The sequence below is a fragment of the Corvus cornix genome, chromosome Z (assembly GCF_000738735.6).
Source record: "Corvus cornix cornix isolate S_Up_H32 chromosome Z, ASM73873v5, whole genome shotgun sequence".
NCBI lineage: Eukaryota > Metazoa > Chordata > Aves > Passeriformes > Corvidae > Corvus > Corvus cornix.
In genome coordinates this window covers 62,857,601-62,983,902 of record NC_046357.1, presented here as the reverse complement: position 1 = coordinate 62,983,902, position 126,302 = coordinate 62,857,601, and the positions used below count along the sequence as shown (strand labels likewise).

At 38.1% G+C, this 126,302-nt stretch overlaps 4 protein-coding genes across 11 annotated transcripts; 3 read left to right on the top strand and 1 right to left on the bottom strand.

The window, feature by feature from the left end:
- Positions 1-20,646: 20,646 nt before the first annotated feature.
- Positions 20,647-67,988, top strand: RIC1 (RIC1 homolog, RAB6A GEF complex partner 1). Of its 5 annotated transcripts, none has more exons than XM_019281893.2 (26): positions 20,653-21,083; positions 30,836-30,943; positions 35,077-35,153; positions 45,339-45,446; positions 46,456-46,598; positions 46,833-46,969; positions 47,939-48,027; positions 49,096-49,184; positions 49,994-50,138; positions 50,614-50,662; positions 51,803-51,952; positions 52,299-52,502; positions 53,755-53,793; positions 54,081-54,191; positions 54,788-54,877; positions 55,466-55,626; positions 56,633-56,771; positions 58,602-58,718; positions 59,494-60,222; positions 60,547-60,705; positions 60,816-60,949; positions 61,945-62,231; positions 63,032-63,226; positions 64,988-65,165; positions 65,300-65,488; positions 65,787-67,988. In XM_019281893.2, the coding sequence occupies exons 1-26, from the start codon at positions 20,943-20,945 to the stop codon at positions 66,070-66,072; spliced, it is 4,254 nt and encodes a 1,417-aa protein (XP_019137438.1). In that variant the 5' UTR covers positions 20,653-20,942; the 3' UTR covers positions 66,073-67,988. The 5 variants fall into 5 exon arrangements, with proteins under 5 accessions (XP_010391176.1, XP_019137439.1, XP_019137438.1 ...); XM_010392873.3 differs by having other exon boundaries at positions 20,654-21,083; positions 46,836-46,969; positions 47,936-48,027; XM_010392871.3 differs by having other exon boundaries at positions 20,654-21,083; positions 47,936-48,027.
- Positions 67,989-71,913: 3,925 nt separating this feature from the next.
- ERMP1 (endoplasmic reticulum metallopeptidase 1) lies at positions 71,914-105,868 on the bottom strand. 2 transcript variants are annotated; one of them, XM_039567425.1, is made up of 15 exons: positions 92,047-92,334; positions 91,140-91,441; positions 88,019-88,146; positions 87,583-87,688; positions 86,561-86,707; positions 84,829-84,921; positions 83,229-83,441; positions 81,948-82,168; positions 79,023-79,197; positions 78,294-78,484; positions 77,495-77,647; positions 76,781-76,983; positions 75,954-76,069; positions 75,270-75,433; positions 71,914-74,142 (listed from the first exon to the last, which is right to left on the bottom strand). In XM_039567425.1, the coding sequence occupies exons 1-15, from the start codon at positions 92,325-92,327 to the stop codon at positions 73,978-73,980; spliced, it is 2,658 nt and encodes an 885-aa protein (XP_039423359.1). In that variant the 5' UTR covers positions 92,328-92,334; the 3' UTR covers positions 71,914-73,977. The 2 variants fall into 2 exon arrangements, with proteins under 2 accessions (XP_039423359.1, XP_010391181.4); XM_010392879.4 differs by lacking the exon at positions 92,047-92,334 and adding an exon at positions 105,801-105,868 and having other exon boundaries at positions 73,978-74,142.
- On the top strand, positions 102,348-113,876 carry LOC104685270 (monocarboxylate transporter 13-like). Of its 3 annotated transcripts, XM_019281896.3 has the most exons (5): positions 102,348-102,659; positions 106,774-106,958; positions 108,347-108,490; positions 109,610-110,413; positions 112,209-113,876. In XM_019281896.3, the coding sequence occupies exons 2-5, from the start codon at positions 106,910-106,912 to the stop codon at positions 112,418-112,420; spliced, it is 1,209 nt and encodes a 402-aa protein (XP_019137441.1). In that variant the 5' UTR covers positions 102,348-102,659; positions 106,774-106,909; the 3' UTR covers positions 112,421-113,876. The 3 variants fall into 3 exon arrangements, with proteins under 3 accessions (XP_019137441.1, XP_039423360.1, XP_019137442.1); XM_039567426.1 differs by lacking the exons at positions 102,348-102,659; positions 106,774-106,958 and adding an exon at positions 104,496-105,032; XM_019281897.2 differs by lacking the exon at positions 102,348-102,659 and having other exon boundaries at positions 106,677-106,958.
- Positions 113,877-118,785: 4,909 nt separating this feature from the next.
- MLANA (melan-A) lies at positions 118,786-125,828 on the top strand. The gene is made up of 5 exons (XM_010392878.3): positions 118,786-118,890; positions 119,772-119,870; positions 122,318-122,414; positions 124,506-124,607; positions 125,558-125,828. Exons 2-5 carry the CDS (start codon positions 119,797-119,799, stop codon positions 125,624-125,626), a joined length of 342 nt encoding a protein of 113 aa, XP_010391180.1. The 5' UTR covers positions 118,786-118,890; positions 119,772-119,796; the 3' UTR covers positions 125,627-125,828.
- Positions 125,829-126,302: the final 474 nt, after the last annotated feature.

Below are 126,302 nucleotides of genomic sequence, written 5' to 3'. Positions count from 1 at the left end.
TGAAGAAAGGTGTTCACATGGAAGCGACTCCTGTCATGATTTTGCTCTTAGAGGAGTGCCGTTAGTTAAGGTGTTTTCATAGCACTTGCTCTGAATTTGGATGGGAACTGCTTCTCCAGCGTCACTTTCCAGCAAAAAGCAGACCCACAGTGCTGTTATGAGACAGAACATCAGCATTCAGCCTCTCTTGTTTCACCAGGACAGGTGATTTAAAAAGCAGGACTGCTATTGATTTTACTTGTGGAAGAGAAAAACTAATCTGTCTCTGACATCACCTCTAATTTAATATCTATGTATTGCACCTTTAATTACCCATTTGTAGCCGTGGGATTCAACTGACACAAATCCACACCAGGCTTGCTATGTCCTATGTCCTTGCTGACAAGGCAAATCAGGCAGATGTCAGAGAATCAGAGGCAGCTTCTTGAAGCATTGCTTAGCTTAATATGGAATAGGAGTTTGGGAACTGCCCTGGCTTGCACCATTTAGCAATATTTAAGGGTCAGTGCATAAGGTCAAGCAATTTCTGTCTGTTCCAGATTTGTACTCTGCTGAGAACTGTGAGCCCTTCTGTCAGCCATGGTGAAAATCTAACTCATTGTGTTCCTGGAAAGAGTTAATTTTGCCTTTTTCTATTTCTTTTTTTCCTCATAGTAATGGAATGGAAGTAATTAAAACTGAATTTATGTGAATGAACATAAATAGTACATCGCAGTCTTTGCAATTAGATTACAGTCGTTATCCTTGTTCCTTACTGAAATGGAAGTCATCCTGTCATTATCTTATACTGCTGAGTAAATACTGTCTTGGTGTGGGCAGCATAGAACAAGTGTGGGTAACATTTCCTGCCCATTTTACAGGCATGGCAAACACTACCCTGCTTTCCCTCTTACTGGATTGTACACTTAAAGGTTTCACCTGGCATCCCTAGGCAGAGGTAGATCAGTTTTCCACAACACTCCTATACCCTGTCCACTCCATGTTATTATGAATGGAACAATAGCACTGTTTACTGCAATAATTATAAGAATACCTAGAAATGTATTTTGGTTCACAAGTTTCTGTTTTCACCAGCTCTCACTGGATGCTTATGAAGCTGACTGTAACATCTGAGCATGTGAAAGTTAGCTTGTCAGCAGCTTGGCCAGTCTATATATGTCTATGAATTCATGCATGACTTGTTTTTTACTGTAAGCCATTGAGCATATGATATGTGTGTGATGTGATGAGTCTCTGTTCTTTCTGCTTCACCTACTGTTTTACATGCTGTTACCTCCAAACAGCTGAAGCAAGTTTTTGCATACAGATAAACTGCCTGCAAAATGTTTCAAGGGTTTGTGTTCTGCTTGTTTGGGGTGTTCTCTTTGTGGTTTTTTTTTGTTGTTGTTTGGTTTGTTTGTTGGGTTTTTTTTTAAATTTGGGTTGTTGGGGGTTTTTGTTTGGTGTTGTTGTTGTCTTTTTGTTTGATTTTTTTATAGTTTTGAAGCTTACAGTGAGTCAAGAGCTGATGTTGTTAGACCATAAAACTATTAGGTGTTTTTAGAGTTTGACTTTAAAACTTACTTTTACTGTCACCTGGTATTTTTGAGTGGCAGAGAGGATACCTTGCATAAGAAGATTCTGTTACTCTTTCTGATATGTACTGCCTCCATTCATCTCCTGATATTTGTCTCAACTAGGTGCATGTCATAAGCAATAGCATGTTAGTGTACTGGAAAAAGTATGGGTTCAACTGAAGTTGGTGAAATGTTTGTGTGAAAACACATGCAAAGAATCTACTCGGTGGTTTATAGTCATCTAAAACATAGTTCACTGAACTCTAATGATGACCATTTTTCACAAGCAAGGAGAGAAAAAATTTGTTTTAATTTTTCTGGTATGGCTAAGGAAAACCTACTTTTCCAATTCACTGACCTGCTTCACTTTGTATGAGTGAGGTACTTGCCATTTTAGCGCAGGAACAACTGGCAAATTGGCTGGTTAGTCTTCCTGCTCATTCCTCATCTCTGCTATCTACCAGAGATTTTAAGGGCTTGCAGTAGGCTTATTTCATCTTTTCCACAACTGCAGCATTTTCAGTAGCCGTGAGTTGCAGCCTGGTCTGTGATTAAGAGCATAGAGCAGAGTAAGATCAGCTGTTTGTACCAAGTCCACTTTCATACCGGCACCAGCCTAAACCCATTCCATTTTCTTGATTCCCATTAGCATAGACATATCTGAAAGCAACAGTTAACATCAAGAATGTTAATATCCCTGGAAAAAGACTGAAGTTGAAAAAGTATTTCTAAGACCCAGCTGAAATGCCTTACAAGACTTAAGTCTGCATACTAGAAAACTACCAGCTGATTCTGACCATGGGAGTCATTGGAAATGCCTTCCAGAATTTTGGGAAAGAAACCCCTGTTCTTTCTTAAGAAATACTGCAGTCATCTTTTCTTACAGAATTTGTTCTTTCATCTGACAGAACTATACTGCTTGCCACCAAAACCAGTATCTACCTACTTCACAAAACAGTGACAGAGAATGGATTTACAAACCACCTCTATACAGTAAAGAGTCGCTGCTACAGGAATAAGTCTAACTTCAAGCTTGTCTTTTTTTTCTGTGGGGATGGGGATCAACTAACTGATCTCAGAAGTCCCTTCTAACCCAGGGACCTTTGACTGTAAACTTGCTGCTCAAATTAACTTCCATTTCCTTTGTAATTATCTGGCTTTTCGTATACTCTGATGAACAGGTGGCCTGAAAGTATAGCCCCAGATCAATGACTACCATCTGGTTCAACAAGATATCCTGGTTTTCCTCACCATATTGTCAAGTATGCTCTGTGATACTTTTTTATAGCCTGTACTTGGTAATACTTCACTCAAACTCAATATGCAGCCATATGGTAAAAAGTAGCTGGAACAGGTAAGTGCACTGTGCAAACATTTTTAAAAGCTGACTTCAAAGAACTGTTGAGTTCACTTTTGATTTTATTTTCACTGCCATTTTTCAGCAGCTAATGTTTGTTTACTCACAAGCACCTTTCCTTAATGGGCTTTCCCCCAAGTGAGAAGTGAAATGTCTTTTGTGCAAAGTCTGTGTTAGAAACCACTTTACATAAGGAATGATGCAGTAGAAATTTGAAGAGTGGGTTTAAGCTCATTCCTTAGACACATGTTTGTCAAGCAGTAGGGTGAGATGATTACCTGAGTCTCAGCTGGTGAAGGCAGAGCTTTCTCTGGTGAGGTGGGGACTCTATCGAGTCAAAATTTGGGGTTCTAATCACAACATTGCTAGCAAGGGGATTTCTGTGCTACTGGACACAGTACTTGTATATGAAATCAACTTTTTTCAGGTGATATGATGTACATACTCTTTACAGAAATAAAATAGATAATTGTCAGTCTTAACTATGCAAACCTGGCAGAACAGAGGTTAGCTGTCAGTGAATAGATGTATAAACTTGAGAAAATCACTGAGAAAGGAGAAGCTGCTGGTGAGAAAAAGGAACAGGAGAAGGTCAACAATTTTTTTTCAAGTGGGACATAGAATGTTTGTGAAAATGATAAAGTCAGATGAAGCACTGTGAGCTCGAAGAACTTCCCAGTCCATATAAGAAGCTATAACTGCTGAGTAATGTTTCTGTACATCCCCAAAATACTGCAGTCCTAGTCCATAGATCTGCCTCAGACTGGTAAGAAAACTGAGACAGCAAGACATCTGTAAATTTATTGAGCAGAAGCAACATATTTAGACCTCCATGCAAAGTCTTTGATCTTCTCTATGTTTGCCATGCATGTACCTTACACTCCTAAACAGTTGTGAAGTAAAATGCAAGCCACAGAGGGCAGACCTTGCTGAGATACTGGGGAAGATGTCAGAGGTTAGAGCCTGCTTCTGGACCAGTTAAATGCTCAAAACCAGGTGCAGAATCTTTAAGCAAACCTAAGAGGTGAAGAATCTGGTGAATTCCCATTTGTGAAGCTTATTTAAATGAAATTTCACAGAGATAGATGAAGATTAGTATATGTTGTGACTTGGAATGATTTCTACTGTCCCATACCTTCTTCTCTTAACATAGGTTTAACAGTTTAACTTCAGAAGGGACTACTCAATCCACTGTTTTAATTGCCACTATGTTAGAGTGTATGAAGGACTGTTTGGGTTCTTTATAAAAAGTCTGAAACTTCATTTCTACAAAGTCATTCAGTTTTTCAAAACTAAAAATGCATATGACAATTGCTGCAAGATAACAGAATGTTAGAGCCCTGGTAATCTCCACTGGGAGGAAGTTGCTTGGGTTGGGTACTCCCAGGATTTCCACAATCCTGAGTTGTACAATTGTACCCCAGACTGGAGAGATGAGGGTGGAAAAAAGTCCAAGAATTTTCTTGCTTCAGCCAAGGCAGACTTGAACAAGACATACTGTGGAAGTCAGTTCAGGGCATGAGCCAACTCTGCTCCATTAGTCACTGCCAACCTATCCAGTCTACTGCAGACACCACTATTCTGGAAGCCAAACTGTGCACTGGTATAATGTAACACTCTTAGTGCTTCCAGGTGACTGGTTACCATCTAAAACATTGAGATTTAGCTGTGAATTTGGCGTGACAGGAGAATTGCTCATGGGCAGAAGCTAAAAGTTTCCTGACTCAAATATGGAAAGCTGTGAAGAATGGTAGATAGTGATTACTAAAATCAACTAGACAGACAGGATCCCAGTACCATGCAGAAAAAGCCAAGGATTTTCTCCAGTCAAAGGTCATCATCTATGCATCTGCTGTGTGCTGGGTCTTGATATAAGTCATGCATCTTTTGTTGATCTGCATGTTTTGATCTTCATTCGTTAATTGAAATGCCTTGGGTACTGTAGCAGAATGCTCTGGCTAGAGTGGGGGTAAGCCAGCTTGAACAATACCCTATTTGAAAAAGCTCTCAGTGATAGATGGAGGAGAGGGCGGGCACACACTGCTTTTCTTATTGCAGAATGCTGAAACCAGCCTGACTCATCAATTCTGAACTTAAAACATCCTGAGGAAAAACAATGTTTCCTGGCAAACTGTCTACGGTGATACAAGGTTCCTGATAAAGGAATCAGTGATATTACTGGTAACTTATCTAAAGCTGCTGACCTGACACAGCTAGCCTGGAGACATTTGACTGATAGTCACTTTATCCTAAAAAAGCCCAGTCCCACTTTGTAATGGTAGGATCTTCTAACATATTCCTTCTCAGAGCGCATGTGGAGATTCCTCCCTTGAGTGGGAACAGCCCTCAAGGTTAGTCATCTTGGCTATGCAAGAGATGTGTCCATGGTCATTGGTATAGGTGGGGAACATCAGTATCTACTTATTCTTTTGCTAACTTTAATATAACTGATTCAATATTGCCTCAACAAATAGTGCACTATACTAGCACTTCCAGCTACCCATACTGTCTAGCAAGTAATTCTCATTAAGATCTTTTAGTCTAACCATCATCATTATAATAAATTTGAAGAAATCATTTATTTATAGAAATATATTTGGTTTGCCCTCCTTAATTGTTCAGGGCAAAGTCATATAAAGGCTCAAGTACACCTACGTAATCCTTTAGTTACACAGGAATAATTATAAAGCATAATATAAAGAAGTAAGTATAATATAAAGTAATAAACTGTTTACCAAGTCTGGGGCTAGGATTGGATCTAGCACACCAAGACTCCTCTCTGAGAAGGAGTTTAGAAAGCATGTGTATCCTTTCTGTACTCAAACGAAGGATCTCCTTGATGAACCTTGTCCAAAGATTCCATTCTGCCCATGACAGGTACTCTGTCAGCAGCAGCAACACACTGCATATATGACTTAGCTGCAGTTCTGGGCTACACTTATAACTTGCTCCTGGATTTGTTATTTCAAATTATAATTGTAACAGATAATTCAACTTCCTATTTCCAAGCCTGCAGAGTTTTCCTTTTTGTCGCTGCCCCTTCTATAGTACTTGAGTACTCCTTGGATTTTGCCTGCCTGCAGTGAAGACAGGATTGTTGTTAAACGAATTATCTTACCTAGGTTATTAGAGAAACAGTCTACCAGGATGGAAAGGAATTGTTTAGAAGACAATAAGTGGCAGTGAGACAAAGGTATAAAGTGGCTGTATGCTAAAGGCACTGTAGAGATTAGACTTCTTGAGAGTTTTAGAGAAGGGAGGATGAGAAGAAGCTTTTCAGTGAAAGTGGTACAGCTAGAGCTCAGTAAGTTTATGAAAGGGATTGTATGACCTGAGTCTTGCAAAATTGGGGTCCTGGACATGACAATAAAGAGACCTTCTCCAATTGTGCTCTTGTTTTAAAGATCACAGAAATCCTTTTTAACACAAACTGAGGTCTATATTTCTAAGGACACCAGCCTTCCAGGAGATGCAACTTTTGAGACACTGTTTCCCACCAGTAAGCCTTGCCTATAATTATTTCCTTTCATAACCACCTATAATAAACAAGAGTGACAAGCTGTAGTTAGCCACAACTAAGCTCCTGCTCAGAAACTCTTATTGCCTAGGCCTTTAACCAAAGAAAAGGTCTGTTTTAATAAAAATTTCTTGACCTTAGAGACTGGCCAGACACTTGTTCAAACCTGGGGTTTACCCAGGAGAATAAGAACATGTACACTGTTTTGATGTATATGGAAACCTTACTTGTCATGAAAAACAGTTCTCAACTTGCACAGCCATGAAGTAAATGTTCTAGTAAAGGGGCCTACTGATGGTTTAGAAACAGAAGCTTCACAGCAGAAATAAGGAAAAGGTAAATTCAGAAATAAGGGTAAGTTAAACTGTTCTTCTGCCTTATGTAGCTGTGTGTAGCTAGATGCTCAGGCTTCCTCCACACCAGCCTTTCACTTCATTGCTGTCTGACAGTGGGAGTTGTTGTACAGAGTACAGGTATGAGTTACTGCCCTGCCCGTGGCTCTGCTTCTGCAGGCATTGGCCAGCTGACACGTGTGTGCGTGCTGCTTGCAGGCATGTGGCTTTTTGCACAACTGGGCTTCATGCCATTAACATACACCTTGTGCTACAAAAGCTACAAAAGCAGATGAAACCAATTGTGTGAGCCAGTCTGTGGGAGCAGAAGTGACACAATCTGTTTTAAAACCCTCCTAGTGGCTCTGAACACCCCTGAAATTTTAAAAATTGTTAATTACATGCAAAAAGCTATAGGGAGATAAGAGAACCAAAACGTGAATGAGTTAGGGAATCTGGCTTGTATTTTCAGTGTAATTACTAGAATTTTTCCACTTCATTAGATTTAAGTTGAACTGTTCCTTTTAGTAGTGTTTTAATAGGATACAATGCATTCTAAAAATCCACTTTCTTCAGGAAAGGAGAGGTACTTCCTCTGGCTTTTGGTAAGCTAGGACAACATGATACGGTTGTGCTTCTTTTCCTCCAAAACCTAGTAGCTGTAGATCTCAGTGCTGCAAGCTGCATTTTGGGATATTTACAGAAGAACACTGAAGTACAGCAGACTACACTACAGCAAATATACTTGAAAGCAGGGATGCTCTTACCTGCTTTCATTAAGTGTCTGCCCAAAGAGCAGAGCATACACCCCATCACCACACTACTGTATTTATTTGAACTTTGGGAAACAGTTGCAGGTAAAAGTAGCAGGAAAATAGCTGACTGTGTTTCTGAAAAAGAGAGAGTAACTAGGTTGAAAACGCAGATGGCTGCTTTCAGAAGGAACAAGGTGGTCTATTTTGGCCCCATTTTCTATCCTGCGTGTGATTTCTCATAAGATGACTTGAGAAAGGGACTACTTTTTTGTACTGAATCTTATACTTTGTCATCTAATCTACTTCACAAGAAGCAACAATTTCCTGAGAAAGGGATTTAATTAGCTGACTTGGTGTTTTTTAAGTGAAGCATCAAAACAGTATCTCCTACCTGAGTCTAAAAATGTTTTCCAAATATATTTTACTTACGGAGAAGGCAAGTATGTACCTTAATAAAAGCAGACTGAAGGACATCAAAGGAATAAAAGTCACATCTCCGAAATTTCATTACAATTCTCATGTAACTAGTTTTACTATCCTTGCAAGGTAGTCAGTGAGCTGCAAGAGCAGGGCTGCCCCATGAGGGGCTATAAGCCAGGAACAGAGGGCAACCTCAGCACCACATCCTCCCAGCAGAGCTTAACACCAAGGTTAAGCAGGACAAGGGTGAGTGACACATCTCTAAACAACCCCTTCTCAGTAAAGGTGATAAGTCAAGTTCAAGACCCATCCAAGAGATCTGGTTGGGCACAGCCAGCCAGGCCTGGACACAGGACAATCTACAGCATGCACCAATGCCCCAGTCAGGAAAAGCAGAAAGTCAGGATGACAGGGGACAGGGCTGGGAACAGACCTACCTACAGCTCAGATCAGGCAATGCTTGGGTGCCTGAGCATGAACTTAAAGGGGGATTCTTGGGCCCATGGGCAGAGGGTGCATTGCTGGGGTCACCAGTGAGGCTGGCCAGGGTAGCTAAAATACTCTGTTCAACATAGCCACCCAACAGTGAGGAGTTCATTGCCCTCTGTAACACATCCTGTATTTAATATTACTAGTTTTAATAGTAATCATCTTTGTACTAGAGTAGGATGTCTCCTATGAGTCCTATTTTTAAAGCAGCCACTTCTGGAGTAACTACCTGGAGGAACTGTGTTCCTTCTGCTTTAATTGTAGTATTTAACTGCTGCCCTGCATACTGCTAGTTTTAAATATTAAATGGTTTGGAGTTTCTTTTGCAATAAAGAAACACAGATGCTCAAATATATTTATTCATACTCACGTCTAACTGTCTGTTAACAAAAATTAAGTCTGTTAACTTCCAGTTGCTCTTCATTGCACAGCAGCATGATTTTTTTCCTTGTGAAATTCGGAACCTCTGAGCTCCCAGCAGAGGTTTGGAAAACTCTAAGCAGAAATACAGCTGACTTGATTCCTGCACCCACTCAAATGGATTTGTTTTTCTGAAAGTATTAACCAAGAAAAGAAACTTGTCCCAGCTAAGTTCTGCTGAGCTGACCACAATGCTGCTGACAGATCTTAGATTAGGAGGATTGGTTACATGATTAGCAACCTATTCTCCCTTTTTCAAAATAAACTTGGTTAATCTAAGGAAATGTCACTTGACATCTGCTTCTGACAAATACATAGTGTGACTTCGCAATTTTGCTGCTTCTCACAAGTCAGCAGACCAGAAGACTGGTAGGGCTGATAATGCAATAGCAAGTGCTAGAGACCTTCCTTGCAGCAGTACTGCCTTTACTGCTCAGGCAAAGCCTTTAAATTAAAAGATGGTGTTAAAAAGTTATCACAGTATGGAGCCAAGTGATTTTCAGCTGAATAAATCATCAGCACAGGTACCACAGACAGAACTTTTACCAAGTAGAGTAATGGAGAATTATAAAAAAAAAAATCTCATAATAAGACCTCACCATCTAAAGGAAAAAAAGGTAAAATTCAAGAACAAAGCAAGAACTACTTACAAAAAAGGAAAATTATGATAATAACTATGATACTTTCCCACATCATCTCAATCACCCCAACAGGGAAATACACTGCCTAAAATCTGAAACAGCCCTAAGGATGTGACAAGAAAATAGTTAAATAGCCAAGCAAACTGTGCTTTTTATGCAGCAATTCAACTGCTGTGAAGGCATACCATGTGTCTCAAACAGCCACAGGATTCCAATGGGGGTCTTTAATCTGGAATTTGATACTAAATCAGTAAAGGTTTCTTTGTATGCTACACTAAAGTTTTTCAGTCCTATCTGCTGTCTGGTTCTTCTCCTCTCCTGCTGCCCTCCTCTGAATATTTCTTATTTCAAATTTCTCTTGAGCAGTATGTGCCAACAGCCACAGGAAAAAAAAAAGAAGAAATGACAACATATTTGTTAACATTTTAATATATATAACTAACACTGAGTCAGAGTACCATTGTCTGGCTGATATTTCAAATAATCCCTTTATTGCCAGTAAGTCTCTAAAGACTTTCTTTTACTAATACAGAGACCTGAAGATTTTACGCTATTTGACTAAGATGCCATTTCAAGTCAGACTTTATAAATAAAAGTAGACAAGATGTCTGATGCCCAAGCACTGTGCTCTGTCCAGGGATGTTGGGGGGCATGTGAGGGCTGTTTCTGTATGCCAGGAGAAATACAGATCAAGTTGCTTCTCATAAAAAAATTTGAGGGAAAACAACAATATCACTGACAAGGTTATCTTTCTTCTTCTTTAAAAAAAAAAATAATTGCTGTGTTTTTCTTCTCTTTAAGATTATTTGCTGTGCACTAGTCACAGTGCGTGCACACTAGTATGTACTTTGTAACAAGAGAAATTTGGAATCCAGGTCTGGTGTTCCTACATTTTTAATGACACCTAGCCCTGGTCAAACAGGCTAAACAGTGCTATTGACATGAGGGAGGTTTGTGTTTTACCTGTCATTTACATGTTGAAACTCCAGATTGCTAGTGTTTCCACTGGGTTTGTCAAAATTTAAATTATAATGTTCTTGTTGCAAAATCCTGTATTACTGCACCTCCTTTGTTCGACTGGCAGAAGCTGAGTTTTCAGCTCCTTAATTCCAATTTGCATGTCACATTTGGAAATGTCTCTTGAGACCTTTACAACAAAGCACAAGACTCTGCCTGTAACATAGGAATTTTAGTTTACTGCCTTAGCAAGAGGAATAGTATTTTGGAATCTAGTTATTAGTGGGAGTAGAAGAAAGGGGGGATAAAATCTCAGTATTTCAAGGACTGTATAAAAGTCTCACAAATCCAAGAATGTAACATGACTCAAGACGAGCACTTCTTTTAAATACAGCTTTTCTCCAGATTTTGCTGAGCAATGGCATACCTGTTTTTCCCATGTTTACATAGAGCTAAATCCTGAGGGATGCTGAGCTGTCACAAGTATCTATGTTCAACAGCAGCTGCAAAACTGAACAGTTGCAAGGACTAGATTTATAAACGTTTCTACTGACTTCAGTTATGCATGTCCTATGCTTGCTTATAAGCCTTGCAAGCTGGTAATTTATTCCAGCTGATAAAGCAAGGTTTCAAGAGCAGTTTCCTGTGAGCCTTCTCATAAGCCCTCAGATGTCTGTCAGAGGAATTAAACAAAAAATAAAATTTTGCAAATCCATCCATTAAGAAGTAATTTGTAATTGGTGAGTCTCTGAGGTTCTGGGTTTTTTATGTCAACAGAGATTAATTAGAATTCTATTTGTACAAGGTTTTGGGATAAAATGGATACTCTATCAAAGAACTAAAACATGCCATTTTGAAATGTGTTGCCTGAGTAAAAGCTGAAGGAGGATCACTGGATACTGTGATTGAAGGATTAAAGTTTTACCTCATTTAATGCTGGGAAATGCTCATGAACTACATATTATGCATTCCAAATGGATGCAACACAGGAATTACAGCAATTTTCATTATGAGCATTATGATTTTTAACCTTTATGCAATCTTGTTCAAACTCGTCAAGTAACAACATATACTGACTGATGAACTGATTTTGAAAAAATCATAAAATGGTGAGAAAACACATGCTTGCAATGGAACAGCCTACTCAAGAAGTGAACACACTGATTTCGTCCTTCTGTTTTTTTAGTGCTGAACCAAATACCAAGCTTCACTGGATACTGCCTAGGTCTTATACTGGAAAGGACAGTGAACACAAGTCCTTGTTCATACCATCAAGTTTGATAGATTTTGCAATGCTCCCCCCTCATCTCTTCCTTCTGTGTCTTCCATGCAAACAGAAACTGCACTCACATAAGCATGGATACACAGATGGCCTGATCTTGCTCCTCCTCTCTGGCTGATCAACAGCACATATGCAGGCCCTCACTCACATATCTCAAAAGTCCATTCACATTTGGAGTCCTTTTCACGTCATGTACAATAATTTTTCACATTCTTTTCAACTATTTTAACACTTGGTCAGATCCTACTCAGCAGCCTGCAGGCCTGAGACTTTTGATCATTCTTGTTGCCCTTGCTGACATCAAAGAGTGAGAACAGCCAACTGTGTTCAAGTGACAAGACCACTTTGAACTTTACTGATAAAATAATGTCCTTATTACTATCAGTACAGTATTATTGAGCTGGCATTTGAAAGGGCAAAACATCAGTGATTCAAAGTGTTTAAGAGCTGATATTGTAGCTGTAGTTTAGGAGTGCATTAAAAGCATTTGTCACTAATTTTTAACTTGTAAGAACCTCTTATCAATACAATATGTCACACTAAAAAAGTATAGCTAAAGGGTTTAATCTATTTACAGTCTTCTGAAGCCAATGTGAGTTACTAAGGCACTTAAAGCACATGCTTGCTAAATCAATTTTCTTACTAAACATCTTCCTGCATCTGTCTTCTTTAAGATGTGCATTTCCTGTCACAAAGATCATTTCAATATAATCAGGGTTGGTCTGAATTTTTCATTGACCTACATAAGCAAAACATAAAAATAACTCTTAATATGGAAGTACAGTATTCTCAGTAAAACCTGGTAGATATTCTTAATGAGACTGTAAGCCAGTCACTCCGAGACCTGTGCTCCCCAGGATCATTTAAGAACAACTGCTACTATGTTTCATCATATGATGCCTAAAGAGATGAGTAATGGAGAGTTTTCTGCATGTCCTTATTTAATTACTGTAAGTAAGTAAAAAGCCAAGTCATAAAGTAGTATCCAAGCTGAAAAACTAGCATCCAATGATAAATAACACAGTTATCAAAACAAGTAAGCTTTGATGTACAGAACTGTATTTTTTTCTTCCAGCATTCAACCAGTTTGCTTCCCACTGAATAGTTTTGTGGGTATGATCTACAAAAACTGAAATGATCCTCTTTTTCTTATTAACTGGAAACGAGAGCTTTGATTACAATTAGGAAAATGTCTAACTCTGCCAAGGAACCACGGAAAAAGTTGGCATTAGTGGCTGAAAAAATGTGACTACTGTGGTATAGCCTAAAAAGCAGAAGTTCATATAGCACTTCTCCTTTTATTTTGCTGTTTGGATGCCAATTTAAATCTCCTGAAGAACAAGCTCTACAGCTCCACACAGTGTTAATTTACCAACATCAAATCTCTGAATAGGCTACAGAATACCTACAGATTTCTCTAAATGTGGATAAAGTCAACTAACTTTCTATAATTTTTCAAGTGCATTCTTTTTAATGATTTTATTTTTAATGTAGGTTATTTAATATTTGTCAGGTCTATCTAGGAATATAACTGACAGAATTCACATTTTTTGTGTGTGTATTTACAGCTCGTCCTGATGCCACTTCAGGACTATCTTTTGTCACTTCAGATCTTCAGCTACGCAAGTAGAAGCCTCTGCTTGACAAAAACTTCAAATCTGTCTCTTTAAATAATTTACACACTTAAGTGTGGTGATGCACGTACTCTTAGTAAGATTTTAGCAACAAAGACTTTGATGACATCCTAGAGACCACAAAGATGACCTTGCACAGTCTCAGACTAGAAGACAGAACATTTGGATTCTAAGTGTCCTCATTGTTCTGAGCCTCGTAACTGGAAAATATAGTTTGCTTAATGTGCAGGGCACTGGCAGGAATGAGAGCAATTTACTAACAAATACAGTAATGAGAAGGCTCTATCTTATGTGATATCATTGCATTGAAAGGCTTACCATTTAATCAATGATGATTTGGAATAAACAATCAATTTTCATATAATTTACCAAGAGAGAAATTATTTCCAAGTCTGTCCTGCACCTGAAAGGTATTTTAAGCCACAATACATAGATCATTAACAAATAGGTAAAAAAAGAAGAATTTGAAAATAATTTCTTTTACATTGGACTTCAATAGGAAACAGCTCAAAATATGCCTTCTCTTGACAGTGACAATGTCCATTGTACTTGCAGCTATATTTTAGGGATGTTTGGACAGTTCTATTTCAGTATCAACTTGGCTGAAAGTGACACAAGGCCCTTCAAAACAGTTGATTTTTTTTTTTTTTCCAGTGTCATCCCTGTTCTCAAAGAACTAAAAACTGAATCGATCACTTTTTTTTTTTCAGACACAGCCAGGTCAGTACAGACAAAAATAAGCTTCTAGGGGAAAGAGAGAAGGGAGTTGGAATTCCTGTTGCTCACAACTCTGTGTGGTTGTAACACAAAAACTGGTAAGAAATCAGGTTCTTCAAACAAGCATGTAATTTGTGTGTCATTTCATGAATCACTTACAGCACTCTGTGTATGTTTCCAAGCAGCTTGGGAATAAAATTACAAAGTTCAGATGATGCTCTACTAGGAAAATATTTTAAAAGAACCACCTCAACCACTATAAACACATAATCGAAACAGAGTGGAGCTGCTACACCTCTCTCGGCTCACCACAAAAAAAGCCTGCAGAGGGCACTGCTAAACACTGTCTGCATCTTAACATACTGTTAGAGGTTACTTAGTATGCATCTCAGTCCAAGTAAGTGCCTGCCGTGAAGAAACAGGGAAGAGAAGATAAGGTTAAGATCCACTGATATTTTAGAAGAAAATCCCAGTGTTTTCTTTCTTCCTTTTACTTGTTCCTTATATCTGCTCAGAAGATACTTGCAGATGTGTTTTACATCTTGTCACCTGAAAATCAGGGCCCTGCTTCTTGGATATAGACTGTGTTCCATGCTGCAGATAATGTTCAACAGACTGCCAGATCAGAGTCCTGCCTCCAGCATCTGTTGTCCTTACCTTCCAACTGAAAACATTCAAATTCATCAGCAGAGCTGAGGCATGATCTATTACAGGTAACACTGTATAACACGTGTTATGGATAACACGTATGGCTACAATATGTATAGCAATGTAATTCAAGTGCACTTTCTTTGAATCTCAGATTATACAATAAAGCAGATGTTCACAAAATTCCAGAAACACCTAGTCAAACTAGTAATTTAAATGTATAATATATGACATGTCTAGGCTATCCTATCTACCAATGCTTCTAGGAGCAAGAGCTCCTATCTCTCCAACTCTTTTGTCTGCTACTCCCATATCCAACTGATATACTCCAACTGTACTGTGTAGCTCATACTTCACGTAGGTGGTGTTACCTGGTAAAAACTTGCAGTTATCACCCCAAAAAAGTTTCATTAATTTCTTTGCACACATGGCAGGTTGCATGGTTCTTTGGTCAGGTTTTTTACAGTGAATAGAAAATGTCTTTCCAGCACTGGTTTATAGCAGTGAAAATTATTTATGTTAGAAAATGCATACCAGAGTCAGCTCCTTCTACATTTCCTTTTTCCTCTTGGAAAATCATGTATAGTTTATATACAGACTCTTTATCGAGCAGAGGTGACATGATGCAAGTAAATGACCTGGAGTTCATTATGTTGGTGCTTTGCATAGGAGGCAGCACTGTGTGTTCCAGAATCTAAAAGAATTTGATTATTTCCTAAAGCTGAGACTTCAAAAATTATCTGTGATTCTGGATGTTTCGTCTTCCTAGTATCAAAGATCAAAGACCTTCAAGGAACGCAGTTCTCTAGACATATTCAGAAACCGCAATGGCTTTTGGCAAAGTAATTGTGTGCACAAAGCAAATACTTCAGCAGTAAGCTATTCATGAAACTAAGAGCATATTTACGAGTCACTGAAACCCAGATAATGAAGTCTGAAAGAACAGATTGTATTTCTAAGGATATTTTCACTGATGTAGAAGATTTTTTTTTTTAAATACCCTCCACCGAACTTAAAGCAGTTATGAAAACCAAACTGAAGTCCTCAGGGCTGTATAATCTAAAGAATCCAGGTTTTCTGCAAATGTTGTGCTAGCCATGTTAAATCTGATAGACCATGGGTTTGGCACTCCAAAACTCGAAATATTTTTCTCTCTTTTTGTCTGGCTTTATATATTGTGTATGGCTGTTAATGCATGGCAAGAGCTCTGTCATGATTTCCGTTTCTATTTTCTCAGAGATAAGTAAACACAAGAAAGTATTTCGCGCCCAAATTTACTTGATTGCTAAGCCATAACCACAACCTTATTGTATTTGTATCCACATACATTTCCACTCTAAAATTCACTAGTAAACTTATTTGTAAATTTTAGCTTTGGGTTCTTGAATGCTTGGTGAAAGCCACTTTTCAGTGATGCATACATTCAAGAAATTTAGAACAAAAATTTGTTAGTTGTTTGGTTCATCCACTGGCAAAAACAAAACCAAGACATTATTGCAACACATTGTTGAAGAACTCATACTGCTGGTCACATAAATTGTTCAGTCAGAAACTGAAATGGTACCATGTGATGTATACAAAAAGGAAAATACACTATAAAATGGATGGTGGTATAATACATATAATCAGAGAGTAATCTGAAACCAATCATTATTGATTAACTTATAAATTATCAAATGGTAAATAATGTTGCCAAATAAATTTGTGACCATTTGTGAGTGACTGACTGCTAGAAAAATCAGGTAGAATTTATCTAGTTAATTTTATTACTGGCACTTTCTTTGCTCAAAATTAGCTTTTTACTGTATTTAAATATAGCTGGGTATAGTGAACAATTTTGGAAAATTGTCAGAAAGTAAATCTAGGATTAAGATTAGGATTAAGAACGGTATTGTAATCTGTTCCAGAATTATTGCTTTTGTCCCAGTACTTCAGGGCACTTACTGAACCTAAGCACAAATTGCTGACATTGAGTAGTAACAATAGAATAAACTGTTCTTCCCCTTCTTCATAACAGTCTCTTCACAGGAATACTCCTTCCATCTCTCTTGGCTGAATTCAGAAATTTTCTGAAACAATCAGAGTGATCTCTTTTATTAATTGCAACTGACTAGCCTTAGCACCTAGTCCACTGTTTGCTCGGTTTTCTTCCTTTTACTTTTAAAACATGGAAGATTTTCTTGTGGTGTTAAAAGAAATCACTTCCCTTTGGGGAGCAAACCTTTGGCTGGTTTTGGAGTGTTTGGGTATTTTAAAAATTTCTGATATTATTATTACAATACTTCTTTAGATTTCATCTTTAAGGATGAAACAACCACTAAAATTCACCCTCTGAGAACACCTCTGTGGATGGTCTCTCTCTGTGGAAAAATGATTTGAATATTTGTCCTACCTTGTCCTGTTTATATGGCACTGTTCTCAGTGTAAATGTCCATTTTGGTGGATCAGTGGATGACTAACAACATGGGCAGTTTAAATAACAGGCTAATCTACAGCAATCTTTACACTTCTTCAGCAGAAAGCTGCAAGGTAAAAGACTCATTTGTTCCACAACCAGTTTTACAAAGTGCAGATGACTTAATAAAGCCATTTTTATGTACATAACACAGATGCTCACTCACTGTCACACCCTTTCTGTGTTTTATATGCCACAATGCCTGCACATGTAAGCAGCATGGCAAAAACTTCATGACACTGACTCTGACCATGCCTCATTAACAGTGTTTCTGTGAATTTTCTTCTTTTACTTCAAGCTGTATTGCTAGTAGTGACGTAGTAGGGGGACTTCATGCAGGAACTGACCCTCTGTCATGGCTCATACAACAGCTGCAGATACAGCATTAGGTGAGAGCTAGCTGCACAATCTAAAAGACAGCTCAGGGCAACAGCTGCACATCAACATCAGGAATCTTAACAGAGGCAATTACACAGAACAACTACCCTTGTCCAGCATTTTCAATCCAGACCTGCTCTGCCACCAGCAGTGTCTCCTCCTTCCTTTCACTAGCCTGCTAATAACAAAACTTATGTACCTAGGCTTATGACATTTCAATGTCCCTGCATGTTCCCACAGCGCTGTATGAGCTCTTCCTTTCCAGGACACAACAATCTCAAGAGTGCTGTTTCCAAAACAACACAACTGTCACTGAATAGGCAGCTGCAATCAAGACTTATTTTCAACTTGGTCAACTTGATGACAACTGACAAGTGGACAAAGGGCTTTCACAATGCTGTTGAGCTTTGTTATGATAGTGTTGCCACTATCTCCTGTAATGGTGCCTTGGTAGGCAGAGGTGTTCAAGAAACTTTCTGAGCTTGGTCCACTGCACGCATTTAATTTCTACACAACTTCTGCATCCCAAGTACTATGAGCGACATTCCCATACCACAACGCTCAGAAATGCTTTTCTAGTCAAGTACAAACAGCCTGTTATTAGAAAAAGTCTATCATTACTGAATTACCATTCTAGGCATCTAGACGTTTTTGATTCAGCCTACAAAAATGTACCAAAACCATTACATACTTTGGATCACATTTGTATTATCGACACGAGGGTTTCTATAGTCACATTTTTAATGACACACTGCCATCATCATTATTTCTAATTTCAAATATATGCCTCCTGTCTCTCCACAGAGAAAAGAACAGCAGCAATCCAAAAATTGCAAAGGCTTCAGTCTCTACTTTTTGCACAATGTACAGTTACCAAAAAATCCTACCATGTAGCTGCTATTAAAAACAGTACCTGTTTCCTTCACTAAAGCTGGTCTCAGCACACAAACTGGCATTGATCCACATGCACAAACAGCATGACCTGGAAGTACGTTTGCTTCTTACACAAACATGTTAGGATGCTGCACCATTAACGAAGGAAGCTACAAACAAATGAAATGAAAAACATGCAGGTCCCTTACTAACTGTTTCATGAAATTCCTTTGACAAATTTCTCCTTAATTTCAAGTAAAATGAACTTGGCAAAACGCAATTAATCCAGAAGAAGGATGATTCCGAAGTTGTAACTATTCTTTGATGTATTTTGTGCCATTTATTTCATAATCTGAGGAATAGAGGGAGAGTCAATAAAATGATGATCCCACATTCCTAATACAATTTCCATTTCCTAATTTAGAAGGCTAGCAGTCAAAAACATGGATCAAAAAGGATTCTGAGAAGAGACTACAACAAGGAGGGTGTTTGTAGGATAAGCACTGGTTGCATATATTTGAGAGTGGGGAATTTAATGTTAAGGCATTTCCAACTTGCCCAGTTAAAAGCTTAAGGTATGAAATATCTGGGTATTTTGTTCTCTTATTACTTTTTTTCCCCAAATGATATTATGGTTTTGTTAGGATTCTAATATGTATGTCCTTTTAACTCACTTCTCTTTTTGTGCTTGTGTTCAGATGAAAGTATTTCAGCTGGAACATGGTATTCATACGGTAACAAAAATTCATATGGTAACAAAACCAGAAAGCTGTTAGGAAAGACCTTAGGTGTGGAGACAGACTGTGTTCTTTGAAGAGGAGTGGGTAATTTGCATGCAGTAAGATGTGTTTCCTGGCAGCTCAGTCCAGACTAACTCGTCTAACAGGCAGTGCGAGGGGACTGGTTCATAAATCTCTTCTGATTATTTCTACTAATAGCCCTTCCCAACACAGGCACTGCCGCCTTACCTTTAGCTCTCTTCTATTTCTACTGTTTTCTATTTTATCTTCCAGTTACAGAAAAAAAACTAACAAGCTTCATTTACTACCTCTAGAGCTATAGCTTCAGTTTGTACTTTTCATCCTTTGCACCATGTGCTCCTGCTCTCTCTGCAGTGTGTGAATAAAAGCATTGGGGCAATCATGGAAACAAGATTAAGAACAGGTGTTGGATAAGGCAGTGTGGATCCTTGATCCAGCTCCTCAGTTGGGAGAAACATTTGTGCCAGCACCTGTTAGAAGCCTGATGCCAAACCCAAGATGCAGCACACCCCACGTGCAAGCAACCGTGCCCTGCACTCACCTTGTCCCCAAAACAGCCTCAGTGGCAATGTTCACACCGGGGACTCACAAGGCTTTCTCACATGGACTTCATCACAGAACCATAGAATGGCCTGGGTCAGAAGGACTTGAAAGGTCACCTAACTCCAAGCCCCCTGCTATGGGCAGGGACATCTTCCACTTGACCAGGTTGCTCAGAGCCCCATCCAACCTAGCCTTGAACACTTCCAAGGATGAGGAACCCACATCTTCTCTGGGCAACCTGTGCCAGGGCATCGCCGCCCTCACAGCAAAGAACTTCCTCCTCAAAACTACTCTAAACCTACTCTAAGTTTGAACCCATTCCTCCTTATCCTGTCACCCCCGGCTCTTGTTCTCTCTCCACCTGCTCCTCGTCCTCCCGCCCCAGCCCGCTCCGCTTCTGTCCCTTCGCCCCCCCCTCCCCGTACCCCACATTCTCCCGCACCCCCCCCGCGTCTCCTCAGCCCCGACGCCAGGCGCGCCTTTTCCGCCCGGACTACTGACGCGCTGCTCTGTGACGTCACTTCCGTTCGACCGGGCCTCGCCCCGGCCCCGCCCTCCCCGTGCCGCCACCGCCGCTCGGGGCCTCGGACACCGGAGCGAGGCGAGAGGGAGGAGGGAGAGGGGGAGGGAGAGGAGGAGGAGCAGAAGCAGAAGCAGAAAGAAGAGGAAAAGCAGGAGGAAGAGAAGAGGGAGGGGGAGGATCCAAAGAAGGAGGAAGAGCGGAAGAAGGAAGAGGAGGAAGAGGAGCGGAAGCGGAAGGGGGAGGAGATGGCGGCGAAGGCCTCGGCGACGGCGACGACACCGACCCGGAGCGCGGGCGGGCGAAACGCCCGCGGGAGGGCGGAGCCGCCGCTGCCGCCGCCGCAACGCCCCGGCGCCCGCTCGGAGCAGTGACCGCCCGGCCGCGTACCCGTCGCTGCCGCCTTCCGCAGGCCGCCCGGCCCTCGCCCAGCCCGCATCCGCCTCCGCCCCCGGCGGCTGTGGCGCTCCCCTGTCCCCGCACCCGCACCGGCGGCGGCGGCCCCAGCGTCGGGGTGGCCTCAGTCCCCCGTCCTCAGTGGTGCTGAGCCCAGGGGTCCGGTCGCTGTGCCGGTGATTATGTGTGGTCGGCCGCGGACTCTGCTTCTCTCCCTCCGCTGATGCCCCCGCTGTCCCCCTGCCTAGGCTAGAGCAGGCTGAGCGCCAGCTCCTCTGGAAATCTTCAGCCATGTATTTCCTCAGCGGCTGGCCCAAGAGGCTCTTGTGTCCTCTGGAGTCCCTGGAGCGACCGCTTCATATCCAGACGGATCCCCAGAGGGCTTTCTTCGCAGTTTTGTTCCCATCTCAGCTAAGCATCTGGTACTGCAGAGTGAGTATCCGTCGTCTTGTAAGCTCTCGGACCCTGCTCCCAGCTGAAAAGACCTGTCGTCTGCTGTTTTTTTTTTTTTCTTCTTCCAGAAATGGTTGTAAAATTTGAGGCTAGCTTTACTGAATATTTCAGTATTTGTGAATCTGAGCGGTTATCCACGATGTTTAGTGATAGGATTATAGTGTTAAGAAAATATGCAACGTCAATCTGCTTGCAGTTAACACCGTTTTTTTCTAAAAAATTAGACTTCCAAGCAACTTTTTCTTTGAAACGCTACATGCTGTCTGTGCTTAACATAAGGAGTAATTGTAGCAGTGGGGGTTTTTTGCATATAATGCTTCATATCTTTTACATTTGTATTTTCTGTGTTTTATATAAAAGAAGGTATGAGTGTAGGAGATCTGAAACGCCCTTTGTAAAACACAGAACAAAATCTATCACTACCCAGAATGTTATAACACAGAAGTTCACAAACTTTTCTTTTTATGGAAAGTTTAAAAGTTCTGTGGCCCTAACAGAAGACTAGTCATGGCTTTTACATGGGAGTTGCTGCTGTAGCTATATCTAGTTTGAAACTGAACAATTGACATTAAGTGCCTTGGTTTTAACTCGTGTTAGTGTGGTAACAAAAATGCTGTTGGTCAGTTTGATTTGATGCCGTCAATGAAAACTGTGATACTGACTTTAAATTTTGATGCTGGATCCTTTTAAATACTGCCTAGATTAGACCCTAAATCTGTCTATAAATATCTCCAGATCTAGGTGGTTTATAGAGTTCATCTCAGATTACCAAAGAAAACCAGCAATCCAGTTTTAGAAAGCTGAAACTGAAAGATGTCAAATGACAGTCATAGCCTTAAAATCTCGTTTTAAGTTATGCTGAGATTTCATCACATTATGTTTTATTATGCTCTGCAAGGCTGTTCACCAGTTCCTGGCTGGGATGCTGACACTGTTTTTTGAACCTAGACAGGTATCTAGCTAACACATAATCAGCCCAGTAGCTTCACACAATATCATGTGGCCTCTGTTTTCTTGAGTTTATGGCACACCATGTGCATAAAGTATTAAACTTCTTAGCTTTTGGCAGTTGTGGAACCTGTAATTGTACTCTGTCAACAACAGCAGAACCGATCTTTTCCGTGGAGAGACATAGAAAACAACAGGCTCATGAAATGCTTCACAAGATGTGCCCTGTTGTCTAGAATGTAGTTTATTTTATGGTCTCTTCTCAGGGAAGAGGTTCATTATCTTGCATGCTTGGACTTGTTTTGAAATGTTAAACGTTGTATGACTGGCTACAGACAGAGCACTAGAAGAATTCACTTGGTGCAGAAGAGTTGACTAAACTCACAGGTCATTAATATTTTTAAACTAGATTTTGATTCAGTTTGTAAATGAGTGCTTTTGAGGAAGCTGCCGACTTTGCCAGGCCTGACCACTGACTGATCTTAAACTGAAAAATGTGTTACAGTCTCATGGCCTCTGCAGACAACTGGCTGTTATCAAAAACCTGTAAGAATAAAGGTTTTGGTCAAGGTCATTTTTAAAGAGAATTTCTTGCATTGTTTTTATATATATGGCTGGGGTCCTGATTTGGTTTGTTGGGTTTTTTCCCCCAGGCTTTTCTTTTTTTCAGTTTCACATTTGTTTTTGAAGGTGAAGATTAAAATCATATATTTGAACTTTGATAAAACAAAATTACTGCATTCTAGAAAATGTTTTCATTTGTTAGAAGTATATTCTTTGGAACAAGGGTAAATTCTAGTCAGGTTGAACTAACTTGATTTCTTCTAGTAGAAAAGCCTTCAGGCTAGTGTTCTTGTTAAGACTTGTTACTATCTCAGCTATATATCAAAGGTTTTGTGTAAGAATGAGGTGGTGAGACTGGGAAGGTTCTGTTTTGAAATTTTCAGAAACAAGAGGCTCTTTGAAATGCTTCCAGGTGCGTGAGTTTACATTCAGTATGTGTGTTTTTAAGGTGACATAATAATGTTAAAACTCCTTTTCACCCACTGTATGCTAAGAACTAGTGGAACTAAGGAAAGTTTATCCCAAAGTGTCTATTGTTTCCTGTTTTGGAATCAATACAGGTATTAAGACTCAAAATTGGGTAACTGGCATTGGAAAAAAAGCCAGATGGAATTATGCTGGTGTTTTTGAACCAAAAAGTCCTTGACTATTTTACATTTTGGGAGAGATTGGATTGTGGATAGAGAAGACCACTCAGGTGGATGATTGCAATCGTGCATCAGTATTGGTGAAAGGTCGTTGAGCACGGCCCCTCAATATGTTGACATTTATTTATGAATTATACGCATGTGCTACTGTACTAGTATACACATTATCAAGCATACTCAACATAGTTTGTTCTATTCTACTCTAATTTTACTTTGTGTATTTAAAAGGGACCTACACTGGTCACGTAGTCCAACTGCCTGACCAATTCTGGGCAATCAGAAGTTTAATCATGTTATTAAGAACATTGTTCAAATACTCTTGTACACTAGTAGACTCTGGGCATCAACCACATCTCTTGGATGCCTGTTCCAGAGATTTAAAAGAAACAAAACAAGCAAAAAAGAATGAGGTAATGCCAAAATTAACACATTTTAAAATTTTTACTTTATTTTTTAATGGTACCGAAAATCCTTTCTTGCTCCCTATTGGGTTCTGTTAAATAACCCCCACTCTGGAGACGTCTGCTCCAAGTATTTTCCTTAAATCAGAAGTTTTAGATTTAGACACCTTAGATAATTCCTTGACCTTTATGAGCCAGCATAACTGTTTTCACTGACAGCATGGAAAAGCTTGTCAAACGTTTGGATGCTTGAAATGAGAAACATCAATGAATGATAGAACCTTTCTGAAATGCTATAATGAGATAATTGCTGTTTAGTAGATTGATTTGGGAACTGAAGATGAGGTTTCACAAAGCAGCTGTGCAGTCCTGTGTGTCATCATCTTTCCTGCTTGCACCTTTATTTTAATGGGTCTTATGGTGAACTAGTGATGTCTTTTTACAGGGATGTTAAGCTTAATGAACAAATAGAAGTCTGTTTATTTAGTTGATGAAAGGATCAAAGGAACATTGTAGTTGGCCCTCTTGAAAGTGTTACTCCTTTAACAGTTGTGGCTTTAATTTCAAATTGGTTTAGTTATCTCTTGAATTCTAGAAATTCACCCACAGGGCTCTAAGTATTAAGGGACAAGGTATGCAGCTAAGAAAGAAGGTGCCATAGACAACTGGAGTTCCCTACCTACCCCTTGACAAGTGAGTTGTGTGCAGCAAGTATAGTCTGCTGACATGGTTGTACATATAAATGTGGTTCAGCATTTCCTTTCTTTAGTATTAACAAACTTGTGGCAGTGACAGGAATAAGTACTGGCCTTGAATATTTAATGAAAACTCCTGTAGGTTGTTGGGACTATCTGCTATGACTCTGCCAGTCAAAACCAGTTTTGTAAGCCCTTTGAAGCCAAGAGTAGCTTGTCCCATTTACTTATTCAGAGGAGAATTTTTTGATTACCTATATGCTTCTCAGCTTATGATTTATACTTACTCTTGGTTTTTAAACCCGTGTTTTCGTTTCTTTTTTTCTAATGATCTGATATTGAGTCAGAACACCTAAATGAACTAAAATAAGCTTTTGGGAAAGCATGCATATCAGAATCCTAGATTGTCAAATAGTTGGTATTCATTCTAAATGCTGAGTAAGTTGATATTCAGACAGCTCTCACAGCTCTCTCATGTGTGCTCTTCGGTCTCTAGCTGTTGCTGTATTACGAGTTGAAGTCAATGTGTGCTTTAAATCTAAGCATACAATAGGACAAAACAGGGGACTGTGCTTTTGCTCGGGAAGTGAGCTCCATAACCTGGAATTTTGCCATGCTATAAAGGGAGTTACTTGTGACACAGTGCATAAAGTTCATAAGATATATGAATAAATACATTGAAATTATCTGCAGTTGTTTCTGTAGTCTTTTTTTTAATTACAAGTGCTGTTAAAAATAAATGCTTTCACTATGCTTTCAAGATTATGTTTTCTTCTCAGAACTGTAAGCAGAATAATTCACGGAATTATCGTGTGTAGCTTTTAATGTAGAATTTGATTGCAGAATGGACAATAGATGTCTTGATATTGAAAGAAGTGGTTGTGTTGGCTGTGTATGGTGAGCAATATGACACAGATAGCATCAATGCAAGTTAAGATATCCTACTGCTCCTGCTGTGTTTTCTTCCTTAGTCATTTAACCCCTTAAATGCTGGTCTCTTACTTATGCCCTTTAGACACTTCTCTGAGAAGGTAATTTCTTTTTATTTGTCAGGAACAGTTTACTGTTGCTTCTATTAAAAAGATGCATGTGCAATTACATAATGAAACAAATGTTACACTGATGAATTTATCTAACGAAATGCAAAATTGTCATGTGGTTATTCAGTAGGACTTACCAGGTTTTCAGTGTCTCCTGTATTAATATAAAGTAGATTACCCCTGAAAGCTGTGTCATAATTACGTGCATGAAGGGAAAAGGCATCTCAGTTAAGACTTTTCAGTGTCCAGTTAGTTGCACATAACAGAAAACCAAAGATGTATAGAATATGCCTTTGCTTTTTGGCAGCATTTTTGAGCAGGAGGTTAACTGAAAACTTTTACTTGAGAGAGGTAGTGGTTGACAATTCTGCACTTTGGTTTTCTGAATTATTTCACAATAGCCATGAAGCACACAGTTGGAAGCTGTGTCTGCTCTGTTTGTTGGGTAGGCACTCTGTTGATTATAAGCTTTTCCTGAAATTAAATTAAAGGAGTTACGGTTTTATAATTAACCTTGCTTTTAGAAATTCGTTTATCACCACTTTGTACCTGTGTTACTGACAAAATGGCCTTTTGCGGTCTATTTATATGAATTTTTCTGTTCCTTATGCACACATCCTTGCTTTTCTCCGTGTAACCTTTTTATTAGTTTATAATTTTACAAAGCTTCAGCATTTAAAGTGGAGCACAGACCATATAGTGAGAAAATAAAGTGCAGAGTGTCAGGCTTTTGTTTTGTTCTGTTTTCTCCCAGCCTTGTCTTTGTCACTTAGATCATAAGCTCATCTGAAGAGCGTTTTTGATTTTTGTCTTGTGCCTACACCCTAATGAAGCATTGAAGCATATAAAACTAAACAGAAAATTTGTGTTTTTCAAAGAAATTGCCTCTTTATCCTAAATGAGATGGAGTTTTGATGTCTAGAATAATATATGGTCAGGGGATGATAATATTAGGTTTTAACAGTTATCCACAGCCATGCAGGTTCTTGGATTGAGTTACATTAAGAAACGCAAACCCGTACATAAGACCATGTTGCATATGTGCTGTCAGGTCATGTGTTTGCTTTTCAGACTTAGTCCAGTAGTTTTCTATTGTATTTGCTGACCTACTTAACTTGTAAAATCAACAATATGCACAGTTTGTCATTAACCTGCAGTCAAACCAGAGGATCTGGTTTAAAGAAATGAATTTCTTCATTATTTTATGTTCTGTCAAATGATTGTATGTCTTTCCAGTCAGTTAATGTATCATTTTCTGTGACACTCTGAACATCTCAATTAGGACACTTGCTCGTGGGAGGGCTGTTGTTCAAGTCTGTTCAAGGCTACTTGTCCTCTTTAAAAAGGGCCTTTGCAGAACAACATTCACAGCTTAGTTAAGGATTTAAATGTCAACTTGATTTGCATTTACATCAAATGTAGTAGAATGCTTGTGTTTAGGGAAGTGAATTGATAATTTCCCGTATCTAAGCTTGCTGAGAGAATTTGCTGCAGGGTTTGTATACCTTAATAAATTTTTTCATAAAAACTGCGTTATATATGGCTAAGTGTTCTGATGTGGCTTATGCTGCTAATACTTGGTAAATGGGCAAGATACTGTGTTTAGTCAGGTAGAATTAAGTAAAGCAGTTACAAAAATTTGGGATTATTTCATCATGGGTTTGGCTGTGGTGTTTTGTGTTGTAATTTTTAAATTGTTTGCATAGGTATTTTGTCCAGATGTTGATACAGAGGTCATCTTTCATAGTGGAAAGTCCAGAGGATTCTTCATGTAGAACTGATAATGAAACAGCTGTGAGTTTTTAGGTAGTTTTAATTTGAGTGGCTTTGTGATGGAGCTGTCTTTGTTGGTGGTGTTGTCTTGTTACCTTACTGTTTTACAAGTAGTGCAATTCATTTCTGATAATCCAAACCAGATTTGCTTTGATGTTGTTATAATCTCACATGAGTAAGAAGAGGCATGTTTAATGCTAGAAAAACATTGTTGTGAAGCATAGAAACTTCTCAGTAAGAGCTGTGGAACATGTTCTTGTGAAGAGATAGCCAAGGCTGCTGACTGATGGAAGGAGATAAAGTTTAGCTGTAAGAACGAGAAGTTCTGTTTGCTTTCAGTACTATTAACTAGTGCACCGAAGAGTTTGTTTACACTTTAGTAATAATAATGCTGTATTCTTTTTAAGGTTATATTTCTTCTTCTTTTTGCCATTTTTATTATCCCGTAAGCATCCACTGCCACAGTTCTGTTTGCAAGTGAGTGGCAGCTTCTGTTTTGCCTGACCTTACCTTCTTCTGCAGAGACAAAATGCACTGTATCAAAATGCTAAATTTTCTGTGCAGCAGATTATAAAATGCTGGATGTGCTTCTTATGTATTTTGGGAAACTTTTTTTAATGTTAAATTGCAATTTGAATTAAGACTTATTTACCCAGTTCTTTCTGCCTTAATAACTGAAGGTGTTTACTTCTTCCTCTAGACAAATTTTTTACTTCTTTTTAAACAACTCTTTATTTGTTAGGTCCTTTGCTATGTTTCTGGAATCTAGTTCCTCCTCAAACTGTGGCTTTACCATTACTATTTCAGTGGGTGGATTTTATGCATTTTAAAGAAGGAGGATTAATATATTGGCTTATTTGAAACAGTGGCTGCAATTCATTATTTGAGCTTAACTACATTCCTTTATAATTTTAGTAGCTGCATGCAGAAGTGTGAAGAGTAAAAACCATGGGGTTTTCATGAAGCTGATAAGGAGATTTGGAGTTTTTTTGACAAATAAAACCATAAAGATTTAGGGAAAATTCTAATTAATAGAATCTAAAACCCTAATACTTCTATAAAGAGTATGAATTAAATATATACAACTAAAAAGAGGAGAGTATCTAACTAACTGGGTGCCTCTCCCCCATCCCCCAAACCCCCCCTCATTTTTTGGGTGGTTTTTGATGGGGTTTTTTTCTTTTTTTTTTGTGTGGTTTTGGTTTTTTGTTTGCTTTGGTTTTGGTTTTATTTGTTAAAATGTATGTTCAATGGCTTGCTGTGCTTGGGTCAAGTAGTTAGGTTGATATATATTCCTATTAACAGAAACATTCCTGTGCCATTTTCACTCACTTTAGATGTAATAAATTACTTCAGGTAAAATTACCATTTTTCATGTGTAAACAGAGCAGGATCTTGAGCTGTCCTTCTGTATTTGTTAATCCAGAACATTCAAACATCTGTGGAAAGCTTTTAAACAGGGTGGTAGATTTGTGTGTTAGGGTTTTCCTTATGTCTGAATTAATGCTTTTGAGCTGTGGAGTATATACAAATGAATTCTATCAGTGTAATAATTCCTCATTTTACCTCTAGCTAGGTAGCCTTTGTGACCTATTTAATTCAAAGTGAGTCAGCTTCTAATAAAAAGCTACTTAAACTACAAAAAGATAACATTATGAGAGCAATCAATGACTTTTAACTCCTTAAATCCTCATCTGTAAGCCTAGAAATCAATTTGTATAAATTTTATAGCTGGTGTGTATGTAGAATGTTCTCCCAGCTTCTAAGGTGTCATAGCAGCTTTCTTGTGAATCAGTGTCACAAGAATTCTACACTATAAATACAGTAATTATATTCTGTCAGAGTAGCAATATAGAAAGAAAACTGTTGTGTATTACCGAGCTGCTAATTTTGCCAGCTGCTAAAATGCTTCAGGCACAGAAGTGCTTTAAGAATGATCTCTAAGTTTGCACTAATGATGCAGATTACCAAGACACTACTTTTTCTCAGTATATCTTAAGGCAGTTAGGGTTCTAAGCCAATCAGTGAAAGGCTGTGTAGTTTATAAGAACAATCAACAACAATCTGTTAGTAAGAATAATTAGCTATCGTAATGTTAGATAATTTGATGCAAAAGAAGCCACGTGAATTTAAAAAGCTGGTGTAAATAGTTCTTAGGGTAAAGATTAGTGTGCTGGTTATACTTCATAAATGTTTATTTTTGATAATTCAGTTCTGTGTGGGTGTGAAATTTAAAAGAGTAATGCTATTAGAAGGACACCAAGTCATACTGTGAATTTACCAAGGCTAAGGCTGCCTGTGTGGTACTAATTCAGCTTGTTATTTATGTGCATGGTGACATAATTTCATTGCTTTGTTTTATACTATTTTAAATTAATATTGGTACTTCAAAATTAGGCTGTTGGTAACTCTGTTTCTTCTGAAAGGAAACTGAAAGAAGTGATTTCAAATAGGATGGTAGTAGACACTCACCAGATCTGGAGTGATGGACACTCACAAGGTTTCTGAGTAGAATTAATGTTTTCATATTTGTTGTACTGCTTCTGCTGGTGCGTCAGGTAAGCTAAGAATAGTAGTAAATTTCCATCACCTGTGGTCTTAGTGGTGGTTGGGAAGCTTTGCCTAGTGGTATCATGGTTAATTTCAGCAAAATGAGTGATTACTCTGTACCCTCTTGGTTCCCTTCCAGTGTGCTTTTTCTGGTACAGTGTTCGGTGCTCCAAATATGAATGAAAACTGAAATTGATGAAGTTAGGACAGCATATGGTATGAAAATGAGGGGTAACTTCTTTGACAAAAAGTGTGTCCTGCTTAATTTAACTTCCACCTCCCAATGGAGGAGGATAACAGAGTGGGAAATACCCATCTAAGGTGAAAGCTATTACTGATTGAAGAGCAAGAGAATACAAACGGTTGTGGAATATGTTCAAGGAGAATGAATGTTTCTAAGCACTAGAGCAAGGAAGGGTAACCTTCTTGCATTGGGTTTTTGTGTCGTGAAAGGGAATGAAGGCTTAGTGCTTAGGGTAGCTTTGTCTGGTCTTCATCACCCCAAAGCTTTTCTCCCTTCCCAGAAGGAAAGGTGCTAATGGGTGCACCTCATTACCTGCAAAATCCTTCCAGCTAACTGTAGAGGTGGATTTTCAGCAGGTTCTGACAACCTGTTCTGGAAAAACAAATTTCCTGATTATCATTCTCTTTAACACAATGGCCCACCCATTTAGTAGAAACTAAGCAAATGAATTGTACCAGATACTCTTTAGAATATTTCTTTCATCCTGATTCATTTGACAGTCCTTGTCATTATAGGAGCCTGTTTGAGATGCTTCTGTTCATCTTAAGCATGTCACCCTTTATCTAACTTGAAACTACTTCTGTATTCTGTAATGACTCCCTGCTGTGCAGTTAAGTATTTTATTGAAATATCCTGGGTTTGAAAGAGTGAGATTAGGGATGACAGTGTGGCAACTGTTCTCCGTGAACTTTCTTTAAAGCACAGTTTTGTAATGGATTGTAAAATACATAATAATTTTTTAACCTCCCTCAAGGGAAACATGTTGTAGCTGTTAAGGACACAGAGTTCTTTACAGGTATAGCACAATGTAAGAAACATCCCATTCCTTCTAGATATGAGGTGTAATTATTTATATTTTTTTCTTCCAGCCCAGTGTATTAATTGTAAGCTACAAGGAACTTTCAAAAGCAGCTTCTCAGTTTGGACCTTACAAACAAGCAGAATGGCGGCCTGACAGCACAATGATAGCTGTTTCAGTAAGTAGAATTTTTCCTTCTTACTCTGGTTAAACTACTGCAAACAGAATTTTTTGCCAATTTCTGTGCTTATACAAAATTGCAGATCATATATACATTTAATTGATACTTCTCTTGTGAAAATATGTAATGGTACCAAGGAGTTTTTAAACAATAGAAGCTTTCTTTAGTACATTTCATTAATTTTTCCCTGTGAGAATGAACTACGGTTCTTTGTCTTAAAACAAGAGTTAGACGTATTGGCTGGCGGTGATACAGCAATCTCATTACTTTAGTAATCTGGTAACAAATAATATGGTAATGTAAAGTTATGTGAATGAAAGAAATAGTTGTGGACTTAGGTGACATAATCATATTTAACTTGATAAATAAGGTTTAAAGGTGGGTCTTAAGAGATGAAACTGGCCTTATTACAGGCTTTTGGTGATTAAAAAATACTGCAAGTCACTGAGAACACAGAGACAAGGGCAGTGATAAGTGATACATGAACTCTTCTGTTTAGAATCTTAGAGATGAGATCTTATCTCACATGGAAATTAAGTCTTGTTTCATAGCTGGTGCTGTGCTCACAGCACTTCGGACTATTTCAGCAGCAGTGTTTAAAGTTTGAGGTGCAAGATGAACCCAAGAAAGGTGGGAGTACAGTTTGTAAGAGTCGCAATATGGGATAATACTCTTGGTGTCTTTTGGTTAGGTCTTACATTAGGACCAGGTCTTAAATTAGATACTGTTATCTTAGTGGAAAACACCGGATGATGGATGGAATAGTTCATGTCTCTAGCAATATCATGATAATCATAAATCAGCTAAGCTTCCCATGGTCCCATTTTCTTTTGTGTAATGCAAGTACGTAGTTGGTATAAAATGTTTAAATTGCCTAAAAGTATCTCATGGAATTAGTGAAATGAAGTATTTCTGTTAGTGCCAGATTATATTCTCAGTGACTACTAGTAATTATCAATAAAGTCAGAAGGGTGATTCCTGTGATTTTTGCTATGAATCAAAAAGAATCCTTCAGTTTTATTTTGCAGTATGTTTATCCAAACAGATTTTAATTAAACATTTATGTAGTAGTTCAGAAGAAACTTTGAATTTTTATACTGAATTACTTTGCATACTGTGGGGATTTTTTCTGAGAAGTTATGACCCATTTGCTCAAGAGACCTCGTGGTTTAGCTGACCGTCGGATAACCTTTAATTTCTGCCACTTCAGTCGCTGCACTTTAAAGTTTTTCTGCAACTAAATGTACAGTGTTCTTTTTGGCAGGTAGCATCAGAATCTAAATGCCCATAAAGTCTTAGTTTGTAAACTAAAGCTCTGTGAATTAAAATTCAAAATGGCAAGCTCTTATAAAATAATAAGATTTCTAATATTCTTCATGTTTCTTAGGACGATATTTCATCCCTGGGTGTATGTATACAAATGATATAGTCAAGCATGTTTGTTACAGTAGTTTTAACATCAGTTGTTTTGCAGTATGCTTTAAATATATATATATATAGTTTAATTTGAAACAGTTAGTGAGTCCTACTGAAAGACCACATTTACAATATTGCTGGTTTTGTTGTAGTGAGACAGGGCAGAAAGTCAGTTTTTGGAGCTTAATGAAGAAGGTGTTCCTGCAGATGTGTGATACTCTCATCCCCAAGGAGAGTTCTGTCCAAGTGAATAGTTTTCTCTTTTTTCTTAAGTAACACATTCAAATGAAGGAGCAATAGCAAAGCAGCTTTTCAATGAAAAAACCCAATAATTTTGAACTGAATTAGCTTCAGTTAATTACTGAAGTCATGTGCAACAGCTAAAAATTTTTGGTTTAAAGCTGAGTTAGGTGATGTTTCTGACCTGTGCTCATGAGTAGCTTGATTGTAGTAATTTTCTGTAATAAAACTTTTTTTAAGAAGGTGAACAAAAGGCTTAGTATGTACTTATTAGCCAAGTGGTACTTTTTTTTTCTTAATGACATAATGATGCAGAGTGTATTCTGGATTTTATGTCCACTAGAGCAGTGATATACCATGTCTTTTGTTTCTGATAGCCTGAATATTCAGAGTGTCTCTATGAAAATAAATCACTTTGCAGCATATGCTTTGAGGTAAATATTTGTACTGCAGGCAGACTTTGGGCCAGCATATCAGGCTTTATAAAATACCTCAAGTAGCTTTAAAGGTATGCAGTTAAACAAGCTAAAGCAGTTTTCTCACTGTCGGCATCCCCTAGCAAATCTAACTTCTTTTACCAATAGTATCTTCTGTTGCTAAACTGTTGACACATTTCCTAGGCAGATTTTATTTTTTCCCCTTATATTTTGTAGTTTCTTCTTTCATATTGCTGCCTTTGTAATTTTTCCAGTGTTACTGGGAAATACTGTTTCTTGTCTAGATTAGTACATATATCCAAGGTAGCTAATTCTAGAAGTAAATCAAACATAGGAACAGGGTCAAGATGCTTCAGTATGGAGAAGTATAGGAAGCATTTTGGTCCTTGCCGTGTTACAGGCAGTCCTCTGATACAGACTGCTTCTCGGTGTGCATTCCCATAGCTAAGGCAGAGCTTTATTAAACATGGTAGCATACAAAAAGCCATGTTGAGAAACCCCTGGCAAGATACTCAGTGTTTATACTTCTGACTGTCAAAGATTAGAATGATCAGGGAATGGATGACAGTGATGGTTACTTATTTAGTAAGTTTCACTCAGACATTTTTAAAAGCAATGAAAACTCTGTAAATTAATATGATCAATTTGCCAGAAGTCTGTGGTTGAATGCTTCTGCATTTCATCCCCCCTCTTCGTGGAATTTGAGGTTCTATTTAAAAATGAACCTGTAACAATAGCAACTTTGTGCTTTGAACAGTGTTCAGTGAGGCCCTTTGTACCTTAATATCAGTATAAAGATACTTCACAGTATTGTTTTACTCTTCTTTCCAGGATAAGATAACTTACGAGTTAAATATTTAATGATGTAATGGAAAGAACCTGTAAAGATGTTAGAAATGAACACGTTTCTTTACCACATAATACCTGAACATGATATTACAGCACACAGAAAAGCTTCCATTTATTGTCAGCCTGTCTCAAGCTCACCATTATAGTTCAGAGTTTATTCTTTCTCGAAAAAGATACTCGCTTTGAATGAGAATAATAGTGTTTCTTGGAATTTGAAGCCAAAACACAAATTTTCTAAAGCAAAATGTTTGACTGAGGAAAGCCATGGCATTTATGAAATGATAAACTAAGCTAACAAGAGTGTTGCTTTATTCAAAGAAAAGGAAACCAATCTTGCAAAGCAATGTGAAACCATTAATTTCAGTGCTTTTGTCTTTAGTGCTTTGGATACATGCCTATCCCGTATTAAAATAATTGGATGGAAATTGTATTTAACCAAAATGCATTTACCAATTTGCCTGAAAAACAAATCCATGTTGTAAGCAAATAACACTTCTTTGAACACATAACATTATTATCTGCTTCTCTCATGCTTATGCAAGCAGCTTCTAGGTATGACTGGAACATCAGGTAACTAAATTATTGGTATGTGTTCCCTGTGTAGTGTTATAATATGAAGTCATTCTTCCAGAATGACAGAATATGGCTTGGGATTGAATTATTACAGGTGTCGTGGTATCTAAAGATAAGTGATGTGAGGATTTTTGGAAACTACCTGGATGACTAACACTGAGAGGTGGTGCCTAAACTCTTTGCAGTCTGTAGTGTCTGTATGCCCTCTGTGTGTGTTCAGAAACCTGAACGGTTTATTCAGGTACTTGCCACCTTCTGCTATGTTTTTCTCATTAATTCTTGTAGTTGGTATGAATTATGTGCCCAGGTTCTAAATATCTGAAATAGTTGTCATGTTTTATAGATTTGTATGAATTAGAGGAAAATTTCTGATGGATTTGTGCATAAACAGCATTGTTTTTCCATTTTTCGACCTCCTGCCTAATCTAGTCACTTGACTTTAAGGGCGGGTATGGATTTTATCTGGAATTAATTTCAACACACAGTTTTTTAAAATGTCTGAATGAATGTATATTGGAGTTCAATATATGAGACATACATAGAAATCGCATAAGACTGAATAGATTTTACTCATGCTGAGACTAGGTATGTGTCTTACCAGTGTTTCTCTTTCAGACTGCAAATGGATACATCTTATTCTTTGAAATCCCATCCACAAGAGACAAGTATCTTTATGAGCCAATATATCCCAAGTAAGTATTTTAAACTTTGCATCCTCGCAGTGTGAAAAAATATGACTAGACAATGCCTAAGCAGGTTTTATGGCAAAAAATATTTCTTTACAAAGTATGGGAACTCATTACTTGATGAGTATATGAACTGTGATTCCTATGAGTTAGAGTCATTGCAGGGGAGAAGTTGTGTTTAATTAGACTGCTGTGTGCTAGTATGATTCTGTAGGTCCATCTTACAAGCTCTCAAAATCCTTACTAGCAGGGTTAAAATTGTCTAATTTTGTAATTTGAGGTAGTCTGTTGCATTCATGATCTGCAACAAGGTTTAATAATTCCTTTAGCATAACTCAGTTGGAAAAATAATGTTTAGGAACTATTAAGGTTCAATTCAAAAATAAGATTCCTTTCTGCCCCCAATCTTTTAATAACTTAGAGTTTTTTTGAAGCAAATGGACAGTAAAATCCCAATCTTTTTGAAAGCAAATGGATGCTTTTAGTAAGAATGTGCAAGTATTTTTGGTGCAGTGTGTTATGTTGTCAGTTTCACCTTATTTTCCTTACTGTGAATGACAGAGGATACCTTATGTGTTTAAAAATGTGACTGTATTTTGGATGTATTTGTGGTTGACTTAGTTGATTGTGGATTTTGCAAAATTGGGAAGTGCTTAGGACAAATGAAAACTTTGAGGAGTAAATGTGTATGTGTCTGTGTTTTTAGACAGGCAGAATCTGTAGTCATCAGTTGGATGGAATTTGTCCATGTGAATAGTAACAACACACTCTCGATTTCTAATTGGCTAGAAACTTCATTTTTTTAAATAGATCCCTCTATATATCTTCATCATTACGATAATACCAGTCAGTTTATTTTTTTTTTCGCATTCATGAAAAGAGTTAAAGTTGAATCATGGGTGTCACACATGGTCATCTCGGAGGAGTGTTGGATAACCTAGAATGTTATGTAAGAAGAAGACTTTTTTTTTCCCTCCAGTTTAACTGTTAAACCATGAACATTAGAAGAAAATAAATGGGGTTTTCACAAGCATTTAAATTTAAAATCTGTCTTCTTTCACCAATATGTGTAGGAAGAAATTACTTAGCAGGTAGTAACTGGTTTCAAAGTGAATTTTCCTTCACTGACTAGAAAATTTGGTGTCTGTGATGGCTGTAATGCATCCTCTGACCTTTGAAATAGCCCTCAAAGCTCTGGAATTACCTGGAATTTATTGTTGCAGTTTACTTTTCTATTTTCCAAAAACTTAAGACTAATGTAGAGAAGTTACATTACTTTACTTGTCTCTTTGGAGAACTGAATAGCAGTTTTCAAACTAATTCTTCACATCTGGCTTACTGTAATCAGAGGAAAAGGCTGACAAACCTGTTGCTACAACTTGTCTAAATAAATAAAATGTGTATTTATATCCTTAGCTGTACATAATGCAGAAAACGAAGCACTAGTTTATTGTGACTTTTTCTTCTTCTCTTTGGAAAGTAGGAGGTTTTTTTAATTGGCAAAATCTGAAAACTTACGGAAATATTTATAAAATACGCAGTAAAAGTTGAAAAAGAAGCTTTGGAAAGTTTGCTTAGAATATCACTTGTAGGAAGGCTTGAAAATATCTATTAAGCTGTCAGTGACTAACCAGTCTAACTTCTATATAAAACTTTAGTAGTTGATATGAATTGTTGACCTGAAAATGCATGTTTTAGTTTTTAGTTGTGTGTTGAACAATCAGGGTTTTAAGATACATTCGTGTAGCCCAAAAAGGGCTATAGTGCAGATTCTGTAGATGGGTAAGACAAGGTGTTTGTCCCTAGTGTGCTTAGAATAGGTTGCTCACAATCTCCTAAGACTAATGCATGTGCTTACCTTTAAGAAGATGAAGGATCTCACTGAATTTACTGGGATTACTAGTGTGACTGTATTTAACCCTCAATTTTGAAAACCTATGTAAAATTACTACTGTTCTGATTGTATTAGATCAAAAGAAAGACGCAGGTGTTTGTGGGTGCATTGTGCCTCCTGTGATTAATTTCAAATGATTCTTTAAGTTACTAAAATGGAATGAACTCTTTTTGCAGATGCAGATACAGTGCATTGTCTGTAGGCAGTTTCACTAATTTGCATTGCAGAGGAAATACTTGGCAGGAGGTTAATCAAACAAAAAAGCCTCCAGTCTAAAATGAACAAACAGACAAATGAGACCAAAAGCTAGAATTGAAACTTTTATCTTTCTTTTGGCATATGTTCATTTTCCAAAGGTATTGTTTCATTGAAATGCTTGGATTTCACTTCTGGTTTTTGACTGAACAATACCAAATTAGTTTTCTTCACTCTGAAGCCATTACAGGTCAGTGAAAGGCCTTGTATGTGACTTGCTTTGTGCTTGAAAGGGGACATCTTATGGTTTTTCCCTCTGTAACAGGATGTTCTTGGCTCCTTCCTCTATGCTGGCAGCAGTGATTATGCAGCTGTGCCTCAAGTAAAATTGGGTTGCTGACCTGATGGGGAAACTAAACCTGCCTATCTCCCCTTTTTACCCGTCCCTGTCCCCTGCCCTGGATTCCAGTACCTTAGTTTGCAAGCTGGCATTAATAAAAGGCTGGCATTAGAAAGTGGTGACCTTGAAGTAGCACTGAGTAGCTACACTGGGAAGTGTATGAAGTGACCGTTCAGTGATACTTGTATAAATGTTATAGTTCATGATAAAGCAATTGCTTGGAACATTTTAACTGTCATGCAGATGTTAATTAGGACTCTTCCAGCTCTGTCTTACGTGATTATTTACCTAAGCTAGGTGAAGTGAGAGAGAGGGTGATGATTGTTGCAAAAAGTATGAGGGTGTCCTTGCATTAGCGAAGTGAAGTGACCGACAGCTTCTGGAAACAAGTCGGTAAAAACTGAGATGGATGTTCAGTTGTGTTCTACTTTTTAAAATTATGACTAATTCTTAATGTTCATTAACTGCCCATATCTACAAACTTTTTGTAAGCACAATGAAGCCTGTTCTTTTGTAGCCTTTCTTTAAATAATAGTGGCTAGTTCTGGCAGAAATACAAAATTTCAATGTCATGACTGCAATGAGAAAGGAAAACCCTCTTAATACAACTTCTTCTTGAACAGAATTCTTAAACTGTGCGTGTCAATCTAACAAGGTGGTTGTGCACAGGGATTGCGCACCAATAACATCCTCAGCCTGCACCAAAATACTGGGCTGGTACAAGATTTCCTACTTTAGTCAGTATCCTGAAGTTGAAATTGCAGCTAGGTTTGTTCACATGTCGGTGAAAAAATTGAGAAAGGCTGTGTTTATATTCTCTTGTCAGCTTAGCTCTCATTTAAACAAAATATTTTACCATTAATAAGAGAAAAGGCGGGTAGTCAGAAAAACAGGTAATTAGGTATATAATAGGCAGATCATCTCTTGACTTCAGTGGTTTTTTTGCAGTCTTCAAGATTGAGACAGTGGTAACCGAAGTAAAGTAACTTCATGTGGTATTGGTACTTTTTAAAGAACTGCTTTGAAATTTGCTTGGTAATGGTTTAGCTTTGATTCGAAGAAAAGGATCAAAAGAGTTGCTGAAAGTTAAATCACTCATAGTATGTCTGTATGGGAGAGGGATGTTTTTGGAGAAAATGTCCTTCCAGTTTATAGGTACTTTCATACAGGGTTGTTACTATATGTAGCTGTTGAGCAAGATGGTCCAGAAGACCTGTATTTGGTGTGTTATCAGAACTATTCTAGCATACAGCTATTGTGTAAACTGTAATTGCACTTACAAAAGTTTTTTATTGATCCAATTCAAACAAAATGCTTCAAGGTAGAAAACAAAACAAAACTGTATGAGAAGTGACAGAAACACTTGGGCTGTTTATAACTCAATATGCATTGTAGTATGTCTAATCACAACATGATTTATTTTCAGGAACAAGTCTCTCTTTTTTTCTCAATCTAATCACCACACATTTAGTAAAAGAGCTACAGCATGAGTTGAGTTTAAGATGCTGTCCTGTTTGAATGCCAGAGTCTTTGCTTTTCCTTATCTTTCAGTATTACAAAATAAAGCAATTTTGGAAAATAAGGTTTGAACTTCCCCTGCACCCTGCTATTGGTTGTTTTAAACCAGACAGAATCAAGAGCCTAGGAAAATTGATTTCCTGTTCAAAAATGCACATTTGGAATGATTTCCTCCTTTTCATATCAACCAATTGTAATGGCCTTTATAGTTTGAAATTCGGTGTTTTAATGGAAGTACTGAAATCCAAAGTTAACATTTTGTGACCCACAAAACTGTTTGAAGTTTGTTGTATTAGTAACTGAAGACTTAGCTCTTATGAAATTTAGAATATGTTAAATACTTTAAGAAGGTTTAGTGGGAAATACTTTTTAAACACTATTTCATACCTTTAGAGATATAATCTATTTAAAATCTACTCATGTAGGTATGGTAAGAGTTAATCAACTAACCTGTTCAGTATTATGCTTACTATATATAAAAACCTGATAATAGATTTATGTGATAAAACAAGTGCTGATGCCCTAAGAGCAACATACAAATATGTACATGTAATAAAAGAAACATTTAATTTTTTTTGCTGGAATCCATTGGTAGTTTTTTGTAAAATTGTGATACTTTAGGAATGTAGTTTTTCTGTCAAAGAAAATGTTTCTGGCACTGTTGATATTTGGCTAGGAATTGCCAGTCTGTTCTTGGAGTGAACTGTCATTCATGGTCAGTGAAAACTTACAGTATCCTGCTTAATTTGTAAGACTAAAAACAGGGGGAAAAAAGCAGTAATTGTATGGTGTTTAGTTTTTTATAAATCGAGCCAGAGTAGTCTGCAGTTTCATTCCAGCTCTTGGATGCTTTGCTCCAGTTCAGAGCAGAGTTGGAAGATAATCAGTATGGGCCATTAGCCCACATTCTGGGATATTTTCCTGTAGTGAACACAAGTACAAAGTCCTGCTTCAATTAGTTCAGTCTGGTTGTACCACCCAATTACTAAAGTAACTACAAGATAAAACATGAAAAATAATGTATGTGAGGTAAGGTTATATGTATTTTAACATATAAGATGTTAAAATAAAATGTATCTCTGCCTGTGATATGCTTAAGGAAAGTGACAGTGCATAGAAGCAAATTTGCAGCTTTGTAAGCTGTGGCAAGGTACAGCGATAATTTTTTGAGGAATTTCCAAACAAATTTGTACAGCTATTCCTTTGTTTGGCAGTGAGGAGATGAGTAACACCATCATTGTAGAGGCTTTTCTGTTCTGAACTGATTGTTATTTCTGCCAAGGAGAGTAACCGAAGCTTTTTGCTTGAAGAGCATATGTGACTTAGTGCTGACAATATTTTTGCCTTTCAAAAAAGACAAAATTGTAAAACTTTACATGGCTAATTAACTAAATGTGGTAATTGGAGATTCTTTTGTGTCAGGTTTCTTCATATCCTCAAGTGGAGCCTGCATTTGAGGAGTGATATGAATGTTGTGTAAATTTAGAATGAGACCTCAATGGTGTGGATTATTAAATCCATGAAAAAGCTTTAAAAATTAAAGTTGTTATCTAGCCAGTATGAATATGTGAAGAAACTAGTTCATATGCTGGTTTACAATGCTGTGTTGTTGCTTATATATTTGGTTACTCTATTCATATCCTACTCTTTCTGGTGTTTTTAAAAGCTATCTCCTTCTCTATAGCATGATGGTTTATAGGTGCCATAAATCGCCTCATCAGTGGACATTTATTTCCTGATTCAACGGACTGAAGATTAGTATGTACAAAGGTTTTGAACTTCAAACTCTGCAAGGATAATCAATTAAGTGTATGGTTAATTAACTTACTAGGTAATTTTTGCTCAGAATTAAGCTTCTGCTGAGCTTTACCAGTGTGGTTTTCCCTGTAAGATTGTTGCATTGTTTGGAAAATGTATTTTTAAAACTAGATTAGCTGTAGAACTTTTATTAGCCATTATGGCACTTGCAAACTCTTGGTGTGGTGGTTCAAGAGGTTTTAACTGTTGTCAAGAAATCTTTGCAACTGAAATAATAATTTGGTAAACCATTTAGCTTTTTTATATGGATAGTTGATTAATATGCTAGCTAGTTGTTTCTTTTCTCAAACTGCAGAAATCTGCTACTACCTAATTGTGTAGTAGAGGCTGTACTAAGAATTACTTTTCTAAGCCCTTATTCATTCTTTATAGTTATTACTGTAAACTCACTTTTATTTTGTTGGTGCGCTGTTTCCGGTCTGTATGAATACAGCTCTGCATCCAGCCAGACATATTTAATTCTCAGCTGGTGGCTGCCTGCATTATCTGGTGGAGAGATGCAGGTTTAGGGGTGAGAAGGTGCTAGTTGCATGAAAATCAAAGCTCACAGGTGATGATGCAGGCTCTTTGAGTCAGGTATAAAAAAATTAAGTCCTCAGCTTTTCAGTGTGAATACTAACTGAAGTGCACATGAACCATTGTAAAATGGTTAGTAAACACTGTGTAATTGTGCTAATGCAACGATAATGGCTGTTGCCAGGTTTTTGCCTTCTTGCCTTCAAGGAGAGCAACTTGGAGTTCTTGGTGATGTTAATTATTTTAGAAACACTGCCCTGGTTTTGTCATATAAATATTGCCATTAATGGCTGAAACATCATGATTTTTAATCTTCTTTTTGTCCCTTTCCTCCCACTCCAAGTATTACTGAAGAAGCCGTTTTAGCAGGACCAACTAAGAATATCATAGCCCAAAAGTAGTATAAAAATATTTTACTGTGTTTGTACCAAACAACTGTTCTAAAAATATTTTTTGATAGTCTGAAGTCTCTAATATTTTTTGCAATGAAATGTTTCCATTACCTCTCATTACTTTCATGGTTTAGCTAGTGAGAGTGGATTCTACTGGCTTGTTTGGTTTTTTTGTGTAATACATTGTCTTCCATTAGCCACAGTATTTTTTTTTTTTTGAAGCACAGTATTTTTTGACTCTGAGAGCATTTATGAATTTTTCTAAACTATTATCCAACCATAATTGCTCCCTGTATTACTATGATTATCCCAAATAGTACAGTGGAAACTCAAATCTGAATTTAATGCTAATTCTGCCTCAGGACTAGGATTCTCTATTACTAAGCAGAAAACAATGAAAATTATTTTTAATGTCTTAGAACAGACTTAAAAATAATATGTGTTATATACTTTAATTGCAATTATAAAGAAGTCCTTACAGATTCTGCTATAATTAACTTCTTAAGTATTTCCTGTGTGCTTTTGGTAGCAGTAGCAAATTAGTTAATATTGTTTCTGAATGAATTTTGTCTGTGGATCATGTTGTATGACTTAACTGCTGTGCGATTAGTGGAGGACATAAATGCAGTACTGTGCACCTAGAAAAATTAGCTGGCTGGTGTCCTGTTTCCTCCGTTAGCTTCCACCATTCCAGATAAAAAACTTCAAGGAAATTCCTCCTACCAGTTGAGGAGTCTATCTGACTCTGCTTTTGCATGGTGCTGCCTCTTTCTTGAATTTAGGATGCTTTTAAGTTTGGCGTGGTGGGGTTTTTAAAAACGGTATCCATAATCTTTCCATGTTTGAGGTTTTCTTGGATTGCAGATTTTTCTCAGTTACGAGTTTTAAGAGATTTATTCACAGGCTTAGTTACATTAACAGATGCCATGCAAATAGCAATGATTATGTTTGATTCAACATGCAGCTGGTTGGTCACTGGAATGTGTTTGTTCCTCTCAATTCTTGTGCAAAAGTGAATTACTTAAAGTTTGGCTACAGCCATAGCAGATGCTGATGTGGCAACCCAGACCAAACATTCTTTCCCGCTTCAGTCAGCTGTGTGCATTCTTCGTTTAAAGGTCAAAGGAACTCAGCCAGTAAGGCTGACTCATGCAGATGTGGACTATACAAACACAGTGTACTTCTGGTAGCACCCCCTTTGCGCCCATATCAGGGGTTTCTTTTTGAATTGATGAATTAGACATAATCACAGGCAATAAATTGAAGTAGTGGCATTTTTGGAGTTCAGTCAAGGTGATGTACCTCAGCTCTGTGTGTGGATCAGCCTCTTGCAAGTCAGGTAAAAGAACCCTTTTTGGTACAGGAGTGATAGTGCCCCAGTGGAAAGATAAGATGCCACAGATGGTGACAAATTTGCTAAAACTAGTTCATGAAACTGAAAATATTCAAATATTCCTGCAAGCTATTTTTTATCAAAGGTGTTGAAAGAAAAAAGCCAGCCCACTTGGAAACTTGAAATTTTTCTTCCTGCAAAAGATGTGTTTTAAACCATGTTACTATTCTGGCTTTGTAGTTTGTGCTGTGCAGAAACACTTGAGTTTACACTTGGTTATGTACCTTGGTCAGCTGCAAAAGACATGTTAAGTTGTGTCTTATACCTATCTAACAGTAACATTTCTGCATTACTCAACCCTTTTGTCTCAGTTTTAGTTGTTTGCTTGCACAATTCAGTTGTATCACTGATTGTTGATAAACCAGAGTAATTTTATCTAGTTCGGGAGTATACTTTCTGGAATGGTATGTTCACATGGGTTGAAAAGCCTATCTCCAGACACCTGGGGTTTTGTAAGTTTTAAAAAACACCACGACAACCCTACCATGCTGGTATTATTAAAAAAAGAAGTGACTGTTTTTTTCAGGGTTCCTGTCAGTCCATGATAGCTAGCTTACATGAAGGGCTATTCTTTCTTAAGACGGCTGCCTTTTGCGATTAATTTTCGTTCAAAATGCAAACCAAACATTATAATAATTCAATACAAATCTAATACAAATTGGCATCTTTTCGTGGCAGATTAACTAACCTTAAAGTAATTTGTCTCATTTTTTGCTGTAATTTTTCACAGCCACCATAGTTTTGTTCTGGAAAGATGATACTACTTCATCTGGTAACACCAGATTGTCAAAGGTTACCTTGGTCTTACCTTAGCTGGCATATATCTTTGTCCTTGCTACGTAAGGAAAGGTATAGTGTCTGTCAAAGTATAACAGATATGAATTCTGTGTTGCTATAAAATGGTAATGGAATTAAGGAACTTGGTATCAACTGAGATAAGCAAGACAGGAAAGAGGATGTATTCTTGTGGTATCAGACTTCTCTAAAGCTGCATCTGCTTTGGTTTCTGCCATGTCTTAAGCAGTTACATTTGCTATCCTGATGTAAAGGAAGTGTTTTGTCAGTTAAAATACAGGTAAAGATTACATAGATTTGTGTACATGTCTGTTGTTTCAGACTATTGAAATTACTCTACTTTCTAACTTGTCTGAAGTGCCTGTTTTATTCATAGTTTGCTTTGCTTACTGTAATGCTCATTAGATGGATGAGCTGGATGACCTGTTACAATACTTATGGCTGTAGGTCAGTTTTCATTTAAAAAAAAGTTAAGCACATGGCACATCTGATAACCCAGATAAATAAGGAATATTTTAAGGATGCTGTGAAGTAATGTATAATGATGTTGTAAAGTAATGAATGGAATGTGAAATCTAAAATGAGGAAGATAAAAATGAGAAACTTTTTACATCCAGAAGTTGATACTGTGTAATGGTCTATTTAAAGGGAGGGAATCAGTGTTCAGTCATCTCTTCTTAGTAGGTCTTAGGTTAAAAACTAATTAATTTGCTGCAGGGAGAAATATTCATATTAAATACTGTAATAGATGTCTACTTGTGTTATGCATGCTGAATTTGTATTATAAATATTGATCTGGCAAAAAAAATGGAAGAAACATAAACACTTTGCTGTCTGTAGTATCTGTAATGCATCTTGAAAAAGAATGATTTGGAGGTACTTAAGAATTCAACATATTTAATTACTGTAAACAGTTGAGTAATAATTTATTGAATCAGATTTTTCACTGATACTTATCACTTACTTTAGGAGTATTAATGCAGGACACACAGCTGTTGTAATGTTCATTCACTGTTCATTGTCTTATTTTGCCTCCATGCTCTAGATAAAGAGAATGATATTATACACTTTTAGCACCAACATTACATCCTAGATAGTCAGTGCTGCTTGTGGCAGATTGCACATGACTGGTTGGTGTATATGTGTATACACACACACACACACACATATATATATATATAGGGGAAAAAAGACCACAGGAATGTAAGTCAGTAACTCTTGTGTCTTTTGAGGGACAGCTTGTTTTAATTGTAATTCTCTTGTATTTTAGAGGAAGCCCACATCTGAAGGGAACCCCACATTATAAGGAAGAACAATGTGCTCCTTCATTAAATCTAGAAATGAAAAAAGTGCTGGACTTGCAAGCATCTATCACAAGGTATGCTCACTAATTGGGTCTTGAGAATTTTTCCATATATACCAGTACTTTCTAAAAAGTGAAGGGAAAACTAGATGAAAGAAAAGGCTTCTGGTAAGTTTTTAGGCTTATTAATAGTAAGAATAAGATTAGTAAGTTACTATTTGCAGCTAGTAATTCTGAGGAGGTGAAAAAGTGAATTTGCTGTTTAAGAATTCTTGGCTATACTGATATTTTTGGCATATAGAAGTATATAGTATGCTCAGTATTACCATGTATTACTATAAATGAGTTTGTCCTTCAGCTCAAAGTGTATATTAAAGATTTCATGGAGGCATTGGTAGGTTTTCAGCATTTCTCCTGATGCCCGCAGAGAGTCCATATTTGTCCTTTTTCTTTACCTCTTGCTTTTTTCAGGTGATTGCATTTCTTATAAAGAAATTTTGAACATGCTGAGTATGTGTGTGTGAAAAGTTGGTGAAACTTCATAGCATTGGGGTGAGGTGGAAAAGTAACAAAGTGAAGTTTGGGAAGAGGCTCCTTAGAAGAAAACGGCTGTTGGAATACATGCAGTATATACCGGAAAAAGCTTTGCGTTCAAGTTGATTAACAGTAGTTGTCAGGATTTGGGAGATGTTTAAGGAAGGATTTAAGAGGAGTCTAATTTCTCCTTCATCAGTTTGTTTCAACCACAGATTAAAATGTATTGTGAATTATTTACAGCCTATGCAGTATTGTTAATTTTACAGGATAGATGAATAATTGATTATTGGCAGCAATGTCTTATGGTTAGTCAAAAGTATAGAAATGAGCTTCAGCAGTTAGTATACCAGTTAAGCAATTGCTCTGACAATATAGACCTGTTCATGAACTGTGATTGCTGGGGAAGAATCAAGGTGTATACCGTATTTTGTCAGAGTGGTTGCTGGTACAAGAGGCAGTAATACAGTGTTTATGACATTAATTGATATTTCTGTGGCATTGACTTGAGATACAGATTTTTTAGGGATTAACAAATATCTTTTATTAGTTTGCAGTCCATGTTAGAGGATCTACTTGTTGCTACTGCTGATGGATTTCTCCATCTCATTCACTGGGATGGTATGACCAATGGAAGGAAGGCAATCAACCTATGTACAGTTCCATTTTCTGTGGATCTGCAGTCTTCTCGAGGTAGGTTTTAGGGCTTATATTGGTTACAGTAGTTACCTCTTAGTGACATACCATCTAATATAAAATATTAACTCTGTTCTTAAGCAGAGATGAGAAAATTTTGCCTTTTGTAAATGGGAATGAAATAGCCTGTTTAAATTAGGTTTTCTCTTTGAAGTAATAAACATCTGAAATGTCTGTTGGCTTGCAGTATTTCTGTATTCACATATTTTTAAGTTACTGATATCTTCTCAGCAGGTTCACTTTTGGGCTTCGAAGATGTTTACATCAGAGATATGGAATACTGTGCCACGCTTGATGGCTTTGCTGTTGTTTTTAATGATGGCAGAGTTGGTTTCATTACACCAATGTCAAGTAGATTCACTGCTGAGGTATATTTCCTTTAGCATTTCTACCATGCACTGTACAATAAATGCATTTTCCTCGGTTCTCTGCATTTCAGTTAGCTTTCCACTTTAAATTCTCTTCAGCTACAAAGAAACTAAAAATTAACATCTGCTTAAGAGACAGCATAAGAACAAGACTGCCTTTTGTAATATAATTTGAGCTAGATTTTTAGGGGGTTAGAACCACAGGTAGACTGTAATTGATAATAGATTTAACTGTCATTTATTTGTTCAGATTGTCACTATAGAAATGATCCTACCATATCAGGCCAACAGACTTCCTGTTACAAGTGGGATGATAGGAAGTGGTTTCTCCTATGGCTAAGTATCCTAAGTACGGTGTTTAGGACTTAGTCCTAATCAAGTCTATCTCTTTCTCATAGTGACAAGCATACTTCAGAATTTGTTTTACAGGAATCTTTTCCAAGTTAGGTGTTTTCTTACCTGTAATTCAGCCTAAAAACTGTGACATTTTGTTGTTAGGGATCTTTATTTTAATTACAGAAAAATGAAAATAATATGTCTAATGTCCAGACTCCTTCACATGCTTAAAACATCTATGATCTCAGCTGTTGCAGATGGGAACTAACTTTCCTGTTTTTCTTTTTCTCTTCATTCTTAGTATCATCTACTTTTTTTTTTTTTTTAACTAGGCAGTGTTAGGGACTTTTTTGCCTTATAGGTATTGACTTGTTTTGTTATTAAGAGGTCTTATAAACAGTTTTCTTATATACTGTAATTTATGTTAAGAAGAATGAAACCAGATTTGCATATACTGGATTTTGTTTGTTTGAGCCATGTCAGTTGATCTTGACATCAACAGAAATTTTATGAGATGATGAAAGTCAACTAACATATGTGTAGTATGGTATACCTGGATAGAAGCTGACTGTCATTAATAAACAAACACACTATTTAACAAAAAAATCTTCTGAATTCCTTTCCTTACAGCAGCTCCATGGCGTTTGGGCACAAGATGTAGTGGATGGAACTTGTGTGGCAGTGAATAACAAGTACAGGCTAATGGCGTTTGGATGTGCCAAGTAAGTTTTTTAAGGCTGGTTCAGAGCAGGGCGAGATTGTTTAATTATAAAGCTGAACTAGTAGTTACTTCTTACCAAGTTGTGTTACAAGAACTGTAAAGATGAAAATGATCAGTCTGCCTAGAGATTGTATAAAGTGCTCTGTCAAGAAGGTAGGAAAGAAGTGGAAAGAAATGGTTGCCTGCTTGAACTGCAGTTGAAATTTATGCTTGCTGTTCTGCTCTGGGGAAAAAAAAAGTTGGCTGGGCTAGTAGCAAGGATTGGAAAGTGCTGCTATCCCAGCTAATCTCAAAGAAGGATTATAAGGTCAGTTTTAAGTAGTTAATTGTAATAATATTGGACAACAATCTGCACTTCACACTCACAGAGAAGATGCTCTGTGAAGTCACAATTTGGTCAAGAAAAATGTTGCCTGTTTGAGTAACTTTGAATGTTTGTAAATTAAATGTTGCAGAAGTTCTTTTAGTTGTGGTATTTTTCTTACTGTTCCTTCAAGTCCCCTGTATAATACTGCTTTAGCTGGCCTTAGTACAGCTTTTTATTTTCTTTGTATTTTACTTGGGTTTTCTTTTAGAGCATTTCAAAAAATATGGTAGTTTATTTTTCAGCTGTCCTCTTAAGAATTAGTATTCTTGTTTGTAGTAACAGTGTGGTGTGTTGGTGTTTCTTCTGAAACAGGAATAGTTACTTTAATTTACTGATCTTAGTATGTCTTAGTACATCCCTGCTGAAACATTAGCACTGAGTAAATACTGCCTTCCCTCATGGATTGTCTTGCAGTTGGAAGCCATAAATGCATGTGGATTGTGTGTGCATATGTCTTTTCAGAGAATGAAGTAGTTTTGGTGCATTGATTGTTCTAGGGCTGGTGTTTTGGGTCCTCTCATGCCTTCTGAAAAGTTTCTTAGAAATTTGTTTCATAAGGTTCTTTGACTATTATTTGATACAACATCTCTGTTCTAGATAAATTTGGTATTGGTGAGAGAAAAAGCAGCTTTTACTTAGCCTCTTGAAAATGATGAGAAATCCAAATGGTCTGTAGTCTAAAGCATGTGTAATGTCTTCCAGTGGCTCTGTGCAGGTTTATACGATAGATACCACCACTGGCGCCATGCAGTTTTCTCATAAATTGGAACTGACACCAAAACAATATCCTGGTGAGCTACTTTTATTGCTAGAATTGCCCAGCTGTTTTTAGGGTATAGTATATTTTTTATCCTTGGCTAGTTAACCTCTGTTTATTTGTTTGCATAATCAGTGATGTGATTAGTATTTACTCCTGTTTGTTTGTAGTATTTAACTCGTATGTCTTTGTACTTAGCTGCTTGCTTTTTAATTAACTTTTGGATGTGTTTCATATGTGAGGGTTTGGGTGGGTTTTGTTGGTGGCTTTTTTAACTAATTCTTAATCTTGAAATTACTTTTCAATTATCTGAGGAAATGAGAGGTTATTGTCAAAACTAATAATGAGTATAATAGAACTGTGAATTAACTTGAAGCAACTGACATGTAGGGTACAGAAGAAATACTGAGTAATGCACCACCCTTCCTGCACTGCAGGGAATTTTTTTGTGTTTGAGAGTAAGGAACATACAAAGTACGGGTAAATTGCATCCTCAACTGAAAATGTGTGTGTCTATTATTTTTCAGTTAAAAACAAATCTGTAAATAAGTTTTACAGTTGTGTAAAGTGCCTCTTTTGTCTGAAAAATCATTTTATCAGAATTGCAGTTCTGCGTTTCTGGAACATTTTTCTGTATTCTTAGTTTCTTATGAAACCAAGCATGCATTGGAAAGAAACCATTTTCAATTTGCTTCATTTTGAGATGGTCAGTTTTGATGAATGCATCAGTTAATTGAAAAATCAAATATTTACTTCCATGTGTTTTTGTTTCTGCTCTTACGGTGAAACGAGTTGAAGGACTTTCGATGCTTTTCACTTACTTTATTGTCTGCTTTTAAACAGATATTTGGAATAAAACAGGACCTGTTAAACTAGTCAGATGGTCACCTGATAGCTGTGTTGTGATGGTGACCTGGGAATATGGAGGTTTATCCTTATGGAGTGTTTTTGGTGCTCAGCTTATCTGTACTTTAGGAGGTGATTTTGCGTGAGTATCTTTAATGACATTGTGAAGAGTTTATTATAAGTCTTTATTTTTCTAATTAAAAGCATCTAATTAAAAATTAATTCACCGAATTAGCTTTTTAAAAATCTCTTTTTCCCTTACGATTTCTTAGCTATTGAGATATCATTCGCAAATATTTAGGAGGAGATAATTTGAATATAAACAAAAACATATTATTTTCATTTTGTAGTGATCTTTTTGTCTGTAAAAGAAAATTACCCTAAAAGCAAGCTTGAGCAAGCAAATATTAAAATTCCCTCAGTTCTTGTATTCGAATAGTTTATGCTAGACATCTGACAATTGCGTTGCCTTTTTTGTAGCGTCATGGATCAAACAGGCTGTACCATTTGACATGAGGTTCAGTATAGAATCATATGAAAATACAAAGATAGGAATTTAATTTATTATTCTGATGGAGTTATTAGCAAATTCAAACTTGTTCTGTTCTGTTTTTAAGGTATCAATCTGATGGTGCCAAAAAGGACCCTCTAAAAATCAGTTCCATGGTAAATATGAATGTAAAAATGTTGTAATAGGATAGCTCTTAATGTGTTAATTTGTTTTTAGTATAACAATTTTCAGAAAATCAAACTTTCTTTCGTTTAATTACTTTTCATAGTAAGATGCCTTTACTATACTTCTTAACTGCAATGTTGCATTGAAGGAAAAAGTGACAATTAATGAATTTTTTTTTCATGTATAAACCTGATCATGAAGTATGCATGACATGCCTTTTCTTGCCTTTGCTTTTAATGTTAAGAATTAACACTTCTGTTTTTTCTTAATTTCTCTTTGCTGTCTGGTGCCATATTTCAAAGTGCAATGAGACACAGATCAACACTAATTATAAACTCCCTTATTTCTCTAAAATTAATAGCTGGCCTTTGAGAGTTAAAGGAACTTTACTCAGATTATGAATTCCAGAGAAACTTAACTGCTGGTTTTTAATACAAACTGGTTAACATTAAATCTAATCCTTCTAGTCTGTAAAATCAATAGATAAATAGAATACATTTGAGCAAATTTTAAGTTACACTAAATTTCAAATACATTCTACAGGGCCTCATACAAACCATGATGAATTTTGTGCAATGTTTCTAAAACAATTTATTCATTATTACATAGTTGCTATGAAGATTGACAGTTCTCAACATGCATCCAAGCTTAGGTACATATTTGCAATGGCAGTACCTTTTAAGTGTACTTTTAAAAAATTTTCAAAGATTGAACTTCTGAGATCATTGAATTTGATGAACAACAGCCAGTGTAATTTTGGAAATCAGGGTTGTTTCATACCTGACTCTGTAGAATTTTTGTTTGTTGCCTTAAACTGCAAATGGTCTTCATTACTTATGTGGGTGTCTTTGCATAGTTATACTTCATTTAATCATTATTTTTTACCCAAGACAGGAAATAATTCAAGCTAGATTCTTACTGTACCTTGTGAATTTTACTGTTTGATTCTATAGTGATACATTTTAGAGCAACAAAATGTGTGGATTTTTTTCCAGGCTCATGTCTATCGTAAGATCTGTTACAATAATTTTCTGTAGTTCTTGTTTTATGAGAATATATATTGTTATATTTATATATATGTATGCAGTGTTGGCTTGGGGATTTTATTGTTGTTACTCTTTTACCTTCAGACCTGGGGATCAGAAGGGTATCATCTCTGGGTTATTGATAGGAATTCTTCTAACGTGAAACCTGAAAGAAATGCAAATAATGAAGTTCACCGGTTTGGTATTCTGCAGTTTCAGTTCATCAAGAGTGCACTCACTGTTAATCCTTGTATGGTAAGTTTTTTTGTTGATAACCTTATTTTAGATCGTATTTCCAGTTTTAGGTGAACTCTGAGTTTTCTCTCACATTTTAATTCTGTTTTGCAGCCATCAGAGTTGTCTTCCTTTTTTGTCATAGAGCCTTTATAATGGTACTGTGAAAATACTGCTGTGCAATACTGTAACTTAAAACCAGCTTGTACATAGTGATACAAAAAGTGAGAACTGCCTCAACACTTGTTTTTCATACTGTTTACTTAGAACCTCCTAATACGTTATTGATCATGTGTTTTCCTTTGTCTTCTATACGTGGAATTCAAAGTTGCTTCTTTTGTTTTCTTTTGTTTTGGTTTTATTATAGAGTAACCAGGAACAAGTCCTTCTCCAAGGAGAAGATCGCTTATATTTGAACTGTGGAGATGCAGCACAGGCTCAGAGTCCCAGAAATACTTCGGCACACTCTGAACATAACCACAGCAGGGAAAGAGGCCCATTTTCAGATGGCAGTTTAGATTCTCAGGGTTTAAGCACTTTACTAGGACACCGTCATTGGCATGTTGTACAGGTAATTGATCCTGGTTGCCTGTATGTGCTTCGTGCTTGCAAGAGTTTGTAGGAGTAGAATATGCAGTTGATCTCCTCACTCTGCCATACCTTTTTCCTCTAGTATGAGATCATTGTCTTTTTGTTGTGTCTGGGGGTTTGCCATGGTACAGCTTTTTCTCATTGACAAAAGGTAAAGGAACATTGGTCATACCAGCTTTGTGGCTATGAGTTTGCTCTTAGCCAATAAAAAAACTGTTCAAGGTCTTTTTGACTTCGGAAAGGATAGTTAATTACTTACCTGTGCTTTGCAAGGGAGAATGTGCAACATGCAAGAAATAATTTAGGTGTTTGTTTTGTTATTTATGCAAAATGCTTTAAAACATATTCAGCTGATGAATATAGCCTTCAGACTCCAGGTGTATTTTCAAGCATGAAAAGTGACATCTATTTAAGCATGTAGTTAAAACTTCACAATATCAGGCTATCAGAGAAGAAATTGTTTCCAGGATAGTAATGGAACATCTACTATTTTCCCTGTAATATAAAGAAAAAGTTAAATATCTTTTAATCTGTAATTCTAACGTGTGTTCTTCCATGCTTGAATTGGTGACGCTTTTTAAAATAAAGATTTCTGAAAGGTCCCCAATGTTTTGTTCTTCATATAGCACACAAATCGGTAGTATTAAAAAGTATTTGATTCTAGGCGTGTAATGCAGGTTCTAGATACTGCTGAATTTCCACTTTAGCTGGCCAGGTAGCTCTTCTGTCTTCTGAAACTGGTGTAGGAGGGAGAGGTCTTTGTTTTGTGGTAAAAGTAAAGCTGAAATACTTAGAATTACTGTAGGGAGCAACATATCCATGAAAACAGACATTGGCTGGGTAACAAGAATACCTGCCTGCCTAATGTCAGACCAAAGACTGGAGTTTGAAGCTGGGTTTGTATCATCCCATGTGACATGAAGAACCCAGCAAGTTCTCTCATAAGAAGGCTTTTGGATATGCTAGTGTGTATTTGTGACCAGATTAGAAATTTCATCCCAGTACTGAAAGTCCTGCCTGAAGGCTGTATTGATCAAAACCTTTATGTTCCTGTGTAAGATTCTCTTGGAGAGAGAAGTACCTGGGAGAAGAGATGAGCAAATTATGATTATTGACTATTGTTGTTTTTCAAAACACTGACATTGTCCAAATTCCTTTAGGATGTTATAATTAATCAGTACTGTAATTGTAGTTTTTATAGTCATGTAGTTTTGGTTTTCTGTTTTTTTTAGATTCATAGTACATATCTAGAGAGCAACTGGCCTATAAGGGTGAGTTATTTGAAAAATACATTCTTGCTTATTTAAAAACATTGGAGCGTTGTAATTGTCCATTAGCACTGGTGGTAAATGAAGTTGTCCATTAGGATTGGCTGAAAATGAAATCATTATTTTACATTACAGAAAGAAAACTGTGTTAGTAAAGTATGAAACATAAATATACCTTACAAGTTTTGAGTCTGATGTTATATTGCCTTGTGGTGTTGTGCTTGGATAGGATGTATCATTTAAATGAGTTCCCTTCTGAGGTTCTGGTAACTTTCTTTTCTTTCTTACAGTTTTCAGCTATTGACAAGCTTGGACAGAATGTAGCTGTTGTTGGCAGGTTTGGTTTTGCACATTATTCTTTACTCACCAAAAAATGGAAGCTGTTTGGAAACATTACCCAGGTGAGAGGTTACAGAATTTTATTCTGGTGCACAGGGGAGATTTATTTGCTGGGATGTGAGACTTGGAGAAAATTAAAGAGTATTGTTTTCAAGTAAACAGCCTGTAGACACACTTGGATTAGGGATGCTGGTTTTACATGTGTTGCTCATAAAATGTCTGAAACACATATCTTGTGGTTTTGACACACTAATTTTTGTCTTAGTGTTCAGAGGTTTCCAAATTTAAGTGCATGTAGTCAGATGTTTATTTCATTTCTCTTATCGGAGAGTTTCTGTGATGTAGCTTTGGGTGTAAATTCTGGTAAGATTTTGGTAAATTTTGGCCAGAAGCAGATTTGAGAGAGTTCAGGGATGCCAATAGCATAAAGAACTGTGGAACTGTGTTTTGTAGGATGATGTTTGTCCTTCACATACTATTCTTTAGTACTTTGGTTTTTAAACATTAAAAACTTCATATACATAGTCTTGCCACATGAGTAAAGCTTATAGAGATCATACATGGCTTTCAGAAATTACCCATATAACGTACATCTCTGTGTGTGTAAGTATATAAAAATGCATACATATATGTAATCTGCCTGCTTTTTTCTTTTCAGGAGCAAACTATGATGGTAACAGGTGGCTTAGCATGGTGGAATGACTTCATTGTTCTTGCATGTTATAATTTAAATGATCACCAGGAAGAGGTGAACTACTTTTCTTCAAAGTACATACAATTATTAGAATAGCTGATCTATATGACAGTAGTATTATAAACATGTTTATGTGCTATAAACTTAGGTGGCTTTTGGGCATATTCAGAGTTTATTTATTAATATATACGTAATTCTTTGCAGAAAAATTTTGTTGTTGCTATTAAAAGCTATTTTCTGCTGACTACAGAGAATCTACTCATTGTTCTGAAAACTTTGTGACATTTTTGCATGTTAGCACGAAGTGTGTTCTCAGATACCTATTTACAGTGTTTTGGGACACTTTTGCAAGGTTTTTTGCAAGAGAAGAGGAAATTTACTTACTCTTTGCTTTTTAAAACTGGTGAACTTCCTTATGAGTGTTTTCCAGTTCTTCAGATTTGGCTGTACTGTGCTTTAACCACTCTGGATGCAACAGTAAAATGCAATGGATGAAATACTTGATGAAACAAAAACTCAGTAATGTGTCTTGCAAGAAATTCTTGACAGGCATTCCACAGTAAAGAAAATAATCAGAAGTGGAATTACTATTATCTTGTTGGTAAACAGAACCTGTATTGAAGCTACTCCTTTCCCTTGCAGCTGAGAATCTACCTGCGAACGTCTAACCTTGACAACGCGTTTGCACACATCACCAAAGTGCAAGCACCCACGTTACTACTGAGTGTCTTCCGGGACATTGTGATATTGTTCAGAGCAGATTGTTCCATTTGCCTTTACAGTATTGAGAGAAGGTCTGAGGGGTTAGTATCACTCTTTGAATGCTTTTGCAGTAAGGTACCTGTGGATATGCTCTCAGTCTGAGTAAATTCTTAATGATGATACAAAGGTGTTTGATAACTGGTGGAGTTAGATTTTTAAAATGAAAAGGGGTAAGTGTTACCTGTATGCACAAGTTCATGAGTGTTGTCACTTGCATGCATGCTGATAGGGACATCAGGTGTGGAGGTAGGTAGTGACTGATGTATGCATGTTTCCAGTTTTCTGAACAAACATGTTCCTAACTTATAGGAACTTGAAGACTGAATGTAAATAGGAGAAAAAGGTACTAAAAGACACCAATATACTTGAATATTTTAAAATGAAAACATGTTTCTAACATCAGAAGTAGGAATTAGTAAAGGGAAGGTTAGCAGCAGGCTTACAGAGATGAAGAGAGAAAAGGTTTAGTCTTGGTGTGGTGGTGAGGAATTGTTTTAGTGCAAAAGAAGTAGCAACGTAAGATATTTCAGACAGTTAAGATTAGTGAACCTAAGGAGGAGATAAAGATTCACAGGTAGGGGGTTTTTTTTAAGTGCCTAAGTAGGTGATTTTTCTTACAGTATCTTCTTTTTAGCAAGCAGGAACCTTTTTGTGTTAGAGGAAAGCAAGTTGTTGATGAACTTCAGAGAAAAATATTTTCAATGCTTATAAAAAAAAATTCCCAACAGAATCCAAACCCACGACTATCTCACTGAAGGGTTAATAGAGTCTTATTCTGAAGTATCTGATACTGTCTTCTACCCACTCACAGCTATATTTCCCAAAGTATCAAGATAAGTAACCCAACTTAGGGTTTTTTGGTAGCTTTATGTAGAGTAGATACGTGGGCATTTCTACTGATTCCTGATGAAAGGAACGTCATTTTATTCTGTAGAGTAAACGATTTGCTAAGGATAAGTTGATTATTTTCATTAGGTTTACTTCAATATAGTAATTTCATGTTAAGTACTGTTGTAAAATTTCTAAATGTAGTAATTTTCCTTTCAGTCTTAATCCTACTGCCAGTATCCAAATTCTTCAAGAAGTGTCCATGTCTCGGTACATTCCTCATCCTTTTCTTGTAGTGTCTGTTACATTGACATCAGTGAGAACAGAGACTGGCATCACCTTGAAGATGCCTCAGCAGGTAACAGGTCTCAAAATTTGGTAGAATTGGTACCTGGATTTGTTAGTTTACTCCTCAAAGGTTACCTGGTTGATAAATCAATCATAAATTGGTGGCTCTTCTATGTGGTAAAATCCAGAACATGTTTTTTTCTGATGTTCATTATATAGACATTTTATGTGGGAATTGGGGGTGGGGGGATGGAAGGAGAAGTAAGAGTTCAGATTTTATTTCATAGCTTCTCTTGTTACCTTGCTAAGGTTGGGGCCAAATATTGGAGAACAAATTAAATTTAACTCTGTTGAGGTTGTGTTGCTCTATTGTGTATTAAAAGTTAAAAACCAGAGCAATCCATGGCATTAGGAATTAACTTTCTTGCAACAACTTGTTCATTGCTCAAAGAATAAATAGAAAAAAGGAAAAGATGGCATATGACTCTATAAGGTTATTCTTTGTCAATTCTGACTACACTAAAATAAAGTAATATAATCTCATACACTAGTTATGTCAGGAGATGGGTCAACAGCCAAACAATCACTTAAGATGTGAAGGTCCCCGTCTTAACTTCAGAATTTAGTCAGGGCACTGAAAGCAAAGAGAACTTGGATTTTTATTGTCTGGGTTGCAAACAGAGTAGGCTTAACTGAGCAGCTGCAGTATGAAGTGTATTTTTTCATGAAAGCAGCTACCTTGGGGTAGTTCAGAAGTTGTGTTGTCTGTGGGACAGCCCAAGAGACATGTAAAGGTGCATCATTTTCTCCACATAGCAAAGGCACTGGCAGGTACAAAAGTGGTGGCACATCTGAAGGTTTGTGCTTCCTTCCTTCGCTTCATTCTAATTTAATGTCCCACAGTGCTGAGTATGTGTCCAGAGACTTTGTTATGGTACTGGACAAGGGCATAAAAAGCAACGTGCTTGTGGTCCATCTTAGCATGAGACAGCATCTGTATTCCTGAACTACCTGACCTGTGTTGTTTTCTAATTTTGAGAAAAAACTACTGAAACTTTTTACAGCACTAATAATATTTAGACTTAGCTTCAGATTGAATAGATACTACCTCTTTCTAACTAAGAGCACCTATCCTTAAACTCTGTTGATCCTCCTTATCAAAAGATAAATATTTAGGTTAGTACTAAATATGACACTTCACTGAAGACAGAGCAATGTGTCTGACTTTGTGAACTGTGTCAGCTTTTTCAGTGTTTTTAAGCTATTAGTGACCTTAACCCCTGATTCTGCAAATTTGCCATATAGATCCTCTATCCATGTATTTTGAAACTAAGTTTCATGCATGGTAATAACTCCAGTGGCTTGGTTTAAAATTAACATGAAACAGCTATGAAATAAATCTTTAGAAAGAATACTTCACTTTCTTGATACACCTTACTGAAAAGATTTTTCTTTAACTGCAGCTAAATAAAAGTTCAATATGCTGTACAAGTGTGGCTCAACTCTATTTGGCTCAGCTCTTGGGTTGTGTACCAGTGTTAGTCCTTTCAGTCTGATACTGGCAATCATACTGTGATGATACTGATAAGAATACAGAATTTTATTTTTTCTTAAAATACTGGTGGATTGCCCTTTTAGGACACAAAAAGTCCATATTAAACACATGGAATGAGTCTGGTGGATAAGAAACCTTCCAGTATTTACTCCTTTGCACAAGAATGGCAGTACTTGGTTTTTCTTGATGTTTCTGAGTCCTTTTGTAATGAATTCGGTTGTTCGTCTTCTCTGTAAAGTGACACATTTAATGTACACTTTCTATTCTGGGTTTTTATTGTGGTTATGAGTAAAATGATCATTCAAACAGCTTGAATAATTTGCATAATATTCTTTCTATCCGTAGGCTTGTGAAGCTGAAAGTATTATGCTTAACTTAGCAGGACAACTCATCATGTTGCAAAGGGATCGATCTGGACCCCAGATACGAGATAAAGATAATAATCCTAATCAAAGAAAGCATGTGAGTAAATATATGTGGAGTACTGCGTATGGCTTCAAAGATGTCAGTAATTGAAGAAGCTGTGGGAGAGAATGGTCCAGACATAAAGAAAATAGGGCTATAAGCAACACAGTATCTACACTTACAGACCGAATTGTTAGCTGGAAGTACATTAGCGTTTGCTCACTGTGTTTGCTACTTACATTGAAATGAAATAGACAAGCTTTAAGAGTAAAGATACTGCCCAAAATTTGGTATGCGCCAATAACAGAAAACCTCTGTCTGTCTAAAACTGTTCTGTATGTTTATGGAACATTATCATTTTTTGCAGAGTATGTTTACAAAGTTCTTGGAAATAACCACAATAGAAATCAATTACTGAACTTTTCAATTCTTCTGGGATGATGAAAACCATCAATTCTGTGTGAATCAAGCACTTTGGGAGAGTGAAATCTGGAAAGTTCAGATAAAGATTTGTCAGTTCTAGGTTGGACTTACTGAAGAAGCATAGAGCAGGTTTTTATTTTTCACCTTTATTCTCATCCCTCTGCTTCCTGACTAAGTATTAAGGAGGTTAAAAAAAATTAAAGAAATGTCTAGAGTTAATATAAGTATTAAGTGGTCTTTTGTCACATGCTAGGGGTACAGTTAAGGGAGAAGCAGATTTGTTTCTTCTTCGATAGAAGAATAACATGTTTGAAGAGAGTAGTTCTTAGCTGAAAAGTAGAGTTCTTGTGAATAGGGTAAAAATAAAAGGAGTACTGATTTTTAATTTTTTATTTTTCATTTTACATAGCTGCCTTTTTGTGCTCCAGTTGTCCTTGCCCAATCTGTTGAAAATGTATGGACTACTTGCAGAATTAACAAACAGAAACGCCACTTATTGGAGGCTCTGTGGCTCAGCTGTGGTGGGGCAGGTATGAAAGTCTGGCTTCCCCTGTTTCCCAGAGATCATCGAAAACCGCATTCCTTTCTGTCAAGACGGATCATGCTGCCTTTCCACATCAACATATACCCATTGGCTGTTTTGTTTGAAGATGCCTTGGTTCTTGGTGCTGTTAATGACACTGTGCTCTATGACTGTTTATACACTCAAACCAGTGCTAGAGAACACTTAGAGGTTCTCTTTCCTTTCTCCATTGTTGAGAGAACCTCTCAGATCTACCTCCATCACATTTTACGCCAGCTCTTGGTTAGGAACCTTGGTGAACAAGCCTTGCTTTTGGCCCACTCCTGTGCCACATTACCATACTTTCCTCATGTACTAGAACTGATGCTTCATGAAGTGCTGGAAGAAGAAGCTACCTCGCGGGAACCCATTCCCGACCCTCTCCTTCCCACTGTGGCGAAGTTCATTACAGAATTCCCCCTCTTCCTGCAGACAGTTGTTCATTGTGCTAGGAAGACAGAATATGCCCTGTGGAATTACCTTTTTGCTGCTGTTGGAAACCCGAAGGACTTATTTGAAGAGTGCTTAATGGCCCAGGACTTGGACACAGCTGCCTCTTACCTTATTATCCTACAGGTAATGGCACCAAATATATTGCAAGACTGCTGATATTTACTAACATTGCAGTATTTTAAAAATAATGTCCTATCAAAGTTGTGCATATTCAACAGATTTTTAATTTAACGGTTTTCTGTTGATATTATGTCCAGTTATGAAGGGTGGTAAGATTATGCAGTGTAAGTAGTTAGTTTACTGTTTTAAATAGGAAAATACTAGCAAGAAATTTGCTGTTTGTAATCTTTGGTATACTTGAATGTGACACAGTGTGGCTTGATTTAATAGAACTTCTGATTCTCTACAGTAAAAGCAAATCACCTAATTATGCTTTGTTGCTTGCAGAATATGGAAGTTCCAGCAGTTAGCAGACAACATGCTACCCTCCTGTTTAATACTGCCTTAGAGCAGGGGAAGTGGGATCTCTGTCGTCATATGATTAGATTTCTTAAAGCCATTGGCTCTGGAGAAACAGAAACACCCCCAGCTACACCAACAGCTCAGGTTTGTGATGAGAAAAGTAAATACTGTGCATCAAGCCTTGTATGATTAATCTTCATGTTACATAGCATGTTTGGTCCTTTGAATGTATGTTTTTGTTTTCTTGGTTTTAGGAACCTAGTTCAAGTGGTGGTTTTGAGTTCTTCAGGCATCGCAGCATTAGTTTATCCCAATCAGCAGAAAATCTCCATAGCAAATTTAATTTGACAAAAACGCTGAGTATGCCCTCTGGCCCATCTGGGAAAAGGTAATGTCTTCTTCCCCACTTTGTTAGGTACTACAGTACTAACTTACCAATTTCAGTTACAGAAATAAATTATATGATAGATTTGTCGTAATCTCCTTCTGTATGTTTTGCATTTGTCATTTCACAACTTTCGTATTGTTTGCGTCTCATAACATTCAAGGAGAATATGTTCTCACACATGTAAATATATGTATGTGTATTTGTATGTATACACAGGCACGCTTACAGAGATATTGCTGACCAAAAGACTCTGAAACCACTGGATGTGGTACACATTACATGTGTAGTAATTTAAGTAGCTCATGAGACCACATGCCTCATATTTAAAGGATCTGTTTTGCTGAAAAATACATTTTGAACAGCTCGCAGCATCACAGTGTACAATGTGCTGTGCTCCTATGCACATCTTGATCTAGCAGCATGTTTCCAAGCTACAAATAGAGCGTTTTATGCCTTGGTATGAGCCCCTCTAAAGCTGCTGTGTGCAAACTTGATATTGATAGGTATTACAGTCCAGAAGTAGTATTGAACTAAAATTCATTGTTATCTTTGCTTTGGCTTGTTTCCCCATACATATTTTTGAAACAATCCTAGTATAAATTCAAATACTCTGAATCAGTAATTTTTAATAGAGAGTATCTTAAAGGTTTGGATAGGAAGAGTTCTAGACCAATACTTGACTAGTTCTCTAAACTTTGCAGTGTCATCTACATTTTCTCTCTCTTACTTTACTTTTTTTCTGCATTGCTGATAATTTAATGCTCTGTAAATACTGCTGCTGTTGTAACTTAAATCCATTATTTCACCTACCTGTTGAGGCAGTGGGATCTTTTAGAGAATATAAACAGCAAGGAATGATGGAAACTGCTTTTGCTGTTACATAGAAAGCCCCCCTTCTACTATTCTGGTCACTCAAAGTTCTGCAGTTGTGGCCAACAGCCTTTGCAACTGTGCTTTATCAGTGTTCATGTGGCTGTTCTGTGCTGTGTGTGCAGGTGGAGTAAAGACAGCGACTGTGCTGAGAACATGTACATTGACATGATGCTCTGGCGGCATGCTCGGCGTCTGCTGGAGGAGATCAAGCTGAAAGACCTTGGCTGCTTTGCTGCACAGTTAGGCTTTGAGCTGATCGGCTGGTTGTGCAAGGAGCGAGCCAGAGCTGCCCGCGTGGAGGATTTTGTGTGTGCTTTGAAAAAGCTACACAAGGATTTCCTCTGGCCATTTCCAGTTATACCAGCTTCGTCCATTAATTCACCTTTCAAGAATGGAAAGTATAAGACAGGTACAGTAACATCTGAGTTTGATATGCGCTAGATTTCCCTCCTGCAATGCTACATCTGTGAATCTCAGTCTGTTCTGCTTCTGTTCAGCCAAGATAAGAACAGGCTGAGGCATGCCACCTGCACAGCTTTCTCACACAGGGTGTATTTTTTGAAGAGATTCTGTTTAGCATAGAGAGTATCTCTTGTGTGATTATTATTTCTGTTGAAATCTCTTGCTTTCTTAGGTGCATTGAATTGGGTATCAGGTGTGCAGATGTTGAACTGAACGTGGAAATTGCTGCAGTGGAAATTCTGCTGCAGAAAATTACTAAAATCAATATTACTATATAGTTTCTAGATGAGGTATTGATTCACTTTTTTAAAATTAAAAAGCAGTGTTCCTAATATTTGAAATTTACTTTATGTTAGAGGGTGAGAACTTTGAAGACTTTGCTGTAAACCTCCTTTATGTTACTTACAGCAAAGTTGACACTCGCTACCTTATCTCCATATGGCAAGGTAGACGTTGGCTGCCAAGTCTCCCTCTTCTTAGTTGCAGCATCATTATTTACTTCTGTTGATTCTGACCACTTTATCACATGATACTTCTTTTATGCCAGGGGTCACATAAAAAGCTGATCATAAATTCCCAAAATACCTAAACTTGCTGCATTCCCTTGTATTTCATTGGTCCCCTGAATATTGACTTAGATGCAAGTTTTAGCCTCCTGAAATGCCTGAAGAAAACTGTCTTAATTTCCTTTTGGATACTTACATGATACTTACACTTCTGTGATGTGTTTTGATTTTTTTTTTTTAGCTATGGGGGAGCAACTGCTAAAATCTCAGTCTGCAGACACCTTTGTAAACATGGAAGTGGACACAGGGGTTTCAAACACACCTCGCAGTCGCAGCTGGCTTGGTACTATCAGCTCTTCGCAGAGAGAAATTGACACTGTTTCATCCCATGGACCACACTTGCAAGATGCATTCCTTTCTCCTTTGCTAAGCAAAGGTTAGTCACTCTTCCTTCTATCTGCTCATTGGAAGAATGTGAAGTGTGTGCTTATATTTTGATACTTGCATGTTAGTGCTGTATTGTTGCTTCTCAACTGCTGATAAGGAAAATTCAGGGAAAAAAAAGGGGTTAATGAAAAGTGAACTGAAATTTTTACAACAGAAAGATAATGCCCATGTTGTATACCTCTATGTACCTGAAGTAGAATATGAAATATATATTTGGTCTGTTGTGATAACTTGAAGTTAGTATTTTTTCAGTCTGGCTAGGAAGTGTCCTACATTTTAGGGGTTTTTTTTCTTTGTCTTGCATGGATCAGCCTCTTGCAGGGGTTGGAACAGCTCTAATTGCATGAACTTTGTGCTTTTGGGTTTCTTAAGAATGATACTAGATACATTACTTATTGAGGAAGTTGAGGAAATTAGAGACCCATATAGTTGTATTTTTTCCTATGGCTTTATTTAAATTGCTTTTTAAAAGCTGTAATGTATGATCAGCTTATTAAAATAGAAAAAGAAGTTTTACTTTTTATATATTTTTTATGAACACAGAAGGAGATGGAAAAGTTTGTCAGGCCATTCAAGTCTTTTTTAAATTTAATTTTATTTAAAAATATTTTATACTTCCTCTTGTCCTTGAGCATAGAGCAGCATTTTCAACATTATCTAAATCATGTGATTTCCGCTCTATTAGGGCAAAGATCTCTTAAAGAGCTACAATCTCTTTAAGACTGTAGAGCCTTCTGTGAGATTCAGAGCATTTGGAGATACTCTCTGTCAGCTTGGACACTGTCATTTTATTTTCACTCCTGTTTCTCTTGTTTTTTAAATCTGGAGACTGCAAGAAAATTAGTATCTCTTTTCATTGCACTGATTTTACTGTTGTCTGCCACTACTGCTCTTTCTATAAACAAGTATATCAGGGGTTTTTTCTGAGCTGGATGAAGACCTTTGAGTTCAATGGACTTTGGTACACATTTTGAAGCCGTTTATTTCTAAAGAAACTAAATTAATAGTCTTTAAAACATTGCAAGCTGAATTCTAATAATGATTTCACAAATTACTAATCCAGCACTGGTATTCATGGGCAAGAAGATAATCATATAACCTTTTGACTTCCTAAACATTTTCCAAGAAAAGATGCATATGCTTTAATATGGAAATTGTTCTCAGGGTAACTGCCTTCATGGCTCACCACTGTAATGGTTTTAGCTTTGATGTTACTGTTCCTTTGAAAATTTTGTTACTGCATGTGCTCTTCATGTTTTTACTAGAAATACTTCTTCCTTGTAATTTGGGCAGGTAAATATTTACATTACAAAGCATTCAAAATCTTCATGGTTTTGTATGGAGAAAAGAATTTGATATTGGAACTTCATTTTAACAAAGGTTAAGAAAGCAGAATTTTAGTCAGACAGTAACCTTCCCTAGACTTAATTCTAGGACTGTAGTATGCAAGATACTGTATTGGTGTTTTTATGATGATTGCCAACACATATCTAGGATCCTGTACTGATACTAATTCTCCTGAATTATTTTTACTAGATAGAAAAAGTATTGCATTCCTGTAACAATAGTTCTACCATACAGTGTGACAAGAAGAATGGTGAAGCAGGATGGACAGTACGCCTGAAGTAACTGTGATACACCGTAAAGCATTACTGTTTGTCAATTTTTATAGGAAGTAGTTCAGAAATTCTGAATCTTACTAAAGTAAGTAGTTTCTCTTTTCCCTTATGTTTCTGAGTGTTTTTGATAGGTGATGAATGCAGCATTGGTTCAGCAACAGACCTGACTGAAACAAGTTCTATGGTGGATGGAGACTGGACCATGGTGGATGAAAACTTCTCCAGTCTCAGTTTAACTCAGTCAGAGCTTGAGCAGCTCTCCCTAGAACTGGCCAGTAAAGGGCCACACAAGTCACAGGTGCAGCTGCGGTAAGTAATGACATGTGTGCCTTTGAGACTGTTTCTTTCTCCTAATGCTGCATGCCAGCAATTCTCAATCCACACAATCACAGTGCAACTTTTGTCTTTGGAGAAGAAAAATAAATGGACTTTTTTCCCTATAGGTACTTGCTACATATCTTCATGGAAGCAGGTTGTCTGGATTGGTGTGTTGTCATAGGCCTTATTCTCAGAGAATCTTCAGTTATCAACCAGGTTTTCAGTATCATGCAGTCCTCTGATATTGATGGAGAAATCTGTCAGAATATCAAGACTGGCCTAGATGCTGTTGAGAAGTGGGCTTCTACAGATTGGTAAGTATTCCTTTCTACCTTCATATTCACTCCAACTGTAGATAGTTTGTTACCTAAAAAGCAACTTCGAGTTACCTTAGCCTTAGCTGAAACCTCACTTCAGAGAGTTGTAATCAAACTGGGAAAAAAAGAGCAAAACAGAAACCAAACCAAACCCAAAGCAACCAGCTTTCCAACTTTTATTGTTTGATTAGGATTGCCTTCTTCTCTTTATTTAAAAACATTTCTGCTTTTCAGGCACATGACAGAAGTACTAATTTTAATTCGCTCATGGTGTTGTATCCTATTCTCTTCCTAGCCCTGGGTACAAGCCATTTCTAAATATCATCAAACCACAGATCCAGAAACTAAATGAAATAGTAGAAGAGCAAGTACAACCAGAAGCGTTTCAGCCAGTGAATCCTTCTAAGGTTCCTGAACAAGCGAACCCAAGAGCTGAGGAAAGCAGGACTTCATCTAGCCATGGCACTAATCCTCAGAGTGATGCTGGCAGCAGCAGTGCAAGCAGACATGAAGAAGACAAGGCTAAGACAGAGGATGAGGATTCATTCCAAGAAGGCAGTTATGACTGTGTTGTGTCTTAAGTGGAAGGTGAACAACTTCCCAAGCATCAGGTGTGAAAGGAAGCAAACCAGCTCTTAGATCTGCTTCCGTGCTTTGGATTTGAACTCTTTTTAAATTTTGTTTTGGTTTTTTAATATTTCAATCTTTGGAATTTTTAGTGGGGATAACTAAACATCAGTTTCATCTAATAATTTCAAAAGTAGGCATGATTCTTTTTTGATGAAATTGTCAGACTGCAGCTTTACATTTTGATACTTTAAATAGTGTTGGAGAGACTGTGAATAAACATGGAGACAGATTCAGCCAATATTCATCAGTACCTTTACATCACCAACACGTTCCGAAGAAACTACTTACATCTTGCTTGAGTTTAAAAGGCGAAGAGGGGATTAAATATAAAAACTGTTTTCTTTGCAGCTTGCCTGCCTAATAAATGTCTGATCAATGCAGTTCAGATTGGTTTGATACCAATATTTTGTAGTAAAGGACTGTAAAATATATTGTATGTTTTTGTGAATAATCTTGTACAAATACTCAAGATTGTACCATATTTGGAGGTACCTATATGTATTTGCATGTCTCTAGATGACTAGTAAAGTTAAAGCAGAGTTGCACTTCTTTCTGGATGAGGCATACTTTACTGACCTAACATTGACACAAGGTGGCTTACCTGTTTTTTACTGCCACTTAACAGATCTTGTAGTTGGGTTAAGGGACTGCTGAAGGTTATTTATTTCATTGTAAATTCTTTTCTGATAAATGGATTTTTAAAATGTAAATAATCATCATATACTCTTGCTATGGAAAACTAGTTTAACAGCTCATACTTAAACATTTTTCAAACATTTTATAATATGCATACTTCTGACTAAAACATATTTAACTTTCATACAATGTTATGGAAAGCTGGCTGCAGAAGTCTGTTGCTTTGAGGTACTTATTTTTTCTAGCTGCTGTCCCTATGTAATAACTACCTGTAACAGTATTAATTTAGATATTAGCTTGTTTGTACTGTGCAATCTGAACAAAAATGCAACATTACTCATTTTATACACAATAAATTAGTTTATTTTTTATAACATCACTTGATTACTGACCTGGACCAAACTAGTCATAGTAGGATAGTTACAGCATCTGTTGCTTTTCTAGTGTAGTTACTAAAGGAACATCCATTTAAACTCTGGAAATTAAGACTATTCACAATTAAGTTTTAAATAAATTGTGGTTTCATCATCTTTATTTGTTTGTAGATAAGATCTAGTGCTTTAAAATGTACAAATATTAAACTGTTGCTTTAGAATGGCTTTACTAGCCAACACAACCAGTACAAGTGCAATAATTGCGAGTATTACTTGGAAAGCTGGAGCTATTAATGAATGCAACTTGAACTTCATTTTAAGAGTTGAAACTGATACTGAAGTTAGAGGAAAGAAACCTGGTCTGAGTCCCAGCATTAAGCTTATTCTGCATTGTAGCTACTGGTTACAGATAATGTCTATCATACCTACAAGCCTGTTGTGACCTGACGTCAAAATTCATTCTTGTTTTAAGGGGATAATACTTAAAGCTTTTTTTATGATAAAGAAACCTGCTTAATCTATGTTAAAAGAAATAAAAACTGTGCTTCAAGTTAATATTTTTCTGTGGTTCTGTGGTAATGATGTAAGCCAAGCCCATCCTGGTCAGCTGCCTGCTGTTCAGGTTTTGGATCTGTGCAAGTAAAACCATACATTAACTGATATATTAACATTCTTAGTATTCATATCTTACTACTGTGCTACTGTTGTTTAGCAGGTAAATCTTTTTAGTTGTGAAATTTTAGAAGTTTGTACTTCTTTAGTAGTAATTATCTCTATGCAAATCTTACGTGCTAATTTTGTATTTTGATTTCACTGCTGTTATACTTGTAATTAAAAGACAAATGTATTCAACTTTACTTGAAGTTACTCCTGTGAAAAAGAACTATTTCTGACTTCAAGCCATCCAGGTAGGCCATCTTAGAGAGACAAAGTTCTCAAAGAAACCACCTGATGAGGATTGTTTTTTATACTCACATGGCTTGTTTTTTACAGGATGAAGAATCAAACCTTCACCTTATTAGTGAATCTTTGAAGTTACATCCAGCTGCTGCTTTGAAAAGAGGTGTGCTGGGTTTAGGTGGCAAGGTTGTGGTAACAAGGAGGGCTGTGTCAGACAGAGCCAGTTCCAACAGACTCAGGGAAGCCTGTCAGGCAAGCTGGTACCTCGTCTCTGTAAAGTGTATAAATAAAGGCTCCTGTGGGAGATGAGTGAGGAACAGTCCTGCAGCAATACCGAGGAGCAGGAGGAGGCAGTCCAGGCACTGGAACTGGGATTCCCTGCAGCCTGTGACTCTGTACACATAAACACACACATTAAAGGATACACTGACAGTCTTGCTATTAACATCTTACTGGTGTGGTACTGCTCAACAGCTCAGTCCTTTTAGATGATAGGGAAGGAGCCTCTCCACCTGCAACCCAGTGTGGAGCACACTGGAGCAGATTCCCACAGTGGCAGCCTTGGAGTGCCCACACTAAGCTGGTGGATGGAGGAGCCCTGAAGGAAGCTTGTAGCCTGAAGAGCCCATGCAAGAGCAGGTTTCTAGCAGGAACTGTGGCCCACAGGGGATCCATGCTGGAACAGTCTCTTTCTGAACGACCATCCCAGCAAGAGGAGGATCCCCTTTGAAGCAGTTTATGAGAGACTGTATCCCATGGAGGGGACTCCGTTCTGGAGTAGGGCAATAGTGAGGAGAGGAAGGAAGCAGAGAAGAAATGTTACAGACTGACCATGACCTGACCCTTAACTGACCATCCCCAGTCCTTCTACACCACTGTGGGAGAGAAGGTAGAAGAGTGAATCTGGGAAGGAAGGGGAGGTTGGGGTAAAGTGTTTTAATTGTTATCATATTTCTATTTTAATTGATAACAAATTAATTTTCCCAATGCCAGTTTGTTTCACCTGTTGTGGGTACCAGTGAGTGATGTTCCTGTCTTAACCCATTAATTTTCTCATCCTATTTTCTTCTGGTCTGCTGTGGGGAGGGTGTCAGAGAGCAGTTTGCTAGGTACCCACCAGCCAACCAGGGTTAACCCACCACAAAAGGTTTAGTCATCTACAAATCTCCACTATTAAACTGAAGATAGAAAAAATGGGCCACTTAACCAGTTGAGAATCTGCATCTTTTTATGGAATTCCAACATGTTGACACTGTTCTCACTTTGTATATCCAGCTCACTAAAACTGGCTGATGTCAGACTTCCTCCCTCACAACAATTTGTGTATCATCAAGTTTCCTTATCTGTTTCTCATCCTGTGCAAAACTAATTGTCTCAGAAAAACAGCAACAATACTTTATATTCCTTGCTACCAATTCAACAGATCCTTTCACATTGGGTATACTTGCAAAACTGCTTGAAGCAAGTCGCATTTCTGAAGATAACTTTTCACAATCACTTTTGTCAAGCCAAGTAAGCTAGTTTTTCCTCACCGTGTTTTAGGCCAAAGAAACCAGAGGGTTTTAGAGCTGAAGTGTCTGTAAGCTACAGGTTAGAGAGACACTGCTAAGTAAGCAGAAATACCTGAATTCATAATCTAACCAGAACCTGTACAAAGACGTCCTTTTCATAATAAACTCGGGAGAAGCTGTGACATTATAAAAGATGACTGGTAACTTGCTGAGGGTGGTAAGCTGGCTTCAACTGAAGGAAGGAGGGAAAAACAACTTACTGTCTCAGCTTATTTCCTTTCCTAGAGCTGAAGACTGTTGAAGTACTCTAGTAGGCAGTGACAGGAATAGCAGCATAGAGTGAGTGGCCTAAGTCTTCCTAGTGTTTAGGCACAGAAAAGAGAGATACAAACTTGTTGAGTGTTCTATTTATCACCTGGCCCCTGAAATAGGAAACTCCTTGGGCATGCTTACTGAGAGAGCATTGAGAGACGACTTCACAAGTCCACAGCTGGAGCCTAAAGTTACTACACAGCAGACACATGGCACCCAACTAGTCTTTCCTAAATTTATTCAAATTACTGTCTTCTATCCAAAAAATTCCAAGCCCCCCAAAACACGCCAACAAACACAGAAGAATGAATCCCAAATAATACAAAACAAAAACCTCTAAACAAACCAAAACCACCCAAATAGAGCAAACCGCCACCCCTCCCCTGAAAAAAACATCCCCAAATAAATTGTGCATGGGCACCTTTCTAAGATGGTTGCTCAAATTCACCTGTATAGTTACTGGCTTTAAAGCTTCTATTTGTTCTATTCTCAGAACAGGTTGAAATAACTGTTCCTTTTTAGATAAATTTCTGCTTGTTTTTAAGACTGATTCTTTCAGATTTCTGAAACATTTGCTAAGGACCACATGCTTGACATCCTGCTTGAAATACAGACAGCAGTGTCTAGATCTCCCTAATCTGGTTTGTACTTCCTGCTCAAGACTCTCCTTTAATGCTTAGCCTGTTCTCAAGCTGCACCCAGCAGCTTTGACAGAACCATACAGTGCTGCAGCCCAACAGACCCTCTTCTGCAGTGAACTTCCAGGGAACCCTGGCTAATTTCTAGGATCAGTTTATCTTCTAAGACTGGAAGGGATTTTCATGAAGGTTGAGAATGCGTATTTTGTCTTCAAAATGGAAGGCACAGCTACGTAAGTTGACACTAACCACAGAATGCAGGTTTACTGAACTCACATGTCTTCCTCCCATTCTCTACCAAGACCACATACCAAGTTCTAAGATGGGTCATCCTGCAGGCCTCTTCCAGATAATTATCAGAAGTCAGATTAGGTTTAGCCCTCAAGGGAGAGGAGTATGGAACAGCTTTGCCATGCAGACAAAATGTTCTTCAGCTATGTCGCACCTGCTACAACTAGCTCTGTATAGACTTGTTAGATCTTGTCTATTTGATTAGTGTTTTTCCAGGAGGACTGCAATCCAACTAAGATTGACAGACATTTAAAGACAGGTCTTACTAGCACAGAACAGCCCCACTCAGCTCAACAGTCTGATGTCAGTTTGTGTATGATAGCTGAAATTTTCCTGTTCATTGCACCTATTCCAACACTTTCTTCAAATGCATACTTCTACTTGACAGGTGATCTTGAAGGTATGGTGACACACTATAATAATGCACTACATTGTATAACCACAACAAGTAGAGGCCTCCTTTGCTTAAACTGATGAAGTGCTTAGTACTCAGAGAGCTTCAGAAGTATGTATTTTAATAGAGAACAGTAGATTCTCAAAGCCATCAAAACCAGGGAAGAAGAGAAGAAGAAAGCAATTTAGAAACTGCTGTGGATGTAAATTGTTTCTGATGAGCACAGGGTGATTCTAATCAACTGTTTACTGCCTCCACTAAGAGTAAGTAATTTTTCTATTCTATGACCTTGTATCCTTAAAGTTACCAGCTGCTTGCATTTTATACACTTCAAAGAGTAAGACACACAATGCTTTTTTATGAGAAAGAACAACCCATAGTAGCAAAAGACTAATCTGCTTGTACTTGAATGGGGAAGCAGATGGACATAAACAGCAAATTTTTCTATCCTGTTTTTCTCTCTGTGATCAACAATAAATCTGGTCTCAACCATCAATTTTGCAAAGATTACTTAGCTTAGCTATCAGTGACTCCTCTGTATCACATCTTATTTCAAAAACCACCTTCCTTTCCAGGAAACCAGCCAGGACTCCCATTTAAACTTTTCTGAACTCAGATGATTTTTGTGTTCTTCGGCCAAGCTTATCTTCCACACAGCTCTAACACGAGCTGTCTAACCCAGCACCTCTTAGCAGTATTTCTACTCCATGCTCAAATAAAACATTACTGCAATGAATGAAAACAACTCAAATATACCTTTAATCATGCTAAAAATCAGGTTTCACCAATCAAGTTTTGCTTTTATTTACAAAGACAGAAATTTGCAACACACCAGACATACCTCATAATTAAATTATTTAACAAGGATTAAATCCTGAGACTGAAGTTATTGCTTCACTTAAAGTTTCAGAAATTGCCAACACACATTTTTATATTTTTGGCTCCCAGTATGAATTCTTCACACAGCACTTTCAAAGCATTAAATCAGAGGCAAAACACAAAAATCAAAACTGAGGAAGATGGCAAGTATCAGTGCAGCTTTAGTTAACTAGCTGTGCATCAGCTAGAGTACAGTACAACACATTCGTTGAGATTCAAGACACAGGACTTTTAGTTCATAACTCTGATTTTCAAATCACTAATAGCACTTTAACATAGGGAGTGTAGTTTCAAATCAGATACCATCAAATGAGTGATGATTAAATGCACATTATGTATAAACCCATGGGTTTTAAGATACTTATGGCCAGTTCATTATGATTACAGTAATTAAACCTCTTACCCTAGTCCATGAGTGAGCTGACACTCTGTGAATGTCCCTTGCAACCAATGAAACTGATTCTTTCCACTATTACACACAATTACAGAACAATCCGAAGGAAAAATACCTGACTGGAGAGCTGTTATCCATCACAGCTCACACAAATTAACGGCCACATTTTCTTACATGTGCTCTGCAAACTTACCAGCACTAGCATATTTCTACTCTAAATGATGATGCCTGCACAAAATCTGCTCTGCATGACATTAGGGAATACTTGTGAGATGGAAAAAAACCACTAAAATTTGTAGCATGGTATTGATACAGCAAAATGTTTTATACATAATTTGGAAAAAAGCATGAAGTTCCTTCAGATACACTGAGTTCTTTGAATTTCAGAAATTACCCTTAACTACTAACCACTGCACTAAAAAAACCCAAAAACCTGGTAAGTACAAAAAAAGAGGTCAGTAGCTTCGGATTTCAAAGCTTGTCAATTAAAATTGGAAGATACTCTAAAACACTCACAGTCATTTATAAAATCCATCCTGTGAAAATAAAAGAGCAATCCAGACATATTAGACATCTTTTTAAGATTACTCTTTTAGGTACTTTTCCTTATGGAAAGCAAACCTTATTTTAAGAAACAGTAAAATGTATTAGCAAGTGCAATACCGTTACACTACCAAAAATCTCTCCAGAGGAGATACCAAAATTAGCCAATTCTAATAAATTGGAAGGTAACTTAAAATTTAGAATCGATTAATTGTAAGACATCCACATAAAGGAGTGGGAACTTAGCACTCTTACATAGGAGAGAGCAAGTCACGTGTGCTGATAGTGAAGATCCCAACAGGAACAAAACCACAAGATGGTAGAGTTAGGTTGAACTTAGCCACTCATGCCGTAACACCGAAGAGACGGGAAAAGGGGTAGAACTAAGTTTTTTAACAGAAACATACAATTTGGATAAACAATTACAACATTCCATCATAATATTGATTTCTCTGCGTTGCGCATTTGCCAAGGACTCAATGCAACCTGTACGAGCATCACAGTTTTCAGTGACTTCATCCAGTGACAAAAGTAACACTCAGGACTTCGCCACCTCTGCCCTGCTCCCACAGGAACAAGCTGCTTTTAGCTGCAGATCTGACTTGAATAGGACGGATAGGATTGGTAGGTGATACTCCACGTACCTGTGAAGTACGGTTGTATTTTACACAGCAACAAAATAAATTCCATGAAGCCCTTCCATTACAACTGCCACCATTTATTACGCTAATATTACCTTGTCAAGTGCAGTTTTCATTTTAAGAAACCCACGAGCCAAACTGCCACTTCAGTGGAAGAGCCAAGGTGAACTGCATTCATGTTGACAGAAAAGTATCATTATATCCCCAAGATAGCAGTAGTCTTTAAATAGTCAAACTGCCAAAGAAACACAATGTGCTGAAGTCTCTGGCATCTTGTTACGAAGTGCTTGCCACAAGAGCATCCTGCATCAGAGATAACCCTATTAGCCCTGCAGCATTGCTGTCAGAAGACAAAAAGGTCATAAGTACAGGACCAGCCAGAAGAAAACGTCCAGTTTGGAAACCTCTCCAGTAAGGTATAGAGTTGAGGTGACTTTTGATCTTCCCCAAAAAAGTAATGTGCTGCTATGGCGAGGGAGACTATTCCATCAGAATGCTTTTCTGGGGCCTGAAAGTGAGAAAAGGACAACACAGTCTTTATGATTGTTCATGACTTTTCAATATGAGAACAATTCAGATGCACTTTCCTACAGACAGTATCTCTGCAACAAACTTCATTCCGCAGTTCTTTGTCCTCTGTGTTAAAATACTTCCTATCTTCAACGTATCAGTCTGACTACATGACAAGTACAATCTGAAACTAACTGGTAAACAGGTATTTAGATCACAGTGTCTCTGATGTGTTACACAGCTTCCATGTGCCCCAACTTTAATGTTTGTATGTCTGTTTTGCTGACAAATCAAGATATGGACTCCAACACAGTATTTACACTGATCCTTTTACTGCAAATCCTGAGGATACAGCCCTTTCTGGCTAGCTTTGACTCTATCAGTCTTGCAAGGCTTGTCACCCTTGAGACTCCAGTCTGCCTTATCAAGTACCCTTTGAGGATTATTTGTGTTTAGACTGCCTGGTGCAGGAAAGAATAAGGGATTTCCTGAACTTTCAAAGGTACTTGTAATATTCACTCGAAGGATAAGACACTGTTAAACCTGTAGTAAAAACATACAGATCTGCAAAAAGTTATTCCTTTGGAAGTTAGAAGGGTAGGGAGGCAGATCATAAATCCCACTGAAACTGCAAGGCTGGAAGCCTTGAGTCCCACTGAAAATAAAGTAAAAGAGAATTTTGAGAACAAAGCTTTGACAACTCTCTTCAGCTTCAAGACCAGTAAATTTTCCACCAAGGACTCTGTAATTTCCCAAAACCAAGGAAACAAGGGAAGGGAAAAGGTAACTACTCATAATAATAAAAATCAACTCTGAAATAACAGTAGTAAAGATAAAACTTCAAGAACTGTGAGGTTAAGATAGGAGAAATCCAAACTTATGACCAAAGACCATGGAGACAAGAAAAATATTTTTGCCTTGGCTGTTTGTCAAGTTGGCAGACTACTCATGGAAAATACATGGGAGCTGATCTATAAAGCCAACATACTAAAAGAAGGATACCAGAATTAAGATCTATCAAATAAAGCAAAGCTTTATTTACTATAACATTCTTCACATAGGAAATGGCAGCCATGGTGGGAAGAGGGTGGACCAAGGCATCTCCAGGTTTCCAGCAGCACTCACCGTCAGTTCTACCCAGAAGAGCCAGGGAGCCGCATGCAGCCCACGGGAGTAGAACACGAAGTAGTCTCCCCCCAGGCTGGCAACCGGCATTCCATCCCCGAGAGACCAGCGGGACAGCGCCGACCCTGTGCGCGGCCGCACGTACAGGGACATGTGGCTCGGGCCTGCAGGGACAGAGATGTGTGTCCACATGATCAACAGGAGAGGCGGGATAACCATGTGCTTTCCCACAGAACAGCATGTCATCCTTGTATTACTATCCATGTCTTCCAAAGCATGATAAAAATGTCTTCTCTACAGCAGATACTTCAATTTTTGCTAAGCACCGGGATAAGTGAGATGATGATGTAACAGAGGAATACAGGACATTTCACAATATTAATATAATATAGTCCGATATATACTAACATATAAAATGCTACAAGATGCACTCTTAGAAAGAACCTGCTGTAAAACAATCAAGACTTACTCAAGACAGACGATGTTATCAGTCCCAGAAGTAAGAAGTGGAACACAACACTCACAGCTTCTAGTGTGCTATGAAACTGAATTAATTCTTGCTAATCTTACATGTCTTACTATCTTGGGAACGGCACTGCAACCTGCAGTACTGGAGTCAAAGCCTGATTTATTATGGGCATAAAAATAAACACAGATCATAAACCAGAAGCTTCAGTCACTCACCAGATACTTCAAAGCTTAACCTCACAGAGTTCCTGGGCATCAGCTCCTTGGACAGAAGTTTAAACTGAATTGGGCTTCTTGGCGAAATTTCTGGAGCAGGAAGATACCAGTTTTTCCTGTGGAGAAAAAAAAGTTTCAAGTTATTCTCAATGCAACACCCTGAGGTACTAAACATCAGAAGACAAGAAGTTTCTCTATAGTACAGCTGACTGTGCTGCTACTACATGAAATATTCAAAAGCTGTTGATTCTAGCAGAAGGCAGGTAAAATCAGCTTCTGGTCAGACAAATATTTAAAGGGCATATTAGAAAAACAGTCACCAGTGTATTCATTCATTACCATCATCTGCCTTAATTTACAAAACAAATGAGTGAGAATATTTTCACCTTCAAACGGCTACACTTTTGCTCACAAGATTCTTGAGGTGTGAGAAATAGCCACAAGCAGCTGGTTTTCTTCTGTGGAGACCTGCTACTCTAGACATCCTCTGCAGTCAGCTGGGAAAGGGAGGAGACAGACATACATCCTCCTACTCTGAACTGCCCTTTAGGAGGCCCCCCCGTTCACCTTTTTCTCCACTGGTGCTTACCTCTATTTCCCACACATCAACTTCTAAAGCTCCTGCAGCAGACCCATACAGTCTCTTTTGCAGAGACTCTAGCAGAAGACTCAGCACCTAGGCCGAAGTTTGTCTTCTTAAGAGGAAGGATTATTTACTTTTAGACCAAGATTAACCTTAGTTTTTCTTCCCTTACATAAGTGAAATTGCATAAACGACCACTATACTTTGCAGTAAAGTGCTCAAGTGAAGGAGAGTTCACACCAACCGGAACATGAAGTGCACTGGCAGAATCCAAGGAAGGCCACAGAAAGGAGCCTGCTCCTCGCATGGAGTTCTAATGGTGTCATTGATTTCAGGTACATGGGGAGTTATGTGAGATATTCCATTATAATCAAATCCATTAATCCATATACCAGAGTCACTTTTAACCACATTTCCATCTATATCATGAAATCTTCTGCTTGTGTGCTAGAAGAAAAAAAACAAACACAGAAAGATGATGGAGCCTCTGGAGCGTGCAAGCGGTAGAGGTGATTCTGAAATATCCTCCATGTGAATCCTTAAGGTCTACTGCATTTTCAGTATGCACTGAACACATATCTGAGTATTTATGAATACAAATGAAAGAATTACTGCAATAAGATACATACCATAAGAACACAATCAGAAGATGACTCTGACTGTTTTAGCCCACCTCAAACCTCATTCACTTTTTAAATTATCATCACTTACACAATTCGCCCACTTAAAACCCAAAACACCCTGCTCTTCTGACACAGAGGAGCTGAACACTGAGATTGAACAAGGGGAACATTAGCCATCATTTCAAATGCAGGAATAATCACTAGAGCTTTTAAATCAAAAAAGAAAGGGAATATTACTCTTTCTGGGATGGAGGAGGTGGGGGAATTAAGCCTTGAAAAAAACGAAACACTCTTGCAACCAAAAGAGGCAATACAACATGCAAAGCTCTTCTTACCTGGAGAAAGACTCGCTTGGGCTTTGGATTAGCTGCATCAGAAGTGTAAGGAAAGAAGATTCCACTACAAACGAGAATCAGAGTGACTACGAACACAGTACTTAAAGTTATTAGCGTCGTTTTTGTACTTTTGACAAGGTAAATGAAGTTAATCTAGAGAATAAAAAAAACAGTCCAGTTATAAAACTGCAGCACTTAAGATATAAGGCACTACTTGTATAACTCTAAAATTCAATTATGGAACTGAAGGTACATTAAAAAGACATAATTGCAAGTACCACCTCATACAAGACACTTCTTTTTTAATCTCAGTATTTAAAACTGAGATTTTTACAGCTGATTTATTTTATAAAAAAGGAATAAAGTGAGTACTTCCTGGAGCTTTCAAAACTTTCTTGTTTTTAAAACATCTGCCAACAAAAAAAAGCCCCAGAATCTTTCCAGGTTCTATGGCAGCAGAAAAAACCACAAACCTGAGTATTCTTTTTGAAGTTTGTACATGTATTGTTCAGTCATACATTACACCTAGAATGAATCTCTGCTCGAAATTCAGCATTACATTTCGTATTTTACATCAGTCTTTACTACATCATCATAGAGCAATATAAGCAGTGCTTCAATGACCTTTCTTTGACTAACACAAACATGGAATCTTTGACACATTTCCTAGAACTTTCCAGTAACATTTAAGATATTGTCAAATTATCACTAATTTCTAGTATTAATTAAAAAAACCTTCTTATTCTAAACTCTAGAGAAAGTTTAATGGTTTTAAACAATATTTACAAATTCTACTTACAAAATACGAAGACAGGATCATAGTGAAGATAACAATAAATCCTGCCAACACCATATCTGGTGGAATTTCTGAACCACTTCGTCCCATGACAGGTGTAAACATTTCAAATACAGTCCAACTTAGATACAGCATATACAGATAAGGAACAAACATCCCCAGCATGTACATCACAATGAACTGTATTGTGGCACCTGTAGGGAACAGGAAACAACAAAAGACAAAAGAAGTAAAGCTGAAAAGGACATAAACACGCAGCTTTACTGATATATCCACAATAGCACTGCAAGGCCCAATACACAATACTGGTCCTCATCCCTGATATGCATATGAAAAGATCTCATTTTGCATAGCCAACACTAGTGTAACTTTCAAAACCACCACAAAATTAATCTTGTATTACAAAAAAAATTTTAACATGTTTTCTGTCCCAAGCATTCCTTAAATATTACAGTATTTTTTATGAACCTTAACTGTTCATCAAAATTTTGATCGCTTGTTAATATACCCACATACTGCTCTTTTAACCTGAGACATGGGATGTTTTTCAGTGTATTTTTTTAAAGCTTCTCACACTTTCAAACTGTCTTAAGTTCAAGAACACTTCTTTCATTACAAAAATGTGACTTAGTTAATTTGACTATTCAAAGTCAATGTTTGCAGTTTCTTTTGCCTAAATAAGAGTAAGAGTAGAAGTTTTTAAATACCATTTCCACCCCTCAAAACCAATACCTTTTTGGCTGAATTCCTTGTGGATCATCAGCTTAGTGAGTAAAGGAAATGCTACCCACAATGTACAAATGAATGCTGAACAAAGGCCCATCTGAGTCATCACAGCCAATGCTATTGACCAAATCATCAATGAGGCATCAAAAAAAACATCTCCCAGGTACTGCTCATTCATATTCTGTAACAAAAAGCAGTAAATACATTTAATTACTGTGCACATTCCATAGATCCCACCTCATGAGAACACACAGACAAATCCATATTCCTTGTATATAATTGTTTTCCTTGGGCAAAACAATTCTGACAAGCATCATCTCACCATTCTCTTACCATACAGAATTATCTGTGACAGTATATTTTTTTATTAGTTTTCTAAGTCTGCTGACACAACTTGAAAAAGATTACACAGGCTTGGGCAGAAGGAGGAAGGGAATGTACAAGTGACAATACAAAAGAATACACATGGCTAGTGTTTCAGGCAAAGAGGGCCTTTTCAAAGAAAATGTAACACAGCACAAATTACATAATACTTATGTGTGAAAAAGTTATCTGTACCTCCTGAGAATGTAAACTTGTTTTTGAACAGCAGCTGCTAACAGACTTCTTACACAAGCACTGTTATTAGTGCAGAAATATTATACTGGTGCCTTTGTAGGTCATGCCACAAGCTGTCACTTCAGAAGTCTGCTTATTAAAATACGTTATTTGTTTTGAATAAAAGACATCATTGGTGAGATAACACCAGCAATGTTTCAGGGAAAAAAAAAAAATTTAACCGTAAAAACTGCAATTTGCTTTGGTTTTGGTTTTTTTTTAAGTTACATGAGCAATGCTGCAGTGTTTGCAGTGCAAAGTTCCTATCTGCAAATCCTGCTTGTAGCAAGAAGGATTGCTTGCATGAACAACGGTTATCAGATAGCACCTACTTCAGTTCTGGGGTGACAAGAAAAAAAAGAAGGAGAGCGAAGAAACATAGAAGTTGCCAAACCTATTTCAAAACATAAAGCTTATCAACTCACAAGTTGTTGAGCCATGAGTAGGCACTGCCTCTGATAGCCAAGGAAGAGACTGGCTTCCAAAATTTTTATGCAACTTCTAAGTAAAATGCAAGTTACAGAAACAACATTAACGATACACTGTAGTGCAAGCTACAGCATGCTACACTTTTGATTTTGAGATGGCTGATCTGATGATTAAGCAATCAGTAGGTATGAAGGAGAGCCAGAGCCTGCAATGTCTTAACAGCTAATGAAAGTATCAGCCAGCTTATCCAGAAGACTGGAAAACTGTAACAATGCATCTATTTTATAAATGGCTCATCTCTTCCACAAATGGATAACACCAAATACATATATTTGGTAACATACATGTACCAGTTAACACTCCCCTTCCCCAAAAAATTTTTAAAAACTCTACTTCCAGAGAAAGACATGATGGATCCTCTCAGAACTTTTCATAAGATGAAAATTCACCAAATGTCACAAAGTTCTTAAAACTTTTTCAAACATTTGTATTTGCCTGTCAACTAAGGCTTCCTAAATTCTCTTGTCCAAAACCCACACAAATGGCTGAGAAGATAAGTAACAACAAGCTGAATGACTAATTATTACTGCACCTAAAACCTCAGCCTAGAAGGCCTGAGTAGTCAACTTCTGCCCTGGAAGAGTGTCATCTATCAGATACCTCAAGACACAAAACCATATGGGATTGTTACAATTTATAATTATGAAATTATTACACAAGTTAAATCACGGTAAGTTCATGAAAAAAAATCCTAAGCAAAACAAGTAGACAGACAGTAATCATGACAAATGACAGCAATGGAAAAGTAACACACACCAAATCCTCACTGAGCCTTGCAGGGGCCTAAACGACTTTTACCTAATGCAGAGAAGAACCAAGAGCTCTGTTCCATCTCCAGCTGCGCTCAGAACTATAAATCAGAATAATCATGGAATTGTTTAGGTTGGAAAATACCTTTGAGATCACGTGAGTCCAACCTAGGCCTTGCATTGCCAAGGCCATCGGTACACCATGTCCCTAAGTGCCGCATCTACACATCTTTTAAATACCTCCAGGGATGGTGACCCAACCCCTTCCTTGGGCAGTCTGTTTCAGAGCTTGATAACCCTTTCCATTACGAAATCTCTCTTAATATCTAACCTGAACCTTCCATGGCATAACTTGAGGCCATTTTCTCTTGTCCTGTCCCTGGCTGTCTGGGAGAAGAAACCAACCCCCACCTGGCTACACCTTCCTTTCAGGCAGTTGTAGGGAGTGACAAGGTCCCCCCGAGCCTCCTCTTGTCCAGCTTAAACAACCTCAACTCCATCAGCTGCTCCTCACAGGACTTGTGCTCCAGACCCTTCACCAGCTCCATTGCCCTTCTCTGGTCTTGCTCCAGCACCTACATGTCTTTCTTGGAGTGAGGGACCCAGAACTGAACACAGGATTTAAGGTGTGGCCTCACCAGTGCCAAGAACAAAGGAACAATCCCTGCCCTGTTCCTGCTGGCTGCACTGTTGCTGATCCAGGCCAGGATGCCACTGGCCTTCTTGGCCACCTGGGCACACCCTGGCTCATGTTCAGCTGCTGGCACCAGCACCCCCAGGTCCTTTTCCTGTGGGCAGCTTTGCAGCCACTCTGCCCCAGCCTGTGGTACTGCCTGGGGTTGTTGTGACCTAAATCACAAAGGCTCCTGCCTTTTTTTTGAAGCAGCTCCTAAAGGTCAAGGCTGTCTTAAATCACATAGCTCTTACCTCTCTGATTTAGCAGAACAATCCCTTATGTTTACATGAAGCAATTTTTTACAGCAACATTTTAGATACTGAAAACTATTCGCATTTTTTTAAATCAGCTCAAAAGGTAGGTCTTCCACAGATTAAACACCTCATTGCCCTTCAACAATAACAACAAAGTCTTGCCCACCTTGTAGAAGAACTTCTTGGCTAGCATGTGCACAAGAATGAGTTTAGCTGCAGCTGCAGTCCCATAGAGAGACACAGAAACATAGAAATGGGTGTACCAAGAAAGAGCCCGTCCAATGATGGAGACAAACACTGCCACCATAAGGACTGCCACCAGTGTGCACACCCAGCTTGTGAGGGTTAAGCTGAATGCAGTAAATAACTTCTTCAGGTTATGAACAGCTATGAAGAAGAAAAAAGAAGTTTCATTCAACACCTGTGTATTCTACTGCAGACGATCATCAAAATTTTAATTACCCCACAGTGTAACTACTTTAATGACCAAAATTAAGGGGTCCCCTGTGAAGACATCTTAACAGCATGGTTTACATCACTTAGCCTGTTTCTGTGCATGTCTACTTGCACACATCTCCACTGCAAGGTTTATTCCCAAAATACTGGTGTGTTTTGTAGATTACAGCTTTCGTGATAGCAAAACCTTTACTAGGGAACCAATGAAGCCACAGTTCCATTTTTAGGTATACAAAAAATACCCAATAAAAACCACAACAAAAATAACAACAAAAACCCCAAACCAAAACAAGAACAACCCCCTCTGCAAAAAAAACCCCACCAAACCAAACAAACCACCAAAAAAACCCACCCCAAAGCCCCGTCCCCACAAAAAACCCCCAACAACAAAAAATTTGAGTTGTTTTTCTTTTAACATTTTCTTACTCCAAAAATGTTTTCTGGATTTTCAGGAGGAGATCGGTGTGTTTTTTTAAGGTTTTTTAACAGGCATGTTCCTACACATACTAAAAAGGTCTAATTAGAAGATTTAAGTTGGTTTACACTCTATTAAGCTTTGCTGTCATTTTCTCCATTTTTTGTTTTCATACTCTATAGACAGGCAAACATGATTCTGCCACCTTATCTGAATTAACAGAATTTTCAAAAATTATATGGCTACAAGGCAATTTTTTTTCAATACCCAGATCTTTAAAAGATTTAATTTTAATCTTCATGATATGATAAGAGACAAAATCATGATTCATAAATGCTAGACATCTAAGCCTATCATATTCTTTCACCATCACAAATATTCAGATGAGAGACTTAAACACAAAGCAACTCCTACGGCATGCTGCACACCTAAACTTTATTTCTGAAGTTCAACTGAAGAGATGCCGTAATGGCCTGAACACATTTTCACCTACACTTCTTCATTTAGGAATTGCTAATTGCTAAAGAGTAATGTAATTAAAAAAAAAAAACAAAACCGTAAACAACCTAGACTTACCTCTGGGTTTTGGCTGTAATACTTTTTTGCTTAAATAAAAAACAGCAATTGCTGCTGTAATATAGTTCATAATTGTGCCAACACGAGCAGGATAGGCCAGGACAAATAAACCAAGTATATCAAAGAATACAACATTTCCATGTCGATACTCAAAAGATTTAGCCAACTTTTCTGATGTTGCTAGGTATTTTAGGACAGCTAGAATATTGTCACCTATTAAAACAGTAGATACACAATATAATTATATCAAGGTTGATAAATTACCACACACTATTTATTTTTTACTATAACCATTCTGAAAAATTGTATAGAAATATCCTCAACAAAGACATGAACACAAATGATTATTCTCAAACAGGTATTTGACAGTACACACAGAATAGGGTTCTACATGAGTTAATCTATCCAGCTGTCAAAATAAGTATACTTGGGAATTCTCATGCACTTAGACACCATTGCAATGGAGAAACAGTCAGGCTTTCAGCCCATAACTTCTTCTACACTTCTGATATTTAGCACCGGACTTGAAGGCTAACCCATAGAAGAGTTTATAATTTCCCAGTCATCATCCCAACCATAATTTCTCCTCACCACTAAGTGACCCCTCCAGGTTTCAATGTCTATCAATTACCTGCCTTTCTTTCCCTCCATGACTCTAAAGAAAAGGCCACTATATTCCTTTGTAGCCTATAGGCACCAACCACCTTTTCCTTTCCCACAGTACAGTCAAAACAAGGTAAGCAAATGAGAACAATCATTCTCAACTTTCATTTAGCTTTCACTAGACAATTAGAAGTTCTTACTGGCTGTAAAGTGTCTTTTTTTTTTTTTTTTTTAATCTGTGATATGTTTAGGAGGACAGGCTCTACATAAGACCATCATGACTACAATCATCTTTCCAACAGGAATTTAGAAGTGTTACTTTCTGTCCTGCAGCTAAACTGGTGTAAGGAAGTGTTTAAAAACCATATTCATGCTGGTCATCTAAGTTGGCTTGTACATAAGCTTAAAGAATGAATGGTCAAAATCCTGGAGACATTTAGGATTATGTTAGCTTTTCCTGGGAAATTAAAGGTCTTCATAGTTTTCTTCACTGTAGTCTGTCTAATGAGCACAACCTGTTGCAGAAAATAAATCCTGTTTATCCAGGATTTATGTGGTGTGTGCTACCACATAAGTTTGACTGAGATCTATTCTAATACAAAAAACCTCTGCTGGCAGATCAGTCTCTATGCCACCAACTTACTCAAAAGCTTCCGATGAGAAACATTAACCAGTAACAGGACTTAATAAGATAAAAGGAACACAAATGCTGAACAGTCAGGTATCAACGGGCAGTAAATAACTTTGATTTGAAAGCAACTGTGGAATCTAATTGATATCACTGGGTGCTGATAAAGTTTATCTTCCCAAATTGACCAAATATATTTCTTTTGTATTTAAAAGATACGTATTCAGTTAATTCTTTGTTCTTGAGAACACAACCAACATGTACTAAATGGGTAATTAAAATTATTAATTTATCACTACAGCAATCTTACAGTGAAATGAAAAAGCAACAATACTACTCGATGGTAAATTACTGAATTAAAATACCAACCTGCTCTCTGAATGGAATCTGTCAAAATTCTGTCTGACGTGTCATATTCTGTATGATAAATGTAGCCATTTTCAATAAAAGCCAAATCTATTCCTACAGAAAGAGAAGCAGCATTTTTTAAATCTATGCAATCCTAAAACCCCAAAACAAATAAAGTCTCCCACGTACTTCACAGAAAATGGTGCTCTACTTTGTAACCCAGTCATTATCCTCAGAGATGAACAAAATAGCCTTCTTTGCAGGAGTAAAACTAACTGGACTTCCATTGTCTTTAAAACAGAACAGCTTTAAAACATTTTAAAGTATTGGTCCTTTCGTATGTACTGATTCCCATGACATCTCTTGCAACTGGAGAAACACATGGAAACACCAGATCATCTCAGCTTCAGAAAAGATGTACGAGGTGCTTGCCAAATGTTTCCTTGCAAAGCTTCAGTAAATGTTCATGCTGAAAAGTAGTAAAAAGCAGCACTGTGAAACTACAGATCACCTTCTCAAAAGACCAGGTGCGCTCTTTGTACTTCTGATGTGTAAACAGCTTTTAGAGAGTTGGTCTGAAAACCCTTCACTTCAAAGTCCAAATAATTTCTTCAAACAAACAAAAGCATTTACCAAAACCCAAAGGTTATTCTGCTTCATTAGTTACACATTCAGTGTATCCCATTCACCTGTTCAGCTGCATATGCAAAAAGCTGCTATCTGCAATCTAAATTCTCACAATTTCTGGCAAAATAGGTCTCAATTCTGAGGAACAAACCAGTTTTTTAACTCAATTCTTTTTTTAATCTGTTTATAAAAAACCCCCAGAGGTCAGTGAGAAATCATTTACCACCCAGGTACGATTCTGAACAAAGAACACATTGTATAAAATCAGCTACTTTAGTTTCAGGCTAGAAGTGTACTTCAGAACAGTACAGAATATGCCAGAACAACTGCTTTGTACTAACAATCAATTCAGAAATATCACTTTTCTTGGAAGTGACTCCAGTGACAACCTGTCCTGGACAAGAAGGACTTTTCAGAAGTTTACAGTCTTTTGAATTGTGTTCACACTGAGTGAACGCTTCACATTTCTTTCCCACTGTTCATTCTCAACAGAAAGAACGGCAAACTGTAAACAGATCAGCAAAACTAAAAAGCTTCTATCCTGTGCTCGATTATGGAAAAAAACAAACAAAACCCACCAAAATCCCCCAAAAACCAACCAACCAAATCCCCCAAACAAAACACCACCACCAGAAAGAAAAAAAACCCAAAACACGACAATCAAACAGAAACAACAAAACCAACAACAACAAAAAAATCCCCCAACCAAACAAAACCCAAGGGTAATGAAAATGCATTAATGACTATTCACTATCTCTAAAAAAGATTATTTTGGTTTATCCATTAAATACAGACATTTCATTCCTGCAAGTACGTAATTAGCATCATGTACCAAAATGTTTCGAAACAGAATATTTAATAGCTGCTAATTCCTGGAGTATTTTCCTGATTTTCAGGACACTTTTCTACCATGTGGTTTCTTTCTGGAAAACACCAGTCATCTAAACACATTCCTAGCAAACTGTGTGACAAACTCATCTAAAAACTCTTTCCTTAGGAAAGGAGCAGGAGAATTCCCTCCCAGTGTGAGAAACAAACCAAATTTGAGGACCTTCACACAGTCAACAGCAGAACAGTATCCTCGTTATAAACGTAGTAGGTATTGACATGCCTTTTGATAACATACCTGGAACATTGCCAAAATCCCTGTAGATACGGAAGTCTGTATCTGCTGGGATAATGCCACTCTGAAATATTTCCTGTGCCACCACAGAGGCAAAGGGATGTTTGGCTGCAACTACATATGCGTGTACCAACCAAGGGTTCTCAGGTCCTAACAAAAGATGAGCAGAAAGTTCACCGCAAATAGTTTTTGAACTTCAGTTAGGATATGCATCCTCATGGTAACAAATAATGCAAAGTAACTCACTGGAGATTTAACACTGTTGCCCCACAGACTATATAATAAGTACAATTGGGTTGGCTGAATGACTCACACTTCAGAGAAAGAATTAGCTACATTTGGGGGCAAAAAACCCAAACCACTGTTGCCTCCTGTGTTCAGTGACAGAGCAGATAAGCCACGTCCCAAAAAGACCCAGCAATAATGAAGTCACAACCTTTAGCTGAACTCCCAATCCATCATGTATGTATCACACATCAATACTGTTGTTTAGAAAAAAGTCTCTCCCCTAAAGCATTCAGTGCATGTAAACAGCTAAGCAGCTTCAGCACTACAAGAAAGTCTGCACTCCAGCTAGGATGGAGCACAGGTCTAACTGCAGCCTACAAAACACAGAACTTTTGCTGCTTCCTGAGCATGAGATGGAATTCTAATGCCACAATCTCCCTGCAAAGATTTTGAAAGAACTGGTGTGAAAAATAAATAGAACATATGAAACTATGAGTATTAAGAGATATGTGCTATCCAAATGTTTTTCTCCTTTTTACCTTGATGCAAAAGGGAAACACAACTTCTACTATTCTGCTCTACACAGGCTTCCTACCGATGAGGCAACTTCTGTGGCAGTGCTTTAGCCTGGAAGTATCTAAAAACTGAGAACAACTTAACTGCTGCAAAGGCCTGGGAAAAGGCACAGAAATTCTCCTATCTTTTGCTTATGAGTCACTTTCGATACTCCTTCAAGTCTGCATCATTTATTACCAAATTAACCTTGTGTAGAAATTGGACACAATGCAAGCTCATACCTGTTTGAAAAACAAGTTCTTTTCCTCCTACACCTGCTGCCTCCAGGTTAATAAAAGCTCTGATTGACTTGGCCCACTCATGTTGTGTAATGAAGCCATGACTAGCCTTGATGGGAAAACAAAAAAATATAGGTCAAATATCTACCAGACAAGCCTAAATGTTATTTTCTGTCATTCAAGTTTGCATATAACTCAAGACTGCACAAGGCAGATAACACAAACAGATGCAGAAAATACAAGTCTTATACTTAAACTAATACAGTCAATATTCTTAATCCAAGTGCATTTTTCTCTTTGAAATCATACACATTTTCCTCAGAAAAGACAGGTAATTAATGAATATTCCAAGAGATAAACACAAGCCATTATCTTTCCTTTGTTAAGAGCTTTAATACACTGCTTTGATGTATAATTTATAATTCTGGCATATTCTCACCTGCAAAATATTTTCTTCTGCACCATTAAATAAGAATATGACAGCATGCTGCAGGGACTCCGATGACTTGGAAAGTGTGTTAAGTATTTCAAGCATCACTGCACAGCTAACAGCATCATCACTGGCACCTTAAAACAATCAGCAAAATAGTAAGGCTTACAACAAACACACAGACTTGCAACAAAGACAAGAGAAGAAAAATGGTTTATGCTGTTTCAGAATTCACACCTTTAAAAGCCTCCATAAGGTATACATTACAATAAAAGATTTTCCTGATCAGATCCTTTTCACCACCCTTCCTTCTTTGCAGAAACCCCTTTCACTCTAAGCTCAGTAATCTGTCCTCTTTGAGTTCCTCATCCAATACTACAATCTCACACCTTCTCGCATACCCCACTGGTTTTTTATCTTAAGTATCCATCTTTTAGTCAAGGCCTTCCATTTTCCCAGTTCCCTCACTTTGGTGCAAGCTGTAGCGCCTCCCTATCCTGCTCTAATAAGTAAAATTTGGGAGAAAACAGAAATTAAAACTCATTCCTCTGGGCCTGGGTTGCACACGTGATGCTGACACGCACTGAGATGCTGACAATGATGTGGTCAAGCCTCAGCATGCTATTTAGGTACAGTTAGCTGCTCAAAATGTGCAATTTACACATAAAAGAAAAAAAAACAAGCAGCTTTTCCAAAGCTTGTCACCACACAAAACGTAAGACATATCTGCTATGAAATGGACATATTCCTGATACAAACATGAATCTTAATCTAGATTTTAGCTTTAGTTTATTGCATGGAATAAATAAATTCAAGACCTTTCCAATGCACCATTCTCTACTCTAGTTCTCAGAAATTACTGCTTTGTTCTGACAAAAGCTTTCCATAGATCACCACCCAATTACCTGATTTAAAGCCCTGATCGTCACAGATTTTCATTAATTTCACAGAATATTCTGAGTTGGAAGAGACCTTAACTGCTATCCAAGTTTATCAGTAGTCTGCTTTCAGCCACACTGAGTTCTTTTATCTAAAATGCTGTTTTGAAAACTCAGCAGAGGAGTATAGTTTCCACTGACATTAGTAATTTACTTGCCTTACTGTGAGGCTAAGAAAAATAAAAGTTATTGGCTTCAAGAGACATACAGATTTACATCTGATAAAAGCAGCCATGTAGCCTTAGACCGTTAACACAAACTTGCAGAGAAAATATCCCCCAGTACTTCATACAAAACAAAACTGACAGGAGGTCGTAACAGATTTTATGGCAGATATTGCCAACCTAAAAAAACCACATTATGTCTGTGATGATAATTTCAAAGATGCTTTTGCCATCGAGTTTACCAGAAAAGAATCAAACAGGCCATACAAACTGAAGTAGAATCAGAACAAGAGACACATTTTAGGACTTTACGGTTTATGTTTTTCCTTCACAAGGAACACAAGCTTTCTAAAACTAATGATTGACTGAGTCTTGCTTCACACATTTTGTGTATGCAAGCATCATAAGCGGATTATATTTTATTACCGGATTTACAAATATATTACTCACTGATCTTTGAGACATACTAATTCTGGTTAAAAGCCCACCTTTTTGGTAATGGAAAAAAGGCTGTAAGCAAATAGTTAAGAGAAATATAGGAGAAGAGAAAACAAAAGGCTTAGGTAATGTGCAAGTGGCATACTAAGAAAACAAAAGGCAGAGCAGCTCCTTGCCACAGTAAAGGGTTAGGCTGCTTTGTGATTAAGAGCAAGCACACAGGCTGATTCCCAGCTCCTCTACAGATTTCTGTAAAATCCTATACAAACCACTCTTATTTTTTTGGCACTTCTGTGCAAGGTTGGTGAAGTATTTTAGTGTCTGAGGAACTGTAAAGAAAATAATTGATGTAAACATAATCCTGTTTTATAACCCACAGAAATCAACACACAATTTACACAGGGCATCAATTTGAAAACAATTTTTAATAATCACAGTACTATGCTTGTTAAATATTCTAAGTCTAGGTAGACATACATAGACTATATATACAGTAATTAGCATCTCTGCAGTTCCTCCATCACAGAGCATGTATAATAATCATGAATTTATTAAGTGTAATTTGGAAACTCATGTTGCCGAAATATGATTGAGGAGAAAGAGAAGTTCTGTATACTATCTGTTGACAGAAAAAAGGCAGAAAGAGTCCAGCAAAAGCTTTGTTTCTCTAGCTAATACTCATTTGTTTCCTTAATAATGAAGACTAGTCACATGTGCTAAAGAATACAATGTTCAGCACCAAAAAAATAAAATATTGTGTGGGATGTAAATGAAAAAACTCCAGTAAAAGCTGTACTGCTGGTGAGTGACATCTGTGGGTGTTATTCAACTGCAGTAACAGGCACACACCTGTGGCTGAGTGTTACAACAAATTTTGTGTTTTAGATCCATACCTTCCTGGCTCTGTTAAACCCACAAATTTACAAAGCAGTTTACACCCTTGCTGCAATAATAATTTAACAGGATTCGATTTATAAAATGTAGAGGAACAAGACTAAGCGAGTACACAAAACTGATAGTCAAAGTAGCTGTAAAAGAGATACAGACACTACCAAGGCAACAGTACCCCAGCCTTTGATCACTACAGTCTTTTGAGACAGGAGCTTTGAACGTGGAAAGAAACAAAAAAAACCTGGCATATCTTAAGCATATCAGACTGAAAATCTGAGATACCAGCAAAAGGAGGGGAAAACAGACTGGTTAGTGGGGATGGGCATAGTCTCTGGCTAAGCACCCTGTGAAAGAAAAGCCAGGAATAAATCAGTAAAGAAGTATGAAAAGACCTGGATGATAGGTGGAAGCAGCACATGAACTATATGCATAAGCAGTGAATTATAAGAAAGGCAGACATAACCAAACCTTCCAGAAATCTAAATACGCATCTGTAAATTGCTGCCTACAGAAAGTGAGAGTGAAATTCTAAGTTTAACAGGATCAACCTGTCACTCTAAGCAATGAATTTCACTGAGACCAAACAGACTAGTTGACACATGCAGTAATCTAATGTGGCTACTTGGTATGAGAAATCCATGAGCCAAGCTCTGCGGCTCACGTAACCCACAGAAACAAGGAACAAACACACAGACCTACCCGGGGTATTTGGTACGGAATCAAAGTGACAATTGGATAACACTGCATGCTCAGCTCCATTGCGAGGTTCCAGCTTCACTACCACATTGGTTATGTTTGCATAGTAACTAGTAAAGCCTCCTAAAAAGTCAATGCTAAAGGAGCCTGTGGGCCTTTGTATGTCTACAGATATCTTGTGAGCATCCGTGCTTTCTCTTTCTATTCCCCTAATTTGTTCTAAGAGGTAGTTAACTGCAAGAACTTCGTTCTCTGGACTTCCAACTGTTCTGGGCCCAATTGCTGTAATGTTGTCAAGATATCCCCTGTAAGACATAAATTAAAACTTCAGCATCAATACATTCAACATTTAGTATGTAACTTATCTACAGCTGTAACATTTTGGTACATGGCTCTTTTTCAAAACTCAAGGTAAGCAGAAAAGGCTAAAGCCAGTTAGACAGTAACTTGTAATGGGCATATAGGTCTGATCTTTACTCAGGACTCCTTAGCTTAACTACCATGATATTAAGCCAATGTACTGGCTTTCTGATCTGAACATATCAATTCAAAAAGGAACAGAAGAGTGATTGGGAAAGAGTGATTTTATCTTTAGTGAGGTTCTGTACATGCATAAATGCCCTTTCCTGAAGGTCTGAATAAGCACACTTTTACCAAGACATACACCTGACATTAATACTCTAAAATTACAGTGATAGTTTTAGTCTTCCCGACGTTTTGTTGACACAACTTAAAACTTGCAAAGAAGCTTTCCGAGACACCGTACACTACACGAGACTAACAGAACTAAACTATGGGGGACGCGCTGTTTCATCAGCTCCGAGCTCTCGCCAGGGCAAAGCATGACATGACCCCTCTGCCGGGGACCGCCACCCACCGGCGCCCCTCCCGCCCGGTGGCCCCGCCGTACCTGGCACGGGCGGCGCTGAAGTCGCGGGGCCCGGCGGCGGCGGGCGGGCGGCTCAGGAGCTGCCGGTGCGACACCTGCGCCAGCGCCCGCAGCCCCAGCAGGTACAGCAGCACCAGCGGCGCCCCCCGCGCTTCGGGCAGCGGCAGCAGCGGCCGCCGCCCGCCCCGCTTCTTCCCGCCCGCGCCGCGGTCGCCATCGTCCTGCGGCGGCGGCTGGCGGCGGTCGCGCTGTGCGGCGGTGGCGCGGAGCCGCCACACGCCCGTGTCGCCGCTGCGCTCCATGGCCGCGCCGTCCGCCCGCCCGCCGCGCAGCCGCCGTAGGGCCCGGGCCAGGGCAGAGCGCGGCCCGGCCCCGCCCGGCGCGCGGGACGGCTCCGGCGCTCACGTGGCCCGGCGAAGGGCCCGGCGGGGCGCCGCTTCCGCGGATCGGCGAGGGTGGGTCAGGGTGGAAGGGAGCAGCGGGCGTCACCTGCTCCAACCTCCCTGCTCAAGCAGGGTCATCCCAGAGCACTGGCATAGGATTTCTCCTTACTGTTCTTGAATATCCCCAGTGAGGGAGACTCCACTGCCTCTCTTGTTTTAGCGCATAGTCACCCACACAGTAAAATGTTCTTCCTCATGTTCAGGTGGAAGTTCCTGTGCATCATTTTCTGCTCGTTGCCTCTTGTCCTGTCGCTCAGCACCACTGAGCAGTGCCTGGTCCGTCCTCCGACACCCTCCCTTCAGACACTTGCAGACACTGATGAGCTCCCCTTGCAGTCTCATCTTCCTGAGGCTGAACAAACCCATGTCTCTCAGCCTTTCCTCATAAGAGAGATGCTCCAGTTCTTTAGTTATCTTTGTTGCTCTCCACTGTACCTGCTCCCGGAACTCCATGTCTCTCTTGTCCTCAGGAGCTCGTAACTGGGCACAGCCAGTGCAGCTTAGGCCTGTGTCTGGCTACACACCGAGGCGGGGAAGCCCTCAGCAGTGGTTTCCTGTGGAGAATGGTGGCCCGGCAGCAGTGAAGCCGTGAGCCCTCTGTCCAGCCACAGCTACAGGGTGAGCATCCACTTGACCCTGCTTGCCCCGTGCATTGTGTGCTGCATTGCCTTGCTTGTGAAGGTGTGGAAGGCTTTTCCTGGTTTCCTGCTTCTTTTAGTTGTTTGGTTGGTTGTTTGGTCTGGTTTTCATTAAAACAAAGTTCACAGAAGTAAAAGTGGTGCCACGTAGGGGAGCAGCAGAGTGCCACAGGGCAGCACACCAGGTGCCTCACAGAAATGAAGTCACACCACTGGTGGTTCTGGCTGGGTTTCCCCCTCCATTGCATTGTATCTTTGGCATTTCATAGCTGTAGCACTGCCCAGACTGGAGCTCAATTAGGCTGGGGTGCAGAGCAATAGTGCCAGGAGGTGCTAGTGAATAGCAGCTTCCAGGGTACTCATGCCAAGGAGAGAACCTTTGAGGATGGGGCCCAAGCTGTGACGAAGACTGTCACTCATGCAGCACTTCACACCATTCTCCCGGGAAGAAAACACGTCTGCCTGCTCTCACACTGCCTTTGAATGATGGCACAGACCTCTTTGGTGGTCATTTTCCCTATCTTTACCATACTGCTTTCCAATGTACTTCACCATGTTTTAAGATATCCTGAAAGATACTTATTTTTGATGCTTTGTGACATAATCTGGAAACAAAATATGTAATGAGGTGATCTAGAGAAATGGGAGTTTTAATAAATCCAGTGATGCAGATAAACACGGAACACTGCTGCTTTCTACCCTGCCCTTGTTGCTAAATGAAAACTAATAGGATTTGCAATACCCTTTGGAATTAAAAAGTCTGAAAAAGTGGTGAACTGAAAGGTGATGACTATGCTCTCTGCACACCCCAGGTGCTTTAGGAAATTTCCATACTCAGGCTTAGTGAGTTTTCTCATTTGCTTCACTGCATACTCAGTACAGACAAGGTTATTCATGACAATTTATGATTTACAACTCCAGATTATGCTATGACCCAGTAACATAGTTCTGGGCTGAGAGATTTGGTTTATTCTGTTTTGTTCAGTTTTTTTTCCTTTCTGCTTTTGTCTCACCTATGTTACCTCTCTCTTCACAAGCAGACAAACAAACCTACAGATTAGGTCCTCAAAAGCAGATTTTACATTAGAAACTACTATGAAAAATTCCAGTATACATTTTTTCTTAAAAATACCAACGCATAATTAGTCCAGTGAAAGGCTTGCAACACAAATAACAAAACAAAACAAAAAAATAAAATGTGATCCCCCAATATGGAATGGAATGGAAACTGCCCGTTGAAAATGTTATATTCATAATCTGTATGATGTTAAGGTAGTATCAGAAATATACATAAGAAAATATGGTTTTAAAGAAAGCTCACTATTAAGTGTACATCTCGGTTTCTCCTTTGAAATTCTTGTGTAGGTCTTGAAGTTGTATAGAGAAGGCAAACAAGGAGTCAAATATGGACTTTCATCTTTTATTTTGATTTCATGGATAATATCATCAGTGCTAAAGTGCTAGGGGCTACCACTCCTGAAAGACTCACCTAAGCAGCTTTTTGCAGGGCCAGTTGCTCTCCAGCAACGTATTTTGTTACATACCAGTTTTACTATGCCTACATTATTGATCTGGAGCATTGTGCACAGTTTGAGAAAGAGGAGCTACACATCATTTATTTCTTTTGGCTCTATGCTTACCTGAGGATTGGAACTGTAGAAAAATTTCATTGTTTTCTTAATGGTCTTTTTCCTTTTATTCTTTGGGCAATATAGGAACGTTAAACCACCCCCAGTTAAGAAAAAGACTTGACTGTACTGGTTTTGGTGACAGTCATATTCTATAGATCAAAACAATTTTTAAAATTCTGTCAATTCAAAATTCAGAAGTAATTTTCTGCTTTAGATCAGAAAGATTTCCCATGTTTGAAAGGCCGACAGCCCTTTTATCATCTGTTCTGAGCAAAAACATTTGGGAGGGTACTGTGCGGTATGAATTAAGCTGGAATTATAGTGCTTACATGTTTTGACATGACTGTAACATCAGGGTCAAATAAATCAACAAACACAGTGCCCTTTATTGCTCTGTTAGTCTGGAATGGCCGATTTAAGATAATTGGATTTAATTTCCAATCAAATTATTCAGCATAAATTCAGTTTGACTTTATGTCAAGAAGGCTGGTGTTTAACCTAGTATCTTGCAATCCAAGCTAGTTCATTTTGTCAGCTCACAAAAGAGGAAAATCCTGTATTCACTGAGCATAAATCATACTTGTAAACCTTGTTTTACGCAGAAAAAGTAAAAAGGCAATTCCTTATCCATAAGGACTACGGGTTGGATTTGTTTTTTCTAATTTAGTAGCAGACGCAAGTTAAGTCATAGCAGGTTAACATTCTTGCTTAACAGAAAAGTACAGATATGAATGTTTTATATGCTAAGGCCACCATCAGCTATTTACGGTAAGAGAACTAGAACACTATCTTCAGAATACCATTCAGTTTTGATTAAAAATAAACAGTGATGAAGTAATAGGTAAATTGTTCCCATTGTCACCTTTCTTATTCAAATGTGACTCACTTGCAGTATTAATTTCTTAGCTTCCATTTCCTATCCATCAAATCCTCCTGCATCATTGACCGAAAAATTGAAAATCCCTTTGTTACAAGATTTCTAGTCCACTGTAGGTATTAATACATTGTGATCAAGACCCCTTTTACATTCATCATTGAGTTTTACAAACTGTTGATTTTCAAGCCCTTTCATTCTCCTACTAACCATTCTGATGGTTTCAAGTTTTCTAGTAACTTTCCTGCATTGCTAAACCAAAAGAAGTGGTATCGCGGCACCTACACCAGTGACAAATACAAAGGTAAAATCATTGCTACTCTGCAGGGAGTCAGAGATGTTTATTTGCTTTAACGTAAGCATGTTGCCACAGCTTTGAAGTGACAGTCCTGTCCAGCTGTCTTGGGAATCTGGTTCTGTCACTGCAGCATGTTCCAGCCAACCACTTAGTGTCCCACAGTTTCTCTGACAGACTAGCTTGAAATGAAATTTGGACTGAGCAGGAAATCCTGTGAGGAAGAAGAATGAGATTTTATATTCTGAATTTCCAGGGCCTATTATGTCAGCCTTTCTTTAGTGACACGTGGGCTTGGAAAAATCTTTCTTCCCTGCACAGAAAGTGGTGTTGGATCACTGAGCCTTCCTGCCATAATGGAGATCAATCTTCACTCCTCCCTCAGACACAGATCCATCATCTCTTCAACCATATATCCATCAGTTACCTCACTCCTGTAGCCACAGTGTTGTAACTAGAAGCTCATATTAAATCAATTTCCTGCCCTGTCTTCAAGGTGGGTTTTTTGGTCACTACTACTGACAGTCCTGTTCCCATCCCTTAATTGTGGCCTGGCTCTCATTCTGTGTACTGCAAGCTTGAAAATGTTTGCCTTGCAAACTTGGTAAGCATTCAGTATTGCTCTGAGTCAACAGGCATTCTTCTTCATTGTCTGTGGCCATCCTAGTCTTAGAAACGAAACTAGGAAGAATATTTTAAGACGTCGGTGCAAGAATCCATCCTTACGGAAATACAGTGTACCCTTGTGTAACCTTGTATTCAGTTCAATACAAGCAGCTGTTCACTGTGAAAACTCTTCTATACAGGCACACTTCATGCTGTCAAGGAAGGTTGCATTTCTTCTTCTTGGGCTTTATTTCTTCACTTTATCATAACTTCACAATGGATAGCACAGTGTGTCACAGGCTAGCTTAAGAAAATAGCGCAGGAAGTCTTATGAGCTTATATCCCTTAATGTCTGTGTTCTCAGCTGACTCCTTGTAAAAATCCATCCCAGGTATCAACCAGACAACATTTAGGGCTCATTTAGCCAACACATCCATCTCTTTCCTAAGGTACGAGGACAGAAAATGCCTCATTGACACTCCTGACATACCCAAGAATTGGGCATTTTCACCTTCATCTTGTAATTAAAGCAGAATGATTAAACTCTGGTCACTTATTTCAGAACAGGAAGTGGAAGAAGCCACCCATAGATGCTAGATTAATAGGGCACAGAGAGACTCTTGTTTGCATCAGCACTGTACTTAACCATTTTGTTTTGATAAGGTTAAGCAGTGCCTTTCCCTCTTCCCTGTTTAGCAGTACTCATTTTGTGTGCCCCCTCTTCTTCTTACCCTATTATTTTGTAATGGAAGCTATAATCACAACCAAGAATTACACAGAGAAAATGAACTGATTATTGCTTGTTGAAAAACAAAACAAACAACCTTTGTTTAGATGAATATACCCTCCCTTTGCAGCCAAGTCAGGCTCTATGTAACCTTCTTCCCTGTAGATACCCTGCCCCCGTTTCCATGCAGGCTGAGCATTCCCTTTGTTATAAAGGAAGGCCAGGGATTGATATTGCCCTGGAGCGGGGAGCAATCAGCACACCTGACTGTAATTTCAGGACAGAAGGCTTTTTCTTCATTTGTTGCAAGCCTGTAAAGCTTCAGTCAATATTAAACTAGTAAGAATTTGTTAAACTGATAATAGGATGGCCAGAACCCAGTCCAAAATCAAGACGCTTATTCCTCTTTATCTATTAAATAGCTCACTTTTTACAGTCTGACAGATTCTGAAAAACCCTAATCACTCGCTTGTTTGCTACCTCTTTCTGCTCTTTAGCCCCTCTGGTATCTGCCAGCTATCACTGCCAGTTATCCTATCTCCATAAAACGCTAGCAATCACCTCCTTTGTCATCCTAACTTTATGCAACTGAATCACCACCCTGGTTGTTCTTCTCTAATCACATCAAGGTAAAACTGGTTTTTTCCTTCAAGACCTTGAGTACCTCCACACTCATTCACATTTCTCACCCAGGTTCATTTAGCATCCCATGTCATCTATTTTGACAGTAATGTCAGCCTGTTTATTTCTTACATAATAGTTTCCCAATCCTTTCATCTGCTATGTCTCCTGCACACAGTCCTGAGAATATTTATGTTCAGGCTACTCATATTACATCAGTAATCACTTAACACCACAAATCAAACAGTCATTTAGATTCAGTTATTCAATCAATATTCTCTTAGTTGACAAATCATATGACCTGGTGATGTTTTATCTTGGTTTACTATCTGTTTGTCAGTGCTGTCAGAAGACTTTGGTCAGGGAAGAAAAAAAAGAGGATATATGTGATAAGAGCTGGTAGTTCCAGGTAGAGGGACAAGCATGGTTACCACCAAGGACTGATGAATGCAGGAGGCATGGTTTCATAAGGTCTCTGCCTTTCCATCTGAGCACAGCTGACTACAAGGAGACTTTGCCAGGATCTGTGTGTATTTGTGCCAGGCTGGCTTTCTACATTTGTGCAGTTTATTTAAATAAGAATTACATTTCAGAGACTTGTTTCCCACATTTTATATATACTACAGTAATAATAATAAACAGGCAATAGATAGAGATGTTGTATCTTCTTCAAAGGCAGCCCTGTTCCAACTGAGAAATCTGTGAAGAAATTCTCTGGTGGTGAAAGGGGTGAAGTAAATTTGAAATCAGGGAATTGAAATAATTTACAGCAGCAGAGAACACAGTCACTACTTTCAGTTTTGAGAATATTGAGAAAAAGGCATTTTAGAAATACATATATATCCAGCCTCTGTTTAAACCATTGCCGATTTCATTCTGTGAGTCTAGTAATAAAAGCCAAGACCCACTAACTCCTGGATGGTTAAGTATTTCTTTATGACTTGACTGGACAGCATGTAAGCATAATCTCTTCATAATCATGAATCACTGTTATTATCTGAAGTACAGATGTTCCAGGGAGATTCTCATTTCACTCTACACCAAATATTTCATGAAGCAGTCTACCTGTGAACATATTTTGTGCTTACTCAAGCACTTAAAGTGGAAGCTAACCCTTGGAATTAGTGAAAGCTGAGCTGACAAACTAGATCTGAGCAGAAGTGATTCTTCTTGCCACCTGGAATAATTTTTTTTTTCTCCAGTGTATGAATGGAAACCTGAAAGACATAAGAGTTTTCTAAAATGCTTAAATGTTGAACAAGAAACAGTATAAGCAGTATTAATACAAGTGCAGTCTACAGTTTTCTAATTTCTTAAGTAGAAATAAGAGATACTTAAATTTTATTTGTAAATTTGACATGTGGAGAAAAACAATAGATGATTAAGGAGAAGTACTGTACACAGGTGTAGCATAAAGATTCCATGTGTTGCCAGAAAACTGTGAAAATATTTTAGCCTGATCAGATGAGCAAATTCTACTATGGTATTAATTCGTAACAGTAATTCTGGATAACACAAACTAAATGGTATGAGTAAAGACTAAATGTATTTAGTAGGAAGGACTGTAGAAAATGAACATTCAGTGTAGTCCCACTAAGACCATTCTGTTTTTAAACCAGAGTCGTGACAGGCCATGATGGTATTCCTTTGCACATAATCCCCAGTAATTTCAGTGAATATAACGTTAAAAATAGTCTGATGGACTGACCAGTGAAATATTCTAGACTTTATTATTTTGTCTATAGACTTGAACTCCCATGACTATAATATAATATTCAAGGGCCACCTATATTCCAAGCATCCCGACAATGAGGAGGAAGTCAGGCAAAAACCCAGGCAGCTTGTCTGGATGACAAGCAGGTTCTAAGGGATGACAAGCAGGTTCTAGGATGAACCTGCAGGTTCTAAGGGAATGGGCAGGGGACACGGCTAAGCCACAGTGTCCTATTTGAGAAGTAAGTCGTGGCAGTCTGGTGATGTTGTCAATGACTGGCAAAGGGGAAGCATAACCACTGTTTTTAGAGAAGCAATCAGGAACACCAGAGGAACTGTAGGCCAATTAGTCACACCCCTGCGCCCAGCAACATCATGGGTCAGAATTTGGTTGGCTCATAGGGCATGTGGATACACTAATTGTATACAACTGCCATGTGAATTTCTTCTCTGGATTAAGCAGTCTCATCTGCCAAGTTTCATTCCTAGCTACTTTTTTTCTGCCTTCTGCATTGTAAAAAATGCAGAGTGAATTTCTCCAAATCGGGAAACTGCCCCAGTGTAGTGAGAGGAAGGGTCAGTTCACCAGTCTGGTTCACTGTATGAAAACCCACATGGTAGCAGGAAGGTGAAGTAGGAGTGGCAGCAACTTTTATATCAAGACTGCACACTAATTCCACTTCAAAAACTACCCCATAATTTTCCTTTGCCATGATTTTGACTTCTCCAGCCCTAAAAAATAGCTCTAGAGAATTTTCCCAGCAAAAGAAAATTAGGATGTCACCACACAAACTTGCTGGCTTCCCATTCAAATATGCCAAAAATATGAAATACATCTGTTTCTTAGTTATGCAGGTCAACTGCATATTTATACTTCCCCTTAGCACACACAAATTACCCAAGTTACTGATCAAGTCATGAAGTAAGTACACAAACATGTAAATAAAAATATTACAAAAAGCAACAAGCAACAACCCACCCTGCCTCCCCAACAATTACAGTAGCAGTACAGCCGCCACAACTTTGGTGCAAGACAAATTGGTAGGAAAGGGAATAAGTTACAATAAACTAGCAGTGAGAGCTGGGAGAGGAAAGTTTTATGAGGTCCAGCAGTATTTAACTGTGGGCCCTTAGAACTCAGGCACTGCTCTGATGTGGTGAAAGGTTCTGAACATGCATGTATCATGCTCAGGAGAGCATATTCAGGCTTCCTATAACTTCTTTAGTTGCTGCAGTCTATGTGATGCTCACTGTAGCCAATATCTGTCCAACAGCACAATCATAGGGAAGCCACAAATGAATTTCAAATTTGAATAAACATTTTCAGTAAATGCCATAGAACACAGGAGAGTTCTGGTTGGTCCAATAGTTGAGTTCAATAAAAAACGTGGACAGCAGTCCAAGGCTAGTATAAGTACAGGGCAGATACATAACAAAATCTGCCTTCCTCCTCTAGTTTCCTCCACCCATTCCTCATTTTGCTTCTCTGATCTCTAGTCAGGACAGAACTTCATTTTTCTGAATATAGGTGGAGTCAAATGACTTTTGAGGAGGGGAGGAAGGGATTCTTATAAAATCCGATGCTTATGCATTCTGAGGGAGACAGATTGGTTTGCTCAGATAGCCAGATGGTAGTTCTGGTGAGAAAGATGACCTGGTGGTTTGCAGCACAACTCATGAACTTACATACAACTGGAAGGTGAAGGAAGAGCTTTGTATCACATACAAGCCTTGGCTACCTGAATAAGGTAATTTCTTGATGCAATACTTGATTTTTGTTACTTCTAAGTGGTTGCTCAGAGCATTCAGCCCCGCTTTTCCATCCTAATGTGCTTTGTCAATAAACTGTTATAGATCATGTTAGACTGACTCCTTCTAAAACGATGTTCTGAAGTTAGAAAGGAAATGGAGAGTTAATGAAGAGTTCCTCCTGAATTTGTGTCTGAGGAGCAGTAATTAGTACGACTCTGTTGTAGTTGAGGCTCTAGTGACAGGTGAGCATCAGCCAGAGCCAGTCTGAGTGTTAGATGAAAATCATAGGGTATCTGAATGTGACACAGTGCCTGTTCCTTGCCTGAGTACCAAGGCACAAGTGTGGAGGAAGTTTCAACATAAATTACGATTGATTTCCTTGTTTCTTTCCATCTTACTTCTAATACAACCAGTAAAACAAGACTATATTATTTAATCTGTTGTTAATTAATTAAAGATCTATTTTGTATTTAGTTTTATATAGTTCCTGTTTCAAGGTATCAGCCTTTGGTAAAAGTAGTTTTGTATCTGTATATGTTAAGTATGTTTTTCTTCCTTTTCTCTTTTTTGGTAAGTCCAAATCCAAGGTAAAGTACAATACTTGTACTGGAAACCCAAACCAAATACCCATTACCAAGTCATATTTCTTTATCTCAGTGTAGAAAAACTTGAAACTTGCCTTTTTTTGTCTTCTTGGGGAACCTATATCTGTAAAGTATCACCAGCTCACAAGAAGCTCACTCAGCCTCCATTCAGAGAGAGTGAATACACTTACTTGGGGGGGTGTTATGTATGAGTTGCATTAGAACAAGAAGTTTAGGATTCATACTAACAACAGTCTTTTCTTGATTCCACCACCAAATTGTTTTGCAATGGGCAGCAAATGTATTCAACTCATTTGCTCTTTTGTAAAAAGTAAATTAGAATATGGAGCACAAGATAACCAAGTAAAACAAGTATCTGTCTTTACAAGTTTATGTGGCACCCTAAAATGCAAGCAGTGAGATAAGCATTTTATAATTTATTTTTATAATTGTCTGATAAGCTTTTTGAATCACTGACATGAATCAAAGCAGAAACAGCTTGGAGAACTTGCAGAGCATGAATAGAGGAACAGCCCCAGTGCCTCAGAATGTGCCTTTGTAGCTATCCAGGTGCAAAGATAAAGGTTGTACTCTTGCCCACGTTCCTCCTGGCAAATTTCGCCATGCACATAATGACACTACTAACAGAGCTGCCTGCTCTTGCTTATGCACACACCAAGCACAGGCTTTCCTGATTTAAGCCCCTGTCTCACAGGACACCTGTTCCAGCTGCCAGGAGAAATCTTGGAGGTAGGAGTCAGTGGGATGCTAGACAGAATGATTATGCTTCTAGGCACAGCTTTAAATTTTTGAGGGATCTTGTGTATGGCCAGGCACAACAGAAGGAGCAATTTCTCTACAGGTCTTTACTCCTTTTTATTTAGAAGGTTAGCTCCAGGGACAAAATGAGTAAGTGAAGATATTAATACCTTACTGCTTACCATTACTCAATAGCTAAGAGCAAAAGGAGATCCTATGTAGGTTTTTTTCAGCTTAGGGTGTTTGCATTGCATCATCTTATAATAAACTTTCTCTTGCAAGTGAAGGAGGAAGAAAGCAAAGCATGGTGTCAGAAACAAGTTCCCTTATTGTAATATCTATGTTTCTTCTACCCCCTTCTGGCATTCCAACAATTCCCTATAGTATGTAGCTGCACTGCTTTCAAATCTGTAGGGCTGCTGGAAAATAACAACCTCATTAATTAATAATGCAACTGAAATAGTAATTTCATTTTGGAGTTACATGTAACAACATTGAAAGGAACTGAAGGTTGAATTCTGAGCTGTGACATAAAAGATATATTTGTCGTAAGGAAACATGCTGTTCATTTAAGTTTTGTGAGCAGTAAGGCCCAGTTTATATTCCTACTGGGACAGAGTTTGCTTAATGTAAGTGAAGGGTGCTGGGTGGTGTCAGGAAATAGATTTTATCATGCCTGTTTTAGTCTGGGTGCTGCCTGGTAAATAGCAGGATTTCTTCTATCTGACTTGTGGCACAAATCGTAATCTCTTGCCCAGGCATGTTCATGCAGAATGCAGAAATATCAGTATCACTCTACCTAGGCAGGCTCATTTAGCTTGAGTGTTGCATCCTTTTTATGTTCTTCCGGGCCTCAAACAAAATTATGACCACACTGCTTCAATTGTCAGAAGACATGGCTACAGCTTGATATAATTTCTGTATTTTCTTATAGTAACTGAGCACTAATACAAGTATTAATGCTTCCAACTTTACAAAATTTATGACCTTTGAAAGTATCAGCTGCATTTGATAACTGAGAAAACAAGCACAGCAAGATCAAACAACTTGCTTAAGGTCACTCAGAAACTGTGGGAATGAAAACCTACATGGTTCTTTCATATAGACCTCAACACAAGGCAGTCTCTCCCTCTCTTGTGGCTGTTCTAAGATTTTTTAGGATGTGCAAATGTGTCCAGTGCCGCATCAGTCCAGACCCATGGCAGTAGAATGATCTTTCTTCTGATCCCTACAAGGCTCTGATGGCTTCTTTTCCCCACTCTGCTGCAGTGATTCAAGTCCTCCTGTGATCATGTACCTCAATGGAGCACATCACAGGACTAGTGACTGCTCCTTTGAAAATTTCAAGTGGTATGGATTCCCTCATACAGCTCATTTTTCCCAGCTGCACAGAGGGAAGAATAATTTTAAGTACAGTACATCTTCAGCTATCTCAAGTTCCCATTCTCCTCCTGAGATAGGTCTTTTTTGGTCTTCTGCGTCTTGTACAGCATGCCTGCTCAGAATTTAGTGTCCATGAAGAAACCAGAAAAATATATGAATGTTTCTCTCCCTCCAGCCAGATCCCGTGTCCTCCATGTGCTGCATGATTACTGCAAGTTTGTCACAGAACTTTTAAGGGGAAATACACTTTTTCAATTTTGTGTTTAATAAGATGTTCTTGCCTATGAATATAACTTCACAAGGATGGATGTGAACCATTTTGGCAAAAATGCTTGGCGGTGCAGGAACAATTAATATTTATAAATGCTAAAATTTTGAGGACCCTAAAATTCTTCTATCTTTGAAAATCTTCATGTCTGAATCTTTTCCCATTGTCTTCTCTCCTTTGTTCACATCTGCATGCTTCTTTTGTTTTCTTCACTCTGTACTTGAATTTTTTTTTTTTTTCTTTAATTTCTTTATTCAGTCTTCTGTCTCTTGGGGCATCTGTTGCCCAGGTAATATTTTCAGTCAAACCACTGTAATGCATGTTGTGTTTTAACTTGGTAATTACTTGTGTAAGCCATTCCTAGAATATTTTAATTAATTTCTTTAACAATGGGCCTTCTACCAATTTGCAGATCTTTTAAAAAACCTCATCACCATCACTATCACTCCAGGGAAAAAAAAAAAAAGAAAAAACACCTCAAAATCCAGAGAAGATCTGAGAATTAGAAAACATGCAGGCTAAAGACAGCAATCCACCAGACGGTGGCTATGGATGGATTGTGGTAGTGTCAGCCTTCATGGTGATGGGCCTCACTGTTGCTGTCCTCAAGACTTTTGGTCTATTCTTTGTTGAAATCCAGCAGCACTTTGATGAACTTGCAAGCACCACTTCCTGGATCACATCAATAACTATTGCTGTCTTTCATTTAGGAGGTAGGTAGTAGTGCTCCTCTAGCATTTTATTTTAATGTATTAACTACCCTAGCAAGTTTGCAAATCTTCCTTAAAAAAACCCACCTAGAAACATGTAAGGTCTAGACTTCCTTCTTCTGTCTCTATCAAAAACACAGAAAATTTTCTTACAGAAAATTGGCATTTGCTGCCTCAGATATGGAATGGGTTAATAACAGAACTCTATAGACACAGGAATCTGATTGCCTGAAAAAACATCATGTACCTAAACTCATGATTAAGTTTTGCTACAGGCTTTGAGTTAAACTCATTAGATATAATTCTAATAGCCACAGAGCTTGTTGAATCAAGCTCTTAAACCAGTTTGTGCAAGTTCACTGATCTCTCAGAGTGACTGTCACTTTTTCAAAGTACTTCAAAACATAAAGATTGTGACCCTGTCTGGCAGGTAAACCATCTGCTACCAGAATGAATGTCAGTCCTGCTTTTTTCCACTTCTCCTTTTTATCTTCACCAAGATCCCCTTTCTTTGCATGTATTACCAATCCTGTGTCTTCTTTACCCCTGTTAGTATGATTCCAAGTTACTGATCTACCAGAAGACTCCAAGAGTTAAAAAGAAAAAAAAAAAAACTTCAGCTCACACAGAGAGAGGTCAATAAAGACATGACCATGCAAGCAGAGAGTAGGAGAAGAGAGAGTGAACTATCCCAGTTAAAGGCAGTGAGCTATGAGAACAGGTCAAATACCACATCTCACCAAATGAAGGAGGGAAAAATATGAAACATACCGCATTTGACTCAACTTGGTTGTTTAGAGAGTCCTTAGTGCCCTTGTAAACTGCATGATCCTTCACATGATGGTGAGGATTCCAAACATGTGCAGGCTTGAACTGTACAGAATTTGTGAAGTCTGCTCTGCATATTCTCATAGAGATACATGGTTGCAATAGGTAAATATCCTTACATAATAAATGCTATCATAATTTTGTTTATGAAGACACTTCATTACATAGACACTGTATAATTACATGCATCCTACTCAGTCCACACCTATCAGTACTATTGCTTGCAACTGCAGTACTTCCAAACATCAAGAGCAACTGATCTTGCTTTGAAAAATGTATTCTGAAGGAAAAAAGAGTAACCCAAAGTCAAAGTAAAAAGATAAAGTAAGTCATGAGTTGAAAAGATTTTATCAGTTCCATAAACTGCTATCCTTGATGCTTGCTTTACAGTGACAGATGTAATTAACTGAAAAAAAACATTGAAAAACCTGCTTCACAGGCCACAGAAATTAATAAATGGTAATCTATCTATTTGGTTTACAAATTAGACATATCACTGACACATTGTGATACTATTTTGTCACTCAGGCATTTGAACTTCATGAGAAGAAAAAGCCACCATAGGAGGAAAAACCTTGAAGTCCTGTTTCAGTTAGGTTTTGTTTTGTTATAACATATATTTACATTATATAGGAATGTATCAAGGAATACAGCTTAGGACACATTAGTATCAAGTATAAACCAGCAAAAACTTATTTGCCTAGTCAAGTGTGAGGCCAGCCTACTTCAAAAAAGGCAGCTATAATTTTCAGCAGAAACTGTTTTTCATCCTTTGAAATACTTTGAAAATAATCCTCTTTCAGTGAATAAAGCTTGATGGCCAAACATTCCAAACCCCTTCTGTATAGTAGTTTATAAATGTCTCAGGTCAATACATAATTGTCCTCATCTTCTCCTGCCTTTGCTTCATTTATAGGGACCACAAGACTTCCTGATGAAGATCACCTGAGCCTCCAGTTCTTTGATCATGTTTCCATGCCTGGCTTACTCTTTCTTAATATGTATCTCTGGGAAACCTTAAGTGTCATTTGGCGTATTTGGCAGTATGAAGGATGATCACTGAATTATTATTTTTTCCCATTTGGATCCTTTCAACAGCAGGTCTGTTTCTTGTGTCGAAGGAGAGCATGTGCTTCCACTCGCAAGGTCTGCACTTGCAACAGGCTGTTCAGTTTACTAGAGCAAGGATTCTCCCCATCACCTTGACCAGCCTTCTCTTGGTACTGATGTACACCTCCCAACACCTTTCTCTTTGCACTCTGGTTGTCATCCCTTTCCATTGCTTGTACATTTTCTGTGTGTTGCCCTTACCCTTTCAGACTCTGGAGTCCAGCTGTTTTACCCATTTCCAGTTCTGTGGCTAGCTTCTTTCTTTCTCTTGCTACCCCATGTTTAATGTCTGCCTGTTTATTCTTATTTGCTATTTAAAAATTGAGTTTTGGTAGTATTCCTGTTCCAACTACAGATCTTTTTCTTGTCTTCAAGCATTTTCATGGAAGTTATCCTGTGTCCTTGCTGGCTGCTCTCTCCTAATCATTGTCTTCCTACTTATTTCAATTTAGAATCCTGGTCCTCGTTAACGGAATTCCGTTTTATGCACGAGCTCCAGCTGCCAGGATATTTAACACATTGTAGGGAGCTGGTGGTACTTGGGAATCCCCTAGTGGCCATGGCTATTTAAAGAAATCCTACGGCCTTGAACTCAACTCTGCGATGCTGATGGAAAAACAACCAGGCAGTAAAACTGATCCTTAATTAAGCAAAAATATGCCTGACATTTCAGGTGCTTCCAGACAGCGACTAGAGACCAAAGCAGCAGCTGCACATCAGATCTGTACCGCCTGCACCTTTGCCCTTCTGTTGAAGAGTCCCTGCAGTCTCTTGAGAGAAACTGTACCACTAAAATAATGATTTAAGAAATGAACTGCCAATTTTCTGTAAAAACAATAACCACAAAATAAACCCTAATTTTTGGTCCTTTATAAACTTTTAAAATTCCATTAAGGGTTGATTTTTGCAAAATTCTAGAAAACAAAAGTTAGTTTTCTCCAGAAAGTTTTCATGCCAGCCACATCAATAATATATTCTCAATAATACAGTTTTTATAGATGAACCTATAGATTCTATGGCTGAAGTTTCTGCTAAAACAGTCCATGAGGTTCTGTCGTGTTGGTAGTTGTATACCTACATGAAAATCAGTAGAACTGTCCTACTATAAGGAAGGCACTAAAATGCTCTTTCCCTTTAAAAGAGTCCACATATGTTAAATATATTTTCAAATCTGTGCCTCAGGGACAGTCATTTCTCTAACAGCAAGGATACAATTTTGAAATTTTGATTGACCTCCTACCCCATCCAGCAGAGTTAAGGCTGTTTGTGTCAAGCATTATAAGGCTAGTCCTCCTCCAAATGTTTTATTTATTTGGCTGTGTTAATCAGATTATTGTTCCTAATGTATTTTTCTTTCTCCAATTTTGCTGCTGATCCAGCCCCTGTTGCCAGTTCACTATGTGTCCAATACACCCATCGGACAGTTGTGATCACTGGAGGACTTCTGGCTTTTTCAGGAATGGCACTGGGGTTTTTTGGATTCAACATGGTCTGGATGTATGCAACGACCGGCTTCCTACAGGGTATGAATTTATGGCTTTATGGCTTTCTTCCAACAACATATTATTTGAGGGTGCTAGTGGTAGGAGTTTTAAAATCTGGTATCTATCTTGATTTTATGAGCAGCTAGAACCAGCAATGCTCTTTAAAAGAGATTTCCCTCCCATCCCACTCTGGAAATAAGAATTTGTACAGAAAACCTGCAACAATGAAGATGACAAATAGATGCCAGTAATTTGGACCTGCAAATGATATGCAAGCAGAAAATTAAGTATTTTGTTTTTCATTCAGAGACAAGAGCTTTGTGAAGGTTTAAAGAATCTTCATAAAGGGTGCTGAAGTTATAAGACATGGAGATTTTGTACTTTCTATCAACTTATCTTATGTTTTGAACAAAGTCCCAGGCTTCCATTTGATTCCAATCCTTTCCTTTACTCCAGGCAAAACCAGGCCAGAAAATTGTCTCCAACAGCTAGCAGATTTTCCTGGAACAGGAAGCAAAGCTAGCAGGGAATAATATAAACCATTCTGAATTCCATACTGGATGCCTGAGAAAATGTCTGGAATTTGAGCCCGTTGGCAGTCCTGGGCTGCTGAAGTCTAGGGAGACATCAAAATAACTCTAAGTTAGAGCAGGTTTTAAGTTTGCTCAAAGCAGTCGAGCGAGAAAATGAAGAGCAAACAGAGGCAATACACCAGCTTCCTTCATGTCCTGCCTCGCTTTCTACCCTGAACACAGCTCAGCTTAACCTGCTGGTCTGACCTAGTACCAACCTTAGCGCAGACAGCATGGACACTGAGATCTGTCTAGCTTCAACCCTATGACCATGTGATTTCTCATGCACTGACAAGGCTGTGAAACCAACTTCTTCTTTTTTTTTTTTTTTGAAGTGAGAATGTAATAATGTATATACTTCATGTTCCTGCTTTTTCGCTTGAATATATACAACTTACAGAATATAACATCACAAATATACTCTTACATCTAATCCAGCTAAGCTCATGCTTCTGCTAGGCAAAAATGTTTTCCTTCTAACACTTTTTAACTTTACAAACGTAGGAGCACTGACTGCTTTAATGTCCACCTTCACAGAATACCTCAACAGTGTCTAACCAGTGCTATTTCTATTGGTGATTTTCAGGTCTTGGCATTTCCTTTTCGTGGACACCAGCCATTAGCATTGTTAGCCACTATTTCTCCAAGAAAAGGGCTTTGGCCAATGCTATTGCCAGTGCTGGAGAATGTGCCTTTGCATTCACGTTTGGGCCATTTTTCCAGTGGTTGATTAGTCAATATGGATGGAAAGGTGCCCTCTTGATCATAGGTGGCATCCAACTCAATATTTGTGTCTGTGGAACACTGATGCGACCCCTGGCAAGCAGCTGCCTTGAGACCAGACATTGCAAAACTGAAACACCACCTCACAACGGCGCATCCAGGAGAGACAAAGAAGATAAGTCTCCTATCACGCACAAAACTTTCAACTGGATGCTTGTGAGGCGACCAGAATTTGTACTTTATGCCATTTTTGGTGTATTAGCCGCTATGAGTTTTTTTGTTCCTCCATTATTTTTAGTTCCACTTAGCTACAGCCTGGGAATAGATGAATCATGGACTGCATCCCTCCTATCCATTTTGGCTATAGTGGACTTTGGAGGCAGATTGCTGTGTGGCTGGTATGCCAACCTCCGTATTACCAAAACCATTCATTTGCTGGCAATGACGATTACACTGATCAGTACTTCCCTGATGCTGTTGCCACTGGCTAACAATTATCTTTCCTTGGCAATATTCACTGGCTTCTACGGATTCTTCTTTGGTACAACAGTCGCCATTCACATTACAGTGCTGGCAGATGTTGTAGGCATGCCAGAATTCGACAGTGCTCTAGGGCTTTTCATGCTCATTCGAAGCACTGGAGGTTTTGTGGGGCCTCCTCTTGCGGGTAAGTTAAGACAACTCTATGCCAAATACAGTTTACAAGAAGAAAGGGGAATGGTAATCCAAACTGAAAAGATCTGGATCTGCACTCAAATTTCCCTGGTTTTTAGCTCAGGGGTATCTGAGCAAGATGTATATAAAAAAGAAATAGTCATTTTAAATCCTCTTCAAAATATCTTGCTCCCTCTCTTCTCTGTGATTTTAGAGATACCTTTTCAATGAGAAAACAGGGATGAAAGGTAGGGTTCACATGGTGGAACTTCCTGCTTCCTGAATCTCACATAATGCCACTTGATGGCCACCAACTGTCTTGCTATGAAAGTGTGCCTCTGGGACAAGCAGCAGACCCACACTTTCAGAGAAGAAACTGAAATCTGAGACTAGTGATGTTGCAGAAATGCTGGTATTGTTGGGAGGGTTTCTACAGAAGTTCAAATTGAACAGCCTGAAACATTAGGCTATTAAACCTCAAGGAAATATTCAGAGAGATGCCTGCTGTTTTTAGACAGCATTTGAGCCAACTAGTATAATAAGTGAGGAAGGCAGCACATAAGAACAGTGGGAAGAAAGACCAGACAATGAGACAGCACATGGATTTATGGGCTGGCAACGAGATATAGTCATCTTGGAAAAATGTGAGACAAAGGAACTGCAAGCTGTAGAGACTTTAAAAAGTGATACGGCAAAAAAAATTGACCTGTGTGTTGTGTACAATGCAGATCTGATTCCTCATCCAAAGACCATTGCTCATGCACTACAAGTGACTTTTGTGGTAATGACATCGCTGATAGGTTGCAAATGAGTCAGATTGAATACTAGAACATTTTAACTCACTTTTGAAAATACAGGAACCAGGAAGATTTGTAGAGGGTTTGAAACAGAACAGTATCAAAAGTGTGTTGGAAAGATCTGAATAAAATACAGATTATAGTGGCTGGTCACCAGTACTGACTATCTGGGGACCAGTGTGGCCCCTTTTTGTCTATTTAGTAATCTACAAAGAAGGCATGGAAGAGCAAGGAACCCTAAGTGCCTCTCAAGCTCTCCTCTCCCCCTTTAAGTGTAAAATGTAAAACATTTGAGTTCATGGTTCCTGGGCTGATGTTAGTTTAGAATGTGGGCTAGGAAGTACCCTAAACATGGACAAACTTCCCACAAGCAAGCAGCCTTCATCAGCCCACAAAAGAATGTGCCATCATACCCACAGGGCAGCTGACACACTGCTGAAGCGCTACTACCATACTAGATTTCTCAGTACAGTACACAGTGGCATTACGTACTTTGGTTGGCTTAAAGCTCCCTGAAAACCAAGGTCTTTTTGTTAACATCTGTGACTCTTTGTAAAATGACGAACCGGAAACCCATAACACGTCAGACAAATTCTCCAACTCTGTCTCCAGCAGACAAATCTCCTTTCCTTCTTTAAACTGACTCGTGCTGTAGTTATGGTACAAATTACAGCAACAGCTACACCACAGAACATGGAGCTACTCAGATACACAGCTGCATGGTCTGTCTTTTTCACCAGTACCTGCACTGTCTGCCACACTTTAGGTGGGAAAGTGCTTCAAACTGTGTAGTATATTGTTTCACTAGTAATGCACATATACAAAGCAATGAGATGTGAATTGTGTTTCAAAAATGCTGTAGTGGGGTGATGTTCCATGTGCTCATGATGTAGAACTCCACAAGACAAATACATAGCCAGCACACTGTGAGAGGATATATTCACACTGCTGAGCTAATTTGCATTAGCCTGTTCTCCATCAATCACATTGCTGTCATTTGTTTCTCCCCAGGTCTGATTGTGGACATGGCTGGAGATTACAGAGCATGCTTCTACATGGCAGGAGCCACTCTTGTCCTATCAGCTGGATTTTTAGTCATTTTAGATCGACTCCAACAGAGAAAAAAAAAAGGAAGCAAGATTAGAACTAAACCAGAAAAGTCAACATTACCTTACCCTTCCCTCCATCTCCTGAAACATCAAACCAGAAGGTTGAGAGCCTGATGTAGTGGTGTGACTACATGAGACCTCTGACAACATTTCAGGACATATGGAAGTATTTTATTTTTGCCAAACTCACTATTAGTAGGATTTACAAAACAACAGAAGTTTTGGGTAGGAATGTTTGAAACAAAGGAAGAAAGTAATTAATTTACATGCAAACTAGAGCAGTAACCATTACCATATTATTTTGATATTAAGTTGAATTTTGACTATGCAAGTCTTCAGCAGAGTCCCACAGGGCTGTGCTAAATGAACTAGGGAAACCATGGTCTAAATTAAATTGCCATGAAGCATGTATGCAGCAGATAGAAACTCTACCCCCAAATGCAGACTGCAGCTATCACTAAAAAAGAGGAAGAGGCATGAGCTCACAGATGTTTACTTGGGGAAGTAGTGCCCAGTATTTTCAGTAAACAAGCTGGATGTGAAAGCACAAGTAAATGAATACAGTTTTGAGCTAAAGGGTTTGCAGGTACTCTACAGAGCAGGGCTGGAATAAGATAAATAAATAAACCTGATAAAAGGTAAAAGTTACATGAGTAATAGAATACAGTAGAGAGAAATGCAGTCCTAGATATCAGAAGTAAAAAGCAAAATATACCCACATAAAATGGAGAAAGATTGATGAATATTAGAGAAGACCTAAGGCCACAGTGGACTTCAAACTGAGTAACAATCCCAAATGCAACCCTGTATTAAAAACAGTAAATGCCTTTGTGTGTTACGGTAATATAGAGGAGATAATGATGCTTGCAAGGCTTTAACTGGAAGAAGTACATGAGTTGCAAAGAATTAAGTGGAACATAAATGAGAAGATTAAGAAAACACAGTCAAGGAAAAAGTGTAAGAAATAAAGTTTGTCTGATTTAGAAGACAAAAATTTTTACAGGGCATGAGAACAGCCTTCAAATCCAGAATAGGTTGAGATAAAGAAGACATGATTAATTCCTTTCCTTGTTAAGACAATTGGTAATTGATATCATTCACAGAAAGGCAGAGTTATGTAACAGGGAAAAAGCTTCCTTGTGGCGTGTTAAGTCACAATGCAGACGATGGGGAGAATATGAAAACACAGAGGTATCAGAGAATAAGTAACACACGATCAAGAATCTAAATATATGTGCTTCCGAGTAGTAGTATGGACTAGATGACTTCCTGACGTCCCCTTCAGTCCCATGTTCCAATTATCCTAAGGCAAATACTTTGAGTAAATACTCTATTTATAAGAATAAAAAAGAGTCTGTATCCAAACAACTGGGGTTTTTTGTAATTTTATTTTATCGGGGGAAGACAGAACTTAGGGAAGAAAAGGCTGAATCACATTTAGAAAGAAACATTAAAAGGAAAAAAAAAAGCAACCGTTTAAAGCTTTCAAACTATTATGAATGTCATATCTGCTCTACTTACAAACTTCAGAAATTTTTACCATTGAAACACTTCCTCTGTGAAGCCAAGTTGACATAAATCTCTCATGGGAAATAATTTCTTCTTGTCTCATAAGAACAAGTATTTCAAAAATTTAATTTAACTTACAGGGAATCAGCAGAACCATTAATAAATCAACTACCTGTAACAGCTTGATTGCAGAACATATTGGGAGGAACACACCTGGGTGGGCAAAGTCTTGTAGTAAGGCTCTGAAATACCTGACAAAATCCTTTTCAAATTCATCAATTGAAAAATTTGAATTTTTCTAGGAACATTATTCTTCAGTCTTCTGCAGTTTTCCACTACTTAGTATAACTCTTCATTTTATAAAATAGAAGTGGTATTGCTGGAGGTGGGAAGAATGGGGAAATGTTTAATAGATGCAGTTTCCATCTCTGACATTCTGTTAAAATTCTATATTTTATTTACAAGCCCTGTCACCAATTTATTTTGACATGTCCTGTTGTTTGACATGGGCAGTAAAGAAGGCATTTAGTGGCATGCTGTGCTGGATGAACAGGGGAACAAGGATTAGATCAAGCGAGGTGATTGTTCCCCTCTGCTTCACAGTTATGCATACATTTTGGAGCAGCAAGCACAGGAAAGAAGTTGACAAAGATGACTGAGCTCAGCAGAGGATCACTGAGAGGCTGTGGAACCAGAATTGGTTCAGCCAGGGAGAGCAGCAGCTTTGGGGCACCAAGCAACATCCCCAGCATCAACAGGAAGGATAGAGGAGGTGCAGCTGGGCTGTTCATGATGCCATGAAGATTTCTGCCTTTTCTTTTATATCCCTGTTATACCTTTTTGCAACTTCTGTATTCCTACTGCTTTTTGCCTACATTCTTGGACTTGTTTGTCAAGCTAAGAGACTAAACATTTTAGAAGCTTCGTAGCTAGGGATCAGTGTGCCCCAGACCCCAAGGTCCTCTCCAGAACACATTCTGTATACCAAGATAGAACCATCCAGGGGAGGGTTCCTTGGGGAGGGGGGCTCACTTGAGCCTCTCATGGGGGAATCTTTGATAGATATGCTAATTAGTAAAACCTATAATGTTATACCCAATGTTGGGGGGAGGGGGACAGAGATAGACTCGGCGGGGTGCATCTTGATGCCTATGACCTGGACGTGTACACCTAAGGATCCTTAAAATAAATACCAAGGTAAAATCCCTTTTCCCCTTCTAACCGTGTATGACTCTTGATTTTAAGACCATGAAAAGGCATCAGTTGCTGGCGACCACGAAGGGACCCTAAAGACCTTGAAAATTGCAGTCTTGGTTTGGAACACATCTTGCTTTGCCCCTCTCTTTGCCAGCAAATTACAGAGGGGCCGGAGCAACAATCTAAGACTGTGACCAGGACTTTAGGGCCCAGCACGGAAAGGCATCATTCACAGCAGTGCATGGTGTGAGGGTGAGGCAGCAGCAAAGCTGAACAGGAGGAGCTCAGGCTGAAGCTATGAGGACAGCCCAGCAGCAGGGACATAGTCCAGCATGGTCATGCTGATGCCATCCTTGGGGCTTTCATGGCCCAACAGAGTGAAGTCCTGAGCAGCCTAGTCTGAGCTCAGAATCGGCTCTGTCAGGACTCAGGCTGGAGATTTCCCCAGGTTCCCACCAGCCTGCTCAGGATCTTGTGAGAAATGAAAAGTCATGCTTATATTTTCTTTGCTAAATGCAATAAATAGTATTAGTTGCTTGGACACTGTCATCTTGTTGCTATGTATCTGTTTAATGGCACAAAAGAAGTCAAATCATAGACTCATAGGATTTACAGAATTGGAAAAGCTCAATCAGGATTATCAAAGTTCAACTCCTGACCACCCCAAGAGTCACACCATGTGCCTGAGAGTGTTGTCTTAATGCTTCTTGAACGCTGTCAGGCTGGTGCTGTGACCACTTCCCTGGGGAGCCTGGTCCAGTACCCAGACACCCTCCAGTTGCAGAACTTCTTCCTGCTACCCAACCTAACCCTCCCCTGACACAACTTCAGGCCATTCCCTTGGGTCCTGTCACTGGTCTCCAGAGAGAAGAGATCAGTGCCTGCCCCTCCTCTTCCTCTCATGAGGATGCTGAAGACTACAATGAGGTTTCCCCTCAGTCAATTTATTTTTGGCACTGTTGCTACAGGATTAAGACTACCATTCCTTCTTTACTGTAAGATTCAGGGATGGAGCAGAGGGAGATGGGTCTGACAGTTAGGACCACAGCTTCACTTGGAAATTACTTGAGGAGGAAGTTTCTGTCATGAACCAAGCTTTCAGGATGAACATATTTAGGGTGTTTGAGCAAGGCAGTCTACAGGATATGTTACTCCCTGGAGGGGCCTTCAGTCAAGGCAGGAACAAGTTGAGGAATAGTTTATTTTCAAAAAGCTTCAAATCTGGCCTATAGCGGAACTCTTCAGCCTGGAAGCCAGATAATACCTCCTTCAAAGTAAGTCCCCAAACCACGGAGAGATACAGATCCACAGGACGAACTGAAAGGGATATAATTCCTTATTCTCTCTTACAGTACTGTGTTACTGTTAATGTAGATTTAGCAGTGAAATACTTGTTTCCACTGAATTTCCCATAAAACCCAAAACTAAAGTCTTTACTAAATCAGGTGTCAAGGTACTTGTGTTTCTTTGCTCTGTCTGCTGTAGGAAGCCTCAAATGTCAGAGAAAAATAATTATCAATTAAAGGAAGTAAATTAATAAAAATCCTAGGATCTTGTCCTAGAAAGATGGAATCACAATGTCAACATCACAAAACCAATCAACAGCTATTCTTTTTCAAAGGTCAGGCCTGTTATTTGTAGTTACACTACAAGCATTCATTTCCTACCTTTCACCAAGATTCATCAGTGTCCTGGGTTTGCCACAGGTTTAGCAATCACAAAAAAACCTGGGCCACTTCGGGGTTTCTCCAAAGTACTCCTCTTCCACCCACTTCTCCTGAAATACTGTCTTTGAAAAGGTAGCACCTTTGGAATCTATATAGTCAATACCAGTGATTTTACAATGATGGAGTTAGCAGCACTACATCAGAGAAATAAGATTTTGTAAAAAGCTTGAGATCAGAATCAGGATGTGGTGTTTCACATCCTCATCCATCCATTCAACTCCTCAATAGCAGCATTCTGCATTTACATTCCAGATGGCACCACAGATCCATGACGAAGTTGTTATTTTTTTCCCCTTTTTGTTGTACTATTAACAACAGATTCATTCAGAACACAAAATATTCAAGCAGTTGACATTTTGCCCCATACATCATTTGAGGCAAATAAGGGTCGGAGACTGGTTTTGCTACATAAACAAATCACATGGATTTTCTTTATTAGCATTTTGATTCTCACAAGATCAAACAGCGCCCTTCAGTTATCATCCTCTTCCAGAAGATTTTCTTCAGGAAAACACATGACTTGATAAAGAACTCTATAACATTTTCAAAATGCACAAAGGCTGGCATGTTTCTTGGGAACTTGGCAGACTGTGATAGCGTCCATTTACAGTTTTACCCACATGGATATTTACAGAAACTTCCCTGCACCTCTTTCACCTTTGAAATTCCTACTGAGTTTATCTGGGATAACTTGGCCAAATTAGTAACTTTATGCTCCTCACTGTTCATTTTTCTTGTACCCTTTATTTTCCCCTCTGAAAAAACTATGTTGTTTCAAACTTTAATGGGTGTAGCAAGACCAACTAGATCCTTCTGGTGCTAATCACAGAATGACTGAGTTTGGAAGGCACCTCTGGAGATCCTGTGGTCTAACCCCCTGCTGCAGCAGAGCCACCTGGAGCTGGTTGCCCATGACTGTGTCCAGATGGCTTTTGCAGATCTCCAATGAGGGAGACTCAACAAACTGTATGGGCAACATGTGCCAGTGCCCAGTAACCCTCACAGAAAAAAAAGTTTCCTATTGTTCAGAGAGCACAGCCTGTGTTTCAGTCTGTGCCCACTGCCTCTGGTCCTGCCACTAGGCACTCTAATGGAGAAAGTATATAAAGACAGGTCAGATTTTTACTATTGTTAGGAAAAATACATAAGCAGAAAAATGGTGACTTCCGAGCCCTGCACTAGCTAAAAAATATCAGTGTTAATACTTTTCATCTGACTTCCTAATGAAATGGATGTTGGTCACTCACATTATCTGTTCTTTCCTATTTTCTTTGGAGTGTGTCAGCCATTTTCAGCACATTTAGAGCCTGGTGCACAGCTTTACAGACAAGTGAAAACTTAAAAGTGTTTAATCCTTCAAACTTAAAAAATCTGTGGAAGGACAGAGAGGCTCAGATTAATGATTCATTAGGATACATGACAAGCAGAACGTAGCTCTTGTATCTTCTCTCTCTTCTAGCAGTAACTAACTGCTGGTATATCATAGTACCCAGACCTCTGAATCAATCACAGACTGCCATTTCTTGCCTGATCTTGTCAATGGAATTACTACACGGTTACCACAGGCAAAGACCAGGCTTCATTAGTTCTGCAGCCCATGGGACAGACTCTCTTTTTGTTGCAGTGTTCGCTTCTCTGTATAGAGTTAAACTGTATTTACCTTAATCTGAGACACTTTTGTCATAGTGTAATGAATTTTGGTCCACATATGCTAGTTAGCACAGTGTTAAAACGGTGCAAAAAGTGTGCATAAACAAAGCTATAGTAAATACATGGAAATATACCAGTCCTCTGTAACAAAATAACCAGCCTTAGATCAAAACATGTTTGAATCTATAAACAGTCTGCCCACTCTAGGAGCTTGTACTTATTGGGCAGGTAAAAAGGTGTTGGTCTGTCTCTCAGAGCACACGTAAATAATCAAGTAATAATAGATTTTTCTGCTGCTTTTTAAGAGGGAAGAATGCAGAAGAAAATGAGAAGTTGTGTCCTCAGCCCTTTCAAGCTAATTAATGCATTCAGAGGCTGTACTGAAAGGAATTTAAACTCGTGATAGTCATAAGAGGACAGATCAAAGGAGAAAAAAACAGACCAAGTCAAAGAAAGCTGCACATGCCTTCAGTTAACAGACAGAATACAGGTCCGAAGGAGGTAAGATTTATATTTTTTTATTTTACACAAAATTTTCAGTTTTGCTTTAAAGTTATGATTTAGAAGAGGCTTGACTGTCTCTAAGTGAACTCATAATATTTTCTTTCATTGGCTAGAATTCTCTTCAGTAAAGTCATCATGTTTTATAATTTACCTCTATAGGATAGGTAGGTTAGCCAGATACTATCAAGTAGGATCCGTTGTTGTGCTCTTCAGATTACAGAAACATGATTACTTGTGGATTCCTTCTTCATTATATTTGATTGAACATATTTTTAACTGTTCAAACAGCTGTGATCATCACCTTAAGACTGGGAATTAAGATTGTAAAGATTGGGAATTAAGACTGTAATATAAATTCCCTACACATCTGAGTTTAGACTGTCAGCAGACATAAATCAGTATTTCCATCTGAAATTCAACAGATCTCTGAGAGTCTCCAGTGACTGAAAACCTGTCCCCTGAGTGTTTACAGGGAATAACAGAATAGACAAACAACTATTTGTTAGAACAATATTAGTTTTTCTTCTTAATAGGTTTCCTTGACCAGGTAAATTGCCCTTTTTTCTATATTCTAGATTTTGCTTCAGAATTCTGCCATCCCTTGGTACCAAAAAAATCACATCAAATTCTGCAAACTCTGTTACACTCAGGTGCGAACACCTTGATGTCAGTGGTGATACTCATATATATAGTTACGGTTTTGAGTATTATCTTAAATTGGGACAGTTGCATATGTATATGGATCTAATTGATTCTGAAGGTATCAGATTATCCTGCCTCTCTAAAAAGCTCCCGTTAAAACAAAGAAGCTGATAATACTATGCTTTAAAGGTAATAAATTGTTTATCACACTGAGACACTATGTTTCTACCCTGTAGGTTTGAGCAGGACCAACCTCACAAAATGCCCAGAAGATATAACCACCTGGATGGCAACAATTTCAAAGGGAAAGGACACGCCTATTTTGCAGCAGAAGAGTAAGCATAAATCAAAACCTATGTTAGCATGTAAGCTGGTGAAAAAATTTGCATTGAAAGAAAACCAGAAAATTGTATAAAAAAAGTCACTGTTGGATATAGAGCGAGTGCATTTAACTATCTTTAAGGAGCCCTCAAAGTTAAGAAAAAACAGAACTGTAGAATTCAAAAATCAAAAGTTAAATCATATGATCACAAGTCATCAGCCTTTACCAAGTTTATTGAGGCTTATTTAAAATTTACTTTTGACGCTGTTGCAAGGTGATCTGTATACTAAATTTATACTTAGATTCACAGACCTCTCTTAGGAACCTCAAAGGGACATTGTCTCACCCTAAAGAACGGGGGAAACTCTGTGGAGAAGTGGTTAAAAAAAAAGCAGATGAAGACATCAATGCCATACAAAAGTGACTTTCAAAACTATTTCTGGCTAATATTTTTTATCTTTGAATTACAATAAAATATGTTTGGTCTGGGATTATTAGAGACACCACCCAGCTGGTGATGTTTTATTACATTAGACAAATAATTCTGGTGTGCTTGGGATGTCTGTATGTGGATTTTGTCAGGTACTGGCTTACTGGGCCTCAAATTTAATTACTTGTTCATACTGCAAGATAGTTGCTCCTCCAGGATCAGCTCTGGCAAAAAGAATAAATAAAGGGGAAAGCTCTCTCATAGTACATACAAAGCAGTTCAGTTCTTTAAAAAAAAAAAGGTGGTTAGTCATGTTTCAGCACTTGAAACTAGGCATGCTCACCTCTAACTCTAACTGCTGTGAATTCTAGTGGCTGCAATTATAAGTAGTTTTTCTAGATATGCAAAAATGACACTCTCGGTACAAAGTGTAGTCCAGATATGAGCCCAGATTCTGAGTAGCACAGCTTCAGCTTTAACTGGAATTGCAAAAAGTTGCATACACACTTTCCATACTAGCTTCTGAGTAGTTAGGGAAGGAGTTAGATGGCAAATGTGCAGTCAGAAGTACCAGCTCCAGAAATGACATACGTTCTGGGGGCATGCAGGCTAATGGATAGCTAAAACTACTCAACATGTGAAAAGCAGAAAGTCTAAAAATGTAGAGAGGGCAGCTGCCTGGAGAAGCAGTCTCTCCAAGTTTAAACCATCCTGGCAAGAGTAGCAAAACCAGTGGAGCCATCTCATATCTTTGGCTGCATCAGAAAGTGACTGCTGTGAGCTCTGTTCTTGGGTTAAACAGGCCTCCAGGCCACACAAAGTCTTCAAGGGACAGGAGCACCTTACAAGATACATGTACTTCGGAAAAAGAAAATCCCTTTGTCTCCAAGGGGCCTCATGATTCAAATAGCACACGAGACGTTCAGACAAAAAGGCAGCCTGTTCTGCCACACAAATCTCCTTGCATCTCCTTTCAGGCTTCTTTGTTCACTCCTTCATGAGACTTGGGGTCAGTGAAAATGACAGCAAATAGATATAAAACCTCTCTGATAAGTCACATATGCCACTACTCAGTCCCAATGGAAAAGCCTGGGGTAATTACTGCAAGGCAACTGGGCATAAGATACACAGAAGTATGTTAGAATGGGTTTATCCTGATTCACACAGTAATTTTTTCCCTGCATACTCTTTTCCCTTTAACTGTTTCACCATATTCTTCTGTTCCTGAATAGGCAAAGAACAAAAAAAAAAGGGAATTAATTCCATATATCTCAACAGGGAGGATATTAACACTGAAGGAAGGGTTTTTGTGACTAGGAAATTTGCCATTACTTTGTCAGCTTGCTTTTTGACATAGAGTGGAACTGTGCTGCTTTTGTCAAGTGCCCAGTGAGCAGTGGGAAGGATGTTTTACAGCACAGTTTGCAAAGTGCATTTTCCCTAAAATGACCCAGTGACACCAATACTGTGCCTAGTATGTCACACAAGAACTAAATCCTTATAGAGCCCTTTATGAATAATGCAAAGTTTCTTAGACATGTTTTAAGGTTGTAATGTGTTTTATGTATCCAAAAAGCCCTTCCATCAATAGCAGTTGTTGCAATATGATGCAATTAGTATACATTTTTAAATATTTGTTGCCTAGAGAAATTTAGCAAATAAACATAAGCTGCATCATTGCATATATGGCATTTAATTTATTTCACATTCACTTGCAATATCACAATGCTGTGATTTGCTAGATTTACAGACAGGCATCTTTTTGGAATCAGTAGTCACTGGAAGATAATTATTTTCAAAGAAATATATTTTTAAAATACTTAAGAACTTGGTAGAGAAATTAGCTAACTGCGAAATCTACAGAAACTGGCTGAAGTTACTGATACTTTGCCTATTTTCTGAGGTAAATTCTGCTCCATGCCTTCCTCTTACAACAGGATGCTGACACAAACTTTTGGCCTAACCATTCTTGCTCCTGGGAGGATGCATCTAGTTGCAGTGCTAATGATTTTATTTTGCTTTCCCAACAGAGCTCTGGGTATTGGACTTTTCATTTTGGTGCTGGCAATTTTACTTGCCTTTGGCTGCTGGTATTACAAAAGACGTAGTGGCTACAAAAGTCTGCGGGTAAGTGTGGCAGCTCATTTTCTATCATGCTATTATTTTGACAATACATTACCTTGACTTGCATGACATTGATGCAGAGAACATCAAATCTGTAACATGACATCGTTATCTCAGGTAGTGTTTACACTGACATATGTCACAGACAAAACCACACAACATGAAACACAACCTTTCCTGAAGAACTTGCAAGCCAGACAAAGTGGTAAGAGGAACCAGAAACAAAGGGACATTAAACCAGTTGCCCAACTTTGCACAACATATCAGTAGAAAAATTTATTTCTAGGAATTATTATATTTATATTTACACAAAATGAAGAGGTGTTCTGTGTCCTTTCACTTAAATAAAAGTAATATATTCACTATTCATAAGATTTACCCTAAATAAGGACAGATATGATTAGAGTAAATCTAGGAAGCAGAGAAGAAAAATAACTAACTTGTTACAAGCAAGTAAATATGCTCACATATGGGGGATGGATTCATCCATATAAAATTTGACTTGCAGTTTTAAGGCTTACAACAAAAATGGGGCAGGTTTGAGATTCGTTTTCTAAACACAACTTTAAAATATTCTAATCTGTGTCTTCTTAGATAATATTTTTTAAAAAGGTACAATCCTTCTTATAACATCTGTTGTTAGAAGTCCCAAACCTTTATTTTTGAAGTTTTGCTCCCCCTCCTAACAAAGGAGGTCTATTTTAATCCTTTAAAGTGAAAGCTTGTTACGGTTTAACCCCAGACAGCAATTAATCACCATGTAGACACTTGCTTACTTCCCACTGCCACCCCGGTGTGGAGGAGAATCAGAAAGAAAAGGTGAACTTCATGGGTTGAGATAAGAACAGTTAAATAATTGAAACAAAATATAATCATCTATTACTACTACTACAACTCATCATAATAATGAAAAAGAGACAGAGAGAGGAGTAAAACCCCAAAGGAACAAGTGATGCCCACTACAGTTTCTCACACCCAACTGATGCCCATCTCATTTCTGAGCAGCGATCAGCCCCTCCCAGAAAAATCCCTCATTTATATACTGGGCGTGATGTTCTCTGGTATGGAATATCCCTTTGGCTAGTTCAGGTCAGGTGTCCCAGACATGAGCCCTCCTAGCTTCTTGTGCACCTGCTCTGTGACAGAGCATGAGTCACTGAAAAGTGCATGACTTAGAGTAAGAGCTACTGAGCAAAAACCAAATCATCACTGTGTTATCAGCATGAGTCTCATAACGAATCCAAAACAAAGCACCGTACCAGCTGTTTAAAAGAAAATTAACTCTACTCCAGCTGAAACTGGACAAAGCTTTATCCAAATATATGTTTTACAGTAAGTATCTTTTAGTTTTCCTAATATTTTGAAGAAGATATAAGTAACTATTTGGGATTAAAAAACCCAGCAGAGCTCTCATCTAAGTCAGCAAATCCATTTCCTTGCTGTTTCTGATAACTTTGTCCCATTCCCTTTCCAATTATCTATCCAATACATGTATCAACTGGCAGAATATCTAAAAACTGAACTTTCATAGTGAAATGTTGCAAAAATGAAAGTAATACTCGAAAAACCCTTTCAAAAATCAAACCAAATGCCTGCTTTATACAGCCTGGCAAAAAGCATAATCTGTTTTTTAATTCTTGCTCATCACAGATTGCTACTTTCTGGTTTGGAAAATCACATTTTTCTTAGGCTATTTTTGGCTAAGGGAGAACTGGTACAGCATGTGTACAAAAGAAATGTTGAAAAAATGGAAAACAAAAAGGTTGGGGATTAAGGAAAGAAATGGGTGGCATAAAAAGGAGGAGGCATTTGGGTACATGAGATGTCAATTCCTGCATCAGTCCAGGACCTAAAACATGTGATACTTATTTTTCTGGCACTGTAATTGCATTACATAGGAGAGAGAGAGTATGTCTCAGCAGAGACAGCCTGAAGTGCTAGGTAAACACACTTGCATTGTGTCTGGCCCTAATCCCAGATTCTAATATGTACTGTAAATGTGCTGTCAAATTTTAAATTATGCATAATTTGCTCCAACTTCACAGTCTTTTCTTCCTTTCGCTTTCCCCGTATTTTTTTTATGATCTGTCACAGAGCAAAAACACTAGTATGAGCACAATACGAAAGGTGGTAGGTGAGGAAGCAATACTGGACTGCAAAATGGCTCTGCAGGACTACAGAGACTTTAATTCTGTGGTAAGTTGCAACTCAAGATCTCACTTACTTAAAACTGAGTAAGACATGGTGAGACAATATTGTTAAACAGGCACTTGATGACTTCCCCCTTGGTGTATGCTCTCATAGACTGAGTCTTCAGTGCCTCAACTTATAAAATAGTATTTTGAAAAATTCGTACTGTGAAAAATTTAAAAAATGTTAAAAATCTACTATTTAGAATTCTTATTTCAAAAATTACTTTCTTCAACTTACATTTATTCTTAAGTCATATGATCATTATGTAATCTATTAGAATAATGCAAAGCTGAAATATACTGAAAAAAACCAAATATCTCCCTAATTGATTTTCTGCCATTCTGACAAACAACAAATGGATTGTGTCTGGTATACTATACTCTGACAAACATTGTCAGGGAACATTATAAAACTTCAAGGTATTAGCTCTTCTAATCATTATGGAAAGATGAACATTTAAACTTTCAATTTTCAAAAAGGTAAATTAAGTGATAAATACATATAAATGGGTGTGTTCAAATTGCTTTAGAATTGAGAAAACGCTAACTTACAACCAATTTCAAATAAGCTGCTCAAGTTTTTAACACTAGAAATAAGACAATGTGCCTGCATCAGGACTCTCAACGAAAAGCCTCAATATTTATCTGAATTATCAATATAAAACACCCCAGATATACATAAGAAAAATATTCCTGCCTTTATAACACTGGAAATTCTCTCTTTGGATGAACAATAGCAATAAAATGAATTTGAAGCAAAACCAGAAAACATACTACCAAAAAAGTAACCTTAAAAAAATAGACACAATGAATGAGCTCAGCTACTTTAAGTCATAGAACTGTAACTAATATGGGGGTAAACAGCTTAATGCATGTTTAATGTAATTTTCTTGTCATTTTTATTGTAATTCAATTGGTTTTTTTGATCTTTCACACCCATTTTCCTTACCATAGGTACCTGATGCTCCACCAGCTTATGACAAAATTGCTGCAGATCAGTCACCACCACCTTATTCACCATGATAACATGAAATTTGAAGTCCTAAACATACTGATTACATTTCTTCATGCTCGCTATTAATTTCCCGTATATGCTTAACTTTCTCGAAGCTCAAATCAAACAAAAGAAAACAACATGTTTTCATTAGCAGTTGCTGAAAAGTATTCCCGCTTAATTTACAGAACTGGTCCTTGAAATGCCTTAATAAATCTGAATGTGCTTTCATTTAAAGCTTTTTACTTCTTGTAGTCAGATTAATACATTAGGGTCTGGTCATCTTGAATTCTTCATAGGTCTACACAGATCTGTAATCACATACTATTCAGTATCAGTCAGAGTAAAAAGTGATGGCACCTTTGTTTTCATCTTCCTCATTTAGTCTCCCTTTCTTTAAAAATTTTTTAAAAACCCAAACCAACTATTCCTTAGAATGTGAGGTACAAGAATCTGAAACAAAATGAACCAAACCATTTGACTACGTCTTCTTACAGACTGTTTTCTTCACCAGCAGTTTTAAAATTAACTTCCAAAAAGCGACTGTTTTACAACACACGTTTACCTCACATCACTTTTTTATGTACCTGTAATTAAAAATTCCTTACAAAAAAAAAAAGATCAGTCTAGGCAATCTAGGAGTTTCTGCTTGGAGTTCATATTATTCCATACCTGTGAATGGGTATAATGACATCACCTTTAGTT

What these genes read in the sequence shown, in the direction of transcription:
- ERMP1 (XM_039567425.1), bottom strand. Translation starts at nt 92,327, where the DNA reads ATGGAGCGCAGCGGCGACACGGGCGTGTGGCGGCTCCGCGCCACCGCC. An exon ending in CCAAGAAGTTCTTCTACAAG is followed by an intron (nt 79,198 to 81,947) that starts GTGGGCAAGACT and finishes TTTTTGTTACAG; the next exon opens with AATATGAATGAGCAGTACCT. An exon ending in CCAGTGCACTTCATGTTCCG is followed by an intron (nt 76,070 to 76,780) that starts GTTGGTGTGAAC and finishes TTTTCTCCACAG; the next exon opens with GAAAAACTGGTATCTTCCTG.
- LOC104685270 (XM_039567426.1), top strand. Translation starts at nt 104,831, where the DNA reads ATGCAGGCTAAAGACAGCAATCCACCAGACGGTGGCTATGGATGGATT. An exon ending in TGCTGTCTTTCATTTAGGAG is followed by an intron (nt 105,033 to 108,346) that starts GTAGGTAGTAGT and finishes CTGCTGATCCAG; the next exon opens with CCCCTGTTGCCAGTTCACTA. An exon ending in TGTGGGGCCTCCTCTTGCGG is followed by an intron (nt 110,414 to 112,208) that starts GTAAGTTAAGAC and finishes GTTTCTCCCCAG; the next exon opens with GTCTGATTGTGGACATGGCT.
- RIC1 (XM_010392871.3), top strand. Translation starts at nt 20,943, where the DNA reads ATGTATTTCCTCAGCGGCTGGCCCAAGAGGCTCTTGTGTCCTCTGGAG. An exon ending in ACTTTAGGAGGTGATTTTGC is followed by an intron (nt 50,139 to 50,613) that starts GTGAGTATCTTT and finishes TCTGTTTTTAAG; the next exon opens with GTATCAATCTGATGGTGCCA. An exon ending in GAATGGAAAGTATAAGACAG is followed by an intron (nt 62,232 to 63,031) that starts GTACAGTAACAT and finishes TTTTTTTTTTAG; the next exon opens with CTATGGGGGAGCAACTGCTA.
- MLANA (XM_010392878.3), top strand. Translation starts at nt 119,797, where the DNA reads ATGCCCAGAAGATATAACCACCTGGATGGCAACAATTTCAAAGGGAAA. An exon ending in GCCTATTTTGCAGCAGAAGA is followed by an intron (nt 119,871 to 122,317) that starts GTAAGCATAAAT and finishes CTTTCCCAACAG; the next exon opens with AGCTCTGGGTATTGGACTTT. An exon ending in ACAGAGACTTTAATTCTGTG is followed by an intron (nt 124,608 to 125,557) that starts GTAAGTTGCAAC and finishes TCCTTACCATAG; the next exon opens with GTACCTGATGCTCCACCAGC.